Consider the following 129,916-nt stretch of genomic DNA (forward strand, 5'->3'; position numbering starts at 1 on the left):
GATAAACATGGGAACTGTCACACAGAACAGGTCCTGCACCACAAAGAAAGTCACCAACCTGCAGCAGCATGAAAATGAAGTAAAATACCACAACAACGAACAAGACAAATCCACAACGTTTCCAAGTTTAATCCTGGGCAAAAATGTATTGTTGAAACTGAAGTATAGGCAACAATCACTAAAAATCAGAGAGCAAATGGTATATTAGCATGAGAGAGGCTTATGTACGTTAACCTGTATTTACAGAGAGAACAAGTTGGAGTTAAACATTAACTGCTAAAGTACCATTGTTACTTTTCCAAAAGTCCCATTGACATTCACTAATATTGGTTTTGGCATACAGAGAGCAAACTTAAGTTTCCAATGATACACTCAGGAATAATCCTTCCTACCAACCACATGACACCCCATAGCACTTCCCACAGTCCTCATCTTCTTAGCAACAGCCAGTCAGAACTGTCGATGTGCTCACACTGCGAGCCCCATAGCACATAAAGTTTCCTGTTTTCCTCCTGCCCTCTTGGCAGTACAGGAATCCTGCACACCCTTCCCTGTGCACACTGCAAGATGCCAGTCCCACTCTGTCATCTTTTGCTCTAGCTGCACGGCAAACCATATCACCATCTCCCTGCTGCAGAAGGATGCTTGAAAACCGGCAGCCTTGTGATTCCTCAAGGTAGGACAAGAAAAGAGGGATTGACTGTGGTATCTTGGGACAGGCAGGAATGAGGCACAAGAACACATGAGGGTATCTACCACCTTCTTATTGGTTTTTTGTTCCCAAAGAATAAGGATAAAGTAAAGGGTGAAATGAAGGACCCACATTTCTCAAGCTGGTAATAAAAGAGAACTGTGAGAATGTGTCCCTAAACAAGATCTTCAAATGCTTCATCTGACAACCTGTAAATCCTCTGTAGGTGACTATTCATCATCTCCAATCTGTAACAAAGGTTATCGTGTCCTTTTGACTCACTCTCATATAAGACTCTCCGGGCCCAAGACTCCGACTCCCAGTAAAGCTCCCTACCCACAAGCAGACAAGATGGTCATTTCCCCAGAGCTCTGCCAGGGGACCCCTCTCGTCACACTCAGCTTTCCCACAGAAAGCAGAACTGTCCCCTTTACTCTCCCAGGGCAGAAGACAGGGTGCCTCCTTCAAGCCTTAAAACAGGGAACAGAGGCACGGAGACCAAATCTCACCCCACTCATTCGTGTCCACAGAGCGCAGCACTGCCCTCCAAATGCCCACTAGCAGAGCACAGGATTTTACAGTATTCCCCCCACCCCACCCCCCCAGCTTTGTTCGTGAAAATTAAGACATGACGTGGAGCTCCCTCCGCCAGCCCGCGCCCCACACCCCCCTACCCGGCGCGGAGCAGCCTTTGACAGCAGAGCCGAGCCCAGGGCCGCCCCGGGGCGCACAGCCACAGCCACGGCCACGGCCCAGCTCGGAACGAGGTGGGCCAAGGCAGGTCCCTCATGGCAGTGCAGCTGCACCCAAGCGCAGGGACATCCCGATCGCCCGGCCCAACAGCGCTCCCTCATCGCCAGGTGCCCCCCGCGCCCAGCCCGGGGTGCCCGCGGTACCGCACAGCTCCCCGCGCGGCTCTCACCCGCCAGCAGGAGCGCCGCCGCCAGGCCTTGCTGTTGTTGTAGCCGCCAGCCCCGACCGTCTCCTCTGGGCCGAGACTGACGGAGATGAAGTCCCGGCGCGGTGGCCCCGCGGCGGCGGCGGCGGCGGCTCCCGCATACATAGCGGCGCCTCAGGGGCCGCCGGCCGCCATCCCACCGCGGGACGGAGCGGCCGCTTCCGGGAGCCGCTTCCGGGAGCCGCTCTGGCGGCGGCGCGTCCGCGCTCGATGGCACCGGGGCGGGGCGCGACCGAATGGTACCTCCCGCCCCCCTCACGGGTTCCCCCTTCGGGCCTAGGCCGCGCGGGTTTGGTCCTTGTCTCTCGCTGTCCCTGCGCTCCCCGCCGAGCCGGGCCCTGGCTAGGAGGACGGCAGATGCCGGGGCAGGCAGTGAGGAAAGGAGAGTGTGGGAACTCTCGCTGTTCCTCGATGTGGTGAGATTACGGCGTTGAGACCGTTCACAGAAACACTGGCATGGGAGCACGAGAAATGAAAACGTGCATGTGGGAGGTTCTGAGGAAAATCAACTCAACACTTGGCCCGCGAGCTCCCATCAGCCGAGCCCGGAAAGGTGCAGCTCCCATGGGGAGGCCCAACCCAGCAGCACGGGGCACTGTGGCCCCACACGAGGGGACACGGACACCGCTGCTCCTCCTGCTAGGGAGCACAGCCAAGGGAAACCCAAACTGCTGCTAACTCCCGAGAGGACAGGGAAGAGCTGTCTCATGTCATCATCGGCTGCCACTGAGAACCCGAGACAGTTTTACAGCAGGCCATGCAGGAACACGGGCCTGAGAGGAGACGACTGGAATCTATGAGAGGCTGTATGTGAGTGGGTGAAAAGCAGCTTAAGCAGTTGTATAAATAAACCCTTCCATGAGACCTGGCACTGAATTTTTGTACTCAGCAGGATGCACTCATCCCACAGCTGCTCCTCCACAGACGTCCAGCCTGTGCAAATAGTTCCCTGCATCTTCCCTGAGGAGGAGGGGTGTTATCAGTGGGAGTATGGAAGAGCATTGTTTAGTGATGTACACGTTCACAGCCAAAGCGTGACCAGGTTTGTAATAACCATTACTTCTGTCTCAGGTTCCTAGTCCCAACAGGAAGAGAGTGGCATTGAAGCAGCTGCTCTAACTGCTGGCGCTGAATTCACCTCCAGCTGTGCCTAACTGGCAGGTTAGCGTGCATCATTTGCTCCTTTACATTTGGAATCCACCTCACACTAGATATCCAGATAAAACTGAGACTTTTGTGTTTTCTGAGCATTTCATGATTAAGAAAACTAAGCAAGCAAAAATTCTGGTAAATATGAACACCGCATAAACAAGCATGGGAACAATTTAAGATGCCTGAAGCACGCATTCATTTTTAGTATTCATTTTCCTACCACAGGAAACTACTGATTCATGTAGCTTAAAAACACATTAAACCCACCAGCAGCCTTCGCAGGGGTGTCAAGAGAGAAACATGGGGGGAATAGGTAAGAAAGGAAGATCTGACATTTGCTGGGTTCAGCACTAAACCCCCAAAACAGGACAATATGCCATTTGTGACACATTACGAACTTCCCCTACAGATTGTGCTATAAATAGAGCCCTGTTTAAGATGTCTGTCACTGTGCAGCAAAGCAAAATTTGCATTCCAGCAAGTGCTCAGCTGGGAGAGCCTGACTCAGAGCCAGATCACTCAAATTGACATGAAATAAGACAAACAACCACCACCCACAATTAAACTCCCTTCCGTGAGTAAACTGAGCTGAAAAGCTTGGAAAAAATAAACAGGATTGAAGACAAGAACACAATCTTCTGTTTTCTGATGAAAAATAGATGCCACAGTGTCAAACTCCTTCAGGAATCACCCTCTGCTCAGTCCCACATCCCCCATAATCTGAAGCATGGACACTGCTGCCTCCAGCCGTACCACTGGTGACACGGTCTGTCCTGCAGCTGTGGTGACAACACCCACGACATGTAGGGACAAAGACAACAAGGGTATTTTCCTCACAGACAAGAAACACAGACAGACACATAGAAATCACAGTAACATCTTTATTGTAAAAATGCTTAGATGTCCAGAAGTTTCTGAAGTACTACAGGACTTCCCTTTGTTTCGGGTACTTTTTTCATTTTATAATGCATACAAAGACTTCGTTACATACTGGACAGATTTCTTTTTTTAAAAGTTCTCTCAAAATTCTTTCTATGTTCCAGTTTAAAACGTGAAGAGTCATAGAGAAAAAAAAAAGCCCAACAAACAAAGCATTCAACATTCTAATACAGCTTTTCCTTGAAAACAACCTTGAAAACCCTATCAGCAGCTCTGTGTACACAGGAAGTGAAGCTTCAAAAGAGAAAATACTTTATGAAGAGCAAAAGAAATCTTTATAGCACAGTGCAGCGTAAAACAAGCGTGTGCCAGAATTGCTGAGCAATACTCACAAAGATACAACACAACTTCTTCTCGGACATAAAACTTGACTGACAGGAATGGAATGTACCACAGAAACACTGTGCAAAAAGACTACAGAACTGAGTGTCATGACAAATGCTTCATTTATACTAAATGAGAATTACTGGCTGCACATGCCAGCTGAGGTAATTAGAACTGTCATTAGCTGGTCTGCATGTGTGAAAGGCTCGTTACTCAAGTTCATGCAGAAACACTTTATAACCAAAAACTCTGATATTAACATTTAGATGCTTTCGTTGGAAAACTTGAGCCTACTTACAAACTGTATTTATTCTCAAAGCCATTTTTATACTTACTCAACATTCTAAATAGAGCTTCACATCAGGAATTGCAGAAAGCCATGGAAGTTATTTATGCTTAATGAAATATCATCAGCAATTCCTTAGTAGAAGCTGATGCACTAAATAACATTGCAGATGAAACATCTTCCTCACTACCTTTCCTAGCACCAGGTTTAGTGGAAACGTATAGAGTGCTCCTGAAGCAAAGACCAGCCACCGCCCTCACCAAGGCTGAAATGACTCAGGTTTGCTCAGCGCAGGTTCTGCAGCAGGTGAGCATGAGCTTCCCAGGACAGCGTCCAAAGGCTGAACAGGAACAATCACTGGTGGATCTCGGCCATCCTGGAAGCCCTTGGCCAGGACTGAGTTCACATGCTACATATGTTCTGACAATTAACATCCTTCATTAGCTAACACTTATCTTTACATGATGTTTAGTAATGTATTTAAAAGGAAGGCATCTAAGGAATTATTTCCTAAGTGAAAGAGTGCTGGAAAACCCCCTGGGTAGAAAATGCAGAAGCAAGGCTGGTGTTTTACTGTGTGCCCTGGTGATGCTGAGAGTAAGCCTTTTTTTTTTGTGGGTAAGCATTAAATTCTACCATCGGGATTTGTTCCTTTTACTACTGAGAGAGCCCCGTCTCAGGATATGGTATACATTAAACAGGAAATGGAAAGGAAAACAAATGTTTGTTATAGCTAGGAAGAGCAGAGGGTTGTGAAAAAAAATTCTCATCAACTTTTTTTTTTTTTAATTAAAAAAACCCAGGTCACTACAGCTGTCGGAAGCAATCAGTCCAAGCAAGACACCAGCAAGCCCAGATACAAAACTAGTCTGACTGCTTTGGAGTCCAAACCTCAAGCAATGCTTAGGCACAGCAACATCCCTACATACAGCAGACTCTGTATGATCTGCTTAGAGGATGCAGCTGCTGAATTGGATCTTCTAATTATCACAGGATTAGGGAAAAGATGTATCACTGCAGAGAAAGGCCTCAGTACCCACAGTCCTTTCTAACTTTTCAGGATGGGGCCTCAAACTGATTGCAGCCGTGCACATAATTTAGAAACAAAACCCAAACAAAAAACCACATCAGCACAAACAAAAAACCTAACAATGCACTGAAGAGATTTAATCTTCTTGGAAGCAAAGGTGATTTATTAGGCCCTGGCTGGCTCTTTTCCATATTCATGTGCCCAGCAAATAAGAAATATAAGATATGTTTAACACCTGGAAGGTGTTAATCCTCACTCACATCCAAGTGTACAAAACAGACTGAGGTAAGAGGCCCAGCTTTCAAAGTTACCAAACAGAACTGGGAAGCATGAATATGTGTGCAAACACAACTGCTGCAAGGATTTGGCATCAATCAGACACTGCAAAGCAATTTTTTTTTTTTTATAATGCACTTCATAGCTGACATTTTAGTAATGTCAGTTCTCATAATGGCTCTGAAAAACGGATATCTGATGAGGGGGAAAGGCTTCCCTCTTCAAGAATTTTCAAGCATTTCCACCTTGGTTTCATCGAGTACAAAGGGAGAAGGGAAGTCTTTGTTCTTCATGTACACCTCCAGACCCTGAGAACGTGTGAGAACAGTATTGTTAGGCTGTAAATGCATCAGACTGGTCACCTATTTTTAAGTCTTCAAAGAATGACTGAGAAAGGTCATGGGAAGGACAAACAACAGCAACAGTTTCTCCAGTGATGGAAAGGGTTTCAGCCCCAAGCCTGGGGTTCATGAAGGAGTGGCACCAACAAACCGTAAAACATGATCTCAGAAACTAGCTTCCTGGGGAGGGGCAGGCATGGGAAGGTGTTCTTAGCTAAAATTAGAATAATCCTAGCAAAGGGAAGTCATCTTAAATTGCCTTGTATTCATTTTTTTCTCAGAAGGTATCAATTGCAACAAGGTTGCTATGTGCACATGTTGAGGAATACACTTGGTGCAGGTCGCTGTTGCAAGTTAATACATTTGGAAACCTAGCAAAAGTGTAAAGTTTCACGAACACCCTTCTCCACAGTGAGGACATAATCCTCCTGCAGTCCACTGTTTCACTCTGTCTGTCCAACACAGGGAAGATCCTCTTCTCACTACTACAGGTTTCTCAGGATCAATTATTTTCAGAGGGACAAACTTGAGAAATTTTTCCCTAAAGCCAATGCACATATCTCACTTCACAGTCAGTACTCACTCCCTGTGGGAGATGGGCACAAATGAGCACAGAACCCATAGATTTTGTAATTTTAATATTCTGCACTTTTCATTCAGAAGATTTCAAAGTGCTTGTGTGTCTTAATGAAACTGCAGCCTTGTTGCAAATCTCATTTTACAGATGGCTAAAACTGAGAGTGAACAAACTGCTGAAGAGTAAACCATAGTGGAACCAGAAATGTGACACAGAGCCAAATTCCCAGTTCCCTTGATATGACCATTTCTCAACAAGCCCAGGCTAAAGAAGTCACCTGTGTTCAGAAGGAAATCAGATGTATACCTGCACACTCTTAAAAATAGCTCCACAGATAGTTATTCTCACCTCTCCAAAGTAAGACACTAACGGAGAAATCTCACACACAGCTGGAGGATCTTCAGTTCCTGAGAGACTAGAGAAGAGAACACAGGATTAACTTCCTGGTGTGCTTCAAAAACAGTCCATCTTCTTCAAAAGATTGTCTAGAATAGGATATCCAGAAGGATAAGACATTTGTTATAGTCACATGCACCAGATACTATTTGAACACAAAGTGTGAAAATAAAAGGGAATTAGCAGGTCCCAAATGTTACTCATCAAAACCAGGGCATCACTTTTATACAGGTGCTTTTCAAGTAAAATTAACAGCATGAGCTGATGAAGTAATGGCCCCATGAAGTAAAAGCAGCTTCCCACTCCACATGACACAGGAAGTATCTGAATTGGTAATCACTGTAATAGTCAATCCATAAGCCCACCTGAGAATCCCGTTGGGTCCACATTCAGAAAAGCTCACAGGGCCTACAAATTAAAATTCCTCGGGCTGGCTAAACCCAGAGTGACAGAAAAGACTGCCCCTGTTTAGTGGTGCTATAGGAGGGGTCAATTCATGACCCCAAGGGCAGGGATCTGCAGAGATAACACCCAGAGCCCCTTGTGCTGACTGCCTGGAGCACCCACAGTCACTAGAGGAGCAGGAGCTGTAATAGACACCAACCTGCACATCAAGAGAGCACTAGCTGAACGAAAATCATTCTGAGCCACCCTGTGACTACATGAAAACTCGGTTTTGGAGAGCCTAGCCTGGCTGGGCAGTCCCATCAGAGAAGCTGCAGAGGAGGTCACTGAGGTTCATACCTGAGTTTCTCTGGTATCCTGCAACCATTTTCATCCACAAATCTGGCCCCAGCCTTGAGAGCCCAGCGGTAATGCTGGGCCAGAAGGGCTTGCCGAGCAGTGGTAGGAGTGTCTTTGTCAGCCGTGTCTGCATTTTTTAGTGGCGAGAACTCTTCTTCTCTCAAAACTTCAAATGCCACAAAATTCCTACAAGCAAAGGGGAGAAAACAATGATCACGAAAACCAGAGCTAGTCATCAGCGCTGCTAATGCAACAACAACGTTCATGGGGAAAGGCTCATACGTATTTTAAGGAGCAGTGATGTATGCAGCCTGGGGCAGTCAAGCCAAGGGAAGCCCACCACCCACCTGAAGAGCCAAGGAGTACCAGGCCTGTAGGATGGAAAAACACACGAAGCCTTATCTCTTTGGGAACATAACAGTAACCTCCTGACTCTCTGGAGGTTGCACTCAGGTGAGAAGAAAAGCAACAGTTCTGCAGAGATTCCACAGAAACTCCTCCAGACATTGGGAGGATCCCAGACAAAATAACTCAGAGCACAGAAGGATAGAGAGCACAAAGCTGCCCAGAGCTTAGACACAGTGCAAGCTGTGCACTCACTGCAGAGCATCCCACCTTGCCCAAAAAATGCCCACTCCGCTTGGGTGTCTGTAGGTCAGGACCAACTAAGGACACCAGTTCCCAGGGAAAAAGCAGTATAGGAGGCCTCTAAAAAAGGAAATACTATCCCCAAACAAAGATAATTCAGTTTGTCTGAGGTACGCCCTTTGCCATTTTTTTAAGCCTAAAACAGAATCTTCACTGCTGAATTTAAGACCTTGGAAAAGAGGTTTTATAAGAACACATGCTAAATTTCTACATTATTAAAATCCCAATTCCCTAGGCACAAGTACCCCTGACTGCATATGGCAGAGCACTCTCAGCTATGTTGTAGAGCTTGGCAAGTCAACACTGACAGTTCCCACAGCAACTGTAACTTGGCCCCACCGTGCTTAAGCAAACTGTTTTCCAAGCACACAGGGTGCACACTGAGCCCTGGCATGACAGCACCCAAAAACGTAACCAGAGCTGCAGTTGCCATGGAAGCCACAATCCTGAAAGACCCAATTTTTGCAAGTCTGAACACTGCAACGTGGGCTTCATGTGCTTTGCACTCGATTTCCTTTTATTTTTCCCAGGCTGGCAGAGGCCAGACCAGCCAACACATCCTTGGCAAGATGATCAATCTGGGAGCAGGGTCAGTGCATGTTCTGAGCACCCCATGAGCTCCCCTTGGAACTGTGCCATTACTGTTGGGTTGGAACTGGGCGTAGATTCAACAGCCTTCCTAACAAGCCACCCACAAAAACCACGTGCTCCCTCAGACAGCCTGTTACAACCTACAGTCATTCAAACAAACATTGAGAAGGGGAAAAGTAAAACAATGTCTGCCACTAACTTAGAGAACTGGAACACATCAAACACAAACTTCTCCAGCTTTATCCCGTTCGGTTTTAGTGGTTTTACCAGATTTCCCTCCTTGTCAATGTAGGGCACCTTCTTTATGGCTACGTGATGCTTCAGCTGCGGCTCACATTTCCTGCAAAAGCAGAAGAAACAAGTCCATTTACTTCATGCCCACTTAGAAAAAAAAAAGCAATACACTTGTGGAAGCAGATGTCTTATTACTGCTCTGAGTAATCTCTCAGCTGTTGTGCGTGTTGCTCTCTCCCCAACGATGCAAGTCACATCCAGGAAACACTTCACTGAGCAGAGCAGCCTGGTCAGTGGCTCTCCCTGTACCAGTGGGACATGACAGTCAGAGAAGAGGGCGTACTTGGCTTCAAGCTGAAATTGCAGGCAGAGGTTAAAAAAAAAAGGCAACCCAAATTATCTGATTGGGATGACAAGGGAGCAGAGCAGATCCCTCACCCAGGGATGGATCAGGTGGGTCATACTGCTGCTCACTAAATGCCCAGCATCACATCTCCATTCTGCAACACCTTGGTGTTGCAGAGTCCACCCACAACTTCACCCTCTCTCGCAAACTCTGTTGTCCCAACGGATGGGCATGGGTGACATTTCCCATTGGAAATCCTTGGTGTGGGGCTGCATCACTGACCACACTGCAGCCCGTACAGCTGCTCACCCCTGCAGGCCCAGGAAGGGTACCCCTTGGGTAGGACCTGAAGAACATGCTGGGGCTGTCAGAAAGAGGACACAGCTCTTTGGAAACATTTGGAATAGAGAAAAGTTGAAAAGCACAGGAGGTACTCATAACTGGGTGTTCCTGTTTCCCACTCTGTAATTTCAATCTTGGAGGCATTTCTGGGCAGCACAGCTGTCTAGCAAGTCTGCTGGGACTTACTGGGCCACTATTTCCAGGAAATCAACAGTGAAGAAGTGGTTGCAGATGTTGCCAGCGCTGAACATCAGTCCCCCCTCAGGGCGCTGCTGCTGCGCAGTCTCCGGGCTAATCTCACTGTACTCCACCACCTGGTACACCCCATCCACACAGCACACCACCCCAACGGGCTCCGTGGGGTAGGCCTTCTCCACCACCTGCAGCCACAGGACAAGGGCTATGACAAGGAGGAAGAAAATCCCAGCACTGTTCCAACTCCTACAAATGATCCTGCAGGACTGTTGCCTGCTGACCCTCCAGCACCTCAGGAGCAAGGGCAGGGCAGTTCATGGGGCACACAGCAGTCTGGAGGCACACTTTGCCCAACAACTGAACATAAACCCCAGTACTCACCCACTTAATTGCACTGTTTCTCAGAAGACAAACCCGTTAAAAGCAATCAGCCTACTGGGAGGCACTTTTCTTATCAAGGACTGGGACCTGGCATCAAATGAAAGCTGTTTGCAGCTACTAGCCTTCAGCTCCCTGTTTGCATGAACAGCGCTAATGACTCAAGTAACAGAAACTTCTCCTCAGGCACCTGCTGCTTTAGAATGAAAAAATCCAGGCTGGTTTGGCTTTCCCCATCTTCCACAGCAGAGCATTAGAAATGTCTCCATTAGACTTAAAGGTGTGCTTATAAAACACAACCTGGTCCAACACGGCTTCTAGACTGTCCCTTTGTAGAAAGGGCTGAGCATGGAGGGGAAGCGATTCCAGTCCATAGTTTCCTGTACAGCTACAGTCCCTGCTCTAATTGAAGTTTATTTTCCACAGTAGTACTGTGGAAAGAACAGGACACCCACAGGTAGGGATTTGGAATGCAATGCTGGCAGCAAACAGCTTTAAATCTGCTCAGAATAAGCCCCTGATGGGCATAGGGCTGAACATCCTAGGTCACGTAAGCTCCCCCCAGCCAGCAGCTTCCAAGCATAACCAGCTTGTGGGAAACCAGCCCAGTGTTAGCACTGCTTCACCTTTGCACCGCAGTCTGCCCCTTTGGAAACACAGAAACCTATGAAGACTGGATCTGCCATTTTCACGAGGATATTGTCCACACAATATACGTGGACATACTGGATTCCACGCTGCTTCATGTCATCCAAGATCTTATTATCCACCAAAGCACGGTATAAGCCACCATTGCCATCTATAATGCAAGAGAAAAGAGAATGCCATGGCTCATTAGTGACTTTGGACTGGGGTTTTTTTGCAACTAACAGAGCAAAAGCAGAAAGTCCTGAACAGACTTTCTTGAACAGCAGAGCAGGGAATGCTTTCTAGCCAAGAGTCAGTGCTACCAGATTTTATTTCCAGCTCTGCAATGCAGCTCAGGTGAGCATGTTCCTCTCCTCACCCCGGCTCATCTCACCTGCAGAGTGGGACCATGGGGGCCAGCCTCACTGAGCACCGTTATGAGACTCTATGAAGGCCAGTAAGATCCTCAGAGGGAGAACACTAAAGGGCAAAATGTTATGCAGAGGGTGGGAAAAGTCTGCTAAATTTCTCCCGCAGTGCAGGGCAAAAGTGCATTTAAAACTCATCTTGGAGAAAGGCTAAAATAGATCTTATTCTCTGTTTATCTTCTCCTCACGACTTCCCAATGCTTTTTTAAAGGCTTGAACTGCAGTTGCACAAAAGACACCTGCACGTTTGTTCATCACAGATCACCCATTCACAGTTCCTCCTTGGATACTGCTGTCAGCTCAGGAAAACCACTCTGCAGCTGCAACACCCCATCCCTGCAACACCATCCAAACCAGGCTGCCTTCACCGAGTCTCTTACCGTCTCCAGGTTAAGAGGAGAACTTTACAACGTGAGACCTTGCTCTCATTTTGGAAAGAGTTATCTTCTTGTTGCTTTTTTACCCATTTCCAGCTATCAGCCTTGAGCAGGAGCCCAGCTCCTGACATCTTCACCCCAGGAGGCAGCCCAGGGACCTCACACACCTCTGCTGATGCACCTTTTTCCTAACCTGCAGCCCCACCACTCTAATCCTGCCAATACTCCTAGACTGATAAAAAACGTGCTGTAGGCAAAATCTCCAGCAAGAACTAAACAATGATAGCTACCCTCCTGATTACCAGCCTGAAACATTTAACAGAATCCTCCCACACTAACTGGAAGCATTAACCCTAAGCCCCAAAGCCTGCTCCTTGTGCCCCGGCTGGCTGATGGCCAGTAGCAACTATCAACACACATGACAGTACTGCAGCATTCAAGAGCAAACAACGGGTACCTGGAGCCATAGCAATTTTCCCCTTCTCCTCCAAGATGGCCTTTCCATCAAAGGTGACAGCAGGCAGCATTCTCTGTTCAAACATGATCACGTTGGATCTATCCAAGTTGAAGTAGTTGTGTTGTACAAAAAACTCTTCTGTTGGCCCCAGTGTGAACTCACTTGTCATGATGTACCTAGGCAGGAATGGGAGCTGGGCAATGAGCAAGAACAGCACAAGCAAAAGACAAAACAACAAATGGAACACAAAAAGGAGGAACCCCATGAGTGTGAAATGAGACACTGCAGCATCCTGTGGTGAGCAGCTGTGCACAAGAGCTCTCCTTCAGAACTCATCCCGAAGGAAGGCTGCACTGGGTCCTGTGCATGATCCTACCCACAGGCTTAGCTCCAGCCAGGACAGAAGAGCCTCGCCCTAAATGTGAGCAACATCTGGATATCTGGATGAGCTGGAAAACAAAGCAAAGGGCAGACGACAGCCTCGTTCACCCTAGATTCAAACTGATGTTAGGTGCCTAAAGAAACACTGACCAGCTGAGTCTGCCAGCACCTCTTCAGTGCCAAAGCAAACAGCAGCACTTCCATATGTGGCTACATGGTCTGTTTTTCTCTTAAGTTTTTCTATTTCCTCCTCTCCTTTCAGCTCCTGTCTCTCCCTCCACTAACCTCCTTCACCAGTGGCTAAAAGCCATCTTCATCATCTACCTGTCAAGCTCTTCAACAAACACTGGCATAGGAATACAGGGTCTTCTGCCAGCATGACAGGGGAATCAATCCCTCGTACAGGAGAGCCTGGACCTCACGGCCCCCCAGTTTACATCTCTGCAGCACAGCACAGCCTGGGCTCAGGGGTACTGCAGCAGTGAACTGCCTCAACTGCCTCCTCAGCCCTGGGAAAGGAACTGGAAACATTATCAGTAGATGTAGCATCTTGCAAATAATCCATCCTGGCTTCCAGCAGCACCGGGGATGGTGCATTTGCAATTCAGGTCCTGCATGCAAGGCTTCGGGAAGAAGCACAGTATGGACTCACCTTCCATGAAGAAACAATACATGAATCAACTTCGATCTCCAATTGGTAAAACAGCGTGGTACCCTGAAGCCCTCCTGCTCTGCCCAAACCCTGCCTCAGACCAGATACCGATTCCATAAGGCTCTCTCTTCACAGTCTTAATAGTCTAACAAAGAACACTTAGCAGAAAACATTCCCAGAAACATCCTAGTGCCTTCCTCTCACCCACCACATCCCACAGGGAATTCACATTTTGCACTCTGCCCAGAGCTAGTCTCTTTTGAAAGCCAGGAGCAGCCAGCAGAATTAGCAACTGTGAACAGTGACAGCAGGAGGCGGCCTGAACACAAAGCAAGAGGTTTTTTGCTGTGGCAGAGATTATGGGCAGAGAGGCTTGGAAAGTGAGGTCTAGGTCCTCCATGAAGGAATCTGAGAAAGCAGAAATGGATGAAATTTCTTGTGAAGCATTCAAAACAATCACTGAAAAGTGCTGTTTATAGTGTTGCCGGGGGCCTGTGCTCAGAAAGCCAGCAAGGTACAGCAGTCAGGGTCATGGTCAGTGATGCTAGGGCAGCACTTGATCCCTCAGGTCTGCAGACACAGACCTGCCACCTCCCATCCCTGTGCGCCTTCCTCCAGCCACTGGCATTGCAAATCCTGTCAACAAAATCCCCTCCCCTGGCCTGTCTCTGTGCAGCACCCAGCTCAGTGCTTCTAGAAGACAACACAGGCAAGACTGGAACGCAGAGAGCCCTGCACAGGAGGTCTGGCTCTGGGTCACCTACCAGGGAATGGCACACTTGCAGCGATGTCTCTGGCCAGCGAGCTGCTCCACTTTGCGGATTCTTTCTGCCTGGATCTGATACAAGTTCTTGCCACTGGGCAACCCCACGTTGTACATGCCCTTGGGATAGCTCACTCCCAGGCGGGTTCCTTGCCCTCCAGCCAGGAGCAGCACTGCCACCTTGTTCTGTGAGATCTGATACAAGCCTGAACAGAAGAAAGAAGCCCAAGGGAATGTAAGAACCTCCAAAGCAACCAACACCCCATGCTCTTCTCCTGAGCCTTTCTGCAGAGCTCAGGCAACAGCTGGAAGCTGCCAGTTCAATGTTGTCAGCTCAGAGAGAAATATGACACTACACACACAGGAGAAAATATATTTCATCTCCTGGATGCAGCAGTTTCCTCACCTGAAGCAGCAGATGTTGCAACAACAGGCAACAGCCATGAGCTGCAGCTTAGGAGATTCAAACTGTACATTAGGATACAAAGTCTTTACTAGGGAGGTGGTGCAGCACTGGAAAAGATATCCAGAGAGGTGGGGGCTGTTCCTTAAAGTTTTCAAGGCTTACTTTGGCAAAGCTGTAGCTGGCCTGGCATACGGTCCTGTTCCAGATGGGGGTTGGGCTAGAGACCTCCAGAGGTCCCTTATCACCAACATTACATCCCAAAGAAGCCAAGTCTCATCATCTTCAGTAAAGCATGGGCATTTCTGGAATCTGCCTTAATCAACTATCTGTACCTGTGCTCCAGCTTAAATAGAAGCTGAACATGGCTGCAGTCAGGACTAATAACACAGCCAAGCCTGCAGGAGCCGCAACTCCCATAATCTAATTAAAACCAGTATCTTTGCTCGTCACAAACCAAGTCAGTCCAGAACCTGGGGAAGAAGCAGAGCACATAAGGAACATTCAGCTCACTCTTAGACTTTGTTCCCTGCCTTCTCCCAAGCTGGTATCAGAGTAATGACTGACATCTGTGAGAAACATTTTTCCCACAAACAAAAGTTCCCAGAGGAACTTTGCGTTCCTCTGGGAATGCAAGGAGCGCTAGGCCTGCCCAGGTCAGAAGCCACAGCTCTGCTGCAGTAGCTATCAGGGCCTTCTGCAACTGCACACAGCTGAGCTGCCACTGCTCCTGCAGCTCAGGATAGCCCATGCTTCACCCCTGCGTCCAGCAAACACCCCACATTAACCACAGCTGGGGCCAAAACATTCTTGATTTAGACTGAAAGACACAGGGATCAAAGATATTGAATTAGAAGAAAAACAGGATTGGTTTTATGCTAATCTTTAAGTAACTGGCTGTTTAAATGAGCAATAGAAGAAAAATACCAATTGCTGCTGTAACAGCATGGCTTGGTTTTAATTCTGTTCAGAAATGCAGCTTTCGGCAATAAAACCAAACTTGAGTTGTCTATGACATTGCGGTAACACTATTCCCGCCTCCCACTCCTGCTTACAAGTTTCAGTCCCACCACAGCAGTAACACAATGTTTCTGCCTAAACACACCCTTTCCCAAAAGGCTGGTGATGCCCAAGCACACTGAAGGGACCTGGCTCCACAGCCCGGCCATGGCTCTGCTGCAGAGCAGCCTCTGGCATCACAGGGCCACAGGATTGAGGGTTGGAAGGCACCTCTGGAGATCTGCATTCCACCCTCCCCCTCCAAGTGGTATTAGGACAGCTCTCTAGGGGGAAACCTGTGCTGATGGTGGAAGTCTTGGGATTTCAGTTTCAGGAGGTCCTTGGATAGCAGGGCAAGCTTGAACATGTTTAAACTTATAATGTAAGAGACACAGAGGATCTGGGTAAGCTGCATGGCAATGCAAATAAACCAACCAGCATTTCATGCAACAAACCACAAGCAATTAATGGCTCCTTTGTGCCTCCACTGAACTGCCCATGCAAGAGACCCAAAGCACAGAGCAGAGGGTCTTGGGTATTAGTGACACCACAGGTACTTGCTCCAGTCCTAGCACATGGTTTTCCTGCATGCTCAGCAGGTTGTTTGCCAGTGCAGGGCACCATCATGGGGGAAGGGAAGGAGCCAAGTGGAGGGACATGGGAGCATGGCTCCAAGCTTCCCCATGCCCTCGCTTGGGCAGTGGCTGTATCCCAGCGGGATCCAGTGCAGAGAGAATTTATGGAGGGAAAAAAATAATTTTAAAAAAATCTAAAAAAAGTTGCCCTGTGGGACACTTCCAAACAATTCTGCCCCATCCCTGGAAGTGTTCGAGGCCAGGTTGAACAGGGCCCTGAGAAACCTGATCTAGGGGGTGGCATCCATGCCCATGGCAGGACAGTTAGAACAAGATGATCTTTAAGGTGCCTTCCAACCCAAACCATTCTGTGATTCTATGAGATGGGCAATTAAAACATTTTTAATTTATTTAATTATTAAAAATAATCTAGAACTGAAATTGCTTGAGCTTAAATATTTCATATTGATTTAAACCAAAGCTGATTGGGGTCTGAACTCAGCATTTTCTGGTCTCCGTTGCTGCAGCACAGGGAGCTACTTTGGGGTGCAATTGAGATTCACCCAACACTAGAGCAAGTCAGGCTCTCCATCTCTTCCCAGCACTGCCAGGCTCACACCAACAAGCACACTTGGGTTCTGATACAATGGACCACATCCCATGGATCTCAAATTAGAGGTTTCTGCAGAGCAAAGACCATGACCAAAGGCATGACTCATGTGACACTCTAGAGTGAACACTGTATTGGGAAAGTTGGTGAGGTCCCCACTTAGTCCTGCAGCATCAAGTGGCTGCGATGCTCAGCCATGGCTTGCGGGTGCCACAGCTGGCGTCACCTCGCTGAAATGTGGATGTCCCAGGGGAGATGGCAGTTCTCAGTTTTCCATACAGTGACAAGAGGATGGGATCTGCCCAAGGGGGATTTGACATCTCACATCCATCTCCCAGAGGGGCCTCTCACTGTGGGGACTAAAACCTCAACCTCAGCAGGATGAACCCAAGCCCAAAGCAATATTACTGATAACATCAACAGTGTCGCTCTGTTTCTCTTGCCACAATCCATCAGGCTGACTGGGCCATGCTCCAGGAAAGACCTGATTGTGGCACACAGCCCAGCAAGAGGACTCCTCCCCAGTATTTATGGTGCAACCCTACAACCCAGAGAGTTTTTCCAAGTTGTCCTCTCAGGTCACCATGAAAACAAATATCCCCAAAAATTTGAGTAAGCAGGTCTACTGTGACTTCCCAAATGTAAAACCACCAATATTCACAACAAAAGTTCATAAGAACTGACTTATCTTACTGCATAGTCCTGGAGTAAATGGAAAGATATATCCACTTAAAAAAACCCCACCTTATTTTCTGCACCATTTGAAATACAGTTAACCAAACAGAAAAGGGAAGATGTGTTGGCTGCTGAGATACTCACCAATGCTGCAGTCAGTCCTATTCTGCACAGAAAGTAAAGAACAAAAATAGATTTTGCAGGAGGAACAGACTTGTCTTGCAAGAGCAGACAGAACTCTCTTGCTGAACAGGCACATCAGCCCCATTACAAGAGCAGTCAGCAAGAGAAGAAAACTCAAACTTTTCAATTCTGCAAAGCAGTCAGATAACCAGAATGTTTCATCAAACCCTCTGATGAAATGGGGCTACACCATAGCCCATGGCCAAGGCTTAGATTTCATTAATAAAACACTACAGAATGTAAAAGTGTCTGTGCTTGATTTATACCATCATCTCTAGGGCTGCCTGGAAAACGTGGTTGCTAAATGTTGGTATTTAAGATCCGAAAGCAAATCTGACCAGGCTGTTTTATCATCTCAGAGACAATAACAGTGGCATTATTTTTTTAACTATTAAAAAATATCTCAGGTGTTCCCGAGACAAGTTTTGAGTTGTCTGGTTCTTTTAACCATCACTTTTTATCACAGAAAAAGGGGGAGGGGGAAGGAGGAGACATCACTTCAGCTGTTCATCTTTGGGGGACACAATGCAGGTGGGAGCTGCTAGGAGCTCAGACACACATGGCCAGAGCACAGAGTACTCAGCTCAGGGGTGGCCACGACCCCGCAGCCACGGGCTGTACCAGCCATGCAGCCTCGGGGACGCTGTGCAGCAGGTCAGGATGTCTCATCTGCTCCCATTCTGCTCAACACCACGAGCAGCTCACTGCAAATGAGGGCCTTTCAGAGCTGCATCCTCTCAGTGACCCATGATCCCACAAAGCCTGTACCCATGACACCAGCTCCAGTGGGAAATGCCATGCAGGGGCACGGGGATGCTGCTGGGGACAAGGCTATGTCTGTGGGGACATGCAGCAACACCCAGACTCAGCCCCATAAAGTCTTGCTCCTGATTGCCATCCTCCAGGAAATTAAACGGAGGGCTGGTAGCCTCTCCAAATTAAACTGGATCATAAAAACAAACCAAAGGGAAATCAGAAGCTCTGCGTGTACCCCTTCTGGTGGAAATTCAGGCTGCCTGCAGGGCTGAGGTGGCCTGGGGCCATCAGACTTCATGGGCAGGTGACCTGGGCACAGTGGCAGGGTCCCAAACACACCAGACCTGGGCTCCTGCAAGCAGTGCTGGCAATCAGTGAGGCCAGCCCACAGAGGTGGCCTGGCCTTCCCTTCCTTTCTGTGCTGTGGCCAGTGGCACAAGGCACGCGTACTAGATCCTCACTTGTCTGGCAGGGTGGAAGTCAAATGACCCAGTTTGGTAAAACCGTTAATTCAACTGCACAGCCCTGACTCAGCCCCATCTGCCTCTAGGGCTCAGGGGGTTCCTTCCTCCTCACCATGACACCCTCAAACAGCCCTGCTGAGATGGACTTGAGAGTGTGGATGGACAAGAAGCTTAACATATCCCAGCCACATGCACTGGCATCTCAGAAACCCCCCGTGTCTTGGGCTCATCCAACAGTGCGGGGAGCAAGTAAGGAGGTGATTCTGCCCCTCTGTCCTGCTCAGGTGAGACCCCACCTGCAGTGTTGCCTCCAACTCTGGGGGTACCAAGACAAGGAAGATGTGCAGCTGATGGAACAAGTCCAGAGGAAGCCACAGAGATGTTCGGAGGGCTGGAGCCCCTCTGCTCTGGAGCCAGGCTGGGAGAGCTGGGGGGGTTCACCTGGACAAGAGAAGGCTCCAGGGAGACCCGAGAGCCCCTTCCGGTGCCTAAAGGGGCTCCAAGAGAGCTGGAGAGGGACTTGGGACAAGGGACTGGAGGGACAGGACAAGGGGGAATGGCTTCACACTGCCAGAAGGCAGGGTTAAATTAGATATTACAAAGAAATTCTTCCCTGTGAAGGTGGGGAGGCCCTGGCACAGGTTGCCCAGAGAAGCTGTGGCTGCCCCACCCCTGGAAGTGTTCAAGGACAGGTTGGACGGGCCTTGGAGCAACCTGGGCTAGTGGAAGGTGTCCCTGCCCACAGGAGGGGGTTTGAATGATATGAGCTTTAAAGTCCATCCCAACTCAAACCATTCTGTGATTCACTGTATCAGCTGATCTTCCCTCCATCACCACTCGGCTCTGAACGTGGAGTTTGACATGACAGAAAACCTCCTCTACCCTGTGACCATGATACTTCTATTTCTGTTTCTGATTGGAAATTTTGACTCCCCTGCCCACACGTCCCCATCTCTTTGCTGGCAAGGTTGGGTCAAGGCTGTGCAGCCACCTGCCAAAATTTCGACAAGTATCTCTGCAACCACAGCTGTTTTTTTCCTGGTTATATTTTTATTATGATTTTTTTTTAACAGTGGTGTTATATTTTATAAAGAAAGATGCAAGGCACATATGGCTCTTTGTAAATAACTAAAATAAAGTGTGCACTTAGAAAAAAGCAGAGGATATCCATGTAAGACCTGAGTGCTGTGGGGGAAGCACATTCTCCCACATCCAGCCATGGTCTCCCCCATCACCCCCCAGTTTTCACACACCCACACGGTGACTAGGGAAAGCCACCTGCATCTACCAGGCTCCAAAAACCATGGCTAATGGGCTTTCCTGGGCTTCTTTCACACTATCCATCCACTCCGCTTCCAGATCCCATCACCCTCCTGCCACACATGGCTCTGTGTGGATCAGGATCAACACCAACCTAAGACTGGTCTCTGCACCTGTCAGTGTGCTAGGAGCTCACCCCAAGGCAGCAACCCAGCTCAGCAGCAATGAAACCCCTCCCTACTCCCACCCTCCCCAGGGGCTTATAGAATCAGAGAATGGTTTGGGTTGGAATGGACTTTAAAGCTCATATCATTCAAACCCCCTCCTGTGGGCAAGGACACCTTCCACTAGCCCAGGTTGCTCCAAGGCCCGTCCAACCTGTCCTTGAACACTTCCAGGGGTGGGGCAGCCACAGCTTCTCTGGGCAACCTGTGCCAGGGTCTCACCACCCTCACAGGGAAGAATTTCTTTGTAATATCTAATCTAACCCTGCCCTCTGGCAGTGTGAAGCCATTCCCCCTTGTCCTGTCCCTCCAGTCCCTTGTCCCAAGTCCCTCTCCAGCTCTCTTGGAGCCCCTTTAAGTACTTTATTACTACATATTTTTCATGACAGATACTGAAAATCATGTCAAAAAAACACCCCTATGCCCTCTAAACCATATCATGAAGCATGTCCATTTGTTTTTTGAACACTTCCAGAGACAGTGACTCCATAACTGCCCTGGGCAACCTGTGCCAATGCCTGACCTCCCTTTCTGTGAAGAAATTTTCCCCAATATTTAACCTGAACCTCCCCTGGAACAACTTGAGGCTATTCCCTCTTGTCCCATTGTTTCTTAGCTGGGAGGAGAGAGAGACCCCCCCACCTGCCTACAAGTGCCTTTCAGGGAGTTGTAGAGAGCTTCACCTGCCCCTGCCAGGCATGGCCTTAGCACTTGACTCGGGCCCCTGCATTTCACAGCGCAGAGTGAAAACTCGGTGTCTCACCCAAAGTGCCCCCGGCCGAGGGGCATGGGCTGCCGGCGCTCAAGGCCGGGGTGCAGCCGTGACCCCATCTCTCCGCCTCCCTGCCCGACTCGCCGTCTCTGTGGCTCCCACCTGCCGCCCCCGCCGGACACCGACCTCCAGCAGCACGGGGTGGCGCGGGGCGGACTGCCCGGAGCCCCGCGGTGCCACCGCAGAAGGCGGCTCCTGCCCCGGGACTCCGCCAGGCACCGCCCCGGCTGGGCCTCGGCGGGACGCGGCCGCCCCCGAAGGGGTGCTTCGGACACCGCCAGCCCTGGGACGGAGGGACAGGCGGCCCCGCGCCTCGCTCACCTTCCGCCTCCCAGCGCTGCAGCGCGGCGGGGCCGCTGCGGCGAGCGCTGCCCAGAAGCTCGGCGGGGAGCGGCTCCATCCGGCCGTCCAGGCGCTCGGGCGGGCCGCGCTGGCGGGCCCTGGCCGCCGCCGCCAGCCGGCAGTGCTCGCCCAGCCCCGGCGGCAGCGCCGCCAGCAGCGCTCTGCGCTGCTCGGGGCCCAGCTCGGCCCAAAACCGCAGCAGGTGGCCCTGCCCGCACCGCTCCAGCCGCGCCCGCACCTCCTCGGGCGGATCCATGGCGTAGGGAGCCCGCTCTGACCGGCTCGGGACCCAGCGGGAGCAGGCGGGCCGGCACCGGGACAGGGCGGCACCGGGCGGGGCCAGAGGTGCCGTCCAACCCTCCGGAGCCCCCTCCCCGCCGCTCCCGGGAGCGGGGCTGGTCGCAGCCGCAGCTAGTCACGCAGAGCGGGGCTGTGGGGCGGTTCCCGCCCCTTCTCAGAGCCGCCGGGAGCTTCCTGAGCTCGGTCCCCGCGGCGTCCGCAGGATTTGACGCCCCCGGCCCCGCGAGTTCCGGCCAACGCAGCACTTCCCCCACGGCCGAATCCCTGCTCCCCAGCGGCTGTGATTCTGCGGTTGCCGTGAGATGTGTCTGCCGGGACCCCCAGCCGCTGGTGCTGGGACCTCGATACCAGAGGGGGTCTCACGCCCCGTCTTACACCCGCACTTGGAAACTCGTCGTGAAATCTTGGAGTTCCCTCAACGCAGAAGGAGCTGGGTGGGCCCGGCTGTACCCCAGCCATGGTGCAGGGTCAGGCGCCCAGCTCAAATCCAGCTCCCCATTGTTGAAATAAAGTATCAATGAGATGGATAAAAGTTAAAAATGCACTGAATCACCGAAGTATAGTACAGGACGAATAAAAGAATTTATGAAAGGTGAGTGAAAAACCAAACCAGCAGGAACCAAGAGCCATGACCCAAAAACTGAAGAGCAGGAGGACACTAAATCAAACTAAAAAGCCAAAGAACAACTTTGTATGAACTGAGTGCTCATTAGCATAGTAAAATCTTTGCCCATAGACTGTGATTGCTCCTTACTCACAGAAGCCCCTTCCCCATAGATCATGAGTAGTAAAACAAGTGTGCAAGGTATCTTTAGACGGAAACAAGAGACTGCAAAGACAATTATTAGAGCTTTAGGTCATTACCTGTAGGGAAATCCTGATTTCTGTTGATTCAAGTGTATACAAATAGGCACCTGGCATGCTGAAAGTCTGCCAGCTTTGTGGATTCACCACCCAGCACCCATCTCTGTGTAGGTATGAAATAAAATCAATTATCTTGACTCTATGTGTGGATCAGCTTCTTGCATATAGAGTGGAAGAACTCAGTTTTGGGACAACAGAGAGAGCACTGGCAGCCTGGCAGCAGTGAAGTAACCAGACGCAACAACCCAAAGGCCAGGGCTGGGCTAGTCACAGCATCAGAAAGCACAGGGTGAGGGAGTCCCCTCTGCAGCTCATGCTGGGGTCACAGGCTGCTGAGAGGGAGGACGGTGCAGTGTGCTACACTCCTGCCCTCAAGCCCCACCCCGTGTATACAGTCCACTCCTGCTGCTGGGCAGCCTGGCACTAACCCCTTGTCTCAGCCAGCAGCCACCGGCCTGTCTCTGTGGCAATCCTGCACACAATCAGAGCCCAGCTGGGCAGAAGGAGATGAGAAGACAGACAGACAGGAGCTCAGACACAGCCACCTCCCTGCATGTAAATGGAGTCAGGAGAGCTGGACTCCATCTGGATGTGACCAGCAAGTCAGAAAGAATCCCTGAGAGTGGTCAAAGCTTTTGTTTCATGCTCTATTTCCTGGTTTATGTAACTTGACACAGCTCCTGCTCGGAAGAGCTTTGGGGTTTTGAAACCTCCTCGCTCTGCTCCCCTTTACACAAAATCTCTCCCTGCCATAGTTGTATTCCTTGCCTGCCCATTGTGTGGATGGGTGCAGGTCCTTCCACACACCTGGTGCCTGCATAATCACCAACCCTTCTTCATCAGAAAAGGCTCTGTCAGATACAACTTGTAAATCAAGCCCTGCCATTTCCTGCAGAACTTGCTTCCGTGCCTCAAAGGAATCCCAGCTCAGAGCCGTGGGATCTCATACCCGTGGGATCCTAGAAGAACTACAGAAAATCTTGCTGCTGCTGGCGAATGTGCTCCCACCCTTCAAATCCAGCCATCCACCAGAACAGGTTTGTCCGGCTGCAGAGCGCCCCCTGGACTGGTGCCACAACCCATGGCAGTGTGTGTGTAGATATTTTCTTCTGCAAAGCAATAAAAATGATGACAGGTTGGATCAGTTACACCAGGCAGGACAACCTGAGTGAGCAGGAGGGAGGGATACTTGGGCCAAACAAAACACAAACATGCAGGTAGAACAGGAAATTCAACATGGAAAAAAGCCCCAGCACTCTGACAGCAGAGAGAGCACACAGCACTCTGTCAGGGTGAGGTACCCCAGCAGGAAGCAGGCAGAGCTTCTTGTGTTTAGGGCCTTGCTCCAGGCTTCAACATTTAAGTTCTCTCTAGTGCATTCCCCAAAGAAATACAGTTTTTCAATCATTCCCCAAATAACATGTCAGACTGGGGAATTTCTGGCTGTGGTACAGCTGTGACTGCTGTTGCCCTGGCTTCATCATCATCAGGGGAGTGGAATTTATGATAGGACAAAGCAGTTGCTAGATGGATTCCAATCAGAAACCCTGCAGTATCTATCATACTTCCATTTAAGCCCTAGATAGTTCCCTGTATTTAAAAAAGCTGTGCTGAGACCCCAGGAGGGGCGAGATGGTGAGATAGGACACAGTGGCTGCCATTTCCTACTAACACCAGTTCTTGCTCCGTGGACCCAGGAGGGCAAACAACCCACCACCCCCACAGACAGCTTGTTTCAGCTTCTCACCAACTGTGCTTCTCCCAGCCCTTGTGACAGCCTGTGAACCACCAAGCATCCACCAGACTTCCTGCTTGCTGGCCTTCTGGGAGAAAAAAACAGTTTGGAGGAGAGAAAAGTCACTTCATGGCAAGTGCCTGGCCACTACCAAAGAAAATACAGCATGTCCCCAAGAGGCCCTATTGCAGCAAGATGGAAAACACAAAGTCACTGCAGAGATGAGGAGATCAAACACAATATCCCTGCCCAAAGGGAAACCTCTCCAGCCATGCTCCCCTCACTATTTTTAGCCTTTTCCCAGAGGTATCTTGGGGCCGGACACATTTCTGGGTTGACGCTTTGGTACCTCACTGAAAATAATTCCCTGCACCCACCAGCTTTGGGACTTAATGAATTTTTCAGTGACGGGACATACCGGGACATACCAGGACTTGGTCTGGACTGTTGTGGACACAGCTCCTGGTCTGTTTTTAACCAAGCTCTGACCAACCATTCCTGGGTACAGTCTGGTGACCTGCACTGGCTGAGGACAAACCCACTCTGGATGCAGCACTGTCTGGGCTGGCAGTGGTGCTAGCTGTTCCATGTGCCAGGAAACAGTATGCACACACTAAGCCCACAGATCTGTGGCTGGTTCCCCACCAGAGAGAGCAGCAGAGGTTCACAACATCTATTTGGACATGGTCACCAGGAGACAACCTCATGGCTGTAAGTTACCATGTGTTCTCTGCATAATCAAGATGTACATGGGAACACCTACAGGCCACTGAAGACAGCACCAGGCTCAATCTACTGAGACAGTCACCCATCAGCACCCATCGATGGTTCATGTCATGTAGGAAGGTGCCCCATCACCAGCACCCTGTTCCTCCAGTGATCTGCTGGGGTTCGGTGCAGCTTCTGTGACCTCTCTTCACAGAGGTGGTAATGTTGGTTGGTAGGACATGCTGACATGCCACCAGCCTCCAAGGGGACACTAGGTGTCCTGTGCCCTGTCCAGAGAAGGGCAGTGATACGTTTGGTGTTGCCGCACCAGACCCATGCATGTCACTGCTGATGCCCACAGGACAGCAGAGAGGGAGGGCTGGGTCAGGTCTGAATGGCAGCTGGTGCTTCACAATAGCTTGGAGGAAGGAGAACTGAATAACTATGTTTTTTATATTTAAGAAAACAAAGAAGTCTGTCCATCAGAGGAGTCTGGGATGGCCCCAAGATAAAGTGAGAGAAAATACCCCGCCGCCCCCCATAAAAAAAACAAACCCCAAAAAGTCTTTTCCAAGAACGTTCAAAATCTCTCTAACGTCATCCACTCGACACAGTGAGGATGGAAATATCAGCCTGTCTCAAGGCAACTTCTTGAGGGCACTCTGGTATGAAAAACGCAGTAAGAGCAGAGCTGCCCTAGGCAGTTGTGTCCCAGCTCCTTGTGCTGGAGCAGGAAGCTCCACACAGACAGCAAAAGTATTTTGTTTGAAACAGCAGACACAGTCAATGCCAGGAACTGTTTCTGGTATCTCTGGACCACTTTCCTGGTGGGATAGACTGGCTAGGCAGGGAAATTGGACACAAGACATTACGGTCATTCTGAATTCCCTCTGTTATTCCTGGCTGTTCCCGCAAGACCAGAAAGGGGGGAGGAACCCAGAGAAAACCCCTTTTGTTTGCAGATCTAGCCTTTGCTGAACAAAACAGCCCATGTGCTGATGCTGCCAGAGCTGAGCAGCACCACACTGACTGCCTAGTTTCTGGAATAGAAAGGGGAGGGATGAGGCACTGATTCCTTCTCCTTGTATCCTGCACAGGTGTGAACCTGTTTAGTCAAACACAGCTAAGCCAAGCAGAGATCTCAAACAGGTACAACAGGTCCAGGAAATCTGTGAAAAGAAATGAGTTAAAGAAAAACAGTTCAGCCACAACACAGAGACCAGCTGGAGCAGGACACACTGTCTAATGGAGAGGTTTTGCAGAGAAGGCAGCATCTTGCACTAGGATTAACATACTACTGCATCTAACAGACACAGCAAATTTCCCTATAAAGTACAGAAACTCATTCTCCTACCAATGCCAGTACATATTAAGTTTATAAAAGATAAGACGCAAATCCTGTTTCTTTCACATTTGTCAACACTGGAGGGGTCTTTTTCCCCCTTTATTCATGTCTGTGGCTCCTTTGAGCCCCTCTCCCAGCTCCTGCTGGCTGATGGCCACTGGTGCCTCACCAGCCACAGCACTGGGATGATGGCATTCAATTCCCTCTGTCAGCACTCACTTCCTCCATGTACAAGGCAAGTACAGCACTGTGCTTGTGCTTTACATCCCTCTTCTGTAGGGATGCTGCATTGACTGACACTTCTGGGGTGTGTTTGCAAAGGTGATGGTGAGAGTGAATGCTACAGTTGTGGGGTTTTTTTCCCCTCTTCGCTAATTACATTGGTTCTGAACTATCTAGGAGTTGTGCTGATTTTAGCAGGGTGGACTTATGGGGATGGATTTTGGATTTGTGCTGAAAATGGTGCTGATAATACAGAGATGTTTTTTTGTTGCTGAGTGGTGTTTGCACAGAGCCAAGGTCTTTTCTGCTTCTCACCCGAACCCACCAGTGTAGGGGCTGTGGGTGCACAAGCAGTTGGGAGGGTACACAGCCGGGACAGCTGACCCAAGGGATATTCTGGACCATATGGCATCATGTTCAGTGTATAAACCGAGGGGAAGAAGGAGGAAGGGTTTGGCGTTTGTCTTCCACAGTAACTGTTACACAGCATGGAGCCCTGCTTTCCTGGGGAAGGTTGCACACCTGCCTGCCCATGAGAAGCAGTGAATGAATTCCTTGTTTTGCTTTGTTTGTGTGAGTGGCTTTCATTTTCCCCATTAAACTGCCTTTATCTCAACCCATGAGTTTTCCCACTTTTACCCTTCCCATTCTCTCCCCCATGCCACCAGGAGTGAGTAAGAGGCTGTGTGGTGCTTAGTTGCTGGCTGGGGTTAAACTACGACAGGTTTTCAGGTATCTCTGCTTGAAAAGAAACCAGGATTTGTGCCTGGATGGATGGATGGATGGATGGATGGATGGATGGATGGATGGATGGATGGATGGACGGACACCGGCCAGAGCAGCTCTTCTCGGGGTGCAGGGTCCTGGGTAATCGGGGGATCGAGGAATAAACATCTCCCTGAGCCCGCCTCGCTCGCGGTCGGGAAAGTGGCGCGGTCCCGGTCCCGGTCCCTCCGCTATCCCTCTCCGAAGGGACCGGGACCCCCGCCCCTCCCCGGCCGCGAGCGAGGCGGGAGCCGCGTGGAACTCAAACCGCCGTCCTCCCTCTCAGCCAATGGTCAGAGGGACCGCCCGCCGCCACCCAATGAGAGCTCGGGACATCCCGCCCCTGACCAATAGGCGCGCGGGGCTGGCCCAGGGGTAACGCTCGGCGGCGATGGCTCCGGAACGCGGTGATCGGTCGCTCCCCGCCGGTACCGAGGGTCTTCCTCGGGTTTTCCTGCAGAGCCTGCGGACTCTTTTCGATATCCTGGATGACCGGCGGCGGGGTTACGTGCACCTACGGGAGATCGAGTCGCGCTGGCGGGGCGCAGAAGCCCGGGAGCTGCCCACCGGGGTGATGGAGGGGTTGCGGCAGGCGGCACCGGCCAGCGGGTACCTCACCTTCGAGAGGTTCGTCTTGGGGCTGCGGGCGGCCCTGCCCGGGGCTGAGCCCCCGGTTGAGGGCGGCAGCGGCGGGCAGCGGAGCGTGGAGAAGCCGCCGAGCCCTCGCTGTTCCGAGGAGCGGCGGGGGAAGAACACTGGGCAGCGGGAACCGGGGCACAGCCAGCCCCGAGGCCGCGGTGAGTGGTGGGACTGAGCGGGGGGCTCCAGGCTCGCGGGGTTGATGGCAGCGCCGGGCCCGGGGACTGGCGCCCAGAGGTCGGGCTGGAATCCGGTTGTTCGCCCCGGTCCCTTGTGTTCTCCTCTGGGCTAGAGCCAGCGCTTCCCGCAGGGCCAGTGTAAAACTCCGCCAAAGTTACTGCCATGCTCAGTTTGGCTTTGCTGGGCTCCGATCCCGATGTGGATATCCCGACGCCGCCGCCCACCCAGGACTGTGCTCCCTTCGCGAGGCGCTGTGCTATTTATAGCGCTGACAGAAGGAATTAAGGACTTTGCTGTAACGTGTCCGTGGTTGTCCCCGGGCGTAGAGTCTGTCCTGACCTTCCCCGAGGGTGACTGACACAGCTAGGAGTCTCAGAGGATGGCTGGGACCTGGGGACCCCCCGAGCAACCTTGACGGGGTGAGGGTTGTGATCACGGAGTAGCCGTGTGCTCGGGTGAGCTCTGGGCTGGGGTGGTCCTCAGAAAGGATTCTTTCACAGTGTCATGCACGTGCAATAAAAATTGCAAAATAAAAATTGCAAAACCTGATCCAGCTTTTTGGTTTGGATCATTCTGCAGCACTATTCCCAATAACAAATAATTAAGCAATGAATAATGGCCAGTCTTCGCGAGCGAAGATTTGGGAAAGGTCATTAACCCTTCGAGCCTGCGCAGTGGATTTTTTTTTAGGTGAGACACAGCGTGCGCTGAACTGAGCCCACCCTTTAATCCTGAGGTTCATCTGCCGGGGCCGAGCAAGCTTGGACAGTGGCAGTGAGGTCCTCAGGACGTAGGTTTGTTTAGAGTGACCTTCTCGCTTGGACAGTGGCAGTGAGGGTCTCAGAACGTAGGTTTGTTTAGAGTGACCTTCTCTTAGATGGATTGCCACACAGGGCTGACGAGCTCCATCTGAACCTCAGGATTAAAGGGTGGGCTCAGTTCAGCGCAAGCTGTGTCTCACCTAAAAAATCCACTGCGCAGGCTCGAAGGGTTAATGACCTTTCCCAAATCTTCGCTCGCGAAGACTGGCCATTAATACCGGCTACAAGGAAATAATTAATTAAGCAATGAATGAATGAGAAAGTGGCACCAAGGCAACCTGCTTTGCTGTCCCAGGCTCTGGCTACAGAGCTCACCTGCAGGTCCCTGTGGACTCTTCCCCTTTCTTGGTACCTGGGGTCCCTGTGTGGCTCTGCCAGAGCCCTCTGCGGTGGTACGCTGACCTTGGCACAGGAGAGACCTTTTCACTGGCGTCTTGATTTGTCGTTAGTCAGTAGGAGATGTTATAAGGAAACCGAGTTTCTGGGCTTGTCTGGGTAGGTAATAATTCTTTATCTAGGTTTGTGAAGTGCTTTGAGATCTGAGGACATAAAGGTCTGTGTGAGGAGCTGGTGTTTGTTATTGCACGACCTGAGTGTGATGACATGACTTCCTCCACCTCGGGAATGTCAGGCTGGTTTGCCTTCCCTTCCTGCCCGCTACCTCCCATTCCCTTCTGCTGGGTGGAGAAGAAACTTTAACTGTGACTGAGGTTCTCTGCTTTCCATATTGCTCCAGACTAATCGCTAGAGCTTCATCTAAGGCAATATTATTAAGCAGGCTGACTCTTCTATCATCAAGAGTGTAAATCTGGAAAAACCTGAAAAAAATCCTGCTTGGTGAATAGACAACAGATTGAAAACTCTACCCTGGGAAGGAGCAAGCAAATGACTGCAGCAGCTTTCTGCTTGCTGAGGATCTTTTCATTATAGGCTGATGTTCCACAACTGTTTGGAGCCTGTGGAAAAGATTAGTGCCTCAGCCCTTGATGCCAGCTTCCCAAGCTGCAGGGTCATATTCTGGCAAGAGGCCTGAGTTTCAAGTTGATTCATCAGCTTAGAAAATGTTACGGCTCAGAGTTACTCCATCTCTTTTAACTCCAGGTCCTGCACAACTGCCCAGTGCTCCCTTGGAGCACTGGAAGGTTTCCCAGAGTGTGGTTCAATGGGTGGATATCCTCCTCAACTGGCCATGAGGGAGTTGGGCAGTGCTGTGTCAGGACACAGCTCCATCACGCTACAGAGAAGTGTGCTGAGTGCTGGGAGCTGCCTGTGCCTCCAGGAAGCCCTGTCTCCACTAAGATTATATTCTTTGCGTGCGAGGCTGCTCTGAGCCTCCAGCTACATGTAGTGGCTTCTGTAAGTGCAGTGAGAGGATGTAACAAGTCAGAGGAAGCTCTCTCTGCCTATGATTTGGGGAAAGGGGGTGCTCACAGGATGCCTCCCCAGCTCTGCTTTATGATCTGGGGTCAAAGGTGATTTGGATGTGACTCATGGCAAAATGGCAGAGGTTGGGGCCATGTGACTCTCCTGGCATGTCCAGGGGTGCAGTGAGCCAGTGGACAACAATTTCCTTTCTCTCACTAAGTTCTGCTAGTGGGTGGGCTGAAGTGATTTAAAGAAGTCCCTGCTCAAGTCACCTTCCAGCTTCTCCTCAGCCCAGCAGTGCTCAGGCAGCCTGCAAGCTTCTGCTGGGTGCCCCACGGTCCCTGGGGAGCCAACAGCACCCTCTAAGCACAAGGATGGTGAGGTGGATATTGGGGAAGTCACTGTGGTGGTGCCCACTGGTGCCTTGTCACAGCAACTTCTGAGTGTGTCGCTCCTGGGGGTCTTTACCTCTGTGCTTCCCCTGTGAGCTGAGACCTGGGGAAGGCACGGAGCAGAAAGCGCCTTGCCCAGGAGGTGTGTGATGGCCTTGGGCACTGCCTCCTCCCCAGCACTTCACTTTCCCTTGCTCCAGGGGTGACCTGGCTCTAGCAGCTCCCTGGAGAGCTGGTGGCACTGGCAGCAGGGGTGGGATGGTTTGTAGGGGCTTTTCTGGGCCATTGCCAAGGACAAGTGTGGAAATGTGTAAAACAACCATGAGGTGTCTGCTTGTCTTGGGCACGGAGGTTCCCAGAGGGAGGAGTCTGTCCTTTATCTCATGTCAGGATCTCTTCCACCTCTGATGATCTGGTCCTGCACTTTTCCTAAGAAGAACTATCCAAGCTCATTAGCAGGGATCCTTTTTTAGCCACTGCCTTGTCTGTTCAGGTGCGCAGAGCTTGATTGTTTGACCAGGAGCTCCTGCTTATCACAAGTTTAGCTCAGTTCAACCCAGCACTTCCAGGTAACAGCAGCAAAAAGCTTTTAACACGTCTGTCCTGCAGCTCCTACCAGAAATGCTCCTGGCTTTGCCTTGGGAGTCTGCCTGTTGAAGGTACCCTTGATTTGGGGCTGTTTCTCAGTTTTCCGAGCAGGATGTGCTACAGGTCTGCTAGGAGAACACGCACATGGTCACACCAGTCTTGCTGGGTTCCTCCCAGGTAAATTTGGGTGTATGAAACCAAAGGCAGTTGGCAAAGCACATGGATGGGTGATATCAAAGACCGTGTATATCGATGTGCTGGAGACCTGTCTGTGCCAGAGTATTTGCTGACAGGTGGAGCAGGATGCTGTGATGGACCAGGAGGACTTTTCCCGTGGCGTGGTGACTTCTTTCTCCAATGACACGTAGTGATGGACTGAGCTGTCACGTTGCCTGCTCTCCCCTCAGCCTGAATCTGGTTCCCACTACTGAACCGGTGTGAATGTGGCAGCACAGGCAGCCCTGGCACAGTGCAGCTCTCCCAGATCTCGTTGCCTTAAAATGAAGGGTGGCTCCTGTGGCCATTGCCCCTGATCTCCCTTGCCCCGTATCCCAGCTCCATCATGTCCATGTGCTTGGCTGAGGAAACTCGTGGAGCAGAAGGAAGCAATGTGCCAGCCCAGGTGATGCCATGCACCCTGTCCTGGCACTAACAGCCCTTCATGTGCCTGCAGCAGGGAACATGCCAGACCTGAGCCAGGTAGCTCTGGTACCTAGGAGCCAGCATGTGCCCAACCATAGGCGAAGGATGTGCGATGGATGGCAGATGCATGGGGAGCAGTCCCGAGGAGGGTGTATTTTCCCCAGCTGCCTGCCATTATTTGCCAACTCCCTAATGTTCCTGTTGAAAAGCCAGGTTGGGAAAAGCACTCTTGAGGAGACTTCTGTGCAGGGAGCGGGCAAGCTGCAGGACTGAGGGAGTAGCATGAGGCAGGGTGTGCTGGGCCAGGAAAGGAAGAGCAGCAGGTTGGTGCCCAGACATGCCTGGGGATGTGCTGGCTGCAGGCCTGGCTGCCCTGGTGCTATGGTTTGGGGCAGTGGTAAAACGAGAAGATGCAAAAAAGAGCTCCAAAGACACATCCTCATGGAGGTACAGTCAATGCTCCGCTTTATTCCAAAAATATACACATTATCAAGGGTCCTACAGGGTTCACACGCTGTAGTCTAACTCTCTCTTCGTTACATCCGTTTTCACACGCTATAGCTATATCTTTATTGGCTCCACTAGCCAAGGCACGTGCTCTGACATTTCCAGGCCCTCCCATCTTGTGGTTTCTCACACCCTGGATAACATCCTCTTCTCTTGTTTAGCTCTATGCAGCTTTCTCATATCTGCTGCTCAAGGACACAGGTCCCCGCCGTCCAGCACGCAGGCTGGATTGCGCAAACAGGCCTGCAGCAATATATGTCCTGCATCATCTAAGATACTCTCAACACAGTGGGGTTTCAGAGTGCTGCTCTGCCAGCTCAGCCAGAGGCAGATCAGAGCTGGTGTGGCTGTGGCTACAGGGCTGGGTTTCTGGTGAGGGCAGGTGGTGCAGGGCTTGTACAGACTTCAGTGCAGGTGCCCAGGGAAGTCCTGCCCTGGCTGATGGGCAGGAGGTGTCTGATCCAGCCTGGAACCTGCCAGTATGAACTTAATCTCCAAAAATAGGTTATGCATGGATTTGCATTAGCACCATGTGTTTGTGGTAGATTAGTCTTTTGCAGGATAGGATGTTGGAGTTTTAATAAAATTTTGAAAAAACTACAGCCTGATTTACTCTGTGATTACATCACAGGTATGCAGTCTGGGGGGATGTCTACATGGCCAAGTCCGTCACCAAGCAGGAGCTGCCTTCAGATGAAGTTGGGTTCCTGGCAGAGCTGGTGCCACCTGAGTGGGAGCCAGGTGTCCCATGAGGGCCAGCAATATCACTGACTGGACTAGTTTTGCCTGGAAGCTGCTTGTGATACCAAAAAGCAGCAGAAACAAACTTCTTAATGCCAATTTGTAGATGTTAAAAAGGGCATTCTTCTTTATTCAGCGCTGGACGTTCGGAGGAGAGCTCCTCTAATCAAACGACAGATGGACAGGGCTTTTTATTACACATACTGTTTATATATTAATTATATATTCTCACTTAATGCATATTCATTAGTTTGCTTTACATAGTCACGCCCATAATGGAAGTCCTTCTTTGATCCTTACGGATCTTCTTCGCTGTCTTGACCTCAGGTCTAGAGCAGGCACAGCATTATTGTTTCACCACTAAAAAGTGTAACATTTGTTCTTTATCTTGTTTGGGTGCACAGAGCTTAGTTTACCTCCTGTTTGTTTGAGTACATCCCTTATCTAATTCTCTAGGACTTCTCCAAGATTATGTTGTTCCTTATTTGGGCATTCCAGGATACTGTGAGTAAAGTTTCTATTTCTCCTATCACTTACTCTCTGCAGAAGATGACACTGAGGTTTGTTGCCAGCCTGGCGCAGCCGAGTCAGTCATTCCTGAAGCCTGTCCTGCCTGGACAAAGATGGGAGCAGGCACTAAGACTGGTGCTTTGCTCAGCCTCTCCCTGTTTGCAAGACCACCCTGCAGATCATCCCACAGAAGCAGGAACCCTGGGGAGGTTCTTGTTGGAAGTGGCTGGTGGCCTCATGCCTTCCTCTGTTCCAGGTGGTGATGCGAAGTCTGCTGGGCAGTCCCAGGGGGATGGTGGCCACCCGGGGACTGGGGACACTCGGAGGCATCAGAGGGGCCGTGCAGAACACCGGAGACACACCATCACCAACGGCGTGGATTTCAGCATGGTAAGGGACAGCCCTGTCATGGGCTCCTGTGAAGGGGAAGGTGGGTTGCAGGGGTCCCTCACTGCTGACACCATCTCTGGGCTATGGCTCCCCCTCTACCCACCTGCACACGTGAGCCATGGGACATTGGGCAGATTCTGATATTTTGGATACAAAGCTCTGTTGATGTATGTGGAGGTGCTGCCCTAACTTCCACTGCTCTTTCTGTTTTTGCCAGAAATCGTGCCCGACAGGGAGAAGGTTCATGCCTTCCCCTGGAGTGGGGTCAGCCCGTGGAGCTAGCATTTGACTGCATGGCTGCCTTCCCTGTGGGCAAGGTCCTGGGCAGGGAAAGGCAAAGGTGGAGGTGTGGCAACAGGTGGGTCTCTGGGCCTTTCAAGCACCCCAGTGAGGGTCAGGTACTCTGCACTGGCAAGTGGTGGGGCCAGGCTGTGCCCCCTTCGAGATGTTTCCTGCAGGTCAGGGCTCAAGCATACTGATCCTCCTGGCTCTCAAGAGACTTTTTGCCAGCAAAGCAGAGAAATCCACATTGAATTTAGCCAGGCAGCCCAGGATGGAGGCATCTGCTTCTCTCTCTCTGCCCCTGAGGGGAGAGGCTTGGATCAGATTGCCTGGGTGAAGGGATCTGCCCTGGAGAAGCTGCCTGGGCATGTTGCCCACAGGCTCAAGCTAAATTGTCCTGGGAAGAGAGCCAGGACCAAGCCTGCAGGATGAGTGCTTGGTGGGACTATCACCATTGCACTTCCACCCTTTGCACCCTGGTGTCACCGTGCTCCTGCAGCTCAGCAGGCCTGAGTGGTGGTGCCCAGCCTGGTGCTCGCCTTGGGGGACACAACATGCCCCGATGCCAGCCTGGGAGGGGGTGTTTGCTGGGCTTGCAGCCTTGCAAGGGCCAGGATCCCCATTGGGCCAAGCAGTCACTGCTGAAAGGTGCTGATAAGAAGTGATAAATGAATGTCTGGGATTGAGGGCTTTGTTTCTCAAGGGTTTTAGGTGGCTGGAAGTTGGGAAGGTCCCTGCTTCCCTGGCAGGGCTCTCCCCTGTGTGCACAGCTCTGGGCTGGAGCCCATCACTGCTGTGAACTCAAGGACCTACCTGGTGCTAGTGAGAAGAGGCTGCTGGGCACAGCGTCTGTCCCCAGCTCTGCCACAAGTGCTCTTGCTCTGGGCTTGTGTTGCCCTGGTCTCTATTTCCCCAAGTTGTGGGGGCAGTGGGAGAGGTCCTCTGCATTTTTTTACCCTCTTCGCAACATACCCGAGAGCTGCACTGTCTTTCTGTGCTTCTAAGCCCAGAGAAGTGGTGTCTGTCCCTGTCTCAGCCTTTCGTGACACCCTGGGCACAGCCTTTGGGCACTGGTCCCATTTGTGAGCCTACAGAGAACAGGTTTGAGTCCAGTAAGGACCTAATCCTTATGCTGCCACCTCTCCTACCCCTCCCTGCCCCAGTGGTGGGAGGATGCTGGGCCCCCAGGGGACAAGGAACTGTCAATAGACTTGTTTGCCTAAAGCCTGTGGCAGATGGTAGCACTTGTGTCCATCCTACATCCCAAAGTGCACCAGGACTGGTTCCTCCTATGCAGGGAGTGGAGCTGTGAGGGCTGTGCTGCAGCCCCAGGACCCTTTGCACCGCCACAGCTGGTCCCTACTCATCAGCTGGTGTTTTCCAGCCAGTCCCTCATTGACTGGTCTGACTTCCCCATGGCCATGAGGGTGGCTGGGATGAGACCTTCCGTGAGAGGCTGAGCACTGTCATTTGTAGACAGCTGAGGACACAGTTCCATCCCCTCCTCTTAACCCCAGGAAGCACCAACCAAGTCCAGTTCTTTGTCTTCCTCATGCCTCTGAAGCTGCCTTTGCCCAGTGTCCCATCCTTGTGAGATGTCATCTATCCCCACACCAGGCAGGGCTGGCAATGTCCCTCTGCTCTGTGGGATACTGCTTCTTCCTCTGGTCACTGTGCTGGCCAGCAAGCCTAGTGGGAACAGGGCAGAACAGGCAGCAGTGGGCTGCACCCCCAGCTGAGTGGGGGTCCTTGCCACATACAGCACCTTCTTCATGCCCCTCACAAACGGCCTCCGTAGCATCAAGGCTCTGCACTTCTTCCTCTGGGTATGTCCCTTTGGGCCATCAGAGAAGTGTGCAGGGAGGCTCTCATGTTGCAAACAGTGTTTCCAGAAGTGGGAGCAAGAGCAACCCCAGTGTATTGCGTGGCAGGTGTGGGATGAGCAGAAGACACGCTGGAGCCCAGTCTGTGCTGTGGGTGAAGGCCAGGCTGTGTTGTGGCAAAGAAGGCAGAGGCAGCAAGGCAGGCAGCTCCCCATGCCCTTGGCTTGGAGATGGGTGCAGAAACTGGGGGAGCAGCCTGGCATGGAGAAGGGGAGCAGCACCTTTGGGCTCACAGGGTGAGAGTGATGAATGGGTCACTGCACCAGTACTCTGTTCCCTGGGGATGTCCCCTCTTCCCTCTCCACCTCTGTGATTGCTGGTGGCAAAGTGGTGCTCAAGGGAAGTAGAGGCAGAAGGTGGCAGTGGAATGGGGACCCTGTGTCCCCCGTGGATGCAGGCTGAGCCCCCTGTTCTCCAGCAGCCTTGGCTGTGTTGCAGCCAGGCACAGCTCATCCTGTCCCAGGGGCCTGCTCTGGAGGCAGGGGCCCCAGGCACTCCTGTAGCAGCTCTCCAGGCACACCAAGGTCCCCAACCTGAGTGACTGGCAGAGACACTCAGCAGAGAGGTGTGCTCTGCTACACTCTGCACAGCTCAATGTACTTTGCGGGGTGAAGCAAAGTGGGGGCAAAGACTGCGGGTTTTCCCCTGCTCGCAGTCTGCACAGTGAGCTGGGCTGTTCGCTGCTTGCCAAAATCCAGGTGTGTCTGTGCTGGGGCTGGTGCTCACACCCTGAAGGGAGCTGGGGGTGGCTGCTCCTGCTGCCTCCCTGGGTAAATAAGAGGTGAAGAAAACAGCTTCTGTGAAGGGGAGCAGGAAGGTGGAGGTGATCTGAGTGTCCATCACCTGCTTTGGTTGTTCTCTCAAACTAGAGAACTCTTCCTCCTAAACTCTTCCTCCAAAACTTGTCCTCCAAAGCAGCATCAGGCAGCAGACATCATCCCACTCCTCTATGGCTTCTCATGAGGAGAGGGATAAGACCCCTGCCCATATCCACATCCCTCCATACCTCATGAAGAAACCAGCTCCTGGAACTCAACAAGGCCTTGATGGGGAGTCGGTTACATCCCTGTGCTCTGTCCTGCAGCTGAAGTACATGAAAGAGCTGGAACAAGAGAAGGATTTCCTGCTGCAGGGCCTGGAGCTCATAGACCAGGCTCGAGACTGGTACCACCAGCACATCCAGCTCATGCAGGAGCACCAGCGGCTCCTGGGGAAGAAGAGAAGCAGTACTGTGAGTCTGGGGCTTGTTCTTATGGTGCCTGGCTGCTTGGGAGGAGGTGGGGCTGCTCTGTGGATTTGGAGAACTGGACTGGGACTTGGCTGGACCTGGAGCCAGCCCCATGGTAACCCCCAGCCTCTTCTTCCTCTCATCCCACAGGATTTCCCTGAGGGTGGCTGGAGCCACCTGGGGCGCCTGGTCCCCAAGCTGCAGGAGGTGAACCGCTGCCTGGGTGAATTCCTTTCCACCACTGGCAAGGTGAGAACAGCCATCAGCAGCTTGAAGTTGTTTGTGTGACCTTAGGACCCTCCTGTCTCTCCCCATGCTGGTAGCAGGGCTGACATAGGAGCTGCCAGAGTTTCTCCCGGCTCTGAAGAGGTGACTTGGCTCCATTGGCAAGACAGGTGATGGGGGGCAGCCAAGAGGACAGCCCAGCTAGTCCTGAGCTGGGCTGGAGGATGGTCAAGGCATTTGGGGGACTAAAGGAGGTTCCCAAAAAGGTATAACCATTGTCAAGTGAATAAGAAGTCCAACCTGCTGAAGTGCTGAATCAGCCACCTCAGAGCTGACTGTCCCGCCGGGCTCCTGGCAGGAGCCAGGCACACTGGCAAGAATGCTTCCCCCCTCTGCCCGGTGGGCCAGAGACCCTGCGATGGCCTGTGCTGGGATTTTAATCCTCTGCTGGGCTTCTCTCAGTTCCCTGTGTGCCACAGAAACAGCTTCCAGCCTTGAAGAAAGGCTGGGAAGGGCCACAACGGAGGAGGCTCAATGTCTGATCCCTTCACCTTCTCTGCAGCCAGCAAACCCCTCCTCAGCCCTGAGCAGGCTGGTCACCACAGTGTCCCCAGCCTCCACAGGCTCCCAGCAAGCCATCAACATGCTAAAGGAGCAGAATCGGCTTCTCACCAAGGTGAGTGGGGGTACAGGTGGAGGAGGTGCCCTTGGGGGTACTGGGAAAGGAAGGTGGGATAGGGCCAGGAAAGGAATGCTAGGCAGTGGGAAGTGTTCCTTCAGCTTGGCCAACCTTGGTCATCCCAGAGAAGGGCTGCACCTAGAGACCCTCTGGCATGCAGCTGTGCCCAACTGTGTCCATCTGTTTGCTGGGTGAGTCAATGGGTAGGGATGGGGCATTCCTGTCAGAGGGAAAAGACTGTGACAAATGCAGGTCACAAGAGGGTGATGAGACTGCAGCTGGGGTCTGTAAGCAGGGCAGATGGGGAAGGGATGCCCATGTTGCCCCCACCAGGGTCAGACTTACTGCTGGGGTTCCTGTCCCAGCACACGGCCACAAAGATGCTCTGAGGGCTGGAGCCCCTCTGCTCTGGAGCCAGGCTGGGAGAGCTGGGGGTGTTCAGCCTGGAGAAGAGAAGGCTCCAGGGAGAGCTTGGAGCTCCTTCCAGTACCTGAAGGGGCTCTGAGAGAGCTGGAGAGGGACTTGGGACAAGGGACTGGAGGGACAGGACAAGGGGGAATGGCTTCCCACTGCCAGAGGGCAGGGTGAGATGGGATATTGGGAAGGAATTCTTGGCTGTGAGGGTGGTGAGGCCCTAGCACAGGTTGCCCGGAGAAGCTGTGGCTGCCCCACCCCTGGAAGTGTCCAAGAGTAGGTTGGATAGGGCTTGGAGCAACCTGGGCTAGTGGAAGGTGTCCCTGCCCATGGCAGGGGGTGGAATGAGATGAGCTTTAAGGTCCTCCCACCCAAACCAGCCTGTGATTCTGTGGTTCTATGTAATCTTACCTGCAATACAGCAGTTGCCAGCATTTTCCTCCTCTGAGCAGCATTTTCCTCCCATCTCTTGCAGGAGGTGACTGACAAGAGCGAGCGCATCACCCAGTTGGAGCAGGAGAAATCTGCCCTTATCAAGCAGCTCTTTGAGGCTCGTGCCCGCACCAACCATGAGGCGAGCCAGCTGGACTCCACCTTCATCTAGCACCTCCCCCTCCCCGTCATCGAGCTTCCCTAGGGGTTTCGAGGGACTCTGGCCCCAAACCCATCACACCCGTTGTTCCAGGTGTTGTATCTCAGGGTCTGGGACTGCCATTGGCATCTCTGCAGGAGGAAGCTGGCACCCCACCTGGGGAGCATCCCTGCCCTGCTGTGCTGCTGGCTTTCCAGCCATGCTGCTCTCAAGCTGCTCCTTTTCTGTCTCTAAATGGGTGCAGGGACTCTCTCCCCAGCCCCACAACCCCCAGTGTGCAGGAGACATGGCTGCTGCCTGTGCTGCCTGTGCAGGGGGAGCTGCTGTGCATCTCAGGCATCCTCCTGCTTCCCACCCAGCTCAGTGACAATTCTTGAGCTGAATGACATTCGACTATGGCTCAGTACTTGGTATCCATGGTACTTTCACTGGAGATCCCTGTGAACCTCCATGGGTCCCTGGCCTTCCATACCCCCGAGACCAGGGCTTTTCTCTCCAGGGTTGTTTAAAGCTCTGACATGCCGTAGCACTGAGCTGAGCTGGGCAGAAGGTGCTAGCCCTTCCCTAGGCTGGCACCGGTGCAGACCAGTTCTGTTCTCACTCCTGTTTTTGTCTGTTGCTCTCTGTCCCTTCCAGCTGTGCTCTTTGAGGATGATCCTGGCCTAAAGCTCGCTGCAAGGCATGAATCCCTGTTCTGCTCTGGTGCCTGCAGCTGGAATGGGGGTCAGCAGAGTGCCAGGGAGAGGGTGGAGGAGGAAGAGCAAAGAGCATGGCTAGTCATGTCCTTTGCCTGCAGGAGTAGGGTGTTAGTTGTCTCCTAGGCATCAGTGCCTGCCATCCCTTTTGTGATGCCACCTTGGTGTCCAGTGCCTGTTTTGCCTAAGGTTTAATTAAAAGCAACCCTCTTTATGAGGAGGGTCACCTGTCTGTAGGGATAATAAAGTGGGGTGAACTATTTAATTTAACCTTTTGTCTCTCTGCCGAAATCAGTCCATCTAGTGCTACCAGCCCTGAAGGCCGTGACTGTTCTGTCTTTGGGATGTGGAATGAGCTGAAGTTGCACAGTCTGATGAGCACAAGGAGCCCAGGGGTCTCTACTCCTGGGCATGTTCCCATGTGTTTTCCCATCCCCTCTGGGCTTCCCAGGGACTGGGGACCCCCTGTCCCCTGCTGTGGGACGGGGTCTTGAAGCCACCTGCCCCCCTTCGAGTTCTATAGCCTTATCTGTCTGCTCCTCTAGAAACTGTTCTAGAGGCTTGCACTCCTCAGGTGGTGCTGGTGCAGTTCACAACCTGTTATTTACTTTAGAGTGCCCTTCCTTGGAGCCACCCCACGGTGGTGGCAGCAGTGGCTGGTGCTCTGCAGTGAGTCCTTCCCTCAGGGGCAGACAGAGGGGACCTCAGTGGCATGGCATGCTGTGGCACATGTTCCTCTGCCCTGTGCTGAGGTGGCAACACCCATGTGGGGTGAACCTGGGGCTCTGCACTGGTCCAGAGCACCCTCCTTGCCCAGGCTGTGGGATGACCCCTGCACCCTGCAGAGCCTCCCCCCCGGGGTTGAGACCCCCTGCTGGGAATGGACCCAGGAGAGAGACTCCAGCCAATTGTCCCACAGCTGGGGAGGAATCTCTGCCATGGCCTCTTTCAGGTGCTGCCATGGCCTCTTTCAGGTGCTGCTAAGGGCAACCATGAGTTCCAGCTGGGGCAGGGAGGAGAGTGGTAGTTGCCCTCAGTTCTGATTTCATGCCTTTGTTTGGATGTGGAGCCCATAAGGACTTCCAAAGGAAAAAGAAGGCCATGGTTCCCACTCCAGGCTGCTCTCTACAGAGCCAGGGCAGCTCTCCCTGCCCCAGCCCAGGGGATTGTCCTCCCAGCCCTGGCCAGCAGCACTGGCCCCCAGCCCCCTTCCTGCTGCAGGTTACAGGGGAGTGCCAACAGTGCCATGAGCCTGCTGGGACTGGGGTGCCCTGAGAGCTGCAGGGCTAACCTGAAGCTGTCACCTTGGCCTGGCCATGCTGTTTCTGGGCCTGACCCTCATCTGTGTGTCTGGGCTGTGTCCATTTCAGCACCCTTAACTGTGGGGGCTGGCAGCCCTGAATGGTGATTCAGGAGCCATGAGACCTGGGTTTGGGCCCAGGTCTGTAAGCAATATATATGGTGGGTGACATGGGTGAACACCTTCCCTTTTCTTCAGGCTCTGTTCCTACCAGAACTGGGTTTGCACAGATCTGTGACGGTGCCTCTAGGGCTCTGTTAGCACCTGGAAACCACTGTGTGAAGCTGCAGTTACACTGGGAACAGCTGGAGCAGGGCTCTGCTGTCCCCAGCCGGGGCAACTTGTGCTGACCCACCTCACCTCACTGCAGCCTCTCCACACTGGATGTTGCCAAACACAGGAGCAACACCATGGGGTCAATACGCCTGTCCCCAAGCATTTATGGTGGGTAACACCCCATGGTAAGTCCCCACTGCCAGAGCTTGGAGCTGCTTATGAGAGTGGGGTGAGCCCTCTCCTGGGCTCAGTCTGGGCACAAGCCCAGCCCCTGGGCTGCCCAGGGATCCAAGATCTCATTCTTTGTGTCCTCAGCCATGCAGTTTGGAAAGAATCCAGTCACCTAGGTCTATTTGTAGTGTCTCTCTTCTCCTGCCCAGCTACATGTCCTTCTCACGCCCTTGGAGGCTGGGCTGAGTGCCCAGCTGCCCTCTTAAAGAAGGGCCACTCTCCCAGCACAGCAATTATCCCATGTGCCAGCAGGAACAGCCACATTGTGGGCCCCCAACCCGAACGTTCTGTGCTTTTTGCTTTTCTTTCCTGACACATGATCATCACTGCTCTGCTGCCAGAGTCCCTGCCCTGGACTGGCACCGTCAGCTTCCATGATCTGCACCCACTGTTCTGCTGTTGTCAGTGCAATTCCTTGGAAGATGAACCAAGGATGTAATGATCTGGAGAAGACTCTGGGTCCTGGCGCTGGTTCTCACTGGGATAGGGAGCTGGGCGATGCAGGGCTGACTGGACTAAGGAGGTGCCTGGTGCACCTCAGACCTGTGAGCTGGCACCTGGTACCTCTTGCTCTGTGATTCCTCATTTAGGGTGTTCTCCTGTCCCAGACCATCCCTGTGCCATGTTGCTGCAGCCCTACCTGTATCCTGGACTCCTGCCTGTATCCCATGTTCCAGATTGCCAGCACTTTACTCCTCTCGGCAGCAATAAACTCCTTAGAGGCATTACCTGGCACTTCCCAGTGCTCCGTGTTCCCCTTCCGTGCCTGTGGCTGACATTTGAAGCACTGTGAGCAAAGACCCAGTCCCAGGTGGAAGGGACAGGGCCTGCCCTCCCCACTGCGGGGTACAGTAGGGGCAGTGGTGGCTGAGCCTCTGCTCCCCATCCTGGCTCGTTCCAGGGGGGACACTGCACCACAGCTGTGCAAGGGACCCCCAACATCTCCATCCCGAGAGAATCAAGCACAGCATCCTGGCTCCGCTTCAATGTTTCATCAGGTCCCTGCCAGATCCGATGGCTCCCCATGGCTGTGATTCCAGCCTGGTTCACGTGCTCACCTCCGCCTGCACAGCCAACCCAGTCTGTTCCAAGGTACAGCTGATTGAAGGCAGATGCTCCTTCTGGGACACCCATGTGATGGGGAAGGGTGAGACTCAGAATTCCTGATTTGCTTTGCAGCTGTGTGTCACAGGCACCATGACTTTACTCCCACACATTACACAATGAGGCAACAGCCCATGGCAGATATCCATCATCCTTCCACTCCCAGAAAAGCATCTGTCGAGGAGCAGAGCAGGGACTGGGGTCCTGGCCAGCACCCTGGGGGGGACACACTGTGTGGGTTCCCTTAGACCCAAAGCGTCCCTTCATGGGACTCTGATGTGGCAGTAGGTACAGACATTGGGTGCAGATGACCCTGTCCTCCTGTCCTGGTATCAGGACACCTCTGGCTGCTCCTCCCAGGACATGGGATCATGCTCTGGGTGGGAGCAGGCAGCTGAAGGGACAGAAGTATCTGCAAGGGCAGAGTCTGCACTGGACCTGGGCTGCAGCCACATCCCAGGGAGCCATCAAAACCCATCTGTGTAATAACACCCTTTGACTGCCCTGCCTCAGCTGAGAATCAGAGAATCACAGAATCCCAGACTGGTTTGTATTGGAAGGGATCTTTAAAGACCATGGAGTTCCTCCCCCCTGCCATGAGCAGGGACACCTTCCACTACACCAGGTTGCTCCAAGCTCCATCCAACCTGGCCTTAAACACTTCCAGGGATGGGGCAGCCACAGCTTCTCTGGGCAACCTGTGCCAGGGCCTCACCACCTCCACAGGGAAGAATTTCTTCCCAATATCCCATCTAACACTTGAGGCCCTTCCATCTTGTCCGAAGTCCCTCTCCAGCTCTCTTGGAGCCCCTTTAGGCACTGGAAGGGGGTCTAAGCTCTCCCTGGAGCCTTCTCTGGGCCGAACACCTGTAACTCACTCAATGTTTCCTCATAGGAGAGATGAGGACATCTTTGTGGCCCTCCTTCGTAGACTGTTACATCCCCAAAGCAGGAAGCCTGGGCTGTTCCGTGCCTGTGCAAACAGCCCAGCATTTCACTGGCCCCCTGGAGGTGGAGCAGGGGAGACACATGACTCCTGCTGGCCCTCTGGCTGGATCCAGGGGACAGCACTGGGAGTAGCGAGTCTTGCTGCTCTGGATCTTCTTGTGGGCATGTGTCCTCCATTTCCCCACAAGACGTCCCTTCATGGGTCTGAGGGACCCCACAAGTCTTCCGTGGGCAGACAAGGATACCCCATCCTCGAGCATGTCCAGGAAGGCAGGTTTGATTGCTCTTGGCTCTTGAAACCAGCTCCTGCCCATGAAGGAGATCTGGGGGTCCCTATGAGCCCAGGAAGACCCCAAGTAGGGACATGGTGGCTTTAGGTCCCTTGGCCCTTTTCCTCGGGGAGAAAAGAAATCCAATTTGTATGATATAAGTGATCTAATCTTCCTGTTAAGAACCTGTAGGCTTGTTCCACTGCCTGCGTGCCTGTGCTGCCTGTCCTGGGCATCCTGCTGCTGCCTCAGGTCAGGGTCACAGCCACGGCCATGTTTGTGTGCCCACAGATGGGGACTCGCAGGGCAGAGTGACACAGCAGTGACAGTCCAGTGCAAGCAGGATGTTCTAGCCGGAGCCCCCAGATCCATGGGGCTGAAGATGACAAGGTCCCACGAGGTGCTGCTGAAACTGGGAAAGAAAGTCTTTTTTGCCCTATTGACTAAGCCAAGAAAGCCAGAAGATACTGCCTCCGCCCCCAGGGTTTTGTTTAGCCCCAAATGAAAATATGTTAAATATTTTGTACTGTTTTAAGTCCAGTTCAGGCTTTTTAAATGCTTTCCTTTTCCCTTCTGCTGTATTTAAGGTCAGTTGAAAAGGCAAAGCTGTTTCTCAGTAGCACATGGAAAAATGGCCCTGTCCTGGTGCTGTAGGCTCCAGGAGCTGAGCATGCAGCTCTGCCAGGTTGAAAACATCTGGTTCTTTGGGATGCTCCCAAAATCTCCATTAGCTCTTAAAATCTCCGAAGACCTCTATTAGTCCTCAGACTGAACCACTTTGTGGGGAAGACCTGGTCCCATGAGTGGATCAATCATCCCACTGTGCCAGACCAGGAGCCACGCTGGAGTCTGGGTCTGGTGTCCTGTGCCCTGTGAGGGATGGGCTTCAGCCAGCTTGGAAAGACCTTAGCTGGAAATGACCAAATAATCTAACAATTTCGTCATAAATATTTAGTATTTATGGCTTAGGAAGAGAATAATTTGGGCTTGTGAGAGACATCCCGGTGCTGATGCTCCTGCACTAATGCCAGCACCTTCTCACTGATGGCCATGTGGCTGGTCCCTACCTGCAGCTGCTGCTCCATGCCAGGCTGCCAGACTTGTCCCATTGGGACATTCCAGTAGCACCCTTGGCATCCCTGCATCCAGGGCAGCTGGGGGCATATAGCTGATTCTGGGGGGGGTTCTTGTCAGAGTCTGCAGGGGCAGCTTTCCCCCTGCAGTATCCCATACTCTGCACCTCCCACACACCTGCATGTCAGCTCCCATTTTGCTTCTCTGTTCCAAATCCTACGGGGGGTTTCCCAGCCCAGCCATTTTTCACATTTTCCTTGGATGAGTAGGCTGTTGCATCACTGCCAGCTCCCAGAAAGTCATAGATCTCCTTGGCCCTACTAAAATCAAGAAATCAGGAGCAAACAAAGAAGAAAAAAAACCACAAAAGCAGCTTTTGTAAGTAATACTTTTAGGAGAGGGCATCTATTTCTCTCCAAGGTCCTCAGCCTTCTTCACTCCCATCACTCAGCTTCCCCTGCAGTGTCCACATTCAGTGGGAGCCCAGAACTGCAAAACCAAGGGGACCGTGAAAGCTAAATATTGCAAAACTTGATGGGGTTGTTGGGGCTGCAGGGCTAGAAGCAGCTCATCCTGCAGGATCCAACACCTCCAGGAATGCCCTGGTTGCTTTGTGTCCTGTGGGACAGCTGTGTCAGTGGGGTCTGAGGCGGGGCATGGGTCCCACTGTAGCTGCCCTGTGTCCTGGGGACGGCGGAAGCTCAAAGCTGCCCCACCTATTCTGCCCTGGGGCCCATCTCTGCTTCCTGTGGCTTTTCCAGCTCACACTCTGACCATGGTCACAGCACACCAAACTGTCCCCCTTGGCCCCACACCAACCCCCTGCTATCCCCACTCATTCCTGAGTCCCCAGCAAGGCGAAGAGGAAAGATGCCTTCCATAGGCAACCAACTATTGGGGCTCAATGTCCTTCCCTTCAGCCCACATCCCCCCACACACCCTGGATGGTGCTGCACAGTGAACCCCCCCAGCAAGGCAAGGGAGGCACCTTTTCTTGCAGCAGCCTGGGAAAAACAGGCTGGGGATAAAATTAGCTGGAGTTTTTATTACTGGGGTTTTATTTTTAAGAGCAATGGAAAGTACATTACTGGAGGGAAAACTGCAGAGGTTTGGGCCAGCCTGTGGGATAGCAACATGCCTCTGCCCCATGGTGGATGTCCTGTCTGCTCCAGGTGGGATGCAGGGTGGGAGCTGGCTTGTGGGAGCCATCAGTGTGGCAGCAAGGACCATAGCGGGCTGATCCTGCCCCGCAGGATGTACCAGGGCAGTGGAAGGGCACAAAGGGAAGTAGGGCCAGCTGAGCCCTGCCAACAGCCATCACGGTGGCCATAGAGTCTCTGAGAAACTCTAGTGGGAAGGACCCTTCCTTGTCTGAGCAGGATGGGACTCTTAAGCCAGAGAAGATACAGCTGGGGGACTGGAAAATCAGGACAGCCCTGGAGAGACTGGAGAGGGATGGAGCCACCAGCTCTTCCAGCATGTGAAGTGAAGGTTGGAGACAGATTCAACCCACCCCAAAGCAGACAGCTCTTGGTGCTGGGGTGCAGGAGCTCCCTGGTGAGGGATGGTGCTGCTGGAGGTTGTTCTGTGCCCCAAGGGAGGGGTTTTGACAAGTCCAAAGAGGAGGAATCTACTGAAGTTTGTAAATGCAGAGAAATCAGAAAATCATGGCTTGCTCAGGAAGTCCCCCCATCTGAGAACAACTGGAGACAGGGAGAGGGCTCAAGGAAAGCATCCCATATGTTTGCTGTCATTTTCCTCATCCGTGGACACCACTGGGTGGCATGACAGGATGGTGAGGACATAGCAGCTGTGTTACTGCTGACTGCTCCCAGGCTTATTTGCTCAGATCGATGTGTACCAGCCAGAAGCATGGCTAGCACAGGCTCCAGATGGACCCTGACACCGTTATTTTTTAAACTAAACACCTGTAGAGATCTCACCTGAAAGCTTAAACATACTGTCAGGGTCTAAGCAAGTTCCTGGTCCCCTGGTGAGCTGCCCAATGACTCCCAGGAGACCTCAGTTATTCCAAACACTTGAAATGTGGCTCCTCGCACAGACATCTGCTGCTCAGCCACAGGATCCACCATCCAACCTCTCCCTGCCCCACAGGAGAGATGGTCCTGGCACAGGGCTCAGGGGCTCTGTGCCTCTGGGTGGAAGTGGCCAGAGTGTGGCACCTCCTCGGCAGCTCTGCTTGACCCTGGGTTGGGGAAGTCCTGCTGTGATTGAGCACCCACATTACCACAGGAGAACTGACGTTTCCAATCCTGGGGCTCTCTTCCAAAAGAGAGGGACATGCGGGATGTTGGAAAGGGAAGCTGAATCCTTTAGTAGGACAAATAAAGCCTTCCTGCACAACAAGACGGGGGTAGAAGGCAGTGGCAGCCAGACAGGCTCCCAGCAGCAGTTTGGATCTCAAATCAGCCCTCAGAGGCTGAGCAGACTCCTGCCATGGGAAGGCAGAGGTGTAGGATCCTCCACAGGCTGCAAGTGGGTGTCTGCTCCACCATGGACCACACAGATTTCAGATGGACAGCCTGGCTCACCATGGTCATCTCCATGGGCTGCAGGGGAATCTGCTCTGGCACCTGGAGCACACCTCCTCCCCTCCCTCTCCACTGACCTGTGGATCTGCGGGACTGTGCAGTGGTTTTTACTCTTTCTTAAATGCGTTATCACAGATGAACCCCTATCACTGTGGACAGGCTCAGCATTGGGTAGTGGTGGGTCTGTCCTGGAGCTGGCTGGGTCCGACATGGGGATGGCTTCTGGTGCCTCCTCACTAAGGCACCCTACAGCCCCCCACTACACAAACCTAGCCAATGTAGTCCCAAGGACACAGTGTCCCCCTGGCAGGAAGGGGACCAGGCTGGAGCAGGGGGGTGATGCACTGGAAGCAGGATGTGGATGCTCATCCACAGCACCCTCTATCCAGCTCCTATCTGGTTGATACATCCCAGGCAGGATCATGTCTGCCCTGACAGCAGCTTGCCACACCTGGGCTGGTATCAGCTCGTCTGAGGGCTCACCAACCTGGGCAGCTCATCCAGCACCTGGTGCAGGCTGTTTTGGGATCTGGATCTCACCATCTGCTTCTCAGAAAGGAGGCGAGTGGCTGCTGCTGCGGAACAACTCTGACAAGCCACCCGCACCTCTGGGCACTGCCAGGTTTCACACTCATGCAAGAGGTTTCTGTGCTGAGGGTTTAACTTCAGCCTGGGGACTTTGAGCTGAAAGAAATCACCTCAGTAAAGCAAAGTTTTCCTTGCAACTGGGCAGTGACTCCCTGCAGCTCCCATCACATGAAGCCATGATTGCTCTTCCACCTCGCAAAAAACTAAAGTCCAGCTGAAACTGAAAAATTTGTACTCAGTGGTTTCATCCAAGTCACTTGCTGAAACCTGAGAGCAGGAGGGAACCTGAGGTGGGAAAAGCATCTTTCCCATGCTCAGGGACAAACATCCTTCCCATGCCCATCCCTGCAGGCACAGAGGTCACTGTCAGCTTCCCACTAATGAACCTGGGTGGGTTTTTCTTTTCCTTTTGTCCCAGGAACAAAGCACAAATGTATCTTAAAAAGGCAGGGCCATGGCTTTGAGCATTAACAGTTCCGAAGGCCTCAGAGATCATCCCAGGACACATCTCCTTTCCCCTCACAGTGACTCCATCATCTCTGCAACCTGCTTCAGCCTCAGGGGCAGGAACAGGTACCTGCAGCCCTGGGGAGTGTCTGAGGGTGTCCCTCTGCACTTGGAGAGATCCCTATACATCCTTGGGAGCATCCAGCTGCTCATCAGTCATACTGGTCTGTAGCATGTGGAGGAAGAGAAAATGAATGAGGCTTCCCAGGGCTTTTTTAGATTTTCACAGTACGTGATTCTCTCACATTGCAGCTGGTGCCTTCCCACAATGAGCTCAGAAGCTCATTTCCCTTGAAAGACAAATAAAAGTCCAGTTCTGCAGATATGTTTAAAACCGAAAAGCATAAAAAAAAAAAAAAGTGAAAATCTCTACAGCTTATAATTTATTTTTTTTTTTTTTGCGTCAGGATTTTGGGTTATCTGACTTTCATCTTGGAGTTTTGAGTTATTTGAGAAAAAGGAAAAAGACCTAAAGAAAGCTGGTGGACCCTGGGGTGCACCAGCAACTTAGGAGGAGGGTTCACATAAAAGGCCCCAGGGTGGATTTAATAAATTGATTAAAGCTGAATAATTTCCTGGTCAGGGTAAGATTCAGTTCAACAGTAATAGGTGATTTCACTGTGGCTTTACAAAGCTCATCCCTACTCCCCGGGCAGCCCAGGAGACCCTCAGGTTTGCCATAAGTAGACAAGTCCAGATGCTGGAGGGCTGCTGGGAGGCAGATGTTGAGAGAGTATCTCCAGGAAAGCAAGCTGCCAGTGGTGTTTGCCCAAAATGGGAGCTGTCAGCACCTGGGAGAGATCTTCTGCCCATTGCCCAGATGTCAGTGGGTTTGGGTTGGGATCCTGCAGGGTCTGGGCAGCATGAACAGGCAGAGATGCTGCCAGGGACCACCCCAGGGCTGAGAGGCAATATGGGAGAGGGAGGGATCCCTTGGCTGAGCCTTGGCAAAGGGTCACAGCACCCACTCTCCTGCCCTTGTGCTGTGGTGGGTCGATTGCTGCCATCCCTGAAGCAGGTCCTGCAGCCAGCCAGGAGCATCTCAGGCTGCTCTGGACACCTCACACTGCCCTGACTGCAGCAGTGATGGGAAATGAATCTGTCCTGCGTGTCTGTGCCATCCTCTGCCTGTCTGTGCCATCACCTGCCCTGCCTGTGCAGTCACACTGGCATTACTCTGCTGGACACAAGGGGTTCGGCTGCCAGGAGCAGTGACAGCTGGAGGCAGGAATAACAACAGCCCATGACCTCCCCAGTGCCCCCTTCAGAAGGAGTTCTGCTTCCACCAAGGACTGCGAGCCTTGGGAACGCATGAGCACTGACTTTCTGAGGTCACTGGGAGCTGAGCCCTGGGGCTGCTGGGCAGTGTGGTGGGTTTTTCGCTTAGTCAGCAGGATGGCACTGGAAAGTCCTTGTTCAGGAACAAAGGATGCTCTTTCAATCTGGGACCAGCACGGGTGGTTTCGAGTCACCTCCTGACCTCCAGTAGTCAGCTGGCTGGGCCTGCAAGCTGGAAGCTCAGCAGGCAGGAGGGATCTGACTGCCCAACTTGGTGGGGAGAGGGTGGGAAAATGCCATTGGGCTCCAGCAGAGGAAACAGCTCTCATGACATTTCTTGTTGCATTTGGGATGTGGAAAGGACTGGAAACATGCCTGCTGGCTGGAGGGGGATTCTCAGGGCTGTGTAGATTTGCACAGAGGAAGTGACCATCTATCATAAGGAAAATCCAGTGACAAACTCCTGATATACTTAACTTTAGGATGTTAAGGCAGGCACTGGGCTGAGGGGCTATACCAGGCTGGAGTGGAGCACTGAAACACTGTGCTGGGGCAGCTTTCATGGCTCCTGATGGAAAACAGTGGGGAACAAGACTGGCAGAGTCAGGAGTCCAGATGAGATGCTTCCCTGGTGCAGAACTTTCCCTAGAAGAACCATGGCACAGGGAGGGGATGCTGCTGGGAAGTGCTGCTGGGTGTCCCCCACCTTGTGGGGGAGCATCAGGGAGCCTCAGATGCACTGGAAATCTGGTTTTTATTGAAGTCCTGACAAAGAAGAGGAGAGACCTCTCCTTTCCCACAAGCTCAGTTTCCAGTGTGAGGTCTTGGATCAAGCAAGTATAGTTTGATGCCAAAGATTTCCAGGAGCCCTGGGACAGGATAGGACAGCTTCTCCAGCCACAGTGCTGCACAGCAGCAGGGATGGGATGGTGCCAATGGCAAGCTGAACCTTCCAAGGGACGCTGGTCCTCAAACCTACAGCAAGCACCACTGGGAAGAAAAATTATCTTTCTCAGTGCTAAATGCAATTGGGTTGAACTGATACTTTCCTCCACCCTTTCCCAAAGCTCAGGAAAGGGGTGCTTGGAACAGTGTCAGCTTGCTGGATTGGGGCATGCTGCCAAAGAGCTGCAGGATGGTGATGGGTTATACTCCTGAACTGGTAGCTGTGGCACAGCTGGAGAGCAAGGGATGCTCAGAGCCCTCCTGGTGTTCGAGTCCTCCTAAAACATTTGCTTTTCCCTAACACCTGTAGGGACTTGAGGGAACCTTTGAGCAGAGGGTTTCTCCATGCATCAGCAATGGGAAAAAGAACAAATTCACTGCACAGAAGAGTTGATGGAGAGATGCCAACACAAACCACAGCCTTTCAGTTATTTCAATTCTTGCAAGAACAATGCAATAGCCAAGAATGGAAAAACAGGTTCTGTTTGGACCTTAAAGTCCCTATAGATAATTGGGGAACAAGAGACCACTTCAGGGCAGAAGGAGGTGTGGGTTTGGGGGGAAAGTGGACAGCAGTGCTTGTACCCACCCCCGGAGGAGGAGACATCTCCATACCCCTGCCTCCCCATGCACTGCTGCCTGTCCTGTTGCTGCTCACAGGGAACCTTTGCAGCATCCCATGGCCCTGCTCAGCTCCAGACCTTGGGGAGCTGAGCAGCAGCACTGGTAGTGGTGCCCCTCAGCTGCCCCCTCCTTGCTGTGGCTCTGCATGGGGCTGTGGTGGTGGCTGTGGGCTGCCACAGCGAGCCTACCACCCCAAGAGCCAGGAAAGGGCTCAGCCTCTGCGTGGCCCAGCTGCTCATCGTGGCCATGGCCTGGTGCCTGTGGGGATGAGCTGAGATTGTTCAAACCATGGTTTCTTACTTGAAGTTGGAGGCCCTGGGTAATGTTGGCCAGTTTAAGAAAAGTGACAAACAGTTCCCTGCTTTATTCCTAGCAGAAGATAATTTTCCTCTCCGTCCCACCACCTCTGTCCCCACCACACTACTGTCCCCTCCCTCACACTGATGATGGGGATCAGCCCCATGCCAACAGTCTGCCCAGGAGGGTCTGCATATGGTGCTCCCTTCCTTCATGTCATATGCTTCACTCCTCTCCACCCACCCTGTCCCACAGGTTTAGGGATAGGTGAGTCTATGGTGGCTGCATGGAGCCAGTGGGATGTGACCATGACCCTGGGTCTCTGTGTGCCAAGGATACCTCTGCCCTGGGGCCACAGTGTAGGGGGCTTATGGTCTGCCAGCAGGTCTCATGTCCTGTACCAGCATCCACAGGCTCACAGCTTGGGGAAAGCTCACCAGGCACCCTGCCATGGCTGCAGGAGCAGGGCTGGCAGCATAGGACACCTGTCAGCCCAAGGGGCTGTCCTGTGCTCCAACACCTCCCTGCCCTCTGTCCCTGCAGGAGAGGGTTCCTGGCAAGACAACCGGGGGAAACCAGTGGGGCTTTTCTGGAGAAGCTGCCTACTTCCTGGATGGTTCAGTGCCAGGACAACAGGGATCCCTGCCCATGGAACTCCCCCCAGTTGGCATAACAGAGACACTGCCCTGGGAAACGGGAGACAGAAAAGGGTTTAAAAAGTGAGTCGAGAATGGAGACTTGTACTTGGGTTTGATCTTCCTTCCAGGCAAGGATCCTTGCCAGGAGGGGGATTATAGCCTTGGATACACTGAGATCCTTCCAGCCCTTCAATGCCTCTAGGAGGACAAGCTTTGGGCTTGGAGCTGAGGCTGGAATGCATCAGTGTGCTCCCACTTTCATGGTACAGAGGCTCAGCAGGAGCTGCACTCAGTCAGGAGTGAGGTCCTGGTTGAGAAGGGTTGTTGCACCCCCTTATTTTTCTCCTCTACCAGTGGAAACACTGGTTGTATTTGCAGCCTCATTGTCCACAGATTCAAGAATACCCCAAAATACCTCGCATGTGTGTGCTGTGGGCTTACTCAGTGCTGAGACCGGTGTGGGCATTCCCACAAATTCCTGACAGGTGCTTTCTTCCCTTTCAGCCCTGTCTGGATCCCAACGTGGAGATGCAGGTGGGTACACCCAGAGCAAAAGCATCTTTCTGGCTCTAGGTTGACACATCTCTGTTGGGCTGAGAGATGCACCCACCATCAGGAAAGGCAGCTGGGAGGTTTCCTGGTACCACATACAATTCTGGGACTCCTCTATTCAAAACAACAAGATGCTGGGGAGACAGTCAGCCCCAGCAGCTGGGGAAGCCCAGACATTTCAGTCCTTTGGTTGGTGCAGGACTCGGCTTGCCTGAAGGCTCAAAAGGAAGAGGCATCTCTGGGCATACAGAGTGGCCTGCACTGGCCTGCACTCTCCAAAAATGATGTCTCAACTGAGTCCCTAGGGTGGGTCAGTCCAGGTCTCAACTCCATCAGGAGCAACAGAGCCCTGGGGACTGGGAGCAGGTTCCCACTCTTCCATCTCTCTGTGCCTTCAGTGCTGCTCCCAGGCAGAGCTGAGGTTGGGAGTGGGACTGGGGTTGGGATTGAGAGCAGGGCTGTAGGATTCCTCCCATGGACCACAGCCTGGGGCTCTGGAGCAGCTTCAGCCCAATCTGAGACCAAGAAGCAAGACCCTGCCCTTGTTCCCTGGTCTGCGCTGCAGAGGCAGACAGAGACTGTGCTCCTGCTGGGGACACCTTTGCAGCCTCATGCTGTCCCAAATGTGCTTCCGACTGCCACAGGGACCAGGCTGTACTCCTGCCAGCCCCTCTCTGTCCCTGCTGGTTTTTGCCCTGCAGAGGAACCATGGACTCCGCTGCCCTCCGGTGCTCTCTCAGGTGCAGGTCAGGACCTCCTAGGGTTCCTGCCAGGGCTGAAATCAGTGTTGTGCTGTAGCAGCTCTGGAGCACGTTGAGGGATTGTTTGTGCACTGCTCATGGCTGGCCCACACTGGTGGCTCATCCTAATCCCAAGGCTACTGAATGCTCCTGGATGCATCTCCCCTATATTTGCTGTTGGCTGAGGAGCTCAAAGCTGGGAGCAGAGAACCCTGTGTCTAATCCCTCCCTTTGGACCCCAGCCCGTTGCAATGTCTACAAGCTCAATCTGTTCTTCCTGTTATTTTCCAACCACATATGGAGCTGCAGTGCCGCCCACCAGTGCTCCCAGATGTGCTCCTCCATGTTTAACGAAGCTTTTGAGCAGAACTGAGCCCCACAAACAGCAAACCCCACCTCTCAGAGACACCGGTAAGTGCCTTCTACTGCTCCAGTGTCTCCTTTTATATCCCTTATTCAGCCCTGCAGCCCTCGCCCAGATGGCCCCACCTCGGAGGCTTTTGTTGGAAGAGGTGGATTAGGAAAACCTCTCTCCTTTGTCCAGGGGAGTTGCAGTCCCCCACTGCTGCATGAGTAATGAATTCCTCACCTTCTCCTCTTTGTACTCACCTGACACTTTGCCCCCAGGGAATACTTCTGCTACTTCATGGTGGGAACAGGCTTTTCTGCCCGGTTGGGATGGGTGCCAGCATGACCTCTCTCTTCTGGGGAGTCTGTGCTTGTGCCTTTCCTTGGAGCAGGAAGAGGAAAGCCCTGTTTCTCCGCACCACTGAGCTGAACCTGTGTCCACACCAGCTGCAGGGGTTGTAGATACACAGGCAAGAGTTTTGAGGTGCCTCAGGTACACTGGTGACACATCCTCATCCAGCTTTACCTGGGATTAAGCTCTCTATTTACCCAGGTATGGGGTGAGCCAAAGGCACCAGCACAGTTGGGAGTCAGGGCTCCTTATGTGGTTTCCCCTTTGCCTGGGACATCCATCCCCTTCTCTGGTCTCCTGTCCCGTGCCACAAAGAATGATAGAACTATAGAATGTCCCAGGTGGAAAGGACCCACAAAGGACAACACAATCACAGAGTCATTAAGGTTGGAAAATACCTCTAAGATCATTGAGTCCAACTCCTGGCCCTGCACAGGACACCCCAACAATACCCCCATGTCCCCGAGAGTGTTGTCCAAATGCTCCTCGAGCTCTGTCAGCCTTGGGGCCGTGCCCACTGCCCTGGGGAGTCTGTTCAGTGCCCCACCATCCTCTGGGGAAAAATCCTTTTCCTAATATCCAACCTAAACCTCCCCTGACACAGCTTCTTGCTGTTCTCTCAGGTCCTGTCATTGGTCAGCAGAGAGAAGAGCTCAACACCTTACCCATTTCATAGGTACAACTGGCCCCTTTCTGCTGCGGTCCCATCATGGTGGTGACACCCCATACACAGGCTGAAATCGTGCAAAATGGGCATTAAATTGTGGGGAACTTACTGTTGCCCCACAGCAATCCCTGCCCCTGCATCTGGTGGATTATTTGGTTATTTCAGGTTACTGAAAATACCGTTTTCAGGTCTGATCATGCTGAGGGGATCTGTCCCTCCTGCTATCAAAGCAACCCCCTAAAAATTCACCATGCGCCTCTGTGCCTGGGGATGCTCAAGACAGGATGAATGTACGGAGAACAGCGCTGCAAAGGACAGAGGTGACAGAGGTGGGAGAATGGCAGCCAGACAGATGGCAGAGTGGAAGGGTGGCAGTGTGGTGGGACAACCAGGCTGTGCCAGGCTGCCTCCCCACGCAGCTGCTTGCACATTGAACCTGCTGGTTTGGGCAGATCCTTCGCTTCACAACTTGAGTCTTGCAGAGCTGACATCTATTATTGTCTTGCTTTGGTGGTGCCCAAAATCTGTGTCCCTGTTTCCTCAGACAAACAAGGCTGCGCTCACCTTCTGGCATTGGGGTAGGCCACCTGCTTCATCTTCCATGGCAGAGAAAGCCCTCCCTGTCCCTCACTTTCTTTTTCCCACCAAATTCGCTTGTGCCTGGAGCTCGGGCATTGCCCACCTGGGGTGACCACCTCAGCACAGCCACCTTGGGGAACCCAAGGGGCATGGCTGGGTTCTCTGTGGGTGGCTGAGGCTGCCCACACAGCATGGGCAGAGGTGCTGCCATCCTCTATGCCCTGTTCTCCAGCCAGTGGTGCCTCGGTGGGCTCCATGGGAAAGGAGAGATAACAGGAGCCCTCCTTGCTGGGGCCACAGCTGGCAGTGCTCAACCCTGCCAGGCTGAGCTCAGACAGCGGTGTCGATGTGCTCCCACACCAGAACATACCATCACAGGGGTACTGCTCTGGCTATACGTGGGTTTGCCTGGCTGTCATTCCCCTGGGAACTGGAGCATTTCCAATCCAACATGTCCTAGCTTTTGGTGCCTTCCTGTTTGCACTGCAGGTTGAGTATCCTGGGACACCAGCAATTGGCCAGGGCTGGGCACAGGCTCCCTCAGACCTTGACTCACCCCTCCTACCCCCTTGGGGCTGGAAAGAGGGTGGCAAATATGACGCCATGAAGAGAAGGAGGAGCAACCTCCCCCTGGGGAGGGAAAAGATGTCAATCCCCCTCCCTATGCCACCTATGGACAGCCTGGGAATAGGGTGGCCAAATCTACGCAAGAGCAAGACGAGACTCACATCTATACTCAAAAATCCCAGGAGGGTCTCACCACACCGAGAGCCTCCTGCCAGACAGGGACTTACTCCAAAGTCCCCAAAAGCAGAATAACGATAAGGAACAAGGGACCATCCCTACCCGCACAGGGCTCTCCCAACTCTGTCTCTGCTTGCTACCACCCAGAAAAGAGATCTTTTTGTTCCCTTTCAGTCTTAGGTGGACAAGCACAGTGAGAAGAGGTCTTCAAAGAGTGAAGCAGGAGGCTTGGCAGCTATTGAGAAAGGAATTAAGTGCAATCCAGAGAAGATCTCTCAGCTTCTGTGGTAATCCCCGGTGCAGTCGCACTGTACAGGATGGCAGATGTATGCCTCAGAGGCGGGTGGCAAGAACAGTCAAAAACAGGCAGGTATTTTTCTGTGGAAACTTGAGAAGAGTTAGCCTGGGAAAGCAGAAAGGCAGCAGAAACAATGCTGTGACAGCCTCGGGGACAGGACTATCATTTCCTGTGGCATCAGCATCAGCAAAGGAGAATAATTTTTTCACACAAATTAATATATTAGTATCTTGGAGTTGACTGACACAGTTTTTCCAGGGTTAAATGCTTAATGAATCAAAGTGAGCAGGTAAAACACCGTGCAAACAGACCAACAGGGTGAACACAACAGTTCTGCAGAGAAGCCCTGTGCTGCAGTGATAGGCACTGCTGTGGCAAGGGTCACTCTCTGTGTCCCTATTGAGACATTTTCTTCCCCAGACTCTGTTGCCAGTCACTGCTGTCACACTGGAGCTTGTCCCCTGTGAGACCTCCAGCAGCAGAACCTCTGCAATGGAGAGGCACATCAGGGCAGAGGGCTTTTGCATCACAAGCCCTCAGCACAGGCTAAGCCCCACAAGTACCTCTGCACCCCAGTACCACATCAATGGGCAGGAAGCCAGCACTGGTGCAATGTGTGCCATGCATGGGTCAGCTGTGAGTGGCAGGAAAGTGCCTTGCTTCAAAAAATAAAGTGAGGCAGGGTGTGAGGAGCCTCAGCTCACACCCTCAGTGTGAAGGTGTGACCCTCAGCCTGCAACACAGCTGTGCTGGGAGCTGTGTCCTCCAGCCTCCTCTCCTTAGTGATATCTGTTTGTTTATTATTTTGTTCACTGTTTTATCCCATTGTGTAAGCAAGCTCCAAATGTCCTTCTTGGAGCCAGGAGCCCAACCTCCTTTGGCTCACTGCTCCATGTGCAAATGCATCACATTATTCACTTGTGACCATATTAAAAACAGCCTCAATATGTGTCTGGACTCCTCAGGGCTGTCATGAACTTGTGATGATTAAAAGTGATAACACAGCCATAGTTGTTAAATCATGGTAGCTGTGAGACTCTTGGAGCTTTTCTGTGTCTTGGGGTGTTCTGACATTCCCACTGAACCCATGTATGGGCTAAGCCCCAGGGTGGGGGCAGGATGGGACTGAGCCTGGAGTCAAGGACTGTGCCCGGAGGGGTAGCTGGGGCTGATCCCAGGGATAGAGACTGTGCCCAGGGAGGAGGGACAGGATGGGGCTGAGCCCCCCGGTGACAGTGATGTCCGAGGGGCCGGGCTGGGGCTGATCCCGGGGACAAGGACCGTGCCCGGGAGAGGTAGATGGGGCTGGTCCCAGGGCGGGGGGGGGCAGGAAGATCCGACAGGGGCAGCCGCGGGACCCGTAGCCCGGTGCCGCCCCCCGCAGTGCCCCGGAGCCCGGTGTCCCGCCCGGGTGGGCCGGGGCGGCGGTGACTCAGCCGGGAGAGGCGGGCGAAGAGGAGGCGGGGGAGGAGGAGCGGCAGGAGCCGCCGCAGCCTCCGCGGAGCCGCTCACCTGTCTGGCCCCGCCATGGCCCGCCGTCTGGCCGCCCTGCTCCTGATGCTGGCCCTCGGCTGCCTCCTGGGCATCCTCCTCCTGCTCCTCGGCTCCGGGGACACGCGAGGCCCTCCGGGTTTCAAGGTGAGCGGGGCGGCGGGGCGGCACCGTGCGCGGAGTGGTCGGGGCGGCGGGCACCGGGGGGTCCCAGGCACCCGCGGGCTGGGGGAGCCGCCGTGTGCACGCCGGCGTGCGGGAATGCCCGTGCAGGAGAGGCTCCGGCATCAGGGGGTCCCCAGCGTCATGGGAGGCGCCGGGGCTGAGGGGCCCCCGACCTGCGAGAAGGGTCGCAGGGAGAAGCCCCCGCCGGGTGCGCAGGGACGGGCGCGAGACCCTCAGTGTGTCACCCCCGTGCGGGACCCCCGGCTGCGTGAACCCCGGCCGCCCATCCCTGGTGCCTCAGACCTGCGCTTTAGGAAGGGAATTTGTTGGACACAAGGAAAGATAGCGGCCCTCCAGATCAGAACAGCCGTTGTCAGCGTCCGCTGCTGCAGCTCTGCCTGGGTCAGGGCTCCACGGCGCACCCCAGCATCTCCCAGCTCCCCGGGCTCTGCTGCATCGCCTGAGCCAGCGCTGCTGGGTGACAAATGCACTTCCCTTTGAATGCAAGCTGCTTTTTTTCTTCTTTTTCATTATAAATTCAGATGCTGAAAGAAGTTCCCCGAACAATTTCTTGTTGGCCAAGTACCTCTTTTGTACTTTAAGTCTTTTGTTTTGAAACAGTCCCAGGCTCTTGTCCTGGAAAATGGTTCATCTAAACCCCCCTTTTTCTCATCCCAAGCAATTTGCATGGAAACTTTCTGAGCCAGCCTGTATGCCAGATGTGCTGCCTTCTCTCTGGGTTTGTCAGATGTAATGAAGATTAGGATCAGAAGATGAGCTGGCTTAGCAAAGATGATCCTCACTGCTGTTAGTATAACTAGCAATGATTAACTTCTTCCCTGTGACACCTTTCTTTGCCACCCATCGCCACATGCTGGGGCATCTCGAGCATGCCTCAGCTGGTTTCAAAGTGGATTTTATATCTTGGGACATGGGGGAATTAGATTGGTACCAAGACCCCCATATGTAGCACTTGGGTCAGCCTGGAAAGCCTTTCTTCCTCCGGTTCCAAGATGGAACTTTGGTTTTAAGCCAAATGAATTCCCAGAAATTTAGGTGTGCTTTTTTTTGTTTTTTCTCTCTCTGGGTGGTAGCACTTTCCAGTCTGCAGGCAGTGCTGCGATTTGGGGATGAGCATCCCTGAACACTCACGTGGGTCCTGGCCCTGCTCCGCCCAAGGCTGCACTGCCCAACCCAGGGACTCAGAGTTCCTGGACTGCCAAGTGTTACAAGTCCAGCATTGTGCACTGGTGTCCAGCAGTGCCTGTTCCCATAGGGCTGGCACCAGGCAGGCACTAAGAAGTTGCTTCTGCACAAAGCTCAGGGCTGTTTTAGCAATGCGGAACTTTACGTTAGTCTAACTCAGCCCAAAAGATGCCCACACCATTTAGAAGTCAGTCCTGCTGTGGGAGACTCAGGGCACGTCCTCTCACCCACCTGGGCAAGACGTGGTCCTTGGTGGCTCAGTCCACATTAGCTGCTGGGTGATAGTGCTGTTCCCTGCTGAGCTATAGCTCCACATCTTCCCTTTCCAGCTCCTTTGCTTGGAAGATAGTCCTAATGCCATCCTGGATTAGTTATCTGGCTGCTGAGGGACTGATCCCAGCAGAGCAGCATCCCACTTCCCTTGTGGGTCCACAGTGGGGATCATGGCCTGATAGCCCTGAGATGCTGCCTCCTCTCCCTAACCCTTTTCTTCCCTCTTTTGGCAAATGTATTTGGTGGCCATTTCGATGACCTGTGGGCTCTTCCCATGCCAGTCATGCTGGCAGTGCTGTGGCTGCTGCAGCAGGAAGGAAACCTGTAAATCTGGGTGCCCCATGGTGTCGCCATCCTTGAGGGAGGCAGGATGTTGGGGTGCAGGGCTGACCCCACATGCACTATGGGGCAGCCTGGAGAGCCTGTGGGGTAGGAGATGGAGTCCTGGGCATGTCCATTGGGCATGGTGCCAGGCTGCAGCACATGAGGCATTCTCAATGTCCCCATCCGCCTCCTACCCTGGTGTGGGGACATTTCTGGGCAGAGCCATGCACTGACCAGGAGCCCTGAACCCTGCCCGTGGCCTTTGGGGACATCACTGTTCTCTGCATCCTCTCTGCAGGGGCTTTAGGACTGAGCAGCGCTGGCTGGGGCTGGGCTGAGTGATGCTGCATTGAGGCAGAGCCCATGGGGCCATGGGTGACCCAGGAGGCAGCAGGGCCAGGGCTGGCATTGGGAAAATTTACCAGCGTGGGGCTGCTACGGGGACCCCTCTATGTCCCTCAGCCCTGCAACATCACCAGGGTCTGGTCAGGAGGTCCTGATAGAAAAATCTGTCATCCCTGTGCCATCAGGAGATGCTGGGGTTGGGGACTGTCCCACACGAATGAGACCCTGCGAAGCCCTGGGTGCTGGCAGACAAGCATGCCAAGGGCAGATGAGAAGGGTGATGGGAGCCAGGCACCGGTGCGGGAGTATGCCAGGGCATCCTCGTGTCTCCCTAGCCCTCATTTGCAGTGTGCTCGCTGGCAGGCACAGGGCAGCTCAGCAGGCAGAGCTGAGGGCAGTGCTTATGCTGCAAATCACTAAGGGAATGGAATTTTGTCCTCCCTCCTGGGGCTTCCCACCTGCAGGGCCCCTGCAGCCCACCTGCCCGTGCCCACAGCTCAGCCATGACTCGTGCTCGCATGGGCTGCCAGACGGGGAATGCAGTGGCTCTGATGCCCAGGCACAGGTTCTGGGCCAGGAACTGGCACCATTGCAGCACCGCTGTGGGTGATCTCATCCATGATTCCCATGTGGATGCTGGAGACATGTGGTACCCTTGGGTCTGGAGGAGGGGACATTCCTTCACTGCTGGGATGCTCTTGGCTGTCCAGGTCTGCCTCGATGATCTCGGAGGTCTTTTCCAACCCAGTTGATTCTATGATTCTATGGTTCTATGTGTGCATGAAGGGACAAAGTCCAACCCTTGATCCAACACCACCATGGTTACTAGACCATACCTGCGCACATGGCTTCCACCCCTGCTCACCACCACCAGTGCTGCCAGCTAGGACGGCTCCTCTGCAGGGACAGGCTGGAGTGCCAAACCCTGCCCCCCCCCCCGCTGGAGTGGCTATAGGGCAGCAACTGGCTGGGCACCAGGCACTCTCTGTGGCTGGTCACGTTACTGCACGTTATCTCAGCTGAGCCGAGTGCTGCTGCCTCTGCCACCAAAGCCAGGGGTCCCACAGGATGTCTCTCGCCCACCAGTCCACACTTGGCAGCAATGGGCTGGGGGTCCGAGAAGAGAGACCCCCTCCGACCCCAATCCACAAGTGTTGACAGCAAAGGGCACTAGGATGTGCCTATGTGGAACAGCTGGTTCTGCAGCCTGCCCCAGCATTGCCACTGTCGCTGCAACACGTCACCTCTGCATGGAGCTTGTCCTGGGTACAGGCTCCATGCTGCCCCTCACTGCCACCCACCTGCAGCCAGGTGTGCCCTACTTCCCCAGGTGTGCCTCTACACACCCATACACGCACACCCTCCTAAAGGCATGTACACACAGCCACAGGTGCCCCCATGTGCGCACACACACACACACACACACAAACATGCTGGCACACCTGTGTGCACATACACCTGCGTGGGGGTGCACACCTGCAGCACGCACACTACATGCACACATACATTCCACACATACAACCCCACCCCAGGTGTGCACCCCCACGCATGCACCCCCGCACCAGCTCTCCGTGGGGTGAGAAGCAGGGCGTAGCTGAGCCAGCCCTTCTGAAGGCAGCAGGAAACCCCCTGGAACTAGGTTTCCCCCTGTCACAGGTGGTGGGTCTGCTCACCCTGGAGTCAGCCACGTGGTCATGTCTGTTCCTGCCATGGCATTGGTCTGGTGTCCCCAGCATCTCCCTCCCGAGCTGACCCCATTCCTGATGTGTGGCACCAGGTATCCCTGGCTCTGTGGGTCGTCCTCACTGCCTCACGCTCCAGTATTTCTCAGCCCCTACCACCATGTAGATATCCCTGTCTCCAGCCTTATCCCCCTCTGCAGGCTGCAGCCCCTCCATGGCATCCCAGAGCTGGAGACCGCTCCCAGGGTCCTGGCTGCACTCAGCATCAGTTTTGGGGGTGACTTGTCAATGGTTTCCCTTTGGGGACAGCCTTGTCACCTGCCACCTGTCACTCCAGGTGATACCTGGGGTGGTGTGCTGCCACATGAGGAAATCGGGGACATGGTGGCTGCAGGTTACGTGGGCACATGTGCTGCAGAGGTGCATCCACAGGGGCTGGTGGGTGACTCCCCATCTGGTGGTGCAGAGGGTGCTATGGCAAGGAGGGACTGGGGTGCCAGGGGGTGCATGGCCCATGTTGCAGTGGGCAGAAGGGGTGCTGAGAGCCCCCTGAGCCTGCGCAGAACACTCACCCCAGCACCCAGCCCGAGGATTAGGTTGGGGTGTTGGGAGAAGTTGTCAGAGCCCCTTTCCTCCCATTTGCAGGGTTTGGCAGCACTGGAAGCTGATCCCTCGCACCAGTGCTGTGGCACACCAGCCCCAATCTGGCCACAGAGGGGGATTCTCTGCTGCTTTGTAGCTTTTGGCCCAGGGCAAGCAAGTCACTGGGGGAAGCTGGAGGCAGGTCACGGGTGTGAAATAGTCCCTTGGGGAAGCAGGGTGTGGCACTGGTGTGGGGCCATGGGTTCATGCGGGAATGAGATCTACCTATAAGTGGAACCCCTGCCTCTGCCCTGACACTACACTGCCTGAGCTGGCCAAGACCAGGGGATAGGGGCACCCATGGCAGGCAGGGCTGGGGTGGTTCCCAGGAGCCAGGCAGCTAGAGGAGCTGCCCACTCTAGCCCTGGGTCTGGGCAAGGCAGGAGCAGATGAAGCCTTGTACGAGGTTCAACCCTTAGATGGCTTCACCCCAGAGATGCTCTGCTGGGACAGTGCTGGGTCCTGCCTTGCTGCCCCCCAGACTCACAGCCCCAAGGGGGCACAGTGGGGGCCAGTGTGGGCAGCCCCAAGCCCAAGGCAGTGGGGGTCAGGCAGAAAGGTTTGCCTGGGGGGGCTGTAGGCAGCATGTGGAGTGTCCCCTCCCTGGGAGCTGGGTAACCTTTTTTGGCAGGAGGAGCAGGGTTATTTATAGTCGGAGAATGGCCAAGCCATACAAGGGCAGGAAGGATGAGGTGCCTGGCTGCCCTTCTTTGGTGAGTACATCCCAAGGGGCCACTCCAGGTGTCCCTCCCTGCCACTGGCCCCAGGGACCTGCTGGCATGGCTCAGCATGGATGCAGGCAGCAAGGAGCGATGCTGGAGAGATGGGAGCCTGCAGCAGGGGAAGAGTCTCCCAGGCTGTACTCAAGGGGGTCCCGGTGCCCAAAAGCCCGAGTCCCCATGCCGTTCCAAGCAGCATCCCAGGATGGCCAGTATACCGCTCCTAGTTGTATCCCAGGCAGTGCCTTGTGCAGGCAAGTGTGGACACAGCTGTGTCAGGCTGGGCTGAGCAGAGCTCACCTTTGCCAGATGATGCTCTGGAGATGCTGGGCACTGCCAGGGTAGGAGCGGTTGTGCACTGAGCCCCAGTGCCTTCCCTTGGGAAGGGCTGGAGCAGCTGGGGGCCTCCTGCCTCCAGGCCTGACCCATAACCTTCCCCCCGCAGTACGGCATCGTGCTGGATGCTGGGTCCTCCCACACCGCCATGTTTGTGTACAAGTGGCCTGCGGACAAGGAGAACGACACTGGAGTGGTCAGCGAACATGGCATGTGCGATGTGGAGGGTAAGGGCTGGCCCTGGTCTGGGGCCAGGGCTGATGGCGTGGTCTGTCATGTCCCTGTGGCAGGGCACCGTGGTGTGAGTGCCCCTGCCATGCCCAGCTGCCTTTCTCTGTACTCACCAGTGCAGTGAAGTGTTCTAAGGGGTTCAGCTCTATTCCCGAAACCTCTCCCAACTCCCCCCAAGGCTTGCAGCCATGCATTCTAGTGGTTTATCTTTTCCTGGCAGGCACTGAACCACCAGGAAACAATCCAGCTCCCTGTCTATCCCAGTGAGGAGCCAGGGTTGGTTTTCTACTCTCTATTAATCAACCTTCCCCAGGCTGTCAGCCAGCAGGGGATGCAGTGTGGCTGGACCCTGGACGGCTCCATGTGGGCTCCATGTTCACAGAAACCTGCCTTTTGGAAACCCTGGGAGGGGGGCAAAGCTGCCCACTGGGCACCATCCCCCCACCCACAGGGAGCATTGCTGTTTCCTCTCTGCAGGTCCTGGCATCTCCAGCTACAGCTCAAACCCTCCAGCTGCCGGGACAAGCCTGGAGCAGTGCCTGAACCAGGCCCTGAGAGACGTGCCCAAGGAGAAGCACATGGCCACCCCTCTCTACCTGGGTGCCACAGCTGGCATGCGCCTGCTCAAGTGAGTGCTTGCTCAGGGGGCCGTGCCACGTCACCCTGCCATGCCGATTTGCCACACACAGCAGTGGTGGAGGTGGTGAAAGACAGCTGAAATGTTGCCCCTTTGCGGGCAAAGCTCCTTACCACCCAAGTGCCAGCTCCATGTCCCCTGCAGAGGTGGTCCTGCCTTTCAGAACAAGACATGCTCTTCAGGGCACAGCCAGCAAAGAACTGGTGGAAAGGGGCTGGTGTGGGGCTGGCACCAGGATAACCCACTCAGACTTTTTGTCTAGCTAGGAGGAAAATCCCCCTGTACCCACTGTCACCCTGACAGGGCACAGTGAAAATAATCAATAATCAACCCCCAGAAAGCACACAGAGGAGGGAGTTGTGCTCCCCTCACCTAGCCCAGGAGGGATGGATCCCATTGTCCCAGGAAGAGGGAGCACACCTCCATTCCCACTACCTACCTTGTCCAGCAGAGAAAAGGGGAATTAGCTGGGGTTTTCTGGGGGACATCCCTGTAGGTACCCAGGCAAGGACTCACATATCTCCCACCCCCCCACTGAGGCAGTGCTAGTCCCCAAGGGCTTTGGGGACTGGCGGGGATCCCACTTGCTGCACCCCAGTGCAGTTCCATCACTCTGTCTTCTCACCTGGCCCACAGCATTGCGGACCCACAGGCATCAGACGCCGTTCTCAGAGCTGTGGCAGCCACGCTGAAGACATACCCCTTTGATTTCCGGGGGGCAAAGATCCTGTCAGGAGAAGAGGAAGGGGTCTTTGGCTGGGTCACTGCAAACTACCTCCTGGAGAACTTCATCAAGGTGGGCAGGGGACAGTTGACACCCAGCAGGATGGCTGTGGTGGCTGGGCTGTCCCACAGGTCATCATATCCTTATGCTCACTCTTGTCTTCCTGGCTCAGCGTGGCTGGCTTGGAGAATGGATCCAGCCTCACAGGAAGACCTTGGGAGCCATGGACTTTGGGGGTGCTTCCACACAGATCACCTTTGAAACCCAGGACACTATTGAAAACCCCAGAAACGAGGTGATGCTGAAGCTGTATGGCCAAGTGTACAAAGTGTACACCCACAGCTTCCTCTGCTACGGGAGGGACCAGTTCCTCAAGAGGCTGTTCTCCAAGCTCCTCCAGGTACAGCGTGTGCTTGATGTGGATGCTGGCTGTCACAACCCCACAGTTGCCCCCTCATCCTGGTGTTTACACAGGGGTGTCCCCCAGCCCTGAGCCAGCTGGGTTTCCCAGCCAACTCTTGGGTTTTTCTCCAAACCCTCTCCTGTGTTCCCAGGGCTTCCACCCACCATTTCCATAAGGTGATGCACCCCTTGGCTAGAGCCAAGATACCCCAAGCCATCTTGAGACAGTTGTGGCAACTGCTCCATGTCTCGCTGCTCAAGCTCCAGGGGGGAGCTGGGGCTATGGTACAGCTTGTGCATCCTGAGTGTCCCTCTTCTGGCAGGCTGAGAGCTACCAAGCAACTGTTCCCAATCCTTGCTGGCCCATGGGCTACAACAGAAGCCTGTCACTGAGCAGCATCTATGACAGCCCCTGCACAGAGAAGGAGAGGCCAAACCTCGTCCTCAACACCACTGTCACCTTGTTTGGCACCGGGAACGGGAACCTCTGTGCTCTGCATGTCAGCAAGCTCTTCGACTTCACCACCTGCTCCTTCTCCCACTGCTCCTTTGATGGCGTTTTCCAGCCGAAGGTTTCAGGAAACTTCATTGTAAGTCCTGGCCTGCAGCAGGGTGGCGACCCAGCTGCCGGGTGGGTAGGTTGTCCCCAGCACCCCCAGCATCACATGGCAGCAAAGCCAGGCCCCCAGCTCTGCAAGGAGGGGGGTTGTGCTCACCACACCGGTCAGTCTCTGTTCACGGTCAGAGAAAGAACCTGTCCAACAGCTGCTCCCTTTCCTCCATCAGGCCTTCTCTGCATTCTTCTACACGGTGGACTTCATCCAGACCGTGATGGAGAGACCCGTGCACCTGCCCAGTGACCTGAAGGATGCTGCGGAGACCATCTGTGCCACCAGCTGGAGTGAGGTGGGTTCCCTAGGCACAGCAGGGAAGAGGGGGCTGCTTTGTGGGGGGCATAACCCAGGCTCTGAGAGCAGCCCTTGGAGGGGGCTGGGTGTCCTGGCCCCCATGGAGTAGGAGTAAGGCAGGTGACAGCTCCCACATGGGACCAGGAGGGGCTCAGGTGGGTATGGGCAGCCTTGGCCTGACAGATGCAACCACCCAGAGCTTCAGGCCACAGACGCAAGCCTGGCCGCTGCTGGCTTGACCCCTCTTCTCCTTCCCTCCATGCATCCCACCCAGCTACTCCAGAAAGCCCCCAAGCTGGAGAAGAGGCTGCCAGATTACTGTGCTGTCAGCACGTTCGTGTATTTGCTCACCACCAGAGGCTACAACTTCAACAACCACTCCTTCCCCAACATTGTCTTCCAGAAGAAAGTGAGTAGCACCAAAGCACATCTCCATTCCATGGGATCTTTCTGGAGTTAGGCAGGAGATGATTCTACACCATGAAAGAGCCAAGCAGAGTGAAGGAAGATCTTGGGGAACAGGGGCAGGACAGAACTCTCAGTTTTTGATTGGATCTCCCGGGGAATGGGAAAAAATGAGCTGAGGTGGGGTGAGGTCCTTCAGCCCTTCCTTGGCCCTCAAGACACCAGCCATCCCAAACTATGCTTTGCTTAGGCTTTTTGGGAAGTTACCTCAGGGCAGGATCCCACTTTTGGCTGCACACACCATGGGATGGGCAATGAGATCAGGACTGAACTGAGCAGACAAGGTTCTGCTCCCATGGGATGAGCCCACTTTAGCACAGGATGGTCACTGCTCTGTCCCTGGGCTGACTGGATCCATGGGCAAGCAAGAGCTCAGGGTGTTCTGAGTCCCTCACACCCTTCTCTTCCCTTGGGCTGACACTGAGGTGGTCCCTGAAAAGGCTAGAGCACAACTCTAATGAGGACTGGCTGAGGGAGCTGGGGGGGGGACTCAGCCTGGAGAAAAGGAGGCTCAGGGGGGACCTTTTCACTCTTTACAACTACCTGAAAAGAGGTGAGGTCAGGTATGGGTTGAGATCTCCCAGGTAACAAGTGACACGACAAGGGGAAACAGCCTCAAGTTGCACTAGGAGACATTTTGGTTGGATCATAGGGACAATTCCTTCACAGAAAGGGCATTAAGGCATTGGAACAGGCTTCCCAGGGAAGCAAGAGTCACCATCCCTGGAGGGATTTAAAAGACATGTGGATGTGGTACTTGGGGACATGGTTTAGTGGTGGCCTTGGCAGTGCTGGGTTAGTGGTTGGACTCCATGATCTTAGAATCATGGAATCATTGTTAGAAAAGACATCTAAAGTCTCTTGAGGCCCACAGAGCTGGGCTGGCTGGCTGGCTGACCATGCCATGCTCTTTCCACAGGCAGGAGAAACCTCCATTGGCTGGGCCCTGGGCTACATGCTGAACCTCACCAACATGATCCCAGCAGAGAAGCCCTCCTCCCACAAAAGCATGTTGTACAACTACTGGGTCCTCCTCATCCTGCTCTTTGTGGTCACCACCCTGACGTCCCTGGTTACTGCCATCTGCCTGCTCCGGCGCAGCAAGTCCAGTGCGATCTGATGGTGGGGACTGGGTGGGCCATGTCTGCAGGACCCAGCACCATCCTACCTGCTGGAGTCTCCATGGCCTGAACACTTGGGATGCAACGAGTGCTCAGTGTCCTCTTCCAAGGCCTGACACTGTCCCAGAAGGAAAGCTGTCCCCTTTTGCCCTCCCCTTGCCCTCAAGCTGCAGGAAAGGAGGGACAGAAGAGGAAGGGTTTCCCAGCACTACTGGACGCGGCAGCAGGTTTGGGAATGGGACATTCAGAGCTGGGACATCTTTCTGCCACCAGAACTGAGTTGGACTGGGCCAGTGAGCCAAGGCAAGAGTAGGATTTATTTTCATTTGTATGGGGGTGGGTGGGGAATATTATTTATACCAGTCTTTACAGCTGACCTTGCTAGCCTGTCCCTGGAGCAACAGCCCTGCCTCCTGGGGAGCTCTGGGCAGCACCCAGAGCCCACACTTGTCTTTCTGGCCAGCACACAAACCCCACTGACCTTCCTGAAAGCCAAATCTTGGCCTAGACTTCCATTGCTCTCAGCTTTGGGTAAGGGCTTAACAACAACAAGATGTGGGGAGCCAGCAGCTTCCAGGTCCCACTTCAGCAACCACACATGGTGCCTTCCCCATCCCTGTGGTTCCTATGCTAGACTTGCCTTTGCCACTCCTCCATCCCCCGGTGCCGGCAGCTCCGTGGTGCATGGCCATGGCCAGCACAGAGGCAATGGGCTTGCTGTGGGGGCCGGGCTTTGCTCTGCACTGGGATTTGAGCCTGCCAACACCCTATGCCGGGCAGCTGGGGGGATGCATCTTCATTTCCAGTTAAGAACAGGGACATGCAAACATGCAGAAGCTTTGATTTTGTCTGTTTGGGTTTTTTTTTATAACCTGAAATAAACCTTTGTAACCACTGCTATGGCTTGGTGGCTCCTGATCAGCAACAGACAGATCAGCCTGGCAGAGCCAGGGTCAGGCTCTGCCCGAAGGCCTTATCCCTTCCAGCCCATCCAGTGCTGGGACACCATCATGACTTTGTTTATTTGTTTGTTTGTACCAGCCTGGAGACCCCCCAAGATGGACTGAGGTGGGCTGGAAACCTCACTCCAGTCCAAGGGCCACCTGGAGATGGAGCAGTTCCAGCCAGCCACAGTCATCGAGTTCAAGTTTCCCCGTAACTGGAGGTGCAGTCACCCCAAAGCCAGGAGCAGACAGCGCTCAAGCTGCCCCTCACTGCCACAGCTCCCATGCACGGACAACTTGCTGGCAGGCCTCCACTCCCGGGCCCCAGTGCTGGTGCCCAAGCAGGGCACCCACATTTCCTGGTACAGTCACTGGCAGCTCAGAGACACCGTGACACATCTGGCACCTGACAGCTGTGTGGGTCCAGTCCCAGCTCTCCAATCCATCAGGAAGCCTCCCCCCACCCTGCACATTCCCCAGACGCTCCAGAGAGGAGTGGCTGTAGGGAGCTGTGGTTTCTTGCTGCCCTCCTTGCTCCTGCCGGCAGCACGAGCTCTGGTGAGCAGGTCTGCTCACTTCCCAACACCCTTCCTTGCTCTGGCTGAGCTCCTGGAATGCTGTGCTTGGCTTAACCCACCCGTTCCCAGCAGCACTTTATTTTCAGCTGTTCCACTGGCTGCTCCCCAGCTCTCTGCACAAGGCAAACCTGATTCCAGTTCAGATGATGTTCTGAACCCTTAAACCCAAGTTTCTTCCCCAGACCCCTCATCTCCCCATCACAGGGACTCCCTCCCATGGTGGAGTGAGGCTCAGGGTCTGTCTCCACATCTCACACAGAAGGAAGAGGCGCTTCTGGTCCCTGAAGCTGAAACACTGCTCTAAGAACCCAGGTACCTTCCGGAATCCAGGCTGCATTTCCTCTTCTAAGAAATTCAGATGCAGCTGAATCAGAGTTGGACATCCACCAAGAGCAGCCAGTTTACCTAGTTAGGACTTGAAGTCTGACATTAGGAAAAACCCCACATGCCCCTCTCTGTGCATGGGATTTGAGACAGTACCATATCCTTGCCAACTGGTTATGGATCTGGATGGGCAATCTGGGACTGGCCAGATGACGTGCCCTGAACCCAGTGACTGGCCGGTGACAGGTGGGCACCACAGAGAGGGGCCCTGGGCACACGGTCACCCCTGTTGCAGGGGCAGAGGATACCCCAGAGGCCACCCAGCTATGGGGCTCAGCCCGGCCCTGTTCAGGTGGGTGGGAAAAGCCTTGCTGCTGCAGGGGTAGGGACATGGGGACTGGCTGGGTTCAGGGTACAGAAAGCACACAACAACAGCTCTGCCCTCGTAGCTTAGCCCAGACCTGCCCGAGTCTAGAGCCACGTGCCAATAGAGTGTGAGTGCCACCCATTCCCTCGGGGTGACATTCACGACCTGCTCTGCCTGTCCCACTGCCGGCCTTCACCTCATCCACAACGAGGGCCTTCAGTTCTTGACTTTTATTGTACCCTCAGTGCAATGTTCAGAGGCCATGAGGTGGGCAGCAGTGATCCCTGTGGTGCCTCCACCACACTCTTGCTGCAGGATCAAGTCCTCTGAGCTTCCCAACAGTGCCATCAAGCCTACCAGGCGCACAGGCAGCATGGGCAGCAGCAGGTTGGGCAGGTAGCAGGAGCTGAAGTGGGACACAGGTACAGAGTGCTGTGCTTTGCCGGCTACTCCACCACATCCCCATACCTGTTCCTCCTCACCGGCAGTGCGGCGCTGTCCCTGTCCTTCGCGCTGAGCAGATTTTCTGCAACAGAAAGTACAAGCTCCCTGGACCTCCAACTACCCTGGTGTGTTTGCCAAGGGTGGGCAGAGAGAGAACCACAGAGCCCTAGTGAAGTGTTTAAAGCCTCTTCAGGTGGGCCCAACTTTGGGACCTCAAGGTGCTTTGGGAGCTCAAGGTACATGTGACAGAGAGCAGCAAGCAGCCATGGGAACTGTCCAGTGCCTCTCTTAGTGCCCCTCCAGCTCTATCCACTCTACGGAGCAGTAATAAACCTCTCTACACCTCATTTGCTCTCTCCATCCCTTACCCTCTCCGTCCTCTTCCAGCAAACGAGCCCTTCATGCTGGCTCTTGTGAATCCCCAAAGCAGGCAGGGCACCAGTTAGCAGTTAGCAGCGAGTGCACCCAGCCCACATCTCCAGGTCTGCTCAGGTACCGCTGTGCCCAGAACACAGCGGGACATGGGAACTATGAGATCAGGTAGGGAGCTCCAGCCACCACATGTCCTTCTGCTCCCATTCCTCGGATGCGGTGTGCCAGTGTGGGACTTACATTGAGATTTTGGCAATTACACAGTCACCAGTTTAATTATGAGACAGGAATAGCAAACTAATTATTGCAGCAGGGAAGAAGCAGGCACGACAAGCCTGGGGAAAGCAACAGGGAGTTGGGAACGTACCTGTGGGCTGAGACACCCCACCAGTAACGGCGAGCTGCTGTGGGGACTTGCCTGTCTCCAGATAAATCCAGAAGTCGGAGCATTTCTGTGTCTCAGCTCTGGTTACCACATAGCTCGCGAGGGACCCTGCGGCTGGGGAGGCCGAGGTGCTTCTGACAGCGCCAGCAGCACCTTGGTGGGGACAGCACCTGATGCAGCTGCCCAAGAACCCTCCGGAACCCCCGTGGCCGGGGCGTCGAGAGGTGACCGGAGCTAGGGACGAGCCCCCCACAGCAAGGGCAAACACCTCTCTGTCCACAGCACCACTCGGGCCAGGCACTCACCCATGGCCAGCAGCAGGCTCCACTGCGGGCTGTACGGCAGCTTCTGCCGCGCCAGCTTTTGCACGGCGAAGGTGGCTCCGCTGCCTGCCGAGACCGGGGCCGGGGTTACCGAACACAGCTGGGCCGTCCCCGCTGCCCCCGGGGAGCGGCCGGGGACAACCGAGGAGGGGGGCTGGACGGGGCTGTACCTGCCAGGAAGGTGCCGATGCCCTTCACGAAGGCGTGGGACTGGCAAGCCGCGTACTGCTGCAGCGCCTGCGGGGACGCGTCAGCGCCGGGGCTGGAGCCCTGCCCGGCCCTCTCAGCCCCGGCCCCACCGGCACAGCCGGGCTCTGCCCGGCCCCGGCAGCCCCGGCCCCACCGGCGCAGCCGGGCCCCCCAGCCCGTCCCCCGCAGGGCGCACCGGGTGCTTGGCAGCCACATCATCCTCCACCCGCCGCAGTCCCAAGTTCACCATGGCGGGGCTGTTGGTTCCTGTCGCGGCCTCGGGCGGGACCCGCCGCTCGCGCCCGCCCCTTCCGGCGCGGCGATGGCGGAACCGGCCGGGCCCTTCCACGTGCTGCGAGCCGGGCCGGGCCGGTTCCTCTGCTACTGCCGGCCCGGCGGCGCTGTCTAGTGAGAGCGGGCGGGGGCCGGGAACGGGAGCGGGGCCGGGCGGGGGTCGAGCAACCCCGGCCTGAGCCGCTGCCTCCCGCAGTGTAACCGACGCGATGGAGGTCTGGGCCGGGGATCTCGGCGGCTGTCCGGCGTTTGGCTGCGTATGTACCGGGGCCGGGGTCGGCGGTGGGGCTCGGGCCTGAGGCCCGGGGTGCCAGTGGGGCGGGGATGGACTCGGGCCCGGGTTAGGCCGTGTCGGACATGCTCTCCTCCTCCTCCCTCTCTGCAGCCGTGCCCGCCGGAGGAGCACGGCGCGATGCTCAGGTGGGTGCCGCCGCCCCGACACCCTCTATCCTCGGCTTCCCTCATCCCGGGCTCCCCTCACCCCGGGCTCGCCCTGTTCCCCGCTCCCCTCGCCCCCTATCCCTGCAGGGCCGCCCTGGGGCGCGGGGCCGCTGAGCTGAGCCTGGGCCCGCGTTCGGCCACGCTGCGGATGCTGGAGGAGCCGCGGTGCCCGGCCGTCGCCCTCGCCCAGCTGCCCGCCGCCGAGGCGCGCAGCCAGCTGCAGGCGCTGGTGTTCGGCATGGCCGGCTGCATCGAGACCTTGGAGAGGCGCCTGGAAGGTCCGTGGTGGGTTTGGAAGGTGTGAGGACAGGGGGAGGGCCGGCAGCTCCTGCCACCTTCATGGGATCGTCACCCCCACCCAAAGTGCCCCACGTGCCCCAGCTCAGCCTTGGGCCTCTCAGTGGGAGAGGGCTTTGCCTCCCGAGTATCACATCAGCTGCTTTCTCCTCACCAGTCCCAGTGGGCCAGCAGCAGAGCTGCTGCCATCACTTCTCCGTTCGGTTGGCCAGTTCCTAAAGCTGGCCAGGGTCTTCACCAGAGCCCCCAGACAGAGGATCCCTGCTGGGGCCCAGAGGACACAGTGGTGTGTCTCTGGGTGGAAACACAGCCCTGTCCTCATGGCCAGCACCACACCAGCATCCTGAATGTGGGAGTCACCTTACAGACATCTCTATTTGAGGGGTCTGGGAAGATTTTGTGGCAGCAGCAGTTTGGGTGGGAGAGGAGAACAGGCCTCAGTTTAGCTGGGGAGGCTTGGGATGCTGCATGCTGTATTGGGGTGTGTTGTCACAAGCTGTGGCTCTGGCTCCTGTCTCAGCAGCCGTGGAGACACTGGCATCTTCCTGCAGCCCTCAGAAGAATACTGCCCAGAGCCAGCAGCTCTTCCTGCCAGGTAGGCACTGCCAGGGGCACCTGCCCTGGTCCTGCTGTCCTGCCTTCTCCTTCCCGGAGGCTGCTGGTCCTGTGTTCATGTGCTCTTCAGCACACACCGAGTGCCCTCAGCTGTGGCTGCTGTCAGGCACCCACTGTCCTGGTGCCCTTCCCGACAGAGCAGGGGCAGGGCTCACTGTGGTGGCTCTTGGGGTATCTGGGGTGCTCAGGTCAGAGGCTGGTCATCACCAGCCTCAGAAGAAGGGCAGGCTTTGCTGTGCTTCCAGACTGGGGGCCGGGGCAGGTCCATGGCTCCTTTGGGAGAGGAGGCCAGGCTTGGCCCTTCCTCTCCATGGCTGCTGGCCCTGCCAGGCTGGGCTGCTGGAAGCTCACCCTGGCCCTGGAGGGACTGGCAGGGCTGACAGAACACCTGGCTGACCTGCAGTCTGCATCCTGCCTATCCTTGACTGAGGCAGACCCCAGCCCCAGGAAGAACAGGGCTGCTGGCTCAGCTTTGCCAGCCAAAAGGAAGGTCCCGGGAGAGTCTCTCATTAACCCTGGTTTCAAAAGGTCAGTGCTGGGACTTGGCTGCATAGGGACCCCAGGGGCTCTGCTTGGGGAATGGGGCTTGGGGCTCTGATGCTCCCTCCATCTCCTCCCAGCAAGAAAGCATCATCTGGAGTGAATTTCGAGGACTCCTGAGTGGTGCTGTCCTGTGCCCTGATGACAGCCCTGTGGAGCCCTATCAGCATGCGCGTGGGTGGAGGAGAGAGTGCCCTGTGTCTGGGGCCAGCTGAGCCCCTCGCACCCAGGGAGGCAACAGAGCCATCAGCACATGGCAGCTGACCCTCCGCTGGGGTGGTGGCAGGGCCTTTGAGGAGACACCAGTGGTTGCTTTCTTCCCAGCAGCTCTTCCCTGCTGGCAGGGGCCACCTCTTGACTTCATTTTCCTTGAATTGGTGGGGTTTGGAAGGAACTTTTGTATCACTGCAGAACGGAAAGATTGCCTGTGCTTATCTTCTTTCCAGTAAAGGTGTTTTTAGCCAGCCAGTCTCTGTGGATGTGTCGGTGTATTCTGCCTCTCCCTTTCCCAGGAAGCCTTGGGCCAGTTTCAGCTGAACCCGGAGGTCCGGGACTCAGAGAAGTTTCCTTCCCTGCCAGCTTTTTGCAAGTGGGTTGGCAGATGGGTGGTTAGAGCCTGCCCAACCCCTCCAGAGAGCTGGGAGGATGCACTCTGCCTTGCTTGGCACTGGGAGAGAGAGTAGAGGTCAGTGCAAAGCCCTGTAAGGGAGAGCTGCTGGTGTGTCACTCCAGACTCACGCTGGTCTTGCTTGCAAAGCCTTTATTGATTTCCAGGAGCTCTGAAGCTTGGCTTGGGCTTGCCCCACTTCACAACCCCCAAATCTGCTCCTGAGAGCAGACTAACCGCAGATTCCAGGGGGTTGGTACCCTCTGCTCCCCTCACCCAGGGTGCTGGGAACTGTGTTCTCAGGGCTCTCCATGGCTATGCTGGGTCCCCTCACCCAGTGCAGGTGTGAGGGCATCCTGCAGTGCCTGCTGCCCAGGCACAGCTGGGCCTTGGACCCTCATGAGAGGGTGGCACAACGTGCCCACAAAGAGGCTGCAGGGCTGCCCTGTGCTCTGGGCAGCTTATCCTCCCCAGCTCTGCCCCTGCCCACAGCAGGGCCCAGCTTTGGCACTGATGGTGCCCATGGCTTTGCCCCCTTGCCCCCAGTCCCGATGCTCGGGGGCCACAGAGCATGTCCTGGCTGGGAGGGAGGGTGGCACAAAAGGGGCTCAGTGCACCACAGATTACTGCTAGCACCTGGGTGCCAGGGGCACAGCTCATGCTCTGCTCTCCCAAGTGCGTGCTGGCAGGAATGGGGTGGGCACTGACCTCCTGCCTGACCCCAACCCTGGCCTTGCACCCACTGGGGTGCGTACCCAGCTCACTGTGGTGCACGGACCACGGAGCGATAGGCTTGTACAATCTCCTGGCTGTTGGGACAGGTGTATTTGAACTCCTTGGTTTCACTGGCACTGTTGAGGTACCGCCACACGCCCCGCAGGTCCTTGGGGATCCCGAAGTGGCGGTAGTGCTGGCACACGACCTGCGGGCAGGAACGGGGGAACTGTGCCTGGTACTGTGTGTTAAGGAGGGCCCAGCTGCCAGGAAAGGAACCAGCTGGGAAGGAAGGCAGAGGGCCAGTGGACATCCCCAGCACTGCACAGTTGAAGGCTGGCACTTAGGAGGGGATGTAGAGGGGAATGGGATCTCTGGGAAGGCACTTTGCTGGGCAGGGCTCCTGGGGAGAAGGATGCCAGAGGACGCAGGGCTGACAGCATTTGTGAAAGGAGCTGGGGGTTGCTACAGGCACCAAGAGGAAAGTGAGACCATGGGGCCAGTGGAATGGAGATGCCAGGGAAAGGAGAAGGGCAGGGTGCCGGCATGCCCCTGCTTACCTGAACAATGTTGAGCTTGGGCAGCAGGTTGCAGTCGGCCAACGTGAGGTGGTCTCCGTCAAGGAAGCGTCGCTGGGAGGCACGGAGGTTGGGGTCCCGGGCCAGCTCATGCTCCAGAGGGGCACGCAAGTACTCATCCAGCTTCAGCAGGGCCCGCAGCAGGCTCCGCTGCAGCACTGTGGGGAGGGCAGCTGGGTCATGGCAGGGGCTCCTGCTCTGCCGTGGCCCCCTGCCAGTGCAGCCCTGTGCCCAGGCAGCACCCACCTTACCCAGGCTGGCACCTGCTCCTTGCCCTCCCACAGAGACCTGACACTGACCCACATAGATGGGGAGGACTGAGGGCGCTCGGTGTGACCAGGATAGGCTTTGTGGGGGGGGGTGACACTTGAAAAGATGCGCAGGGTGCTTCCCTACTCGATCCTCACCCTCGTCCTGGGCAGGCACCGGGTTCTTGATGAAGGCGGAGAACTTGTGGAAGATGTTGTTCCCAGCCAGGCTCGACTCCCGGTACTGCGGGACCAGACTGGGGCACCTGTGGGGATGTGGGCACAGTTGAGGCAGGTGGCAGGGGCCAACAGGCTCACATGCTGTCAGCCCCCTCCTCTCTCAGCCTGTCCTGCCCCTCTTTGGCCCCTTAGTCCTCTCAGGGCAGCACTGGCCACTGACGTGGGGGGGCCCAGCTGGTCCTCCAGGAACTCCTCGATGGTCACGGTGTCAGTCTTGGGCTCGCCGTTGTAGAGCAGAACAGGCAGCTGGGCACCTGGTGCGAAGTCCTTCAGCACATCCAGTGCCCTGCGGGAGATGGAGACACTGCTGATGTCTGGCATGTCCAGGGCTCTGCTTGGCCCCATGCACATGTGTGTGTGCGTGTGTGCGTGTTCATATGTGCATGTGTGTCCCAAGCAAAGGGATGAAGTGGTGCCCCTAGGCTGCTCCTGCCTCTGTGTGTGCCTAGGGAAATGCCCACTACTCTCCCCAGGCAGTGGTGGGCACTTGGAGGGGTACAACAAGCTCCATGCATGCCATAGTGCCCACCCTTCACACACCCCTTCCCACACTGTTGGGGACATACCACCCACCTACCCTGCCCATGGCCCTGGCCCGAGGACTGGCACCCTCTGGGAGAGGACCACCACTCACCTCTTCACGTCCACGGTGGTGAGGGTGAAGGGCACCCCTTTGAGCAGCAGCACCATGAAGAGCCGCTGGCAGAAGGGGCAGTGCCCAACACTCTCCCCGTCTTCGCTTGCCTGTGGGCACAGATGGAGAGCTCAGCTGCCCCTTCACCCCAGCATGGCCATAGTGGGGGCAGCCCTGGATGAGGGTGGCAAGGCACGTGCCCCGGCCCAGCCTGGCTGACACAGGCTGGCAAGCTGTTCTGCAGTCCATGGCACCTGCTATGCCAGGCAGGGCACCATGCCCCCAGCCCCTGAGTGCTCCCAGGGCCTCAATGCCGTGCCCCAGAGCAGCCACGTGGCACAGCGAGTACTGGCCCTGGCACCCCCCCAGGGAACAGGACCCCCAGGCTGTGCCAGCCTCACAGTGCCAAGGGGGGCCAGGGCTTGGGGGCGGCAGCAGCAGTGGCAGCAGGGGCAGCTGTGGCAGGGACAGCCTAGTAGCAGGGACTGTTCACCAAAGGAAGTTGACAGCAGTGCTGGTGGCCCTGCCACCCCTAGGCACAATCCCAGGCAAGCCCTGTCCTGCCTGGCACAGCTGGACAGACTGCCCCGGCCGGGCGGCTGCTGGGCTCTGGTTTGTGGAGAGCATCCCAGTCTGACCTCCCCAGGCTGAGCCCTCACAGCCCCCCTGCCTGTGGGGTAGGCAGCAGCAGGCAGTGCTGTGGAGAAGAGCCATGCCTGCTGCCTGCCCCCCCCCTTACCTGCCTGCTGCCCACTGCCCCGTCCTACTCCTACCTGACTGCTACCTGGCACACCGCCGGTTGCCAGCCCCACTCCCTGCCTGCTACCTGACCCCCTGCCCATTACCTCCCCAGTTCCCCACATCTGGGCACTGTGGTGGGCAGGGCGGCCGGGTCACCCCACTGTAGCACTGCCAGTGGTGGCAGCCAGCAGTGCCCACTGGCCTGAGGATCCCCCCCTCACCTTGATGAAGAGCTGGATTTGGGGTTTCTCAGCCATGCTGGGTGCCAGCTGTCAGCACAGTGCTGGCTGCACCCTGAGTGCCCCAGCGGGAGCTGCAGCCCCTCCCAGCCCACATTCCTCTGCAGGGTGCACCCGTTCCCACCCACACCTGGCCCCACGGCACAGGCGGGACGCACTGCCATGGGGCCCCTGCACCGCAGCTGCTGCCAGCCCTGAGCCGGTGAGGGAGGCTGGTGGCATTGCCAGCTGCCACGGCTCCTGCCTGCACCCCCAGCCACCCCACCACTGTCCAAATGATGCCAAGCACTGGGCACACCCCTGTGTTGGGCCTAGGACCCTTTGCCCACAGCAGGCTCCCGCACCCCCACCCTGGGCACTGCCAACCCCCTCCTCAGCCTGATCCCTCCCAGGCACCCAGACCTGACATTCCCACCCATCACCAACCACACAGCCTCACTGGATCCAGTTATTATTTTTTATTTAAAATGATCAGTATTTTCACATTTCATCTTTTTTTTTTTGTTTGCTAGCAATGTACAGGCAGCTCCAAGACTTCCCCGCCCCTCAGAGGCCCCATGCCTGGGGTTGAGCGTGGCACTGGCGCTGCACCCGTGGCTGGTGGCCAAGGACGTGCAGGGGGAGGCAAGGCTGGAAGTAGGGCCAAACTCGACCAAGTGAACAGTGTTAAGGCAAGCAGCCACCCCTGCCCTGGGGACATGCCCTGGGGCACTACACTCCTGCTCCCTCCCTGCTGCCACCTTTGGGGTGGCCCCAGCAGGGTCTGTGCCCAGGCAGCCCTGAGCCCAGGGCAGGGAGACCACCGTGGCCATCCAGGCTGTATGGGCACCAGAGCATGTCCACTGACCATCAAAGCCATAGGGACAATGGCATGGTGGGGGTGGGGAGGGCTGAGAAAAGGGGAGACACTGTGAGTGGAGTGCCAGTGCCCTTCCAGAGTCCTGAGCAACAGGGCAGTGTGGCAGCTGTGGGGTGAGGACAAAGCCCAGAGCACTGCAGCACTGCTGCCCAGTGTGCCCCAGGGTCCCCAGGGTGCCACCACTGAAGCGACAGCTGGGGACTCAAAGATCACACCATGCCCTCTCCCTGATGGCAAAGGGCAAGCCTCGAGCTGGCTCGTCCCCCCACACTCGCCCAGGAAGGCAGAATGTGCCCAGCAAGGGAGCAAGGGCACACCACTGGGGGCTGCCCCCATGTGCCATCCACTCCACCCCAGAAACAGCCAGTTTCCCATATGCCATTAAAAAAAATATGGTCTGAAAAATCTGAAAATAGAGCTTCTCCCCCCAGTTTTCCCCTTATTGAAAATACTGTATATTGTATCACAATCTATAGCAGGTGGCATACAAGGCTGGTGAGACCAGGGGGGGCACGAGGACAGTGGAGGTCAGGCCCTGCTCCTGTGCCTGAGTGGGGCCAGAGGTGGCTCGAAGAGGCCTCCCCACGCCGTGTGCCCCACACCTCCCGTGGCAGCCAGCTCGGCAGCAGAGCTCTCAGGGCAGCCGGGCCTCACGTGCTCCCCAGGAAGGTGCATGGCCACCCTGGGGTGCCGCCAAAGCCTGGCTGGGGGTCAGGGTCAGCATCACAGGCCCTGCTGTCACTCTGCCTCTGGGCACAACTGCAGGTTGCTGAGAGCAGCAGGCGCCAGACATGGTCCCTGTGGGTGACAAGGCAGAAGGACCCTCTGCAAAAAGGAGGGGCATTGCTGGCTGAGGGGGTGTCCACTGCTGGCCCAGTGACACTGCCAGCCCCACTGCCACGGTCCATCCTCCCCTCCCCAGCACCCCGGGCACCCCTGCCAAGCTGTGCCCATGCCCACTTTGACTGTCCCTACCTCGTACCTTAAGGCCAACCCACTACCACCTTCCAAAGATATCCTGGGGTGCAGCAGCCCCTCTTCCAGTACCGCCAGTGACCCAACAATAAGAAACCAGTGCAGGTGGCTCCTGTACAGGGCTGGACACGGAGGAACGAGTGCCAGGGCAAGGGGACACTGAAAGGGACACAGCAAAAAGATGGCAGAGCTGCAGCAATGCCCTGTGATGGGCGAAGCGGATGGTGAGGGCAGGCAGGAGGCAGGGGGAGGGACGTGGTTAGGGTCAGAGGGGAAAACAGCTGGTGCCAGCATGTGAAATACCCTGTGACATACCCCTCTGCCCCCCCGCGTGCCTCTGCAGGAGTGCTGCTGCCTGGGGATGGAGTCAGTGCCCAAGGCCAGGCAGGGCTGGGGTGGACAGACCCCAGGGTGGGCAGGACATATCAGCAGGGCCAAGACCCCCAGCGACATCCCACCGATGACAGAAATTGGTTGTGGGTGAAGCATCAGACCTGTCCCTGTGGTGCCCAGGGCAGTGCTGGCCAGGGGCAATATAGAAGCAGTCATCCCTCCTCCAGCTCCATGGGGCCAGGCCTGGCAGGGTCCCACAGCCAAGGGTCCCTGGGGTGAGTGCAACACAAGTGTCCAGTCAAAGGCACCGCTCACAGGCCTGGGTGTCTCTGCCCCAAGGCATGTGGGGCCGGCAGCGCTAGCGCCAAACTGTGTCCTTTCCTTTGCAGTCTCCATCCATGGCACGTGCCTGCTGGACAGGCCGAGGACCATGGCCCCTGTCACCACACAGTGATACTGCTCCGGAACTGAAGGAGACAAAGGCCACCCGTGGTGGCTCAAAAGGTCCATCCAAGCATTGCTGTGCCCACTGTGTCCTCCCTGGCATGTGCCTCCAGCTGCGGCAGCTCCGCTCCACAGGGAAAAGGGAGGGGAGAGGCCAAAAGGGTTCGGTGACTTCACAGACGGGAATGCGGCTGCCCCCGGGGTCTCAGCACAGCGTGTCGGTGTTGAAGGAAAGCTGAGCCTGGGCAGGGAGACAGGCAGGGTTCAGGGATTGCCCACTCTGCCAGCATACCCAGGGCATGTGGGGCCAGAGTCCAGCCCAGGTGGTGGAGCCGCCATCCCTCCCAGAGAACCCCCACCCCTTCCAGAGAGCCCTCGGCATGGCCCGGCCCTGGCTCCACCATGTCCCCTTCCTGGTGCTGCAGCACTCAGTCCCAGGGCTCCATGGCAGGGACATAGGTGGGACCAGGGATACCCAGATCCAGGGACAGCCTCTCACCCTCTCCTCCTCAAAGCTGATGAGGCCTTCATCGTCAGTCTCCAGATCTTCCTGCTCCTCCACCACGAGGGCCCGCAGCTCAGTGGGGGCAGTGCGGGGGCGTAGCAGGCTCAGCAAGCGCTCCAGGGGTGACTGCAGGACACAGCTGGGGCTGGTCTCCTGCTGCTCCAGGTTGTCACTTTGCTTCTTGGCAAAATTCACAAACACCTGGGTGTGGGGGAAGGACAGGAGAATGAGAGGTATCCTCACAGGCGCCTCTACCCTCAGCCACCCCTCGCCTGTCATTCGTGCTGCCAGGACAGGACCCAGTGCATTCCACCATGTGGTGGCTGCGACTGTATTCCCCATCCAGCTCCACCTCCTGCACCAAAGGTAGATCCTGCCTGGCACTTTGTCATGGCCACCATCCCTGTGGACAAGTGTCCAGTTGCCCATGCTGTCCCCAGGCTTACGTTGTCCAGTGTGGTCTGGCTAACAGAGTAGTCTTCGATGCCCAGCACGTCCACCACCTGCTCCATCTTGCTGAAGACCTGTGCCAGTGAGATCTGGTCCGACTTCAGCTGGTACTGGGCCTTGGTGTGGTGCCGCTCCTGGGGGTGTGCACAGGGTGGGGCATTGAGCCCTCGCTCCCAGACCCCCTCCAGTCACCCCACAGAGGATGAAAGCTGCTTGTGCCCCAAGGTGGGGGCTGGCAGGGGACAGCATGGCCACCGAGGGCAGCTCACCTTGAGGACGGCCTCGGGGAAGTTGCGATTAAAGAACCTCACCACCTCCTTGACGTTGAGGCTGGACTTGGTGCGCACCGTGATCATGTAGCCATCACCAAACCTGCACGGGGACAAGGGACCCTGTGAGGACCTCTCCTCTCATCTGAACCCCCATGGGGAAGAACTGAGTCCTTGGAAGGGGACAATGCTCTCAGGCTGCTACCGCTGGACACCAGGACAGTGCCAGAGCACTCTAGTGAGCCTGTTTCCCGCCCACCTCCAAAGCAGCACCCACACAAAGGGCTGGCATCTTGTCACGGGTGCCACACTGTCACCCAACCATGGGGGCCCAACTCCTTCCTGCCCTGCAGTGAACACGGGGTGTTTGGCTCCCGCAGGGCTCTTACCTGTTCTTCAGGTGCTGGATGCTGCCGAGACACTTGAGCCGCCCGTTCACCATGATGGCCAGGCGGGTGCAGAGCGCCTCACACTCCTCCATGCTGGAGGGACAGGGCAGGGTTCAGTGGGGGTATGTGGGAGGACAGTGCCAGGGCTATGGTGGGGGCAGGTAGGGGGCTGGGCTCCCCAGACCATCACCCAGGTGCTGTGGCCACACCACCAGGGATGAGAGAAGGCAACAGAGCATGTCCCAGGCTCACCCTGCTCCCCATGCCCCTACCAATTCTATTCCCTGGGGACAAGGGAGCTCCCTCCCTCCCATGCAGCACACCCCAGATGCCTGGAGGCATCATGGGCGCAGCCAGAACCCCCGCGGACCTGTGAGATGTGAGCACCACGGAACGCCCCGTTTTGATGACATCCAGGATGAGGTTCCAAAGGAAGCGCCGTGCCTTGGGGTCCATCCCTGTGGTTGGCTCATCCTGGCGAACAGACAGCACCCTCAGACATGCCAGCCCCCGGAAGGGACCCTACCAGCCCCCGCCTGTCCTGAGCCTAGCTCAGGACACTGTCCCACACTCCAGGACATGTGTGGAGGAGCCAGGGGTGGGTAGCTCCCACCCAGGGTTATTTCTGCACCCTCAAGGCACACCAGGAAGATGAAAGCCGGGTATCCGATGAGCGCGATGGCAGTGGAAAGCTTCCTCTTGTTGCCCCCGCTGTAGGTGCTGGCAGGCTTGTCCGCGTACTTGGTCAACTCCAGCTTCTTCAGTGCCCACTTGACCACCTGCAAGGTGCAGGGGGCTGCTGTCACCCTGCCAAGGCCATGGGGCTGGCAGAGCTGGCACGGGTTGGGCTACACAGCACACATCAGCTGCTGATGGGACCACAAGCCATGTGCCAGTCAGGAGAGCCCCTTGGTAGCCCCTGGCACAGTCAAGTGCCAGTGGGGGCCTGTGAGCACATGTGCCTGGCCCTGGCAGCCCACGTGGGCACACCGCCGGGGCAGCACTGCCATGAGGGCAGCAGCACTGGCTCAGGATCCCACTGCTGCCCAGTGAGACACCATCCCCATGGCACAGCACCAGCCCTTGGGTGCTGCCAACTGCCCACCCAGAGCCCTACCCGCTCCTCATCCTTCCAGGGGATGCCGCGCAGGCGGGTGTAGAGCTCCAGGTGCTCCTGGGCAGTCAGCTCGTCGAAGAGCGCGTCGAACTGGGGGCAGTAGCCTAAGCTCTGCTGGACCTGCAGGAGCTCTTTCAGGATGCTGTGGGAGAAGATGGAGGGGAAGTAGGGAGAAGGAACTGCTTTTCATGAAGACCCTGCTGCTGAGGCCCCTTTCACATGTCTTTACACTGGAGCATCTTCCCCCAGGTAAAACCCCACCAGGCAGCCTTAGCCCAGGGCCACTGCCACTTGCCTCACATCCGAGGTGGGTGACGCAGGAGGACACAGAGCTGCAGTGTCCCTTGGGAACACACAGGCTCACTCACGCTGTTTCATCCTGGGAGCCCTCCAAGCAAACCTCGTCCAGGCCCCAGGAGAGCGGGCAGCCCATAGCCTCACCCGACACGTGCCCCCGTTAACCTGTGCCCATTAACGAAGGCCTCTCCGCCCGTGGTGTTCTCATCTCCCGTCAGCATCTTGAAGGTGGTGGTCTTGCCTGCGCCGTTGACGCCCAGCAGCCCGAAGCACTCCCCGGGGCGCACGCCCACGCACAGCCGGTCCACGGCCAGGATGCGCCCGATCTTGCGGGACTTGTACACCTGGTAGGGCAAGGGATGGGAGCTCAGCTCACCAGGAGCCACCTGAATCTCCAGCCCTGTGATGTCCCTCAGATAGGCTGGTCCCAGGTGTCTCCTTACAGCCTGGTGCAGCCCCCACCTTGGTGAGGTTCTCAATCTTTAGCATGTCATTGTCGGCGTCGCCACGCAGGACCCGGTGCCGCTCGTTGGCTACGTCAATGTCATCCTCGATGGGTTTGGTGGAGACAGGCAGGCGCCTGTGGTAGGGGGCATGAGTGGAGGGGGATGTGGGACTAGGAGCTATATCCCTGCTGGGGCTGGGCAGCTCCCACTCACACCCACCAGAGGGGCAGCCTGGAGCTCAGGTGTCCCAACAGCAAAGCTTTACCCCATGGCCAGCCCCCCATGCCTGCTGCCCACCGCACTCACTGGGGCTTCCGGAAGAAGTTGTACTGGCACATGATGGTGATGAAGAAGCCAACGAAGCCTTCGATTGTCATGGCGACAAGCCCCCGTGTCACTATGTCCCATTCAAAGGGTGATTTCATTTTATCGAACTGCCCTGAGTGGGAGGAAGAGGAGAGAGCAGTTGGGGACACCTTCCTGAGGGGACGGCCTGACCACACCTCCTGAGCTGACCCGTAACAACAAAACTGCTCCCATGCTCCCCATGGCAGCTGCCTGGGCTGGTCAAAACATGCTTCCCTACTCAAAGCACAGGTGCTGTGGAAATCATCTGGTAGCTTTTCAACCTCAGTAGGATGAATAAATCCAACTGAGAGTACTATCAGTTGGATTTGTCAGATCCTAACCCAAAATTGCCCAAATTGCCCCTCATGGTGCCAGCAGCATCTGGGTTATGTACAAAAGCTATTCAAGAAGCAGAGAGTAGGGTTGCTTCTGAGGCCAGGCTGAAGCTGGGAGTGGCAAAAGGCTTGTTTCGGTTGGGCAGCAGCCAAGAGACCCCAGCTGGGAGAAGAAAGTCCCTGCAGCCCCCATTCCTCCTGTCACAGCACAGCCCCAGCACGGCCCAGAACAGCTGAACCATGGCCCATCACATCTCCAATGCAGCCCCAGTATAACACACCTCAGCTCCACCACAGCCCACCACATCTCTACCACGGCCCCACTATGACCCACCACAGGCAGTGTGCAGCAGCAGAAGCAGCAGAAGAACTGCACACGTCTGTCAGGGCTCACACCTTCCTCTCCCCGTGAGGCTGCTATTTGAGAAGGCTCAAGGAGCCACCTTCAGCACCCCTGGCACTATGCCATGGCTGACCTTCAGCCATATCTCTTCCTGTGCCCCATCTAGTCCACCCCCCTGGGTTTTTGCTCCAAGTTGCTCTGGGCCTTGGGACACCCCGCTGGGCCAGCAGAGGGGATGTGCCAGCATCACGGTTCCCTCTAGCCCCACATGCCCTGGAGTAAGAGAGGCAGGGAGGGAGCAAGAGGCTGTACCGATCTTGGCGTAGTACTCATTGATGTACTCATTGTAGGCCATTTCCATCAGGCCATGGCCCAGGTTGTAGTTAGGAAACACAAGGAAGCAGCTCTTCAGGTAGCTGTTCACCACCTTCAGGTCCTGTGGGGACAGTGGAGAAGACACAAGCAGCAAACAATCCTGAGTGTGCGGTAAGATCGGGAACCCAAGGTCCAGTCTGATCAGGTCTCATTCTGGGAGCAGAGACCTCCTAAGTTCTGTCCCAGCCTGAGCCATCCCACGACCCAGTGGCAGTGCTTCCCTTCCTGATGGCCCTCAGCAGAGCCATGAATCCTATACCTTGTCATGCTCAAAGAGCTGCAGCAGGAACGTGGCGACAGTGGCTGTGATGCCAATGAAGAGATTGATAACAATGAGGAAGACATAGGCAGAGCTGGGCACCTCAAACCAGAAGGAGGCCGGGTACATGATGGGGGTGATGGACCAGCTGGGGAGATGAGCAGCAGGAGTACACATCAGTATGGCAGGAGAGGGATCCCCAGCCTTGAGATCGCCCATCTCCCAGCCTGCCACTCCCAGGCTCTCACACCCCAGCCCTTGCAGCCAATCCACCCCAACCAGCTCTGGGGACTGCAGAACATCAGCCCCAAGGGCAGGCCCCCATAGATGGGGCACAGAATCATAAAAACACTTGGATTGAAAGGTCATCTAATCCAGTACCCCTGCCATGGGCAGGGACAACTTCAGCTGGATCAAGTTGCTCCAAGACCCATCCAACCTGGCCTTGAACACATCCAGGGATCGAGCAGCAGCAGCAGCTTCTCTGGGCAACATGGGCCAGTGTCTGACCATCCCCATTGTGAAAAATTTCTTCTTTATATCTAGTCTAAATCTCCCCTCTTTTAGTTTAAAACCATCACCCCATGAGACTCTGGAGGGATTCCCCAGTGCCTCCTCACCACCCCTCTGAGCAATGTACCCATAGAGCAGGAAGAGGGAGAGGACAGCAGGGAAGTTGGTGGGAGAGGTGTACGCCGGGAGGTCAAACACGAACAGGATGATGATGCAGCATGTGGCCGGCACCAGGTAGTTCAGCTGGAGAAGACAGAAAGTTCTGTGGCTGCCCACTCCCTGGCACAGCCCTGGGGGCTTGGCTAGTGGGGCCATGTGCACTGCTCACCATGTCCCACACGTAGTTGGCCAACCAGTAGATGACAGGGTCGCAGCCGCTCACGAACTGCAAGTGTTTGGCCTTGGTGGCCTTTTCGGCCACCAGGAACACCACAAAGCTGGCTGGGACGAAGGACATGGCCACAATAATGAAGATGGCGATCACCACATCTGTGCCTTGCAGGCTGGATGAGGAGCAAGGAGAGCAGGGACCCCATCAGTTGCCTGGGGAAAGGCCACCCATCCTGGTTGTGGGACAGTCACTGTGCACAGGGCAAAGGGACTGCCACATCACAGCCACCCTGTCGCCCACCATGCAGCCTGCAGGGCAGGAGCCTCAGTGTTCCCCTTCAACCACCAGTGAGGAGCCCCCACCTCCCATGAGACAGCCACCCTCCCTCAGGCCAGCTCCTTGGACCTACAGGTAATCCAGTGATAAGCTGGCACTTGTTTTGTTCATGGGGTGATTGGTGACCGTGATGCCTGCAAGAAGGACCAAGAAGAAACATGGAAGCATGAAAACTGGCTCAGGACACAGAACCTTGTCCCTAGTCTGCCTGGTCCCGACTTCTGAGCAGAACAGGTTTTCAACCAGAAGCTAGCCAGGAGCTGCCTTCTCTGAAGTAACCCAGCACCTTGAGGTCAAGCCCTCTCTCACTGGAGAGCACCCTCACAAGCCCGGGCACCATCAGGCAGCACTTTGGGACATTCTGCCCCAGCCCAGACCTCAGAGGGCTCTGCCCAGCTCTCACATCTCAGAGCCAAGTGTGTGAAACCTCTGACCCAGCCAGGCCCAAGATGGAACACTGCACTTTGGAGCCTGGATGGACCATGCCCTAATGCTGTTCCTGATGTGCTTCTGTGCTCAAACACCCTTCCAGCTCCTCACCGTAGGCAGCAGGGTTGCCCTTGCTCTTGGGCAGGTTGGCTCTCAGGATGGCATTGTTGAGGGCGTTGAGGTAGGTGGGCATACTGTGGTAGCCTTTGTTGTTGTAGAAGACCTAGAGGAGGAGGAGTGGTGGGAGGTGGCAAGAGAGCTGGACTCACAGATGTACTGGGAGAGAGGGATAGGATGGGGTGGACAGCCAGCCACAGGGCAGGCATCCTGTGCTCAGGGCTGTGGGGAGAGCAGGCCACTGCTGACTGTGCTGGGCCAGACCTGCTGACCACCCCCCACCCAGCTGGAGCCCCCCCAGAGCCCTTGGAGGAGAGAGCACTGCAGCAGAATGGTGGGCCACAGGGCCCTGCCCGCCCGCCCTCTCCTCCCCACCCATCTCCCCCCACCCCAGGGTGCAGTGCCGTCCCACCTGGGCCGTTCTCCGCACAGCGATCTTGCGCACCATGGCAGGAGCCCTGGCACCAAAGGAGGCTGGGATGGATTTCTGGACATTGCCGAAGGTGAGTGCCCCATACCTGGTGGACAAGGCACTGCTGAGGAAGCTGTGACTGCTGTCCCCCACCTCCAGGAGTGGAGCCATTTCTGGCTCCAGCCAGCACCCTGGGGCAGGTATCCCCAAGTCCCTGATCCTCATCCCTGCTCCATGGTGCAGGGCAGACCCCCCCAGCCTCCCCTCTTGCCTGTGCAGCCGGAAGCGGTCCGAGGTGTAGAGCAGATACTCAGAGACATTGCGCCCTGTGATGTCTGCCAGGATGTCCCCCGTCACTACCTTCATCTGCGGGGGGTGGCCCCCCACACCACTGGGGCAGGAGAAGCCAGTCCCCTGCATGGAGCATGTGCACTTGATGGGCTCATGGATGATACGGGGCAGAGCGGGGGCCGAGGTCACGGTCCCTGAGGAGCAGAGAGGGTGGCTCACAGGCAGGCTCCTGCCTGCCCCGGCTGCTGGGGACAGCATGAGGGTGATGGGATGGCCGGGCAAGGTCCTGGTGACTAAGAAGGTCCAAGAGATGGATGGGAGGAAAAGCTTTGGGGTGACAGAATGGTTTAGAGAGGGGCTATGAAGTGTGCCTGGAGAAAGCAATGGCAGGGGAGAACGTCCAGCAAAGGTGGCACAAAGCTGGCCACAGGGCTGGTGACAATGTCACCACCCCGGGGCTCAACTGGCATGGTGGTGGCTGAATGGAGACAGTGTTCCGAGCACTGGTCCTGAGCCAAGAATTCAGCCCAGCAAGGCTCTGCTGTGGCCAGGCCAGACTGACAGGCACTTTCAGGGGTTCCTGGAGCTGCTTCTGTGGGGAAAGGCATCATCTCCCTGAAGGAGACAAATCCCAGACATCTGAGCACCCAGCAATACAGGTAATACCTTTGACAGCAGAGGTCGTAGAGTTCCAGGCACGGAGCAGGTCCTCATCCACTGAGATGGGGTAGTCAGAGGGAGCTGGGGATGGAGGTGGTGGCACAAAGTTGGAGAGCGGCAGGCCCTGGGTGAAGGAGTCGATGCACATGGCATCGAAGTACTTGGCTGCCAGCATCTTGGACTCGTTGCTGTTAAGGTTGAGGGTCTGCATGGGCTGGTCCAGTGTGTTGTTGAAGGGTGTCTTGAGCACACACGTGGCCCCCACACCAGAGGGCAGATGGAAAGTGTTCACGAGCTGCTGAGGGCTGGCATCGGGAGACAGCCTGATGCTGCAGGGAAAGTGAGCCAGTAAGGAAGAGCAAGGAGCAGGAGACACAGGTTTCACCACCTTGGCCATCTTCTGCTGGGACCTCCCTGAGGCCTTGGCACTTATGGGCACACACAACCTGTGCCTGGCATGGCTGGGCTGCTGATTGCAGTGTCAGGGCTGGCACCTCTCCCAGAGACATCCTGGCCAAGACAGAGGCTGCTTTCTGTCAGGGGATGTCAGGGCTCTGCTCCAAGCTTGAGCCAGCGCTGGTGCCAGGCCAGCTGTGGGCTGCATTCCTCCCTACCCTCCCTGAAGTCCCAGGGATGGAGACAGGGATGGGGCTGGGGCACGGGGTACTGGTCACCAGCGGTGGTGGTTCTCACCGGTACTCATGCCGCTCCTCATTGGCGTAAGGAATGAAGTTGCCCTTGGGCTGGGTGTAGTTGTGGTATTGTGATGGTGAGAGGATGAGGGGTGGCAGGTCACCTGTGGGGACAAGGACAGGAACCTGCTCACACCTACAGCACCACCGCACACAGGCAGACTGTGCCTTGGCCCTGTCCTCCTGCAGCCAGTGTCCACATCGGCTACACCGGGGCAGGCAGAAAAGGTAACCCCCAGCATGCAGGAAGGTGGGTGGCACACACGCACCTATTTCGGGCACGGAGAGGGCCACAGTCATGGCCACACAGACGAAGAAGGCCGGCAGGAGGATCTGTGAGAAGAGGGCCTTGGTGTTGCGCTTGGCGCAGTGGAAGCGTTTGACAATCAGCCCGTGGAACTGGCGCAGCTTCAGCCACGAGCCTTCCAGTTTGAAGCTCCCCTGCCCTGCCAGATCACAGTCTTCTGCCTCCACCTCTGCATCGTGCTCTGGGGAGGGGAGAGGGATATCAGCCCTTTGGCACAGCTGCTCCCACACCTGCCAGGGCTCCCAGAAAGCTGAGCCGGACACCCAGCCCAGGACAGCTGCCCAAAGGACAGGGCAGCACCCAACCCTGACTGCTACAGAGCCACAGCAGCAGTGTGGTGTGAAGCAAGACCACCGGCTGGCAGGTTCCTCTTAGCCCCAAATGGTAAATTTAGACAACAGTTTAAAAAAAACCCAAGCTAAATTGGTGCTTTTTTGCAGGACTCCTCCATTTTCCCATCAGCTCTCCCAGTTGGTGAAGGGTCAGCACAGTCAGGAACAGGGTACAGGACATAGGTGGGGGTCCCAGCAAGGTAGTGGGAGCTCTGCCACGGCACTGTCCTGGGTCTGCCTCCCACAGCCCAAATCACAGTGCTCAGAGCAGCTCTGGTGGGGGTTAAAGGTGGCACATCCCTGAATTAATCACAAAAGCTGCTGAGATAACCCAGAACAGGATCTGTGACTAAAGCAGCAACCTCAAGGCACTTGTCTGCACCCTCCATATCCAGCAATCCCAGCATCCAGGAAGGGAGAGCCTTGTACCTGGGGCAGGGTATGGCAGGTGAAGCCACCAGCTGGAAGGTGACGCTGGGCCCAGGGGCCAGGAGGAGAGACTCAATGGGTGCCAGTATGGGGAGTGGGCATGTTAGTGGGACAAGTCTGCAAGGTGGCACTGGAGACCCACAAGAGGCAGAGCCAATGCCAGCTGCCCCCGCTGACTCCATGCCTCAGCACGAGAACCCCTCCCCACACCCTACCTCCCAGTTTGGGGTTGCAAACTGGTGGAAGAGCCCATTCCCAGCCCTCCCACCCACGCTGTGGCTCTCTAGGTGCTGTGCTGGTGGATGCACCATCAGGCCCCTCCCTGTGGGCTCTCATCCCAGCAGGCACAGCCCCCCATCTTGGACACAACCGCATACCCTGTGGGGCCAGGACCAGCTCTGCCCTGCCCCGGTGAACCCTCCGTATCCCAGCCAAGTGCCTCCCCTGGCCCCTGCCGCTGGCCGGGCACCAGTGGCACCAACCTTGCAGACTGATGTTATCGGGGTCCTGCCGGTTATCGAACAGGGGTGCATAATCCCCAAAGAATTCGGAATAAGCCCCACCTTCGTCACCCCGCACGGAGCCCACTGAGGAGGCCGAGCGCAGGGACGCCTGTGACTGTGCCAGCTTAGAGCAGGTCACCAGGTTGCTGAGCTCCACCTCGGGCTTCTCTGGCATCGCTGCTTCGGCCAGGGGCTCCCCGTTGGCCTCGGGCTTTGGGCCCAGCTCAGGGGTGGGTGGCTGCAGGGCATCCTTCTTGGACTCCTTGATGTCTGGAATGAAAGAGGTGGGTTGCCACCAGTCATGCTCCTCTTCACTGCAGCATGCACGGAGCGGGGATGGATCATAGAATCACAGACTGGTTTGCATTGGAAGGGACCTTAAAGCTCATCTCATTCCACAACCCTGCCATGTGCAGGGACATCTTCCACTAGACCGAGTTGCTTCAAGCTCCATCCAACCTGGCCTTGAACACTTCCAGAGACAGGAACGCCACGGCTTCTCTGGGTAACCCGTGCCAGGTCCTCACCACCCTCAAAGGGAAGAATTTCCTCCTAACATCTGATCTAAGCCTCTCCTCTTTTAGTTTAAGACCATTCTACTTTATCCTATCACTATCTACCCACATAAAGTCCCTCTCTTTAATTTTTTCAAGCTCCCTTTAGGCACTGGAAGGGGCTCTAAGATCTTCCTAGACCCTCTTCTTCTCCTGGCTGAACACCCCCAGCTCTCTCAGCCTGTCTCCCTGGCAGAGGTGCTCCAGCCCTCAGAGCATCTCTGTGGCCAAGTTCTTCCTGTGCTGAGGACTCCAGAGATGGACACAGTGTTCCAGGCGGGAGTAAACCCAGAGCAGAGCAGAGGCTGGCTGCCCTTGGCTGGGACGGGCTCTGCTGGAAACATCTCCTCCCCTTAGGAGAGGAGACTTCTGCATTCACCAAGCCAAGGAAGAGCATACAGCCCCTCGCTAACCCCCGCAGCACCCATACCCACGTCGCTGTTCTCCAGAGACTGGTCCTCCTCAGACACCTTTAGGAAGACCTCCTCCAGGGTGGTGTCCATCAGCCCGAAACTAGTGAGGTCCAGCTCCTCCAGGCTCTGCTCCAAGTGCTGTAGGGGGAAAGCGGTGTGTGACGAGGGCGGGAGATGCTCACAGTACCACAGCCCCCTGCCTGCCCACTCTGCCAGCCCCTTCAGGTACCTGAAAGAGCCTCTCAAAACAGCCCTTCTTGACAGCCTCACTGGGCAGGATGTAGGAGAGCTCTGTGTTGGTGTCCGAGATCAGGAGGCAGGAGGCCACATACTTCTTGATGAACTGGGAGACGCGGGGCTCAGAGCAGGGGCTGACAGAGGAGTGGGCCAGGGGGCTGTGTGGCTGGCCTGGCTCTGGGGCAGAGGGGCAGCACCCATCGGTCACTTCACACCTGGCCTCCCACCATGACCCACCACGTTCCCCCTACCACCCAGTGCCGTGGGGGCTCCTTCAAGCCTCCATCATGGGGTGCTGGCAGCTTCCCGGTCACCCTGCCTGACCTGGGGATGGGCTTCTGCATTGTGGTCCACACTGGATGTCTTGGTAGGCAACCCACAGGCTGGACAGAACCAGCACCTGGAGGCAAACGCCACCATGCAGGATCTGACCAAGGGCTCCGCTGGAAGAAGCCATGACACCTTCCTACACCCCTCTCCCATCCCCTCTGCCCTCCATATGGCCTAAGAAGACTCAGGATGGGAACACCTGGGTGTTGACCTCTTGCTCCTTTCCTGGGCTGAAAAAGGGTCCTACCTACTCCTCTAAACAAAGGCTCCTGCTGCTCTCCAAACCTGTGCTGTTCCTGGTGTCTGACTGCTTCTTCACCACCGTCAGCTTGTAGCCATCACCGTAGGTGCTCTTGAGGAACAGTGGGGAACCACAGCACTTGAGTTTGCCATGGGAGATGATGGCGATGCGGTCCCCCAGCAGGTCGGCCTCGTCCATGTGGTGTGTGGAGAGCAGGATGGTCCTCCCTGACGGCAGCACAGAGCCTCAGCAGAGGGGCCAGGGCTGCCATGGACAGAGGAACATGCCAGGCTCTGCCCAGCTCCGCTCACCTGGCTTGTACTTGAGGATGAGGTCCCAGATGGCCCTGCGGGCATACGGGTCCACGCCAGCTGTGGGCTCATCCAAGATAACGGCCCGCGATCCACCCACAAAGGCAATGGCCACTGACAGCTTCCTCTTCATGCCACCTGAGAGGGTCTGCACCTGGCAGTGCCGTTTGTTGGAGAGTTCCAGGTCCTCAATCATCCTGGGAACAGGGCAGAAGCACCAGGGATGCTGGGGGAGCTGTACTGGTGCTCAGTGCTTATGGGGAGTACATGACACCTCTTCCCCATGTGGTACCTGTGGCCCTCGGCCACTGGGACTGCCCAGTTGTTGTCAGGCTATGAGCCTCTTCTGCTTGCTTCCACAGCTTGATACATTTAAGGGTGGGAAAACACCTGGTGGAGCTGCTCTAGGGGACATCTCTGCCACCAGACTGCCCCCCATAGCCCAGCCAGCAGGAAGGAGACTCACTCATGCCAAAGGCATGGATGGAGCCAAAGGAGCTGGAGGGTGCCTACTTGTCCATCTCCTTGCGGATCTCCTCCTCTGCCATGCTCTTGAGCTGTGAGTAGAACCAGAGGTGTTCCTCCACTGTCAGCCTGTCAAAGAGCACATTGTGCTGGGGACACATGCCCAGGTTCTTCCGGATTTTGTCCATCTCCGTACGGATATCATGGCCGTAGATGGTTGCGGAGCCCGAGGTTGGAGGGAACAAGCCAGTGAGGATGGACCTGAATGGATGGAGAAAGGCAACAATATGAGGGAGCTTGTATTCCTCAATCTGCTCCCGATCCCAACCACCACCTCTGGGAGCATCTGCTGGGCCCCAGGTAGAGCAACATCAGCACAGGGCCACGAACCCGCTGCCTGTCCCATGTTTGTGCCAGCCCCACACTGCTACCCTCTGGGCATGGCACCAGCTGCCACAGGATCCTGCAGGGACATCCCACAGCCTTTTCCCCACCCCCTGCAGCTGGCCAGAGAGACACGGCCCCTTTCTGCCCAAACAGGCACTCACATGGTAGTGGTCTTGCCCGCACCATTGTGCCCCAGGAAGGACACGACCTGGTTCTCATAGAGGTTGAGGCTCAGCTTGTTCAGTGCCAGTTTCTTGTCTGTCTTGTAGACCTTGGTGAGCTTGTCGATGCAGACAACCAAGGGGAGGTGGGTTGGCTCCTCCTCGATGCCTCGTGTCTCCTCTGCTGTGACAGTGGGATGGTGAGAAGCCAAAGAAGCCAGGCTTGGAGCAGGGCTCCTAGAGTATGAAGCAACCCGCGCCTCCATCCCATGGTGGCTGTGCTGGCTTCTGGCTCCTTCCCCTCTGCTTCTTGCCAGCTTACCCCCTTCCTGCACTACAGTGGCAGCTCTCAGACAGGCTGCAGTGCCTGACTCAGGATCCTACCCCAACAAGAGCACAGGGGTCCACAGCCACAGCAAGACCCTGTGGCAGAGCCATCCCTGTGCCACCCACTGTCACCCCCAGCTGCCCTCACCCAGCCTCCGGCTCTCCATGGCACAGGCCTGATCCTCCTCCATGATGCTGAGGCGGGTGGTGTGTGACCAGGGCCAGGTCCACTCCCACGTCTCCACGCGCCCGTTGCCCAGCCAGTAAGACTTCTGAAAAGGGAAGTACCAGGGCCGCGGCAGGCCGAACATGCCTGCAACCACAGCCCCGGGGAGTCAGGGCCAACCCTGCACCCAAGGCCACAAAGAGGCCGGCTGAGGGCCAGGGCAGAGCTGGTCCCCACAGGCATGGGGGTTTCCCCAGCTCAGGGTCATCACTCTGGGGTAGAGGCTGTGAGCACTCCAGCCAGCTGGGCTCAAGGCAGTGCTGCTGGGCTGTGCCAGGAAATAGTCCTTTGGGATTTGGGTTGGGTTGGCTCATGCTTCAGCTTTATGATGAAAGAAAAGGGAGCGGGTGAGACAGCTCCCCGAGGACGGATAAGGGGGATCAGTGTCCTAGTTGTGGACACCTTTTCTACAGCTGGCCTTTGAACTGAGACACTCAGCTGAAGACTCCAAGGAACCTGTTGGTGTCACCAGTGGGTGAGGGCATGTGGGCAGGTGTTCCCCAACAAAGAGCTCCCGTAAGGTCCAAGGTGCCCTAATGCCCCTCTACCTGCACGTACCCGGATGCACAGCCTCGATGTACCATGTGAGCACCCCATACACCACGGCATCCACAATCAGCATCATCATGGACAGCAAGAGGTTGAAGTCATCTCCTTCCACAGGTGACTGGCTGAAGGTGTGCCACTGGATACCCACACCGGCCACCTCATACAGCGCAAAGTACTTGGAGCCCAGCCCGAAGGCTGTGGTGGACATGAGGGACTGCGAAGAGGTGGAGGGAATGGGAGGTCAGCAGGAACCACGGACCAGCTCCAGAGGAACAGGTTGGGGTGAATTCCTACCCAGTGCTGCTCCACCCAGTTGGGTGGAGATGCTCCTGGCCCTGAGAGGCACCAAACCTTCTGGAGATGCCTCCAAAGCCCCACAGCAGAGTTGGTTCATACAGGCAGAGGCTTGCCCAGGGCTTGGTGACAGCTTGGTGGCCTTGTACTGGACATGGGATGCATGGGGCAAACCTGGGGCCAAGCATCTCCCCAGCACCCGCAGCCAACTCACCGCGATGCACTTCTCGAAGGCCGTTATCTTATCATGCGCCACCTCCTCCCGGATGGCCACGTACATGTAGGGCACATAGCTGAGGAAGTAGATGATGCCACCGCAGGCAGAGGCCAGCTTGGCCTTGGAGTAGAGCACTGACACCAGGAAGCTGCAAGGGAGGACAGCATCACCTCAGATCCCACCCTCCCAGGGCTTTCCCCACACCATCCAGTTTTGGTGGCGTTGAGGTGATAAATTGGCTCCTCAAATCAGCTGCCTGGGGGGACTTGTGCTCAACGGGGCAGCTCACCAGAACATGATTGTGGCCACAGCATAGATGGCGAGGAAAAGCCATATGATTAGGACATCGCTGTGCATCAGGACCTTGCCGTACTTGAGAATGGCAGTGAGTGCCGTGACTGAGATGGAGAGTTGGACAAAGCCGGTTATGAACCAAGCCACCCAGTGCACCGCGTTGTTCAAGCCCATCATCTTCATCACCTGTGAGGTCAAAACTGCTCAGTGGGGCTGTTCCGACCCTGTGTGCCCCTGCTGCCACTCTCAGTGGGCTGGGAGAACAAGGGGTAGCAGCGAAGGGTCATGGGGGCTGCTGGGAGCAGGCAGGACACAGAACCCTGTGCCAGGGTGCTAAGGAGCTCAGCTCCCTCCAGCGCTGGGTAGGACTCATCTCATGTTGGGGACACTCAGAAGGACCAGCTTAGTCCAGGGATTTGGGATCTACATCTGCCCCAGGTCATGTGACCCAGAGACACAGGGAAGGTGACCAGGGGCACAGCACAGAATGTAGAGCTCAAAGACACCCACTCCTCCCCAAAAATCTCTCCCAACCATCCCCACCTCTTTCAGGCGATGCTCCTTCTCAGTCACAATGTGCTGGATCATCATGGCCACCGAGTAGACCCAGGAGATCACCATGCACAGGGGCATCATGTGCTCAATGACAAAGAGGAAGCTGGTGAGGTAGAGGAAGAGAGGAGAGAGCTGGATCATGGCAGTGCTGCAGAGATCCAGGGAGACCCTGGGGCACAGGATTATGGAGGGGCTCTCCCACTGCTCAGGGACAACCAGTCCCCAGCCCAGCACCCCCTTAGGGCCCTGAAAGAGCTTCTCCAGTGAGCCCACAGGACAATCCACTGTCCTGGCTGGTAGGTGGGCAGGTAGCAGCCGCAGGCTCAGTCCAGGGCCCTGCCCACCCTGGTGTGGATGAGGTCCTCTCCACCCTCCTGTCCAGGAGCATTAGTGGCTCTGGGACTTCTCCAGGTGCTGTCTCCAGACCACTGTGATCCATAATCACCAAGAGACCCACGTGCCATCCCTTTAATTTCCACCACCTTCCTGAGCCTGGTGGTCTAAGGAACTGGCTTAACTAGTTGCTTATCACTCCCAATGTCACTACTAATCTTTCAGGCCCCCAAACTCGTCCCCTTCTCTGAGCTGAAGTGTCCTGGCTGCAAAGGGGGAGGGGAAAAGTCCTGCAGGTGGGTGTTACTCACTCGTCCCGGGTATAACACGGGTATGGGAACATCTGTACATAGTTGCCAGGCTCCACCACGTCGTGGCCGACAAATGTGTTGATGAGGGCACGCTCCATCATGTCTGTGGAGGAGGAGGAGAGGTCAGACTGAGTGGGCAGGGGCCAGGGACATGGGCAGCTGTGGCAGGGTGCTGACACTTACCTTGGATCCAGACGAAGCCATAGAGGAAGTAGAAGCGGCCGCCAGTGTTGGGGCCAGGCCGCCAGTATGCCCGTCGGATCTCATTGGTCTTCTCTGTGAAGCTGGAGTTCTGCCGGATCTTGTACATGATGTGGGGGGGCAGTGAGCCATCCCTGTTGGTCTGGAAGATGACACCTGCAGGCAGCAGGAGAGGCAGGGAGTTCACCAAGGGACAGCCACATTGGCCAGCCCACGGGGATGGGGAAGTGTTCAGCATGTCCCAACCAAGGACACTGTATGGGCTGCCACAGATTAGAAGGGTGGCATGGCCCCGGGATGTGAGACCCCCACGGGATGCAAGGGCATGTGGACAGCAGGCAGTGGCAGTGGCAGTGGGAAAGCCGGGACAGCAGCAGGGTGCTGCATCCAGCAGTGCTCAGCCTGGAGCAGAGGAGGGGCACTGTGAGATGTTCAGCCTGTTCACCCACCCAATGCATGCATCAAGGGAGCCACGTCCCAAAGCCAATGGCTCCTGGGCATGGCTGGAGAAGTACATGGCTTCAGGGACCCCTGCAAAGGGGCTGGTTCCCAGGGACATACTGGCAAAGACTGTGACATTGTCCTGGTAGGCCTGGTTCAGTGTGTAGTTGACAATGCTCTCCTCATCTGGGAAGCCTTTGAAGATGTCCACGCTGACCTAGTGGGAGGGGAATCAGAATCACTAAGATTGGATCATCAAGTCCAACCAGTAACACAAGCACTGCCAAGCCCAGGACTAAACCATGTCCCCACGTGCCAAATTCACATACTTTTTGAACACTCTCAGGGATAGTACCGCTGCCCTGGGCAGCCTGTTCCAGTGCCTGACTACCCTTCCAGTGAAGAAATTTTCCATAATATCCAAAGTAAACCTGCCCTGGCACAGCATGAGGCTGTTTCCTCTTGTCCTGTCACTTGTCACCTGGGAAAAGAGACCAACTCCCATTTGGCTACAATCTCCTTCCGGGTAATGGTAGAGAGTTATAAAGTTCTCCCTGAGCCTCCTTTTCTCCATGCTGAGCTGTCCCAGCTCCATCAGCTGCTCCCCATCAGACCTGTGCTCCAGACCCTTCCCTGACTCTGTTGCCCTTCCCTGGACACACTCCAGCAGGCCAGTGAGACCCCAAGGCCAAAGATGGGTTTAGCACACAGACCCTCCACACAGTACAGCATGTGCCACCCTAAGCCACCCCACAGCTCCTGAACAGTGTATGGGCACCTCCACCCTTGACATCTACCCCAAATCTCCTGACACCTCAGAAGCCACTATCTCTCCCATGCCCCCATGGGCTCCATCCCATGCTCTTAAGGTCTGAGCGGATCTGCCCCTTTTCATCCCACAGAGCCTAGCTGTCGGTGGTTCTACATTCCCACAGGTGGGCACCACCTCACCTTGGCCATGAAGCGGACCCAGCCGCAGGCAGCATTGTCAATAGTGTCCAGCTGCTGGAGCAGGATGCTGGCATTGGGTAGGGAGAAGTTGCCGTTGAGGAAGTTGTGGAGAACATCGCTGTCAGAGACATTCAGGATCTCTGGGTGCTTGTGGAGGTCAGCGGTGAACTGAGACAGACACGGGAGGGAGAAGCTGGACTATGCGTTACCTCTCAGGTCACTGTCCTCTCCATGGACACACGCAGGACCCAAAGCTCATCCTGGGGATGGGGCACAGTGTGCACCCTATGCAGGGATCCAGACTAGTCTCCACAAGAGCAAGGTGGGTACCAGGAAGCACCCCATGAAGAAGCTACAGGGTAGCTGGGGGCAGGACGCCCCCTTCTCCACTGGCAGGGCAGTAAATCCCAGGCAGGGTCGGTCCCCACCACACTGTCCTACCTGCTGGAGCCAGCGGATGCGCCTCTGCAGCCTGCCTTCTTCCAAGTAGGCTCGGATCTCAGGGGAGATGTTCAGCCATGCCTTGGCATAGTGGGTGACGTTTCCCACAAAGGCGAAAGTCTCATTGGCCTGTGGTCGGGGGAAGGTCACACAGCGGGCAGAGGTGGAAGCCTCCTGCTCTCTGGGATGGCTAGCGGCCGTAGAGGTACCTGCCCACCTCCCACAGGCACTGCTTCCCCAGCAAGGGCCAGGGCTGCCTGTGTCTGCCAGTCAGCCTCTTCCCTGCCAGTCAGCCCATCTGCAGAGGACTGGTGGGAGAGGAAGGATGGGGGTCCCAGCCTATGCACACTCACCTTCAGGATGACCTTATCCACTTCAGTGCCCATGGGTGCATACAGGATTTTGGGGTTGCTGGTCATAAGATGCACAAGGAGGCCCAAGTTCCGCTGCTCCTTACTGGTGAAGCCCAGGGAGCTCATGTTGCCCTGCTTCAGCGCCTCAGGTTCTATGGTCCTGCAAAGGGGGCTCAAGCTGTCCACTCTGCTCCAGCCCCAGCACCCCTTGCTGCACGCAGCTCCCACTCCTGCCCATGAGGGGACTTCACACTTGTTCCCGTGCCTGCACAGTGCTGCCTAACCCAGGAAGCATCCCTGGCTGCAGTACAAGGATGCAGTACAGCATCCATCCTGCCTGCTCAGCAAGCGGTGACACCCCTGGCCTGACCAGGGAGTGCCTGGAGCCATCCCCCAGCATTCCTACCGGTTGTTGCCACAGAGGATGGGCTGCAGCCCGGCCCAGAGCTGCACAAACGCCGAGAATTGCCCCTGGGGGTTGTCACTGCCAGTTGGGCCCCCGTCAGCACCCTCCTCCTCCTCTGCTGTGGCATTGCCAGCCGTGGCATTGGTGCCGGCCCAGCTGGTGCTGTTGGCAGTGGGTGGTGGGGCCCTGCTGGAACAGGCTCCCCTGGGCAGCAGCTTGGCCAGCGCTGAGAGGATGTCCATGTCCCGGAGAACCTTCTCCATCTCCACCAGGTCCTCGAGGAGGGCACGGAGGCGGTGCTGGGCAGTTGTGTTGTTTACCTCATCCAGCTTCAGCTGCAAGGATGAGTGGACAAGGAGTTACCCACTGTTGGGGCAACAGGGTCAAGCAGGAGGGAAACTGGAGACCCCAAGCAGTGGCAACTCCACTTTCTTGGTTAAAAGGTTGGAGCTGTGCCCAGCTAGGGCCCTGGACTCATCACTGTGCATCCGTGGCTATCAGGCAGTGGGAGTGGTGGCAAATGCTGGCAGGGATGTATTGAGGGACACAAGATGACACTCAAGATAGGAAGGAGGCCCTCTGTGACTGCAAAGGATGCATCAGACTTGGGTGGGACTAGAAGGGGAACCTCAGAGACAGCTTTGAATTGTGCCACCAAGGGCATTGCCAGTCCTGGGTAGAGAAGCCTGCAGGGACACCTTGAAGGACGCTGGGGACACGCAGCCCCACCCGACAGGCAGTATCCAAGTGGGTGCTAGAGGAGGAATCATCTGGGGTCCTACCATGGAGCCGGCTGGCGAGTGCCTGTGTCATGCAAAGGGGTGACCAGGAGAGGCCAGGCCATGTAACAGAGTCCTCTGCCCCAACACATCCCCGGGTGAGTAGAAACCCTGCCCAGGACTCATCCCTGCCCCCAGGTCACCCCACCTGCCCAGCTCTCACCCTGCTGACAATCTTGGGGGTGTCCAGCTGCTCCCGGAGCTCGGTGGCCAGCTGGGCAAAGCGTTCCCGGCGGGTGGCCCGGCTGCCATTGCAGGCCAGTGCCCGGTACACCGTCAGCAGTGGCTGCTGCCCAGGGGTCACGCGCAAGAGGCGGCGCAGCCCCCCCGGGCTCTGCTCACATGTCAGCTGCTCCAGCACTGGCCCAGTGAAGAGGACACCCTACAGGGCAGGAAGTTGTGGGAACAGTGCTGCAGTGCCTGCCCCGGCAGAGCAGCCCAGCTTGCCCCACGGGGTGCTCACCTCCATCTCAGTGATGAAGGCCTGGGGGCTGTCAGAGGCAGTGGGTGCCATGGCGGCGCTGGCGAGGCCCAGGGCCTGGGAGAGCATGCGGAGCAGTGCCGGCCGGCGTGAGGCTGCCACGGGGTCCCGCAGCGCCCTGTGAACCAGCCCTTCCCGCAGGCTCCTCCAGCCACTGGGGAGGCTCTTCTGCAAGAGGAAGAACAGGGATGGCTGGTGGGGTGGGGGCTCCCTAAGTCCCCAAGCATACGTGAACAGCCCCACAGCACCCATGGTCTCCATGGGGAGGGGAAGAAAAAGGATGTGCAGATGCAAAGTGCAGGGGTTCCCTGCACCTTAGCCGCACGGAGGGAACAATCTCCCCTTGTTCCCTCCACAGCCAGCGCTCAGGCAGTGCCATCCCCCACCGCAATGGTAAACCTAGGCACAGGCACTGTTGTGCCTCGTAGCACTGAGGGAACTGGTGGCAGCACTGGGATGAACCCCAATCATCCCCGCTCCTGCTCTGCCCCCTGACAAGGTCCCATCACAGCCCCTCTACTGGGACAGATACCCCCAGATCTCTCTGTGGTGGGATGTGGATGGGACAAGAGGATGAGCTCTGCCCTACCATGTTCCCTGCATGCAGCACCACTCCTCACCTCCAGCCACGTCATCTTCTCGCCGGGGCCAAATCCATCCCGCAGGTCTCGCTCATGGGTCTCATCAGGTACCAAAGGAAAGGAACCAAAAAACAGGCGGTACACCTGCACCAGGATGGGAGTGGGGCTGCCAGGTGTGCTGGGAGCAGGGGCACCTGCTTGCCCAGCAAGGCCCTGGCACAGGGTAGCAGGGCAGGATAAATCCCAGCTGGGTGCCTACTGGCCACCATCCCATAGGTCTGATGGTCGGGGCTCAGTCTGGGCCAGGATATGCCATGCATGAGGCAGCACAGACTTCTGCAAAGCCTGGCAGTCACCCACCTCCTGCAGGTCAATGCTGGAGCCCAAGAGCAGCTCGGCTGTGCTGTTGGGGAGGGACATGTTCTGCATCAGGAAGCGCTGCAGCTCGCCCTGGTCCTTGGCTGCCCATGCCAGTGTGAAACCGGGCCCTGGGAAGGAGCAAGGGAGGGGGTCAGAGCAGCCCACAAGCATCAGGGACACGGCGTGGCACCACAGCTGGCCCTGCCCAACACAGTGATGCAGGACAGTGGCAGGGCACTGCCACACACCATCACATCGCTGGATGCCAGGCAAATTGGCACCTCTGTCCCTGCCCACACAGGCAGCAGGGGCAGGCAGGGCACAGCCCACCTGTTTGGCTGCTGAAGTGGGTCTCCATGGAGCTGGGCTCAGAGCTGCTGAGGGCCTCTAGGTGCCGGCGCAGTGACTCCAGCTCCTCCTCCAGCCCCGGGTGCCGTGGGTCAAAGAGGCTGCTTTGCTCTACTGCCTCGCTGAGGTGCTCCAGGAGCTGCGTCACCCTGCAAGAGCCCACCACCGCCCTGGCTTTAGGGACAGAGGGATGGAGACACCCTCCCCAGAGCTCAGGGGAGGATGAGCCCCTCAGGGGAAGGGGGCAGCAGCGGTGCTTGAAATGGGGCACCACTGCCCTTGCCTGCACACTGAATCCAGTGTGCTAGAGCACAGTAGAGCCCCAATGCCTTGAGGTGTCTACAGGGGCCACCTCCATACTCCTCCCAGCACAGAGCACTCAGGAACCAGCAGTGGAATGGGCTGAGGTGTTCCCTTCACCCCATGGACATGGTGGTCCGCACCCAAGCACTTTGGGGGACACCAGCTTGTGCCTCACCCCCAGGGCTGCAGCGTCAACATGGGAAGGGGCAGGCTATGTGCAAGAGCATGCAGTAGTGTGCAGGGTGGGATGGGAAGCACATGGCAAGAGCTGGACTCACGTGGAGTTGGAGTACTGCAGGAAGCCAAACTCATCACGCTGGCCATCAGGGCACAGGGACTGCATGACAGGCAGGATCCCGGCCGAGGTGAGTGGGGCCGCCGTGTAGAAAGCTGGAGCCAGCAAGAGAGCAGAAGAGTCCAAGGGAAGGTGCGAGTCGGGGGAGGAGAGGCAGGGAGGGGGAGGGGGCCACCAGAGAAACAGACACTTGGTTCAGAGAAGCACGCGCCAGGGTCTGCGAGTCCACGGGAGGCTGGCGGCCATGGTCAGAAGTCAGCAGCTTCTCTACCAGGGCTCTGTCCTGGCTGGCTGCCCTGTGGGGCTGCAGGCAGCTCCTGCCATCCTGGCTCCAGCCCTCTTGCTCCCACCCAGTCTGCCCTGGGTGATGGGTCCCTCAAGCCCTAGGACAATGCCAACTTCTGCTGTTTGCCCCCAGGATGGCCACCAACCTCCTCCAGGCTCCCAGCCCTTCCTGTTAGTAACCTCAGAGGCACTGGCAGATCTCCAGAGGAAGGTGAGGAAGAATACAACAGGGAAAATAGAGTTGTCACCTGCAGCTCCCAGAGCCCGCAGCCTCCCCCCAGTCCGGCTGCCCTGATGTGTGGTGGCTGGAGGTGGGTGGAAATGGAAACATGCAGGGGGAAGATGGAAGAAACAAGGAGCAGCAAGGGGCAGGCAAACCTTCCCCCCTCCACTGGCACGGAGCCACTGTCCCTACTGGGACCTTCCCATGTCCTCCCCTGGGGCAGGGCAAGCCCAGAACAGCCCTGCCCAATGAGGGGACCAGAGGTCATCACCAGGCAGTGCCAAGCAGGGACCCCGCTCTCACCACCCCAGCTGGTGGCCCTTTGGTTAGAGGCGGGTCAGTGCTGTTAGCACAACCATGATGGGCAGGGGCTGGTGAAGATGGGCTTCTGGCAGGGACAAGGGACAGCCCGGGGCACGGACAGGCGCAGCATGGGACAGGCCAGCAGCCTGCTAGGGTAGTGGGACCCACACTGGTGGCCATGCCACAGTTTGGTGACAAAGTCAGTGCATGAGTGGCATCTTGTAGGCCTCCAGGCTCCTATAAGTGCCACATCCCAGCTTGTCCCACCCACAAGGGGCCAAGATGGGGACCTGGTGCTGGGGTGGGAGCCACCCCAAGCTCTTTGGTGATCCGGCAAGACTAGGTGTTAACAGGGGTGACAGCACCCAGTAAGGAGGTGAGAAGAAGGGGTAGGACAAGCCTCCACCTGGCCTGGAGAGCCCTCTGCAGCCCAGGAGGCTGAGGACATGGCCACCAGTGGCATCAGCACCTGGGGAACCCAGCACCATCCACACAGGGGGGACACCATCACAACTGGTCAGCCCCCAGGGAGGAGCAGGCAGGGGCCATGCTGTGCTGCCCAAGCTCATCTTCACCAGCTGCAGAGGAAGGCAAGAGGGTTACAGAGGTGTGAATTAGGCCAAAGCGACTTGATCTAAATCAGGCTCTTTCTCCCCAGACTCCAAGGCCGGCACAGGCAAGGGAAGGGGGGGAGGCGTCCACCCACCCCACCAACTTACAGACTGGCGCATGCAGTAGAGGCATGAAGGGCAGGCGGGCAGGGGAGATGGCGGGAAAGAAAAAGAAAACATGAGCAAAAAAGAATGAAAAAATCAAACCAAAAAACCACGAAACACAGAGCGCACGTCAGCGCTGGGACAGGAACCCAGGCAGTGCCCGCTGCAGCCGGACCGCACTGGCAGCTGGGCTCTCCCTCGCTGGGACATGCTGAAACACAGGCTTGAACCATCATTATGTGGGGTCACCTCCAGTACCCAGCATCTCCCCTGGCCCTGCTGTGCCACCTGTGCCAGGGCACTCAACAAGGTAGGCATCCCATGGGCCCTGGAGAGCTGGCAGCTCCGCTCTGCTACCTCCTCCCAGCAGCACAGCCTGAGGGCAGTGGAGTCCAGTGCCCTGGCCAGAGCTCTGGCTGGACTTTTCCAGGAGTCCCCACCTCCAGTCTCATCAGTGTGTCACCTTGCCAGGCCCTTGAGCTCCCCAGGCACAGGGCTTCCTGTGGGACATTTTCCCTGCTGCTAGGGAGTCCTTCCAGGAGCAACTCTGGCTGCTCCTCAAATACCTGGCTGTCCCAGCACTGTCCAGGTCACCCTTCCTCCCACAAAACTTTCCTGCCAATGGCAGCCACAGGCTGGTTGGTGCTGCCACTCGCAGGGGAGTCCCCCAGGCTGGGACAGATCCATCTGCCATGTCTGCCCTATCAGCTCTTGGCTGTAGCCCCTGCCCAGTGCTATGTCCCTCAAAAGGCCTCTCTGGGTCCTCCCCCCATCTCCAGGCTGTCACCAGGGGACTGGAGCACCTCCCCAGAGCATCAGGGTGCCCTCAAGTGTAGGAGTACCCCAGGCACCACCTCACTGGCACTCACCTTCCTTCACAGGGATGGTTGGCTTCTTCTGCCGCAGCCCCAGGAGGATGAAGAAGAGCACCAGGGGGATGAAGATCTCAAAGGCCAGCACCCACTGGGGATGACACAGAGCAGAGGGATCATGACACTTAGGGACAGAACTCAGCTGCCAGGGAGGAGGGTGGGCAGGACAGGGGTCCCCGTATCCTGGTGCAGTGTGGCACTGTGCCCAAATATTGCAGATGGCTGGTGGCACTGTCACAGCTCAGCCAGAAGCAAACAGGTTCCTGGGCACCCTACAATCTCCTGCCTGCAACCTGCCTGAGGCACTGCAGGACATGGGAGGGTGCACAGACAGGACAGATCCCTCCTCCAGCAGTGCAAACAGGGTGCTAGGGCTTGAGCCCAGCCTCGACGGGCCACCACAGCTGGGGCTGCCCACAGACATGACCCCAAGTCCTGAACAGCCTGTGCCCTCACAGCCTGGAGCTGTCTGGCATCTCATGTCCCCCTGCCACTTGTGCCACCCCTGAGTCCCACCAGGTGCCATACATGAGTCCTAGCAGGGGGCAGACCTCCAGTTCAGCCAGGCCTTGGCACCAGCTCCAGGTGCAAGTGGTGTGCCCTGGCACCCCCATAAAAGGCTCCAGCTGCACAGGATTTCCACTGGCAGCATAAGGTAAATAACAGCAGATCCCCAGGAATCCCTGGCCACAGTGGCTCAGGAAGCCCAGACTGGGCTCTGTGCCCAGAGGCCCTGGGGATGGGCATCAGAGCCTTCAGCCAGCAGGAGTGGGCACCGGGCATGCTGCCAGTGCAGCTGCTGCCACTTTGCACCAGGAGTGCCCGGATGCGTCACGGCCCTGCTGCCCAGTGTGGGGGATTTACTGCAGGTGGGAAAATTGAGAAATAGTGTGAGGTGAGCCAACTTCCCCTTGCTCCGGGGCCAGATCAGACCCAAGGCAGGCGCTGAGACCCTGAAACCTGCTGCCACCATGGGCAGGGCAAGGCAGGGCCCAGCTCCACTGCCAGCAAGGTGCTCCCCACAGCACCCACACCTCCACCAGGCTCCCACCAGTAACCTACTGCCAAGGGGCAAGCCAGCGAGGTGGGCAGAGTGGGCTTTAACAAGGCAGGAGCTGCCTGGAAGGATTTAGCTGGCAACATGTGCCAGGGTAAAGGCCCTTCTATCTCCAGTGCCACCTCTATGCTGGCTCACCCAGGGGCTGCCAACATTCTGTCAAGAAAGTCAGAGTAGCCCCAATCAGTGGTGAGCAGAGGGACGCCCACACCTGGGTCCCTGCTGGCACATGGACACAGTGCTGCTGCTGTAGGATGAGCATGATGTCCACCTCATGCTACCCTCACCACCCCAGAGCTCCTGATTTTGGGGAGGCAGAGACCAGAGGAAGAAGGGCTGGAGGGGATGGAGAACGCCCCAGGAGCAATGCCAGGGGATTCCCATCTTTCTGGTACCACCAGTCCCAGGGACAGTCTCTGGCATCACTGTTCCTGTACGAGGTGGGGTAGCAGGGGACCCACACTGCTGTCCCGTGGCCCCTGCTCTGTCCTCCTGGCTGCCTGCCCCCGCCCCCTGCCTGTTTACCAGGCACACAATGGGGCCTCTGTGCCCAGGCACCAGGGGAACCATCCCCCCACACCCATGCTGGGCTGTACCAGGCTCCCATGAGGACTGTCCTTGGTGGCAGCAGCAGGAACCTGCTTGTTGTTACTTATTTTTTTGATGGGGGTCATTGACCTTTTGCTCATCTCCATCCCCAGAGATGTCCCTTGTCCCCATCCCCTCCTGCACTGCCACATACACCAGTGCCAGGGCAGGCTGTCCCCCACCTTTAGCACCCAGAGTGACAAGGCAACAGGCTGACAAGGCAGAAGAGAGGTGCTCCCCAGCCAGCACCTCTGGGACTGATCCTACCCCCTGGTCCCCAGGGCTGCCCCAATGGAGGCTTCCCAAGGGTGGCAAAGCCAGGGCTGCCCCACACCCACAGTGCGGCAGAGGCACCAGCACACAGCAGAGCCCCAAGGGAGCCTCAGCCCCCCAGAGAGGCACACAGCAGGGACACTCAGCACCAGCACAGCCTGGGGACAATGGGGTCCCTGTCTGCAGGTGCAGAACCCTGGGGGACATTTTGGGATTGTGTGAGGAAGCGAGGACGTGGGGAGAGGCCAGGATGCAGGCAGCTGGGAAGAAAATGCTTCCCAGCAAGTAGGGCTAGGGAGATGAGAGAGGTCAGTACCTGCCAGTAGCTGGCCATACCCTGCACCAACCAATGTACCTTGCCCTCCCATCTATCCCCTGGTGTAGGTGCAGGATCCAGGATAGGACACTGGTCCCAGGGGTCCTTGTGCCCAGGTGAGAGTGGCCATGGGCAACTCCTGGGTGGTGGCATTCACCCCATCCATCTCCCCTGGCACATGTTCACATCAGTCTGCTTGGATGTGAGCAGGACGAGGCCGTAGGTGCTGTCTGGGTTTGCACAAGTGCTGGGTGTCCACCTGCCACCCTAGGGATGGTAGGACAACCTGTGCTTGCTGGGCCCTGTGTTCAGCCCTGCTCCTGGCAGGGAGGCAGAGCTGGGTGGATGCCACAGCAGGGTACTGGCCCCTGGCAGGGGAACACATCTCTCCCTGAGCACCAGGACAGCAGTTCAACACCTGGACTCATCCTCTGCCATGCCATCAGATGGGAGTGAGGGGCTGCAAGGAGGCTGAGGAAGAGGCAGTGGTGCCCGTCAGGATACACAGCTCCCACACAGCCAGGTCAAAAGGCCAGACAAGCACCACAGGACAGTGGGAGAGCAAACAGCCTGGCCTTACGCAGCGGTGCCACCATGCCCACCCTCCAGCCAGCACCGGGGCAGCTGAGATATGTGCTGGAGCCAGGGTCAGCATGGACATGGGTGCTGGGTCACGGAAAACTGCACAACTCCACCAATGTCCCCAGGATGTGGCAGCACTCATATCCCACTGGCAATCCTTGCGGGGACAGCCAGGCCAGGCAGAGACAGCTCTCCGCGTCCATCACCGCCACCCCAAAGTCTGCTCAATTCCCTTCTGCCCTCTCCCAGCAATGCCTGAAGCCCGCAGGCATGGCCTCCAGCTAGCATGGCACAGCAGAGGGGCAGCCAGGTGCTGGGCAGCCCCACCCTAAGACCCTCAAGCTGGCAACTCCAGCAACACCCCTGGACCCCAAACCTGCCATGCCAGCCCCCCTCTCCCGTAGCCTGGCACCTGCGAGGGGTTTATCAGACCCGACACAGGTGAAGCAGCACCACACACAGCCTAGGGTAAGCTCAGCATACAAAAACCCCACACGTACCCACCAGAGGACAGAGGTCTGCCAGGGCAGAGTCTGCCTGCACGTCTCCCAGGAGGAAGGAGCTGCTGCCTGCTCCCTGCCAGCCTCTCTGCCCATGCCAGTGCTGCTGGTAATGCCGGACCCCAGGAACCCCAAGGGATGGGGCTCAGCTCCTGCAGGATCCAGCTTTTCCAACAGCATTTTAAGGCTGGCAGAAGAAATATATTAAACTTTTTGATGGCTCCAGACTTTAATCACCATTAAACGTCCACTTTTGCCCACAGCCAGGAAGCAGACATGGTCACTGGGAGATCAGCACTGGAGGGGGGGCCAGCCAGGCCCCCTGGCCAGGCAGACCCATGAGGCTATGCCAAGCTCCCTAATTCCACGGGGGACCTGACCATGGACACCCACTGATGGTCACCACCCAGCTGTGGACCCAAAAGGGCTCCCTGAGGTACCCTGCCCCATAGAGACAGACAAGGGCAGGCCCAGGGGCTGCCAACTCCCCTCCTGCCAAGGCCTGGAAGCTCTCACCTCTCATCCCTTTAGTCACTGCCAGTTGTGTCCGTCACCTCCTGTTCCACTAGCCCCTGACTGCAGCATGGGCACATCCCCACCCCTCACATCCTGCTGGCGGCCTTGGAACGGCAGCCTGGGGTCCTGCCTTGGGGAGGCTGGAGGAGGAGGAAATCCCTGCTGGTGTTTGCCAACACCTCTCCTGAGATGGGAGCCCAGGGAATACCCACCATGGCTCTCCCCACCACATCAACTGGGCACCAGTGTGCTGGGCTGAGTGGGACATATGGCACTGGGACATGGCTATGCTCCAGAGGGCACAAGATGCCTGGCCCAAGCACAGCATCGTGTCAGCAGTCACAATGTAGAGGAAGGTGCTTCTGCAACAGGTGTCCCCCATCTGCCCAGCCAGCAGGGACTGATAGGGATGACATGCCCCTGCCAAACCTGCGTTTCCCCTCCCCGCATCCACTGTAAGCAGTGAGGAGCCAAAGAGCACCCAAACGATTCCTGCTGCAGGATCCGGTACCAGCCCCCTCCCAGCCCCAACAGCAGGAGCTGGCAGTGCCACAGGCTTGGGGTGTACTGTCCCCTAGGGATGCTGTGCCCCAGTAGAGGCACTGTTACAGCCCTCCAGCACTCCAAGTTTCAGCCTTTCTTTTTCTGGAGGCATCAATATCCCCCTCCACCTGCCCAGCTCTGCTACCAAGAGCCAGGGAAAGGGACAGATCTGCCAGGCCAGCTCCTCTGTGCGGAGGGAGCTTTCTGGCTCTGGGCCAAGGAGTAGAAGGCACAGACCCTGACCAGGCCAGAGCAGCCACACTGCTACACCCCCCACACTACAGCCCATGCCACGAGGAGCCCCTCCAATGTGCTGCAGCACTGAAGCAGCACCCAGAGCCTCAGCTCCTGCTCACCATTCCTCCGAAGACCCCCCTCCCGCCAATGCTTCCCCAGGGCCAAGCAAACCCGCAGCCAACCCAGCAACAAACCCGGCAGCACACTACCATCACTGGGAGCTCCAGCTGTGGCTGCCTGCCCATCCCAACTGCATGGGCACAGAGAGCAGGCAGAGGATAGGTACATGAACATCCTGAACTGTGCCTCTGGTGACTTTTGAGAGAGTACCTGGTAATTTTATATCCAGATACCAAAGTCACAGGAGAGCCCACCCCTGAACACATTCCCATCCCAGCAGAACCAAGGCATAGCCAGCACTCGCCAGGGCTGCCATTAGCACTCCAGAGCCACTGATACTATTCTGCTCAGACCTCTATCACCCCAGAGGTTCCTGCCTGAATTTCTGCTCTGGGAAGAGCAAAATCAGGGCCAAATCCCAGAGCATCACCCAGAACAGCTCAGCCACACCAGGCATGGTCCATATCTCCCACAGGCTGGGCACAAGACCTGACAGAAGTGCCACAGGACAGTGCCTGGCCATGCTGCAGGTCTCCCTGGACCCACCACCACTGCATCCACAAGTGGCTTGGCCAAGCCTTCGTCAAGTGCCTGCAAACAAAGTCGGTCCCAAAACCACAGCTGCACCTTGCTGCAATCCTGCTCCTGAACAGCTCCTGGTGCTGGGACGATGGGCACTCTCCCGGCCACCAGTACTCATAGGCAGTGCAGGGAACTGCCCCAGCTCTCGAATCCCAGCCCAGAGCCCTCAGCCAAACATGGCGTCTCTGCTTCCCACCCGAGCCCACAGGACCACAGCCACTGCTCTGCATGCTGCCGGGAGCAAAGCGCATGGTGGCAAGGCACCGACCCCTCAGCAGCACCAGGTTGTGCCAGAGGGCAGCTGCTGGCACATAGCATGTTCCCTCTGTGAGGCTGGAAGAAGTCCAGTGACCCCCAACTCCACACTGCTGGGGTGAACCCCCAGCAAGAGAGGGGGCTCATGCATTCCCCCTTCCCTTCTCCAACCCCCCGGCCACTGGGATTACCCCAGAGGAATACAGAGCTGTTTTCTCTCAGTGAAACATCCTTCTCTGGCCGCTGCCAGGGTAGACTTGCGCTGGGGAACCTGCTGCCGAGCGCCAGGCGCAGCCACTCCCAAGCTCTGGCACAGGGCCTGGCTCTGCCTTGGCCACCCAGCGCCGACAGCTCGGCTCAGGGGTGCTGGGAGAGGGCAGAGCTCCCCTGGGAATGGGCAGGATGAGGGCCTCTGCACGGTCCAGGGACACCAGGTGACTGTGGGACTTGCACGCAGCAGGAGCACAAGGAAAGAGGTGACATGCACAGGACACGGTTGTCCCAGGAGCTGCACCAAATCCATTCATCAGCACCTGCAGCACTGGGACCATCTCTCACCCTGGCACACGGCTGGTCCCCCGCATACCCCATCCACATGTGGCATTGCTGGATGGGCAAAGAGGAGCTGCTCCTTACCCTGCCACCCTGTCTGCAGCAGTGGCACTCCAGTGATGGTCCATGCACATGGAGGTGACGGGGCCTGGGCTCCTCATCCTCCAACCACAGCCTCCTGTGCTGCACCTCTATGCTGCCCACAGGACTGGGGAGGGTCACAGACGTATAGGTCCCTAAAAGCTGTGTGCACCCCCAATCTGTAACCCAATGGACATGGCAGCCAGGACTGGGTTAGACAGCACATACCATAGCCTAGCTGTGCCAGCCTGCTTGCCCTCGAGGGCAGGGGTCTGGGGCAGCCTCCCAATGAGGCCAAGCAGCTCTACTCAGGGTAATAGGCAATGACTCAGCCAAAGAGCAGCATCCCCCACCTCATGCATTTTGGGGGCGCCGAGGCTGCCCGTGCAGGGGAACCTGCCTGCAGCACCAGGCCCGGCCTTGCTCCTGTCCCGAGGGTCTCTAGTGCTTCGGTCATCGGGACACAGGGAGTCTGGTGCTGGAGGCTGCCAGTGAGGAAGATCAGGATTGGGCCTGCGGGATATTTAGTAGGGGAAGAGAAGAGCGATGCCAGCCTGGAAGCAGCAGCTTGCTCCCTTCCCCCACCTGCTAAAAATAACTGGCTCCCTCGGGCCGCGGACCCACACCCTGACCGGACCCCTGGCCCTGCCTCGGGGGGCCGGCAGTGTGACCCCGCGGCCCCAGCACGGCTGGTGCCACCTCGCCCCTTCGACCCCCCTGGGGAAGACACATACCAGTCCCCCGACCCCCAGCCCTACGACGCGCAGCTCTTCTCCAGCCCACGGAAGAGAGGCGGCTCCGACCCACATATGGGTTTATATTTATAGGCGGCAGGTAGCGGGGATGAATGAAAGGGAGTAATCCCACTCGGGGAGGGGGGGCGACATCCGGCCTCGGGCTCCTGCGGGCCCTGGGCCCGGGGGGTTCCACGGACATGGGATGGGAGCGGGGCGGGGGAGCCCCAACTGTTGTGGCCGCACGGGGGGCGCGCCGGGCCCGAGGCCGCGGTGGCGGCCGCCGGGGCGCTCCTGACGTTCCGGGGATTCGTGCACGGGCGGCCCCAAGCAAGCGGACACCGCAGGGCCAGAGAATGGGGGAACATCCCGGGGAGCCCCCGGCACCACCCCCGCGGGGGGCCCGACCTCGCCCCGCGGGGCTGCAGGGCCCCCCGGCCCCCGCCCCCGCTCACCGGGCTGCGCCGCTTCAGCGTCACGTTCTTCCAGAGCAGGAGATGGAGCTGATGCAGGAACCCCATGGCCAGGCCGGCCCCGCCGCAGGGCTGCGCCGCGCTCGGCTCCGCGTCACCCGCTGCCCACCGCCATCCCCGCCCAGCCGCCGCCTCTGCCCGCCGCGGGCTGCGAGGGAGCGGAACGGCCCCGGCCCCGGCCCCGGCCCCGGCCCCAGCCCCGGCCTCGGCCTCGGCCTCGGCCTCAGCTCCAGCTCCGTCTCCGGCCTCGGCCTCACCGCGTCGCGCCCTGCCCAGCCCTGCGCAGCACCAACACCGCCCCCAGCCCTCGGCGGCCGCCCCTTAAAGGCACCGCCGGGCCCGCCCGCCCGCTCCGCCCGCACCGCGGCGGCACAGCCGGACCGGACCCAGGGGATCCCCGCTGGATGGGCGGGCCCGGTTCCTACCGGCAACTGGGGCCCCCGTGCGGCCGGTCCGGAGGGGGGGCTGCTGCACTAGATGCCGGGAAACCCTCGGTGCCCCCGAGCCGCACCCACTCCCTGCAGCCAGACACAGGTTACCCCCGCGCCTCTGCCCCTCGTGTTCCCCAGGACAGGACGGACTGGCCCGTGGCTGCGGGGTCTGCATCCAGGATACCACTGCTGCCCCCGCTCCTGCCTGACCCCTCCCACGGGCATATGCTGGGGCATCCACAGGTGTTTTTGGAGAGACCAACCTGCTGCCACAGCTGTCCACTGTCAGCTCTAACCCCAGGGCTGGAAAGGATGCTCTCAGCAGCAATAAACACTGAGCCAGGCTAGCTCTCCTCCTTCCTCCCATCCACCCTTACTTGCATCTATCCTTCCATCCACCCTTTTTTCCTTCCATTCATCCATGCTTCCTCCCATCCATGCTTCTTCCCATCCGTCTGTCCTCCCATCCATCCTTACTTCTATCCTTTCTTCCTTCCTTCTTTTTCTCCCTCCTATCTTCTCTCCCTTCCATCCGTCCTTGCTTCCATCCATCCCTCCATCCTTCTTTTCCTCTTTCTTCCCATCACTCTGGTTCTCTCCATTTCCCACCTGTCTCTCCCTCTTCCTGCTCTCTGCAGCCTCCTCTCCCTCTCCTGTCTCCTTCCCTCTAACTCCGTGACCATCTCTTTTTCCAGCCAAGTTCAGCTGGGAGTGATGAATCCCCCTCTGGCTGCTGCAGACCCAGTGGTGCTGCAAAGGGTGCCCTGTACTCAGGGAAGGCCCTTCGGCAGCTGCACGGCTCTAACAAAAGCTCCCCTTGTCCAACATAAAGTGCCATTATTCCCCAAACTTATGGGTGAAACACTGTGTTGAGGCGCGGGAGGATAAGGGATGCAGTGGTGAAGAGGCATTGTGCACCCAGCTCTGTGCCCTGGGGAGAGTGGCTAGTTTGGACTGCTGGGTGTGCAGGCAGGGGTATGGGCAGAGCTGCCCAGAATCGAGAGGAGCTGGGCTTTTGCTGGGTCCCTGGGAAAGGAGGGAAGCTGTCACCCTTGGCTCTCTGCATGGGATTGCATGTGGGTTATCCCCAGCCCACACAAGAAGCACCTCAAAACCCCTGTCCTGCAGCAGAGTGGTTCCCCAGCTTAGAAGGGTGCAGGGGGGGCTCCGCAGGTGGATCAAAGTCCTGACCTGAGTCTCCTGCTCCCTCCCTTCCTGCTGCCCCTGTGTGAGTCTTGGGGAGCTTCTCTTTTCTGCTTGGCATGACGACGGAACCCTCTGCAGGGCCAGCAAGGGACAGACACAGCAGCGCACCATGGGACAGCACAGCCCTGGGAAAAGCATCCTTCATGGACCCGGGGCCTGAAGCCTTGGGGACATGGAGCCCTGAGTACCTCTCAGGGGACTTCCTTTTGGGGTGGCCAAGCTCCTCTCTCTGTGTGGGGTCATCTGCAGGTGGCCGTACCCACCCACCCACAGTTCTCTGCTCTGTGCTGGTGCTGTCTTGTGTTCCCCAGTGGTCCCATGGCCTGGTTCCTGGCCCTGATCTCTGCCCAGCCCACCTAGGCAGCACTGGTCCTGGCTCCCAGCCTGGCTCAGAGCCACGTTCCTTGGGCAACAGGGTGAGGGTGTCTGGACCTACTGGCTGCAAGTCCTTCTGGGGCATTGTCTCTGCTGCCAGGGTGTCCTGGGGCAGCACTTGCAGGTGACAGCTACAAGTGCCATGAAAAAGCTCCCTCCTGCTCCAAAAGACATCCTCAATCCCTCGGGGAAATTCTATTGCCAGTGCTGTCTGTGGAGGGGAACGGCCCCAGCCAGTGTGGCCCTGGGCCCTCAAGATATGGGACAGCAGCAGGATGATGCTGAATGCTTCGGCCAGGCAGAGACTGCTGCCCACAGCTGACAGGGCTGGCCCAGGCCAGGCTGGGAATGGTGCCCACAGATTGTGGTATCTGGGCTTTCAATCATGCAGTGGAAGAAATGCAGAAAGAGAGTGAGAAAAGATGACAGGAAGCTGAGGACATGGTTACGGAGGAAGGAACACCCTGCCTTGGGGCTACAGTTGGCCTCTGAGGGCTCCTGGGGTGACACTGAAACCACAGAGCCCTGCTACACCCTGGCACAGTGACATGGCACCATGCCCAACAGGGATCCAGGGACCTGACAGCCGGCAGGTCTAATGGTGCAGACCCCAGGGGCATTAGAGCAGCCCAAGAACCCCCAGGGAGGTCTTGTTTGGGGTCTCGTTCCCAGCTCTGCGTGTGCCAGGGCATAGGGCATACCCCTGCCAGCTTCAAGAACAGTGCTGCACACCTTGGTAGCCCCCTCCATGCCTCTGCCTCAGTTTTGCCATCTCATTTTGCCTGCCAGGGCTTTCATGGAGACTTGGGTCCTGGACAGCAATGCCAGGAGAGAACACAACTGAGCCAGACTGGGAGAAGGGCAGGATCGGGGCCGGGACCCAGGAGACAGCTCGTGCATGCACCACTGAGGCTCACACGTGCCTGCTTCCCCTTTTGGCAGGAAACATCCCAGGCAGGGCAATGCCCAGGGCTCAGCAGCACTGTGGGGGTGCTGGGGCTGCGTTCGTTTACAGTTTCAGGATGAGTCAGTGGGAGTTGGAGTGGGGCTGGTATCCTGTTTGCAACCAGGCTGCAGGTGGCAGATGGGTGGCACCTTGTCGAGGCTGAGGGTGTCTAGCCAGCCATGGGGCACCCACACATCTATGGGGCACATGCTCAGCCATGTAGCACCCACTCAGCCACAGGACACGCACAGTCACTGGGCACCCATTCAGCCCTAGGGCACCCAGCTTGCTCTGGGGCATGCACCCACCATGGGGTGCCCACTCAGCCAGAGGAAACTGACCCAGTCATGGGGTACCCACCCAGGGTACAAGGTACCCACCTGGCCATAGGGCACCCACCCAGCTGTGGGCGTATACCAGCCCTCGGGGTGGCTCAGGGGAAGTGCTGGGAGCGGGCTGTGCCAGCTGCCACATGGGGCAGGAAGGACCCGCCATGGGGTTGGGACAAGGCAAAAACCACAGAAAAGAGGAAGCCTTTGAGTGCCCCAGCCCAGTGCGGCAGCGCCCAGGCAGACGCACCTGGCATCTTGCACACCTCCATCCCGGTAAGTCTGAGTTCAGCATCGCCGACCACCAAGGGGAGAGGGGCTGAGAAATGGGGCAGCCCCTGGCACTGCTGGAGTAGGAGGTTCCCTTTCAGATCACCCCCAAAACAGGGGCAGCATCCCTGCTGCTGGGGAGAGGGACCCACAGCATTGATGTGCAGTGCAGGGAACCAGGAAAGCTTTCCCAGCCCTCTCTGCTTCCCATGCCAGGTTTGTCTGGAGCCTAAACTTAGCTTGGTATATTTTAGCAGGACAGATGGAGCGGGCCAAGGCAAGGAAGGGATTTTTTGCAGCCAAGCTGCAGTGCTGGGGTGGGTGGAAAAGTAGGGCACTGCTTTCCAGGAGACTCCAATACTGGAGGAATGGGCCCAGCCCCAGCTGGCACCAGGATGCAGGCAGTCCGTGTGTTTCCAGAGGTTTCCACAAAAGAGAAACCACCTTTGCTACTGAATGCCATGCCTGCAGGCACTGAGCCCTGCCCTGGGACTGGCACTCCAGACTGGGCTCAAGCTGGTGGCTAGTCTCCAGCCCAGCCAAGCATCCCCCTTGCCACCTTCACCACTGCTCTGCTCCCAGCAGTGTTGCTGGTTAAACCACAGTGGAGGCCCACAGCAGACAGATGGGCACCGTAGGAGGGTGAGTATCCCACAGCTGGAGGGCCTATGTGCCTGCAGGCTGAGCCGCATCAGTGGCAGCCCCAAGTGCTGCACTGCCTTCCCTGCCTTCCCTGCCCTCCCTTCCCACGCTGCCCTTTCTGCCCTTTTTGTTCTCACTGCCCTCCCTGCCCTTCGTGCCTGCACAGCACAGTACTGGCCATCTGTGACATTCTGAATATAAAATATGAGTGTTTGGGGCACTGAGGCTACAACCTCCCAGCTTGCTGGGGCTCCTCATGTCCTTGGGGGCTGGGGATAGCACCCTGATCTGGGGAGAGCACCTCGAGCTTGGGGATTGCCTTGTCATTGTTGCAGGAGAATGCTGGGGCACTTCTTGGGCAGGACACTCCAGTCCTGAAACTCCCTGAATGGAGTTTCAGACTTCACAGTCAGCCCCAGAGACACTCCATTTTGCAGCTGGGGCCTCACCGTGGGGTTATTTAGGTGGGACTGGGATCTTCTTCCTCATCCTCTGGTGCACAGCTCCGGCAAGGCTGGCTGCATATCAGGTTTGACATATTCTGGACAAAGTAAGGAGTGGGACCATGGCTACATGTCAGGTGGGGAAATTGAGGCACAGAGCAAGCACCAAGGACCTCTTGTGATGGGCAGTGGGGCAGGGGGCACAAGTGGATGCTTCCCATCAGCTCTGCACCTTCTGGCAGTATCTGTGCCCGCCCAAAGATGGAGACACCAGGGATCATGGGAGGGAAAACAAACACCACCCTGGGGTGACACCAGGTGCACAGGGAACCCTGTGGTACAGGGGAGCAGACAGTCCAGGGGTGATATTGAAGACCAGGTTTCATGGAGAAGGCCTGTCTCTGGCCCCCCAGATCCCAGCACCTCCCAGTCACCCCTTGCTCCTGGCAAGCTGAAACGATGGCCATTGGTGGTCTCTCCTCTGTCCCAGGCGTCAGCTTTGTCACCTGAGGAGGTGACAGCCATCCTGCCAGCATGCCCCGGGCATCACCACTGCCATGGTCACCATGGGGCCGGCCTGGTGTGAAGACCTTGGTCACTGCTGGGGTGTTTGTAACCATGCTCTGGAACCTGAGGTGCTTCCTCAGCCCCTCCAATGGCTCCAGAGAAGACTCCAAACACACAGAGCCACTGCTGGTGCTGGTGTGGGAATGGCCCTCGAAGCAGGTCCCCAATGTCAGTGGGGACGTGTGCCACGAGCTGTACGGCATCACAGGCTGCTGGCTCACCACAGAGCGGCAGCTCCTGCACCAGGCCGATGTGGTGGTGTTCCCCCATGCCAGGCTTCAGCCTGGCCAGGACAGGCTGCCCAAGGAGAGACCACCAGGACAGAACTGGGTATGGGTCTCCCTGGAGTCCCCCTCCAACAGTAGAGCTCTAGCAGGATGGAACCAGACCTTCAACTGGGTGATGACCTACAGGCAGGACTCAGACATCTTTATCCCCTATGGCAAGCTTGTGCCCAACCGCTCGGCCACTATGAACATCCCTGCAAAGACCAACTTGGTATCCTGGGTTATCAGCAACTACCACAGGACTCAGAAAAGAGCTGAAGTCTACAAAAACCTCTCCAGGTACCTCCATGTGAATGTATACGGGAAAGCAAACAACAAACCCCTCTGCAAGGACTGCCTCTTGCCAACGACATCCAAGTCCAGGTTCTACCTGGCCTTCGAGAACTCCATCCACCGGGACTACATCACAGAGAAGCTCTGGAGGAACTCGCTGCTGGCCGGCACTGTGCCCGTGGTGCTGGGGCCACCCCGGGCCAACTATGAGCAGTTCATTCCTGCCAATTCCTTCATCCACGTTGATGACTTCAACTCCCTGGAGGAGCTGGCCATCTTCCTGAAGACCATGAACTCCAGCCGCTACCAGCAGTTCTTTGCCTGGCAAAGGAGGTTCAGTGTGAAGCTCTACACTGACTGGAGGGAGCGGATCTGCACCATCTGCACCGCTTACCCCCACCTGCCCCGCGGCCACCTCTATCCCGACCTGCAGAGCTGGTTCAACTCCTAGTGTGTGCCAGGACCATTGGGATGTATCCAGGCAGAGGATACAGGGGTGGGAGGTGTGTGAGGCACCCACCTGCAGACCAGGATGTGGGGCACGGAGAGAAGGGAGGACCACTCGTCCCAACCCAGCTGTTGCCACACTGGGACCTTGAGCAACTCCCCATGACTTAATTTTCCTGACCCAATGTTGACCATCTTGCCAGAGTGCTGGCAGGACCAGAGGGTGCTTTGGAAATAAACGGTACATTGCTGCCGAGGCTGTGCCTGTGGTGTAAGGTGTGGGCAGGGCAGGGGGCTGGTGGGCGGCTGAGGGCTCCCCAACCTTCCCCTGTGATCCTCAGTGTCCCCCCAGCACCATTTGCTGGGTGCCAAAGCCCTGGTGGCAGAGGCTGCATGGTGACATTTGCAGCTGGGGTGGAGGAGCCATGCTCAAGCAGTACAGGGGGGCCCAGCACCCCATGGCCAGGAGGGAACACAGCCTCTGCTCCCCCATTTCCCAGCAGCACCCATCTCCCCCACCCCCCTTGAATCGTGGGTGCCACTACGCCAGTCAGGAGCCACAGCAGATCCTCTCAGGGCAATTTCAAAGTCGGCCAGGCACAGGGATGCTGTGGTTTGTCACTCCCTCCCTGCTGTGGCAGGAAGGAAGCAAGCCGGTGGCCTCCGGGAGCAAAGCTAGTCCCATGGGCACCCTGCACACACAGACACAGAGCTGTGGGGACCCTGCACCATGTCCACCCTGCACCATGCACACATCCTGCTCAGACAGCACCCTACATTATGGGCACCCAGTACCATGTATACCCCCTGCAGCATGGGCACCATCCAGGATCAGTGATGATTTTGGGTTTGAGTGACAGAACCAGGGAGTGAGACACACTCTACCCATGCCTTGCCCCATGCCCTTCTGCTCGGTATCATCAACCCGTGATATCAACAACTTTTAGTCACAAGTTTCCCCAAGTTTTCCTCCCTGCAGCTCTGAAGTCACCCAACTCCACCCCTGCCACCCTGTGACCCACCAGGTTCCCAGCAGGACTCAGGTCCCCCTTGGTAGAGGCAGCAACCCTGCCCTAGTGCCAGCCCTGGTGGGGTGGCAGTTGAACAGGCACACCACGCTCTTCTGACTTCTGTGGCTTCCGATTTCCGCTTCGTTTTCTGGGTCAACCAGAAGTGGAGCAGGAGGGGCTGTGGGTGCCCACAGACAGGTGCTGGGTGCCCACGGGCAGGGTGCCGGGGCTGTGGGATATGGGGGTCAGGGCTCCTGCCTGACTGGAAGTAGAAAATCAGATGGTGGAAATGTGGAGACAAGCAGACCTCAGGGAGATGATACCCTTCTCAACTTTCTGCTCCCAACCCCACCATCCTCCCACACCCTTAAACTGCGCAGCTGTGACAGGGACAGTTTCTAGTGGATGCCATGTATGGCTGTGCCCCCACTCCACAGGCAGGCAGGGAAGTATCCCTGGGTAACAAGTAGGGATGTAGAATGAGCCAAGGGGGTCCTGCCACACAGGGCTGACACCCAGTCTGGCAGAGTCCCAGGGTGCTCTGTTAGCAGCTCCTTAAAGTGCCCCCACTCCAGGCAGACCTGTAGATCAAATCAGCTGCCGAGCTGAAAATTGGGCTTTCCAGAAGCTTCCCTACAGGCTTAAGGTCCCTCAAGGGAAAGGGCTGGAGGCAAATCAGCTGCCCATGGTGGGGAAATGCAGAGACCATGGTGGGGAAATGCAAAGTCATCCCCCAGATACCCCCAGTTCCCACTGGCTCAGCTCCCAATGCCCACTGGACCTGCCTGGCTGGGTTGGCATCACCCCAGCATGAGGCTGACTCAGCTGGACCACGCACACGGGAGCATCCATCCTTTGCCCATCAGTGTCACACCAGCAGCCCTGTGGGTGAGAACAAACCCACCTTCCCAGACCTCTTCCCTGCCTACCACTCTACATTCTCCCTAGTCTTTCCCTGTCCATGGCAGCTGCTGAAGCAGCCTGTAAATGAGATCCCACTGCTTCCCCCTTTCCCAGCAGCTACAGCAAACCAGCAATTTAAACTGGGTGGAAGATGACCCCCCCCTTCAGTTTTGACCCCCTCTGCTTCAGGAGGGGAACAGCCCCTCCAGAACCAAGCTGCCACCAGTCCTGGTTTAGGGACCAAGCTGCAGGCAGCCAAGAGCTGGGTGTTGCCAGCATGACCGGGACACGTCCATTCTCTTTGGGTGCCTTGGTCCAGTGTCGCTGTGCCCCCACATGCAGCCAAACCTGCACTGCTGGGCTGCAGGAGCAGGGATGCAAGTGAAGCAAGGAAAGGGTTAACTCATTCTTGCCCCAAAGAACTCTGAGATTTATTTCACTGCCAAGGGGAATGTGATTAAGAACAAAAAATATAAAAATCATCATTAACTACAGCAGGCTGGAAGGCTTAGGGTGCTAGCAGCATGGACAGGGCGCTGTTGGCCCCCTGGACTGGGACCCCCCAGGGAAAGGTGGTTTCTGGGCAGCCAAGCCAGGCTGGGGCAGGGGACAGTGGCTGGAGAGTGAGGAGGGCCCAGGGGACTGAGGGTCCTTAGTCCCCTTTGCCCAGTTTGTGCTGGGCACAAGCGCTGGGGAGGACCCCCCTGACCCAAACAGGCCTCACCAGCTGACCCACAGAGGGGTGAAGCTCTCCTGTGCCACAGCTCAAGGGGTGGCGGGGGCTCACCTCCACCCCTTGCCCCTGGCCTCAGCTCACTCTGGCTGCCCAGAAGGGTGGGCAGAGCCACCAGGGCCCCTCAGCCCTGGGCATGGTGTTCCAGCCCTGCTCTACATGACAGGGAGGAGGCACCTGGGAAACTAGATCACTACAAAAATTTTTGCTTTTAAAAAACTACAACCAAAAACCATTTCAAAAAATAATAAAACCACCCCCCTCCCCCCACCCCAAAATCTAAAAAATACTTTTTTTTGGGTCTTCCAGAAGAGCGGCTGGGGCTGTGCGCACATGGCTTCAGGGGATGCAGTGGGGCAGGAGCAGCTGCCCCTAGGAGAGGTCAGAGGGGGGGCCAATGCTGCTGGGACCAGTAAGATCACATAACTGGGAAGGGCTGGGAGTAACCGTACACAGCGAGCGACAGGCTCCCAGCCCCTTGCACCCCAAAAAGCCCCACACAGCAGCCCAACGAGCGGAAGCAGGGCTTCGCCTGGGCCAGCCCGGGGCAAAGTGGGGGCTGCCAGACCACCTGCAGTGACCCCACAGCCCCCGGTTCAGTGGCCGCTGTTGCTCATGGAGAGCCCAGGCTGCAGCGCTTGTGGGAACATCTCAGCTTTGTGAAAGGTTGGCATGTAGATGGGAGGGGAGGGTGCCAGGCTGTAGCCCTGGGACGTCACTGGGATGGGCAGGGTGGGCGGCACCAGCGGCTGGTTCATGTCGTACATCATCCCATCTGCCTCATTGCCGTAGGGCAGCAGCAGCCGTTTGCCTTTCTGACGCCGGTTGCAGAACCAGACCCGGACCACCTGCAGGGAGGGAGACAGAGAGATGGGTGAGGGGGTGACCCCAGGCACTCTGTGGGTGACAAGGAGACCCTTCTACTGGTGGCACCTCCACAGCACCCCAAGTTGCCAGGGCAGCCCCCTCCCTGCCACACATCTCTTTCCTGGTCTGAGCCCTGATGGACTCCAGCCAGGAACACTTTTCCACTGCTTCCAGAGCTGAGAGATGAGAGAGGTAGAAAATGTTAAACAGGAAAGAAGACAATGAATTGAAAGAAAGGTTTCTCTCCAAAGGCCAGTGGCATTATCAGATGAAGCCAATATGCATTTATGACAGGAACTTGTGTATTGTTCGTAGGTTGTGTTTTGTTGGTCTTCTCGTGCATTTCCACTTCTAATGAAGAAAAAAGTTTTCACTTTCCATGTGGGTTCTTGGGGGTAAAAATCAGCTTCTTTAGAGGTGAATTAGTATCAAAGGATTACTTTTATATATTATGTGCATATACACAAACACAGATGGGTGTTGTGTTGGGTCTGGGAATTATTTTTGTGCCTGCAAAGTTTTAAATACTCCATCTGTGAAGGAAATGTCTCCTCTGGAGCAAAGTGGGGTTTTTTTCACACAGATGAGCTATACCTCATAACTGCTTGCTTCTGCTCTGAGACAAAGTATCAAACTGGTCTGATGCAGATGCTCAGGAGCTGCTGACATTCGGGCACCCACCCTTCCCACCCTCCCAACCTACGTCTTTATCCAGGTTGAGGTCCTCAGCAATCTGGGAGATCTCCTGGGGATTGGGCTTCACGCACTTGCGGAAAAAGCTCTCCAGTGTCCCCTTCACATTGGTCTCAATGCTGGTCCTGCGTTTTCTCTTCCGGGCTTGGGCCAGTACTTGCTCCGCATTGCACATCTGGGAACAAGAGAGGGAATGTGTTGGGTCACTGGATGAAGGGTCTCCACCAGGCTCTGGGCACACGTGTGGCTGGCTGCAGAGCTCTGGGGACATACTGTGTGTCCCTGTGACTCTCCACTGAGCATCACTCCACTGTGACTGGGGCCATTCCCAGTATCCCAGCCCTGCCAGCAGCTGCTGTGGGGAGGCTGGACACATCTTCCTGCACCCCCACCAGGTTCCCCAGGGAGCAGTAAGCTGCATATTTAGCCTTTCTGAGGTTCCAGCAGGACCTGGCTGCTCCAAGATGGGAGCTGCCATAATCACTAGGTGTCTGTGGGGGGATTGGGCTCCCCTCAGCTTGGCAGAAAGCAATACTCAGCGATATCCCCCCAAGCCGGACTGAAGCCATGCAGTGAGATGCTGCTGTGGCACAAAATACCTCCTGTTTCCCTCTTCTCTCCCCAAAGGCATGTTGGAAATGGAGAAGAATCTGTGGCTTGAGGGCTTGCAGGCATAGAGTACCCCAGCTCCCACCCTCCCTAGCCCGCACCTCTTGCATGTTGTCCGTGTTCTCCGCCTCGTTGAGCCAGCGCTGCAACAGCGGTTTCAGCTTGCACATGTTCTTGAAGCTCAGCTGGAGCGCTTCGAAGCGGCAGATGGTCGTCTGGCTGAACATCTTCCCTGCATGGGCAGGGAGGACAGGGCATCATGCACCGCGCAGCTGCCCCCATCTGCAGCCCCCCAGGATCTGCCACCCCCAAACCTCCCCTGTCCCTGGAAGACCAGGGAATGGATTCTTTCTTCTGCTTCAGCAGGGATTTAAAGCTCTGAAAAAGCAACTGTAGCTATTGTATTAAACCAGTTCCCTGCTATCGAACCCTTCGAGCTCACCGCAGGGCTGGGCCCACCCCCCAACTCCCGCCCCGGGAGCCCCAGGGCTGGTGCTTGTCGGCTCTTTTGCGGGTCGTTAAGGAGCAGAAGTCTCCATTGGACCAGCTAATACCATCCCCCCTCCCCAGCTTCTCCCTTCCCCCAAGCTGTGGGGGGAGAAGAGGGCCCTCCCCCGACCCTCTTCTGCCTCTCACCGTAGAGTGTGCCCAGGGCCAGCCCCACGTCGGCCTGGGTGAAGCCCAGCATGATGCGCTTGTGCTTGAGGTCCTTGGCGAACTGCTCCAGCTCTCCAGAGGTTGGCGCATCCTGGCAGGGACAGAGAAACACTGAGAGGAGACGACTCGCGGCCAGGGGCTGCTAAGAGCGGGGTCTGTCGGGTTGACGAGGTCCCCGTGGGACGGGGACAGCGCAGAGGGAGGCTCAGCTGAGCCCTCGGCAGCACGGACATGCAATGGGTCAAGTGCTCATGCGATGTGGTCCTTGGGCGATGGGATGGGCGACAAAGCGGTTTTTCCCAACCCCCGGACCAGGGACTCTGCTCAGGTACCACGAAGCACCTCCGTCATGCCCCACACAGGACACCGCCCCCCCCGAACTACGAACACTGCCCTGATCAACCCACGCCGGCGCGGCGGCGGCCAAGAGTGGCACAGTGAGCACCCAGACCTCCTGGTCTGCCTCAACACGCCCTGGGAATGTCCCCTTTATCCCCCAGCTCGCGGTCTTCTGGTCTGATCAGAGGCAGCACCGACGGCCACGTTGGACTGACGGCCCCAGATTCGCCCCACTCCCACGCATCCCACCACACGACACCAAAACTCAGCTCTCCCGCGGCGTGGGTCACTTCGCCATGGCTCTGGGGCTGGGACAGCCCCTCGCCAACTGCTCTCCCGCCTGCGCCTGGGACAGGGAAAAGGCTCCCGTGAAGCGAGGGACCAAAGCGCCCGAGAGACGCGTGGGACTCAAGCTCCTCTTTGCCACCAGCAGGCTCTTTCCTTTTGGAAAGCGGTTACCCAGGCGCTTCCCACCTCCCTGCCGCGCAGTCTTCAGCCGCTGCGGTGGCATTTTTTAGTCTTTTACCCAAGTTCCATTTTTTAGCACAGTTGTGGGGTTTCTAGGCGTTCCTCCTGTCACCGAGCCGCGGCTTATAATTCCAGGCGTAGATCAGCAGCGGGAAGCCCGGAATATCTCTCCCACGGGGCATGCTTCACCGTTCCGCAGCCGGGAAACGCTACTCGTGACCACCCCCTACCCAGCGCGGCCGACTGCGGCCCGGGGACCCGCACCCATTGTGCGTGGGAGCTCCCGCAGCCACGGCCCGGAGGCGGCTGCGCAAACACACCCAATCCCCGCACAGACCAGCCCTGGCATCGGCCGTGCTGCTGCTCCCGGAGCGGGCTCGTGTTATGCCAAGATGAAAAAATATTAAAAACTAACCCAAACCACAGGTCCGGCCGTGCCTGTAAGCAGTGCTGCCGCCCCCCCCCCCCTTCATCTTAGGGCTGTCTCTGCCCTAGCAGCCGTGGGTGGGTGCCCACGGACCTCCGGGAACAGCGGCTGGGGACCGTGCGGCGGTGCCTCCAGTATCCCTCCAGAGCTGGCCTTCGACATTGCTACCCGGGGCGGCCCCGCTGCATCGCGTGTCAGGGGCGACAGAACAAAGAGAAAACTGCCCCCCCCTAAGTCCCCAAATTCCCTCTTTTACCCCAAAACACCCTCCCCGAGGCGCTCCCCCCGCTGAGAGGGTGATTGAGTCGGGGTGAGCCCTAGCGCCGTATCAGGGCTTTTCCCCGGGGGCACCAGACGGCAGGGCCGAACAGGAGGCACCGGCGGAGTCTTGGCGAGCTGCGGCTTTGGTCCCTGTCCCGGCAGCGGCACCGGGCGGGGAGGAAAGCCGAGACACGCCGTGTGCGGGCGGCGGAAGGCCGCTCATCCTCACCCCGTGGGGTCTCACCTCCTCGCCGCTGTCGCTGGAGTGTCCGCCCTCGCTGGCGGCGCCGCTGGAGCTGCCGCTGCTGCCCAGCCCCGAGGTGCCGCCGGCGCCCGGCTGCAGCGTGGCGGGGCAGACCTGGGGACCGGGGAAAGGAGGGGCGGCCGGGCCGGGGAAAGGCGGCCCAGGCAGGGCGGCGGGGCCAGGGGGCGCGGGGCCGGCCCAGGGCGGGGGCGGCCAGGTCGGGCCGCAGCAGGCGGCAGTGCGGGGCTCGGGCTCGGGCTGGCTGCAGGACCGGCTCGGGCGCGCCTCCGCCTTGGCAGGAGGCGCGGGGGCGGGCGGGGGCAGCCAGGCGCGGGCCGGCGGCGGGTCGCGGGCGGGCTCGGGTTCGGCGGCGGCGGCGGCGAAGGGGAAGAAGAGCGGCTGGGCGGGCGCCCCGTCGAAGCCGGCACGGGTGAAGGGTGGGCCGCCGTCGGTCAGGAGGCCGAAGGGGGCGGCCGGCAGCCCCCCGTCCGGGCTGAACATGCTGCCCGCCGCCCTAGGGCTCCATGCGGGGGCTGCCGGCCGCTGCCTCCCTGCTGCGGCGCCGCCGGGGCCTCTGAGAGCGGCGGGGCCGGGCCGGGCGCCCCGCATCAGTGGGTCGGGCGTGAACTTGATCCCCGGGGGGGGCGGGGGGCACGGGGGGGAAGGTGCGGTGGGAGGGGGCAGCACCGGCTCACACCCTTGCCGCGGGGAGGTAGACAGGACGGCCGGGATGGGACAGGGAGAGGGGGAGGATACCGACCCTCCCGCGCAGCCTCGCACCTCTCCGGCCCCGCGCTGCTCGAGGAGGGACTCGCGACAGTGTTAGGGCAGCACCAGCCCTGGAGTCTCCCCATCTGGGAACCCCCCCAGCGCTATGGGGCCTGGGCAGGGAAAGGGATGGCTTTGGGGAGCTGCAGCGTCATGAACCGTGGCCAGGGGCTGATGTGAGGGCAGCCACCCGCCTGCAGCAGCTCCTTGTCCCCAGGTCGATGGACAGGTCCCGGAATGCCAGTGCCATCCGTGCAGCAGCAGGGATGGTCCAGAGCTTGGCCATCACCTCTTGCCCCTCTTGACGCCTGGTCTTATCGCCTGAGCCTTGTGGCTCCATAGCGAGCATGGACAGAGCTGGGCCTCCCTACACCTTTCACACTCTCACTGTCCATCTCCTCTTCCTCTTTCTGCAGAGAAAAGTTGTGGTGTGGAGGAGCATGTCTGAGCCTGAGACCCCAGAGCTCAGGGTGTGCTGCTAGGGAGGGAATTGCAGCCCATGCTGTTGGCTCCACCGGCTCCACAATGGAGCATCCTCCATATTTTCTCTAAAGGACTTTCCCCTTGCACCGCCCTTCACAATGGCACTTTTGGGGTCAGCTCTAGGCTTTTCCCCCTTACTTCCCTCCTAACTCAGCACCAGGAGCTTCCCTGATCCCAATACTGCCATCACATCAGCCTCTGGATATACCTGATGCCAGCTCCTGTGTGTGGGCAGACACCGGTGGTGTGGGCACTCCTTGAACCCAGCTGGAGCAGGGTGAGGTGTGACCCCACTGCTGGCACCCCCTGACCCCAGATGGAGCAGGGCGAGGAGCAACTCTGCTGCTGACAGTGATCCCGACACTGCTCCCTGTTTATTAACCCGGATTACCGGGAGCTGCTGCTGTCTCGCACTGGAGATATGCCGAGGAGATAGGCTGGAGCAGCACTGGAGATATGCCGAGGAGATAGGCTGGAGCAGCCTCCCCCGCGGCGGGAATGGGATGAGGCTCTGGGGGGAACTAGGGGCAAGCGCTTGAGTCCTGGTTATGAAACACTTGTTTTGGCTCCCGAGACGGCTGGCACCCAGGGACTGGCACCCCAAGCCTCGTATTTACTGCTGGCACAGAGAGACTGGTGCTCGGGGTCTAGCATCCAGGAACTGGCACCAAGGGACTGGTACCCAGGGACTGACATGCAGGGACTGGCATTCAAGGACTGGTATCCACGGTGCCAGCAGCAGCCCCTGGCACTGCTGCATGTTGGGGGAAGTTGAACAGCTAACCTTCCTAATGATATTCTTATAAGGAAAAAAAAATGGCCAAATGGATGAACTGGAATGAATGTCTCTTTCTGACGCCTGGCAGGACTTCTATCAGGCTGCCCAACCTGGTTGTGTCAGGCTGCTCCGGGAGGGAGGGAAGCCCCAGGAAAATGAACGGATGGTGCTAAAAACCCTGTCAGTGGGGTTGTGTACCCTTTACTGAGCCCTGTGGCTGCAGGACCTGGGAGGCCTAATGTCCAGAGCTGGTGAGGCACCTTCCTGATTAGGGACTGAATTCAGTCGTGCCCAGGGGTGATCTGGACCCTGAGCTGTGCTGCCCGGAATGCTGGACCCCGTGTTGTGCAGGCAGACTTGCCTGCTGTTGCCTACTGCCAGCGGGCAGAGGAAATCTCTCTGCGGGACCCCGATGGCAGCCATCAGCCCTGCTCCTCCCGGACTCCTGCTGTGGCCCAGGGTTTCAGAAGCTCCTTGACCGGGCAGTAACTCCCCTTTCCTTTGATTTATTGTTCCCGGGCTGGACCCCCTCCTCCTGCCAACCTGCTCTTTCTCTCCATCCCCCCAGGAAGCCTCCCAGCCCTGCCTCCCCCTCTCCTTTCCCCCC

The 129,916-nt window shown here is 56.7% G+C and overlaps 10 protein-coding genes across 19 annotated transcripts in view; 4 read left to right on the top strand and 6 right to left on the bottom strand.

Moving 5' to 3' along the window:
• Window positions 1-2,604, bottom strand: part of MAN1B1 (mannosidase alpha class 1B member 1) — a 27,899-nt gene extending 25,295 nt beyond the window's left edge. The window contains exons 1-2 of the mRNA XM_017834636.1: window positions 2,535-2,604; window positions 1,614-2,144 (exon numbers count right to left, since the gene is read on the bottom strand). Coding sequence (XP_017690125.1) covers window positions 1,614-2,144; window positions 2,535-2,604 — 601 coding nt within the window. The remainder of the gene's footprint in view (window positions 1-1,613; window positions 2,145-2,534) is intronic.
• A 1,064-nt stretch (window positions 2,605-3,668) lies between these two features.
• UAP1L1 (UDP-N-acetylglucosamine pyrophosphorylase 1 like 1) lies at window positions 3,669-21,652 on the bottom strand. The gene is made up of 9 exons (XM_017834653.1): window positions 21,376-21,652; window positions 14,135-14,339; window positions 12,338-12,513; window positions 11,075-11,247; window positions 10,062-10,255; window positions 9,153-9,293; window positions 7,715-7,900; window positions 6,923-6,989; window positions 3,669-5,964 (listed from the first exon to the last, which is right to left on the bottom strand). The coding sequence occupies exons 1-9, from the start codon at window positions 21,650-21,652 to the stop codon at window positions 5,878-5,880; spliced, it is 1,506 nt and encodes a 501-aa protein (XP_017690142.1). The 3' UTR covers window positions 3,669-5,877.
• A 6,048-nt stretch (window positions 21,653-27,700) lies between these two features.
• On the top strand, window positions 27,701-40,378 carry SAPCD2 (suppressor APC domain containing 2). Its single transcript, XM_017834655.1, has 6 exons — window positions 27,701-28,132; window positions 33,977-34,110; window positions 37,360-37,506; window positions 37,654-37,752; window positions 38,291-38,404; window positions 39,297-40,378. Exons 1-6 carry the CDS (start codon window positions 27,727-27,729, stop codon window positions 39,423-39,425), a joined length of 1,029 nt encoding a protein of 342 aa, XP_017690144.1. The 5' UTR covers window positions 27,701-27,726; the 3' UTR covers window positions 39,426-40,378.
• An 18,109-nt stretch (window positions 40,379-58,487) lies between these two features.
• On the top strand, window positions 58,488-69,588 carry ENTPD2 (ectonucleoside triphosphate diphosphohydrolase 2). The gene is made up of 9 exons (XM_017834714.1): window positions 58,488-58,657; window positions 64,312-64,429; window positions 64,911-65,061; window positions 65,707-65,866; window positions 65,967-66,194; window positions 66,520-66,786; window positions 66,983-67,102; window positions 67,379-67,513; window positions 68,489-69,588. The coding sequence occupies exons 1-9, from the start codon at window positions 58,547-58,549 to the stop codon at window positions 68,687-68,689; spliced, it is 1,491 nt and encodes a 496-aa protein (XP_017690203.1). The 5' UTR covers window positions 58,488-58,546; the 3' UTR covers window positions 68,690-69,588.
• A 1,530-nt stretch (window positions 69,589-71,118) lies between these two features.
• On the bottom strand, window positions 71,119-72,911 carry TMEM141 (transmembrane protein 141). 2 transcript variants are annotated; one of them, XM_017834716.1, is made up of 5 exons: window positions 72,813-72,911; window positions 72,598-72,664; window positions 72,410-72,493; window positions 72,087-72,218; window positions 71,119-71,429 (listed from the first exon to the last, which is right to left on the bottom strand). In XM_017834716.1, the coding sequence occupies exons 1-5, from the start codon at window positions 72,864-72,866 to the stop codon at window positions 71,350-71,352; spliced, it is 417 nt and encodes a 138-aa protein (XP_017690205.1). In that variant the 5' UTR covers window positions 72,867-72,911; the 3' UTR covers window positions 71,119-71,349. The 2 variants fall into 2 exon arrangements, with proteins under 2 accessions (XP_017690205.1, XP_017690204.1); XM_017834715.1 differs by having other exon boundaries at window positions 72,087-72,257.
• A 21-nt stretch (window positions 72,912-72,932) lies between these two features.
• Window positions 72,933-75,271, top strand: CUNH9orf142 (chromosome unknown C9orf142 homolog). Of its 3 annotated transcripts, none has more exons than XR_001877949.1 (7): window positions 72,933-73,024; window positions 73,107-73,167; window positions 73,296-73,330; window positions 73,439-73,629; window positions 74,169-74,243; window positions 74,667-74,791; window positions 74,884-74,914. XR_001877949.1 is itself a non-coding variant. In XM_017834717.1 (7 exons), the coding sequence occupies exons 1-7, from the start codon at window positions 72,939-72,941 to the stop codon at window positions 74,921-74,923; spliced, it is 582 nt and encodes a 193-aa protein (XP_017690206.1). In that variant the 5' UTR covers window positions 72,933-72,938; the 3' UTR covers window positions 74,924-75,271. The 3 variants fall into 3 exon arrangements, 2 of the variants coding, with proteins under 2 accessions (XP_017690206.1, XP_017690207.1); XM_017834717.1 differs by having other exon boundaries at window positions 74,698-74,791; window positions 74,884-75,271; XM_017834718.1 differs by having other exon boundaries at window positions 74,172-74,243; window positions 74,698-74,791; window positions 74,884-75,271.
• An 899-nt stretch (window positions 75,272-76,170) lies between these two features.
• CLIC3 (chloride intracellular channel 3) lies at window positions 76,171-78,822 on the bottom strand. Its single transcript, XM_017834647.1, has 6 exons — window positions 78,787-78,822; window positions 77,825-77,934; window positions 77,351-77,476; window positions 77,110-77,216; window positions 76,685-76,860; window positions 76,171-76,332 (listed from the first exon to the last, which is right to left on the bottom strand). Exons 1-6 carry the CDS (start codon window positions 78,820-78,822, stop codon window positions 76,171-76,173), a joined length of 717 nt encoding a protein of 238 aa, XP_017690136.1.
• A 428-nt stretch (window positions 78,823-79,250) lies between these two features.
• On the bottom strand, window positions 79,251-113,941 carry ABCA2 (ATP binding cassette subfamily A member 2). Of its 7 annotated transcripts, XR_001877948.1 has the most exons (51): window positions 113,836-113,941; window positions 106,442-106,535; window positions 105,576-105,578; window positions 104,029-104,140; window positions 103,430-103,596; window positions 103,100-103,227; window positions 102,779-102,883; window positions 102,141-102,326; window positions 101,841-102,059; window positions 100,899-101,233; window positions 100,493-100,652; window positions 100,140-100,268; window positions 99,699-99,866; window positions 98,868-98,964; window positions 98,289-98,462; window positions 98,106-98,208; window positions 97,450-97,564; window positions 96,902-97,092; window positions 96,610-96,760; window positions 96,111-96,315; window positions 95,475-95,639; window positions 95,000-95,183; window positions 94,500-94,712; window positions 93,987-94,183; window positions 93,720-93,902; window positions 93,097-93,281; window positions 92,885-93,005; window positions 91,880-92,170; window positions 90,599-90,817; window positions 90,331-90,433; window positions 89,644-89,966; window positions 88,958-89,171; window positions 88,687-88,792; window positions 88,269-88,380; window positions 87,802-87,862; window positions 87,390-87,564; window positions 87,189-87,304; window positions 86,549-86,696; window positions 86,227-86,350; window positions 85,195-85,327; window positions 84,905-85,022; window positions 84,608-84,786; window positions 84,146-84,287; window positions 83,673-83,807; window positions 83,399-83,502; window positions 83,029-83,121; window positions 82,640-82,742; window positions 82,367-82,504; window positions 81,915-82,121; window positions 80,646-81,656; window positions 79,251-80,488 (listed from the first exon to the last, which is right to left on the bottom strand). XR_001877948.1 is itself a non-coding variant. In XM_017834692.1 (50 exons), exons 1-50 carry the CDS (start codon window positions 113,899-113,901, stop codon window positions 81,621-81,623), a joined length of 7,533 nt encoding a protein of 2,510 aa, XP_017690181.1. In that variant the 5' UTR covers window positions 113,902-113,941; the 3' UTR covers window positions 79,251-81,620. The 7 variants fall into 7 exon arrangements, 6 of the variants coding, with proteins under 6 accessions (XP_017690181.1, XP_017690183.1, XP_017690180.1 ...); XM_017834692.1 differs by having other exon boundaries at window positions 79,251-81,656; window positions 95,000-95,180; XM_017834694.1 differs by having other exon boundaries at window positions 79,251-81,656; window positions 91,961-92,170.
• Window positions 113,942-119,016: 5,075 nt separating this feature from the next.
• FUT7 (fucosyltransferase 7) lies at window positions 119,017-120,306 on the top strand. Its single transcript, XM_017834649.1, has one exon. It carries the CDS (start codon window positions 119,030-119,032, stop codon window positions 120,071-120,073), a length of 1,044 nt encoding a protein of 347 aa, XP_017690138.1. The 5' UTR covers window positions 119,017-119,029; the 3' UTR covers window positions 120,074-120,306.
• A 2,719-nt stretch (window positions 120,307-123,025) lies between these two features.
• On the bottom strand, window positions 123,026-127,781 carry LOC108507047 (POU domain, class 5, transcription factor 3-like). The gene is made up of 5 exons (XM_017834645.1): window positions 127,281-127,781; window positions 125,521-125,632; window positions 124,986-125,116; window positions 124,286-124,450; window positions 123,026-123,563 (listed from the first exon to the last, which is right to left on the bottom strand). Exons 1-5 carry the CDS (start codon window positions 127,779-127,781, stop codon window positions 123,312-123,314), a joined length of 1,161 nt encoding a protein of 386 aa, XP_017690134.1. The 3' UTR covers window positions 123,026-123,311.
• Window positions 127,782-129,916: the final 2,135 nt, after the last annotated feature.

The sequence above is a fragment of the Lepidothrix coronata genome, unplaced genomic scaffold (genome assembly GCF_001604755.1).
Source record: "Lepidothrix coronata isolate B3197 unplaced genomic scaffold, Lepidothrix_coronata-1.0 Scaffold237, whole genome shotgun sequence".
Lineage (NCBI taxonomy): Eukaryota > Metazoa > Chordata > Aves > Passeriformes > Pipridae > Lepidothrix > Lepidothrix coronata.

Excerpts from the sequence above, each read along its gene's own strand:
- UAP1L1 (XM_017834653.1), bottom strand. The coding sequence starts at position 21,652 with ATGGATCCGCCCGAGGAGGTGCGGGCGCGGCTGGAGCGGTGCGGGCAG. Across the intron at positions 12,514-14,134 it reads TGCAAGTGTGCCATTCCCTG|GTACATCATGACAAGTGAGT; the intron begins GTAGGTGACCCA and ends ATTCCTGCCTAG. Across the intron at positions 7,901-9,152 it reads GATGTGTTCCAGTTCTCTAA|GAATTTTGTGGCATTTGAAG; the intron begins GTTAGTGGCAGA and ends CTTTGCTTGTAG.
- SAPCD2 (XM_017834655.1), top strand. The coding sequence starts at position 27,727 with ATGGCTCCGGAACGCGGTGATCGGTCGCTCCCCGCCGGTACCGAGGGT. Across the intron at positions 34,111-37,359 it reads ACGGCGTGGATTTCAGCATG|CTGAAGTACATGAAAGAGCT; the intron begins GTAAGGGACAGC and ends TCTGTCCTGCAG. Across the intron at positions 38,405-39,296 it reads AGAATCGGCTTCTCACCAAG|GAGGTGACTGACAAGAGCGA; the intron begins GTGAGTGGGGGT and ends CATCTCTTGCAG.
- ENTPD2 (XM_017834714.1), top strand. The coding sequence starts at position 58,547 with ATGGCCCGCCGTCTGGCCGCCCTGCTCCTGATGCTGGCCCTCGGCTGC. Across the intron at positions 67,103-67,378 it reads GTGCCACCAGCTGGAGTGAG|CTACTCCAGAAAGCCCCCAA; the intron begins GTGGGTTCCCTA and ends CATCCCACCCAG. Across the intron at positions 67,514-68,488 it reads ACATTGTCTTCCAGAAGAAA|GCAGGAGAAACCTCCATTGG; the intron begins GTGAGTAGCACC and ends CTCTTTCCACAG.
- TMEM141 (XM_017834715.1), bottom strand. The coding sequence starts at position 72,866 with ATGGTGAACTTGGGACTGCGGCGGGTGGAGGATGATGTGGCTGCCAAG. Across the intron at positions 72,665-72,812 it reads ATGTGGCTGCCAAGCACCCG|GCGCTGCAGCAGTACGCGGC; the intron begins GTGCGCCCTGCG and ends GCGTCCCCGCAG. Across the intron at positions 72,258-72,409 it reads GAGCCTGCTGCTGGCCATGG|GTGCTGCTGGCGCTGTCAGA; the intron begins GTGAGTGCCTGG and ends GTCCCCACCAAG.
- CUNH9orf142 (XM_017834717.1), top strand. The coding sequence starts at position 72,939 with ATGGCGGAACCGGCCGGGCCCTTCCACGTGCTGCGAGCCGGGCCGGGC. Across the intron at positions 73,025-73,106 it reads CGGCCCGGCGGCGCTGTCTA|TGTAACCGACGCGATGGAGG; the intron begins GTGAGAGCGGGC and ends TGCCTCCCGCAG. Across the intron at positions 73,168-73,295 it reads GCTGTCCGGCGTTTGGCTGC|CCGTGCCCGCCGGAGGAGCA; the intron begins GTATGTACCGGG and ends CCCTCTCTGCAG.
- CLIC3 (XM_017834647.1), bottom strand. The coding sequence starts at position 78,822 with ATGGCTGAGAAACCCCAAATCCAGCTCTTCATCAAG. Across the intron at positions 77,935-78,786 it reads AAATCCAGCTCTTCATCAAG|GCAAGCGAAGACGGGGAGAG; the intron begins GTGAGGGGGGGA and ends CTGTGCCCACAG. Across the intron at positions 77,217-77,350 it reads GACCAGCTGGGCCCCCCCAC|GTGCCCCAGTCTGGTCCCGC; the intron begins GTCAGTGGCCAG and ends ACATCCCCACAG.
- ABCA2 (XM_017834691.1), bottom strand. The coding sequence starts at position 113,901 with ATGGGGTTCCTGCATCAGCTCCATCTCCTGCTCTGGAAGAACGTGACG. Across the intron at positions 100,269-100,492 it reads TGGATAAGGTCATCCTGAAG|GCCAATGAGACTTTCGCCTT; the intron begins GTGAGTGTGCAT and ends CCCCGACCACAG. Across the intron at positions 90,434-90,598 it reads CCTCTCCGTGCCCGAAATAG|GTGACCTGCCACCCCTCATC; the intron begins GTGCGTGTGTGC and ends TTGTCCCCACAG.
- FUT7 (XM_017834649.1), top strand. The coding sequence starts at position 119,030 with ATGCCCCGGGCATCACCACTGCCATGGTCACCATGGGGCCGGCCTGGT.
- LOC108507047 (XM_017834645.1), bottom strand. The coding sequence starts at position 127,781 with ATGTTCAGCCCGGACGGGGGGCTGCCGGCCGCCCCCTTCGGCCTCCTG. Across the intron at positions 125,117-125,520 it reads GGCCCTGGGCACACTCTACG|GGAAGATGTTCAGCCAGACG; the intron begins GTGAGAGGCAGA and ends CTGCCCATGCAG. Across the intron at positions 124,451-124,985 it reads ACACGGACAACATGCAAGAG|ATGTGCAATGCGGAGCAAGT; the intron begins GTGCGGGCTAGG and ends TCTTGTTCCCAG.